The sequence below is a fragment of the Conger conger genome, chromosome 13 (assembly GCF_963514075.1).
Source record: "Conger conger chromosome 13, fConCon1.1, whole genome shotgun sequence".
Lineage (NCBI taxonomy): Eukaryota > Metazoa > Chordata > Actinopteri > Anguilliformes > Congridae > Conger > Conger conger.
The window spans coordinates 20,332,424-20,476,602 of NC_083772.1; the positions used below are offsets into that span (position 1 = coordinate 20,332,424).

The 144,179-nt window shown below is 45.6% G+C and overlaps 2 protein-coding genes across 4 annotated transcripts; one reads left to right on the forward strand and one right to left on the reverse strand.

Annotated features, from left to right (window-relative positions):
• Positions 1-2,168: 2,168 nt before the first annotated feature.
• LOC133108381 (LHFPL tetraspan subfamily member 6 protein) lies at positions 2,169-72,246 on the reverse strand. Of its 3 annotated transcripts, none has more exons than XM_061217882.1 (4): positions 72,174-72,246; positions 67,545-68,099; positions 8,358-8,456; positions 2,169-3,104 (listed from the first exon to the last, which is right to left on the reverse strand). In XM_061217882.1, exons 2-4 carry the CDS (start codon positions 67,927-67,929, stop codon positions 2,986-2,988), a joined length of 603 nt encoding a protein of 200 aa, XP_061073866.1. In that variant the 5' UTR covers positions 67,930-68,099; positions 72,174-72,246; the 3' UTR covers positions 2,169-2,985. The 3 variants fall into 3 exon arrangements, with proteins under 3 accessions (XP_061073866.1, XP_061073865.1, XP_061073864.1); XM_061217881.1 differs by lacking the exon at positions 72,174-72,246 and adding an exon at positions 70,825-71,002; XM_061217880.1 differs by lacking the exon at positions 72,174-72,246 and adding an exon at positions 69,060-69,399.
• On the forward strand, positions 71,121-113,844 carry cog6 (component of oligomeric golgi complex 6). Its single transcript, XM_061217879.1, has 19 exons — positions 71,121-71,311; positions 71,932-72,075; positions 72,857-72,928; positions 73,518-73,576; positions 87,483-87,594; positions 88,063-88,145; positions 89,841-89,911; positions 90,425-90,518; positions 94,121-94,249; positions 95,385-95,476; positions 96,606-96,670; positions 97,441-97,532; positions 98,781-98,898; positions 100,420-100,551; positions 101,268-101,435; positions 101,618-101,725; positions 106,972-107,025; positions 107,325-107,404; positions 112,470-113,844. Exons 1-19 carry the CDS (start codon positions 71,174-71,176, stop codon positions 112,615-112,617), a joined length of 1,959 nt encoding a protein of 652 aa, XP_061073863.1. The 5' UTR covers positions 71,121-71,173; the 3' UTR covers positions 112,618-113,844.
• Positions 113,845-144,179: the final 30,335 nt, after the last annotated feature.

Here is a 144,179-nt window from a genome sequence, read left to right on the forward strand (position 1 = left end):
TTGCCTGAGTTTTCCGTGAAGTGTGTTATGACAACTGTTTGTGAAATGCGTTATACAAATACAATTTGATTGATTGGTAGTCATTGTTTGTTCATTTGTAATTATTTCCAGAGAACCATTTCAAGCAGCTATTTATCGACACCAACAATCATCGCGACTGTACATTAATCACATTTATGTTTCCCGGAGAGTAATTATCTTTCACCTTCAACACGCTCATGATTACATGCAGGCAGGCTTAATCGCCATGCCTGCTTAATGGCATGCACGTCAGGAATAGGGGCCTTGATGTCGGCGCTATCATCATTAGAAGCAATTTACAAAAGTGTGTCAATTTGGTTGACTAAGGGTCATGTTGGCTGATTGTTGGGTTAGATAGATAGAGAGAGACAAAGACAGACAGAGGCAGAGAGATACAGAAAAAGAAAAAAAAATTGGAAGATGACAACTTTCTTCATTTTGGTAAAAAGTGCCCAAACTTTGCCGCAGTAAACACAGTGAAACTGGGAAGAATGTACAGTATATACACGGTCTTTGTAGCCATACAAGATTTAAACACACAGTCCCTGTAATTATCACTGGCGCCATCAATACAAAACACAAAAACAGTGAAGCATTTTTCTGTTAGTCAGGGAGGGTTGTGCCCTCTCATCCTCCAATTCTCATTTGAGGTACTTCTCTGCTCACTGCTTCAGAAAATTGAATTGGTGGCGATATAGGAGAGAAGATAGAATATCCATTGTGCTCCAGTCTTATTCAGAGACTAACGAGCAGCGCAAACGTTACACTAAAGCGAGAGGAAGCGCTCTGATCTTCGTAACGAGCCTGCGCTTTGCAGGACGTGTTCTATTTTCGTCCATACGCGCTGGCACGTACAGTACAAACCTATCAAAGCGCACGTGAGCGCGTGTGTGTGCGTTTGGTTCGCTGGCAACGCTGCATCAGCGGGACTGTCGGAGCGCAGTGACAGCGAAGCATCTCTCGCTTGGCCCGAATGTGTCAGGCGCCGTCATGATCTGACGCGCTATTTTCTGACGCTTTGTAACAATAGGGACGGATATCAATCGAGAGCAGAGATCAAAGAGCCAGCGGGAACTTCAGAGCTACAGGGACTTATTAGAAAGAGAGGGGGCGAGAGAGAGAAATTGGAGAGAGAGAGAGAGAGAGAGAGAGAGGAGAGAGAGAAAGGGAGACACAGGGAGAGAGTGAGGGAGAGGGAGAGATTTCGCAGGGGAAAAGAGCATCATGTGCATTATCATTGGAGATGAAGAAGAAATCATGGAGGAATGAATAATTAGCTCTGCGAATGTGTGTGTGTGTGTGTGTGTGTGTGGATGTGTGCTGCATGAGTGTGTGCTATGTGTGTTGCATGTTGCATGTGTGTCTGTGCACATGCATGCTATGAGTATGTCTGTGTGTGCAGAAAAAATATGTGTGTGTGTTTGGAATGGCAGGAGCATGTGCAACCTGGAGATGCCAAAAAATTATATGAAACTAGCCTCAATGATATTACAAATGCCCCCTCAATGCCTTCTTCTATCTTCCCTTGGTTCCTGAAGCGGGGCGGAACCCTGAGGGAAGTGGCAGCTATGGAGGGAAGATGGGAGCTGGGAACGATGACGTGTAGGCCGTTCGCCAACATCTCTCGCTCGCTCTTAAGGTTTCAGAGCTTCCTGGGAATTCTTATCACAAGAACTGGGAGAAGGCATGTTATTCATCTGCAAAATAATAAAATAAAACATGCGTCTGGATTAATGGCACAAATAAATCAGAAATGAATGGGCTGCAGTGCAGATGGCAGGTAACTGCAGGCTGGTACAGAGTCAAATCACACAATCAATAATCATCATAAAACAATGACAAGCACTAAAACAAAACACTACTGGAATTACTAAAACACACATACACACAAATCGCTTTTAATGTCTCACAACATCAAGGAGTTTTCCATGGAAGCCAGAGAGGAATGATTCTATTGTTAGAACACGATTCTGGAATGATTCTATTGTTAGAACACGATTCCGGAATTATTTTATTGTCTAAAATTCCAGAATTAGAACCAAATAAAAAATGTTTTAACACAACATTTATAATTCCTGATTAATTCTCTGGAAGATGAAGGCAATGTACTGCAAAAAGCAACTTCAAAGCAGCACACACAACATACGTAGAATATACCATATTTATTTACAAACAGTCAAATAAAAACATTCAGTTTATTTTGTTATTATACAAAAACATAAGCTATTATACAATATACATTATCATACACAAAATAGGTACCTAAAACATACAATATAATTGACACTTAAATGCTTAGGACTCTTGAAGCGTAAAAAGCCCTAATTTATGATACAGCCAGTACTGGTTGTTGAGATTATGGAACTTATTGCATTTCTATTATTGTTGATGTATTGATGCATTTAAGGCAAGAATAGCAAAAAACAGAAAAAAAAAACACAGATAAAACACACTCCACCATAACAATGAGCCATCAATGTTCCTTTTTTTCCTTGTTTTCTTTTTTTAGTGCACGCGCTACAACTATAACGTCAACAACTGGTAGAGAGATGGTCGGTAAGACCGCACTTCAAAAAATGATTTTCTACGAGACAACAAAACTTAAAGGAAAATAGATTGGTCCTTTACAATGCTTTGATTTAAGAAGAACAAGAAGGAAGAAGTAGTCTATAACACAGTGCACAAAAAAACAAAAAGAAATTCAGCTTTGATATATATATTTTTATATACTGAATATAAAACGGTCCCTGCTATGGCATGGCTATTAGGTGTTCAGCGTGTGCCTTTGACGCACCAAACATTGTCAAGTGTCCAGCCTACGGTGGGCCTTCGAAGATGTCCACACCAAGGCATTCTGGGAAACCGAGTTTGGAAACCCCCGGCTCGTTGACCCGCCCTCCCTTTGCCTTGCAGCCAGGCGATTGGCTGGTCCTTGGTGGTCTCCCCGCTTCTCGCTCCTCTCCCTCAGTAGGGGTAGTGTTTCTGCTTCTTCCCGGCGAAACAGGCCAGCCAGGTGCACAGCAACATGGCCGCCACCGCCCCGGATCCCGTGCAGTAGTACGCCCACCCGATCTCACAGCTGCCTGCAGGGCGGACACAGGAAACCCAGACATTACATTACATTACATTATTGGCATTTGGCAGACGCTCTTATCCAGAGCGACGTACAACAAAGTGCATACCCATAACCAGGGATAAGTTCGCTGAAAGACCCTAGAGGTAAGTACAATTTCAACTGCTACCTGTACAACAAAGATAAGGACAAGGGGCTTTTTTTTTTTTTTTTTTGAACAAACAAACAAACAGAGCAAAAGTCACCAAAGTTAACTATCCAAACACTGCTTACCTAGCCAACTAAAAATACCGATACACAAAGCAAGTCACAGAGACAACAATTAAGGTTCACAGGGAGGTAGGGAGGGATGGGGAGAGGTGCTGCTTGAAGAGGTGCGTCTTCAGCTTGCGCTTGAAGGTGGGGAGAGATTCTATAGTTCTGACCTCAACGGGGAGTTCGTTCCACCACCGTGGAGCCAGAACAGACAGTAGTCGTGAGCGTGAGGTGGAGGTTCTGAGAGGGGGAGGTGCCAAGCGGCCTGTGGAGGCTGAACGAAGAGGTCTGGCAGGGGTGTAGGGTCTGATGATTTTTTGCAGATAAGCTGGGGAAGACCCTTTAACTGCTTGGAAGGCTAGCACCAATGTTTTGAATTTGATGCGAGCCATGACAGGCAGCCAGTGGAGGGAAGTAAGCAGGGGGGTGACGTGTGAGTATTTGGGAAGGTTGAAGACCAGACGAGCTGCTGCATTCTGGATGAGTTGGAGGGGTCTGATGGCGGACGCTGGGAGGCCAGCCAAGAGGGAATTGCAGTAGTCCAGGCGGGACAGAACCATCGCTTGGACCAGGAGCTGGGTCGAGTAGGGGGTGAGAAAGGGGCGGATTCTCCGTATGTTGTATAGGAAGAACCTGCAAGACCGGGTCACCGCCGCAATGTTCTCGGAAAGGGACAGTCTGCTGTCCATCACCACGCCGAGGTTCCTTGCACTGGGTGACGGCGTGAGTGTGGTATCCCCGAGGGAAATGGCAGCTTAAACACAAATCAATGGTTTGAGAGGTTTGAGAGACCCATAAATGATTTAAGTCCCTTTTTTTCCAGTCCCATTTCAGACAGACTGCATCACGGGGCATCGATGTTGTTCTGTATTCCACTTACCCTCACATGCGCAAGTCTCAAAAACACAGCTTACGAGTAAAATCTTAGCCTGTCTGTTCCATTGCTTACAAATGAAGCTCAATACCAATAATGCTGACAAATACCTTTACCAGTAAGGCTGACCGGAAAGAAACACGAGAAGCAGCAGTGAATAATGAAGACTAGTTTGTATTGCGTTTGGGTCTCTGCTGGGAGACAGAGATAGGGGTTTATACTGAGAGCACTTGCTGGCCGTCTCTGAGCTCTGACCTCTCTCTGTCTTCCACAAGCCGCATCGTCTCAAGTTTCCGCGAGCGTGACTCTGAGGCCAGTGCAGTCGGGGCTCTGCGATCATCCTCTAACCCCCGCCGAGTCACTCCCCCCACCCTCGGAGCGGCGAGCCAATTATGCCGCTCCACGTGTGCCGCCAAACCTCGGCTTCGAAACCCCGGTCCTCTGTGTGCAACTGCATCGAACCGATGCCTGCATCAAGGTCGGTTGCTTTAGCTGTGTTCCACTGAGGCCACTTCAAAACGTCCACGTTTGACCGTTTTCCCTCTCATTCTGATTCCTCCCCGAGCCTGACTTCAGCCTCCACATTAAGAGTGGGGGCAGGCAGTAATTGAAAAGGAGAAATTCAGCACGGTTATTAGTTGTCCTATTTTATTCGCTGTCTATTAGAAATGCCTTTCATCTCGTCCGTATGATTGATGTGTCCTGATCAAAGGCATGATTGACTTTGTCGGACAGGAATTCCTAGGTGAATGAGCCTTAATCCCACAGTATGTGACTGTCATTATTCAGACCCGGTGCGTGTGTGTCCACGTGTGTGTGTCCACGTGTTTGAGAAAATAATGCAATTCCAAGTGGATCTTCATATCGATCTTAGTTACGTCTTGCAACAAATTAATTGCATTGCTGTCAAGACCAAAGATAATATATAAATAACCTGAGTATCTGTATAGTTAAATGCACAGCTTTGCGTTGTATGCAGATATTCTTTCTTCCTGAAGTTGACCGATGATATTTGGAAGATGAAATTAGCCCCCAAAAAAGTGAGCATTAAATGGAAAATGAAACGATCGTAATTTGTTGTGCGCAATAAAACATGCCTTTTACTGCATTTCTCTATTTCTAGTTTATGGGTAGATTTATTTATATCTGTCTTAAAATAAGGGCTTATTATTGAGCCAATGCTGCTCGTTGAGCAGTGAGATATCCAAACATTTCCATATACTTGATCATTTTGATACTGTATGCATTTTGGTAACTATATCTGTCTAGCTATGAAAGCTCACTGGTCTTGATTCCAAGATCATGAAAATAACTTTGGTGGTATATAGACAGATGGGAATCAACTCACTGGATAGCTCTTTATAGGCGATTTTGCACCTCTATTAATTTAGTCCAGGGTATACTTATGCCATTAGCACATTAAAATAGTCTTTTTCTCTTCATGAGAGGTGAACTAATTTTGCCTTAAAAAGAAATGTAGAATTTGTAGTCCAGCAAAATGCGTAAACTGTCTAACCACTTAAGCACTTCATCTACAGTGTATTGTTTATCAATTATATGCTGTTTTGTAATGTTACTGAGCAAACAAAACTGCCATCCAAATTCCATCAGGGTTGAAAGCATCTTTAGAATGGCTGTTTAGTACTTTTGTTCAAGCTTGTGGATTTTCACTGTGTACTGCCAACTTGGGCCAGCTTTGAAAAAAACAACAAACTCTGGCTGTTGAGACTCACTCAGCCTTCCGAAAAAGATTGTTTGCTCACTCTCACACACCATGACACACACACACACTATATCGCCTCACTCATAACCCAGTGCATGGCATCATCTCTCCAAATCAGAAAAATAAACTTCTGTATCGGAAACAATGCAGGGTGGACAAATGGAAAAATACTTTTTTGTTCAATTCTGAAAGCCAGAATGTTTTGTTTCTAAGACATCATCTCCACTTCAAAGAGCAGCAGGGGATGGCAGGAGAAGGTAGAGGTTTTGTAGTTTAACTTGGCTGGACAAATCTTTAGTTCCTTTCACGGAGGATAATATTCCCTGGGCAAAAAACTCCTGTCATAACTTCATTGGTCATTGAAACAGACCCGTGTGGAGTTTTTATTTTTAAGAAAGTGTGGAGTGTTCCAAGACTCCTTGAGTGACTGATCAAATTTCCATATTTATTGCAGAGATCTGTCTTTTCAATAACTCTCTGAAACACACTTCAGGCAGCCTGCAAGTTGAAAATGGTGGCATTTTAGTTAGAAGCATGGGATTACTATATCAGGCCGACTGTTTATCTCCTGACTGCAGTGGTGCTAAACTTAGAAAGACTCTTCACAGTCCTGTTCCAATGTTGTTCCAGTTAGCTTTTCATATCAACAATCTGTCTAAGGTATAAAATGTCTCAGGTATGAAACTCTAGAAGCCTACATGGAAATGTGAGATGGAAATTCATGGAGGAGACGAATGAAATGAAAGCTTTTGAACATGAACTCCAATTGACTGCAGTTCAATACATTATGATACATTTCTCAAAAGATTTGGAACATATTCCATTCCTTAAATTATCGTATACTAATAGACTGTGGATTATCATAGCCCATGGCAGGGCTGCCCAACCCTGTTCCTGGAGATATACTGTCCTGTAGGTTTTCACTCCAACCAACAACAAAGCTCACCTCATTCAACAGCTAGATAATACAATATGGTGAGGCAAAAACCAACAGGACTGTAGATCTCCAGGAGCAGGGTTGGGCAGCCCTGGTCGATGGTAAAAATGATAAAGTTGAATTGAATCAAAACAAACTCTTATGGCTGATTTCCTAGACATGGATTAATTGGAATCCTAGACTAAAAGTAAAGAAATCAATGGAGATCTCTACTGAAATCATTTTTTAGTCTAGGACTAAGGTCTTCAATCTATGTCTGGGAAACTTATTCTCATTATCCCATTGCACAAATCACTTGCACTTGCAAGCGAAAGAATGCTTTAACTCATTTTCCCGTGAACTGGAATCTAGCTGGGTGATTTTAACTACTGTTTGCATTTAATGTACTGTACAGTATGTGACGTGTGAGTGCAGATTTTCACAGTAACTGACAATGCACTGGGACTGGGGCTAGAGTATGTGGATTTCTAAAGGTAAAGGAACACTTTCGTGTTCCGCTGAGCGAGATCAAAGAACATTACAGGTTTTGACAGCAAGCAAGAGCTTCTCTACGCTGAACTTAAAACAGTTGTATTTCACAGACAACCTTTGTCATAACTCACACATTCTGACATGCGGTGCATTCATCGTTCTGCTAAGAAAGTACTGCCTAGTACTGAACACACGTTATGATTTTATCCCAAATTTAGCAGTTTCGGCCGCCCGTTCCAATTTCTTATTAATTTGTCACAATTGTCGGCGAAAAATGGTTCTGGCCAAGAAGGCAGCATCAGATAAGAAACATTCCACAGAGAGTTTCACACTGAGCTCAACATTATTAGTGCTTGAACATTTCAGTTGCAGTTATTTTTATTTTTTAAAACATTTTTGCCAATTACTTTTCTGTGTTGGATCCCAGGGAAAGTGAAGTGATGCAAGGAAAGCCAACCATTCCATAATGTTCAAATAATGCGCCCAAACCATCTGTACCCTGTTCATAAGATGCCTTTGTTTCCAGTAGAACCACAGAAATGGCCAGGAGACACAGATAATAGGCTTCACTGCCAAGACCAGAATATCACGTGTTTGGAACATTGGTGCACAATTGTTCACGTTTATCTGAATGAATATGTTGATTAATGCACGTACTGTAAAGTCCTTGGCTTTCATAGTCACCTTGAATAAGCGTGTGTGCAGTGAAACTGATATCCTATAGCAACGAGTGTATGGAGTACACTCAATGGTGCAATCTGTCATTCCACAGAAAATCTATGAAAATCTTATCAGAAATTGCCTTCAGAGCTAATTTTTTCTTTGTTTTGTATGTCCTTGTGTGGTGTGTGCATGTTGCCGCCATTTGTATTGTAGATGTTGTATTCCAGTGCTCAGGGCTCCACACAAACAATGGCTGAAATCGGTTATCAGGAGTAAATGTGGGAGCACTGTGGAGCCCTGATGCATTATGGGAATGGAAAGGGAGTCTGGAGGACCTTACCGAGCACAAACTGGTCTGAGCTGTTACTGCAAGTCTGCCGGACCTCCTCACTGTCCCAGCCCAGAGGGTAGAGCGCACACCCAGAACCAATCAGCAGGCCTGAAAACAGAGAGATAGATATTTAGCTTTGGCAATACAAGTGTCCTAATTTGTCATGCCAATAAAGCATTTTGAATTGAATTGAATTGAATTGAGAGAGAGGGAGAGAGAGAGACTTGACTTTAAAAAAAACCTTTATTTAATATAAATTTAAAAAACAACGGGCATTAGAATGACTTTCCCATGAAACAACACTGACCCCCATACCACCAGTAACACGAACCGAATTAACAGAAGAAACACAGAAAAAGTAATCACTCCTTTGCTCAACACATAATGAGTATGTGACTATGAGAGAGACAGAGAAAGAGAGAAAGCGAGGATGAGTGACTGAGAGACAGAGAGTGAGAGAGAGGGATAAAACGTTATTCATGATAATGAAGGGCTTCAACAAGACTTGTCAGTGTGGCTCAAACAAAACAGAATTTAAAATAGAAGTGACTATGAATATGAATATGAAAGCATCCTGCTCTGCTTTTTAATGTCATAAAGATTCTCAAAAAACAGGAAGCTGTTACCTTCAGAAGGAGGTTAACGCGCACGTTCCTGTTGAAATGCAGCCTTTATCGTGACGGGATTGTCGACCGAGAGGAATGACTTGGCTGAGGCTTACAGGGGCTAATCATGATACGCCGTGGTGATGTCATTCTCACCCAGACAGAATCGCTGCATATCCTGATTGCTTCCCGCTTATCTGTCAGAGCAACCCGGGCCATTATGACGGGCGTAAATCCAGGAATAAATCAACATTCAAAAATAATAATAGGTAAATATAGAAACGGCGAACATGGCAGAAGTAGCGAAGAAGCGATGGAGGGATAAAGGTATAAAGTTTTTATGCTAATCTCGCTGAAAATTCCGACAGTGACATTGCGCATTGGCATTTCCCTTGAGCCAACCTTAAGTGTGTGTAAACACACACCCACGCCAAGCTATCTGCCCAACCCAGTTTAGCGCTACAGGCACTGTGTTGAATAACATTTCCCCCTCTTCAGTAACTTCTCAGAAAGTAGCCAATTAGCGCCATCTTCCACCGCTATTTAAGAAAAACTGTGACTGTAATCTCTGGCTCGGAGTGCCGCACTCGGAGCGGCGGTGAAGCTGAATGCGTTATTGATGCCAGGTTCTCGTCACGGACTGGCCGTTGGGCAGGTCCCGGCTATTAACTCGACGGACGGCTGGGTTCCGCCGCGGGTAGTTGCCGTGTGGGTCCCCATAGTGAGTGACTTTGGGAGCGCATTAGCTTAATCCCTTTCAATTTGCCTCTTTTGCTGCTATCAGCTGGGGGAGAGCGCTGGGGAGATAGCCGGGGAGGCAGTCTTATTGCACCGGCCCCCGATAACAAGAGCATTAATCCAGGGCCCTGCACACAGCCCCCTGAGCCCCCGACATCTGAGAGGCAGCCAGGGCCCTGAAGGGGTTCCCACACACACACACACACACACACACACGCAACACACACGCAACACACACGCGCACACACACACACACACACGCACACAGACACACACAGACACACACACACACACACACACGCACACACACACACACTTATACACACACACACGCACACAGACACACACAGGGGCACTCACACACACACACACACACACACACACACATGCACACACACACACAGGGGCACACACACACACACACACACATAGGGGCATTCACACACATGCACGCACACACGCACACATAGGGGCATTCACACACACACACACACTTATACTCACATACTCACACACGCACACAGACACACACACACACACGCATACACACACTTATACTCACACACGCACACAGACACACACAGGCACGTGCACACACATACAAACAGACGCACACACGCACACACACACAACGAAAAGTTTAAAGGCCTAATTGTCATTTGTAAACTTCAAAACATGCCAAAATTAAAATGGCTGGACCTGAAGTCAAAAAGCCATGCACGCCACACACACACACACACAAACAAAGGAAAAGTAAGGAGCATTTCCTGCTCCTAATTGTTTGATGTCATCATTAGTCACTGCCTGTGACCTCGGCGAAGTCTGTATTCGTAATTAGATCTGAAAATAAGTGACTGAGAGAGCGAAAGAGCAGAGGATGTTAATAACGTTAATCCTATTCTCTCTATCATTCAGAATGGATTCCCAGTCAGGTGCTCAAATTAGACACATTCCATCATTAATGAGCCAAATTAGTGCTGCACTAATTACAATGTCAAGCAGGGTGTTTAACCTGTGTTCTTCCACACATTCCCAGGCCTACGCTGAGAAGAGCTGTCTGCATTCGAGGTTCACGCACCGCTAAAATGAAAACGACGTTCACAAGCAGTGTAATAACTGAACAGAACCTGAAATGATTCAGGGAACACAGACTCATTGAGCTGCTCTCTCTCATAATGTGGAAACAGTGCCAGTCCTAAACACCACAGCACCAGGGTGACCAGTTGGTCCAGTATGAGAGTAGTTAGGTGACTGTTAGTCCAGTATTAGAGTAGTTAGGTGACTGTTAGTCCAGTATTAGAGTAGTTAGGTGACTGTTGGTCCAGTATTAGAGTAGTTAGGTGACTGTTGGTCCAGTATTAGAGTATATAGGTGACTGTTGGTCCAGTATTAGAGTATATAGGTGACTGTTGGTCCAGTATGAGAGTAGTTAGGTGACTGTTGGTCCAGTATGAGAGTAGTTAGGTGACTGTTGGTCCAGTATGAGAGTAGTTAGGTGACAAGTTGGTCCAGTATTAGAGTATATAGGTGACTGTTGGTCCAGTATTGGAGTAGTTAGGTGACTGTTGGTCCAGTATTAGAGTAGTTAGGTGACTGTTGGTCCAGTATGAGAGTAGTTAGGTGACTGTTGGTCGAGTATTAGAGTAGTTAGGTGACAGTTGGTCCAGTATTAGAGTAGTTAGGTGACTGTTGGTCCAGTATTAGAGTAGTTAGGTGACTGTTGGTCCAGTATTAGAGTAGTTAGGTGACAGTTGGTCTAGTATTAGAGTAGTTAGGTGACTGTTGGTCCAGTATTAGAGTAGATAGGCGACCAGTAGGAGACAGAGGCAAATATAGACCTTTTCAAATTGGCAAGGGAAAAAGCCCCCATCAACCTCATAGACTGTATCTACCTCAGATGCCTGCTCTCGACTGACAGACCCATTTCCTGCCAAATTTTTTTTTTTCTAAGGCAGTCTGTTTAAAGGTCAGCGCATCGTTACTCCAGTTTTGATGTTTAGGGAAGTGTGGAGGTGAAACGAGGCTGACTCATTAAATCTGAAGCGCCCAGGGAAAAGGGCCTTTTAGATGCAGATCTTAGTAGCAGATCTTCATCTTCCCTTTTTTCCTAGAAGTTTCAAATTCAAGCCACACAGCATTTTCATTTATTTATTTATTCATTGGCTATGGAGGCATATACATTAAAAACTGATAAGAGGCTGTGTGGATCATTAACCCAATGAACTTTGATGTGAAAAAGACTTTAGGCCATGCAAAAAAACAAAAACAAAAGTCTCCCAGCTGTCTTCTCGTTCAGTGTACGACACATAAACAAAAACAGAGGGATACAGTCCGGCTCCATACACCTGTTTAAAAAAACTGCAGCTAGGAATGCAATTGACGCAATGTATTTATTTATTTATTTTCCTGCGGTAATGCGTGAGCTGCAGAATATTGAACAAAATCGTAAATTCTCTTTCATGTTCTCCGTAATGCGAGGAGATAAAGAGGCATGTAATTGGCTTTAATTTCCTCGTGGCACCGGGAGGGAAACAAAAGCTTGGCTGCGACCCTTTGATCACGCTCTGTACAGCCGCGGGGCGTGAGGAGGGGGAGGGGGGTGACGGGGGGGTGTGGGAGCAAGCTTCGGGGGGTCTGCCCCAAACGACAGACAGCTTGACAATCTTCTGCCCCCCCCCCCTCCCCCCCCAACCCCGCCCAATCTACACCGTGACCAGGGGGTAAACGGGTGGTGCCCAGACTGGCAAACACAAACACGCTTTCATCTCCCTGGTGTTGGATTTCCCCCTTTCTCCCATGATGCATTTGTCAGAAGGTGACAGACTGACAGCAGGCACAGGGCAGGATCACTGCAACAGAGTCCAGTTTCCAGAAGCCTGGGGGTCTTTGGAGGTGAAAGACTATTGGAATTTGTTGACCACAAGACCCAAGATAGGAAGCCATTCTCCAAATTCAAGGGAATGCTATGAGCTCAGTAATAATAATAACGGACAGACAATAGTGGATTTTTTTTATCCTTCTGAATGGCAAAGTTTGGTCCTGTGGTTCACTTTTTTGGGCAGGCCCCCCTTTGGTAATAGGAATTTTTAAGCCCCTCCCGACAACTTGGTTCCGCCTTGAAGACATTTTCTCTTTGATTTCTAATGGACTCCCCCCCCCCCATCAATCCTCACCCCGCCTCCCCCAGACGGTGTGCCCCCCCCCCACTTCGGGAGCTACTGCTTTCATAATAGATGTGTTTACGTCAGCCATTTTAGGTCAGGCTGTGTCCAGGAAAAATGTTTAAATCCATCATTTAATTAAGCAGCCCCGTCACATAACCAAGGCAACGGCATTGCTTATTCAAGCCCCACAAAAAATATGTAGGCGCACACACAGCACAGAAATAATATATTCATTCGATTTCTTCTTTCAGTGCAATCTTTTTTTTTTTGTAATTCAACAGCGGTTAATTCTGTCAAATCCCATCCTCCACGCTCGGCATGTGGGCTATTGAGGAGTGGGGCGGGGTGGGAGAGGGACCGGGAAAGAACTAGAAGTGCCATGGTGCCTGGGAACGCGCGAACATGTGCGCCGCGATTACCGCTAAAGGCTGCATTTCGCAGGCAGTGCATCACAGAAGGAGGGTAGGCTGGAATTGGCAGTCTTTATTCCCGTCTTAATTTTACCCGCTGGAAAATGAGAGCCCGGTATAATGCCACGCATATGTCACGCGCTTTGTAAGTGTAACGAAAAACCAGCGGAACCTGTGGCCTTCTGGAGGCAGAAATGAGTGCCTCTATTGTCCTTCATTTAGGTCACCCATACAAGTCCTGCCAACGCATAAAGGCGGTGCTGCATCTGTGTATCTTGTACCAAAGCCCAGTGCTCTTTCATGTCCCCGGGATTGCGCTCATTCACAGCAACTTGGTTGCAATTTTATCCTAAAAGTTTTCTAATGGGATTAAAGTGAGACAACTGCGCCGGCCAAAAAAGTTCCCGGCCTCCGTTCCCCCCTTTCTGCTCGGTCTCCGAGTCTACGCCTGCACTCAGTTGGCCCGCCGACAAGTTATGTTATCCCCTTATCCCGAGTCTACAAATCTTTCTGCCAGCCCTAATCTCAGGAGCGAATGTACAGTTCGAGTCCAGAAAAAAGAAGAATAAAGAAACAGATTGCTTGCTGTACGGTATGCATGCATTTGTGTACACAGGTGAATCACTTATTTGGACTGCTAGTGTGTGCCATTTCTTTCATTTTTTTTAAGAGTTATCTGGGGTTACCCAGTTTAAGTAGAAGAAAAAATGTCAATCCCCAATCCCATTAACGCCAGAGTGACGGATGTTTGGGGAGGGAATGCATACGGTTGTGTGTGAGGTTCTGACTAATGGGAAGTGAATGGGAAATGAGATTTCCACTCACTTTGTGAGCGCTCCTCGTTCATCTTTCCTCACACCTTTTGTCAGATGGGTGTAACTACACAGCCTGATCCCCGACTCAGGCCTGACATTAAACTAACTTTACATCCGGTTTTTACATACGTTTGCGGGTGACGTTTGAAAATCGAAAGGACACAGTACCGTGTATGGTAGCGTGAGGTAAAAATGATCATTGATACTTGCCTGTTAAGAGAGAACTACACACAGCAATCATCTAACATGAAATGCAAACAATTCATTTGAGCTCCTCACTGCTATAACATGGTGGTCCTTTAGCTGACAAATAATTCACAGGCCAAGGAACTGGTTGTGGGTGTTCAGAAAGCCCCGTTTTCCCTCCAAGACTGAGTAGAAGAAAGAATGAAAGAAATGTAGAAGCCCAAAACAGCTCCTAACCCAGACTATAAGGCAACCATCACATTTTTCATTCAAGTATGAATCATGGCATATGTCAGCAACACACTTCTCTTACCAATTTCCCACCGTTTAACATCTCTTTTTACCACGTTAAGGGAGACACACACCATGTTACATACAGGAGCAGCATGTTTTCGAGCTGTCACATATTTACCGGTGATCTGTACAGCTCTGCACAATAAACTATTGAGTACCAATTGGTGACTGAAATGTGTCTAATTCACCAACAGTATATCCTGGTCTCACCCCCTCCCCATCAAAGCTGGTTGTTATGGTAACCATCAAATTCACCAGTTTAAACAGGTGCATGCACCGATTTGTGGTTCCTTTCTTGGGTTCAAATGTAGATTTGAGTATCATGAAAAAGTTTATATTTGCGACACAAAAAGCACTTCTGACAAGCGGAGTGATCTTTATGTATGGATTAGATTATTTATCCAAAGGATTTCTGCATTGAGTTTGACTAATCTCGCTGGTTGAGTATGAAAGCCTAAGAGCTCAATATCAGTCTCAGTAATAGAAGGGCCCTTCTGCTCACTCCCCCAGGGGAGGGTTCAGTGTCCGTGCCCGCCCTCACCCCATCGAGTATCGGGTCGGATCGGCCGTCAGAAGCCTGGGACCGGTCCTGGGTGACTGTTCCTCAGCCTTCTCCAGAGACGGGAGTCTGGAACGATCCGGGCAGCGGATCGAAACCAGCTAAGCCCGATACAGCCGCCTTAAGCCTCCCTCTACAAGACACCCGGCTCCTTATTCACTCAGCGTGCTTATTTAAAACGGTCCAGAGGCAGCAGTGGCAGGGGAGGTATTAATAACATCAGAGGGTGGGGGGAGGGGGCACCATCTTGTCCTAACTGGTGACCTCCAATCATCAGCATGTCCAAATTCTTCTGCATGGCCTTCGTCTTTTCACCCCCCAAACCCTCTTTGTTGGAGGGGAGCCTGAGAACTGAACCTCCCCTACTCTATTCAGGTCTGAAAATTGTGTGTATGGGGTTGGGGAGAGAGGAGTGTAGCATTATGGGAAGGAGAGGGGGAGGGGGTGAACGAGTCGCTCTGTTGCAGGTCAGTCTCTCGTTTAATGGAGGGTAAAACTGAAGAAAGGAGAGGACGGAGAAGACATACGGGGTTGATTATTGCCTCATAAATCATTCAATTAACAATGTGAGCCGTACACAAATAAAATGTGATTCACAAATATTTTTCGTACCGTATCCCGCAAACAAAATAATTGGTTCACAAATATGTTCTTTGCACTCGCAAACAAATCTCTCCCGAACAGGCAAATGTAGCAACACATTTACATTTCCTGACACTATGCATTATATTTTACTGAAAAGATTTACCAATGCTCGGCCATTCAGCGGACTGGCTGGAGTAGCCTCGGTGAATACATTTGCACATCTTGCTGTAATGTCTCCAAAATGTCTCCAAAATCCACAAATGAATGCCTGTACACTCTCAGAAAAACTGTAATGCATGTCAAGAAATATTCTGTTTGGAAGTGATTTGCTTGTGAGTCCAAACCATATTTGTGAACCAAAAATGTTGTCTTTAAGATACAAAAATATATTTCAGAATTTCATTTTATTTGTATATTTCATGTTATTTATTAAAAGATTTAGGAGACTATAATATATATAACCCCATAAAGAGAGAGAGAGCGAGAGAGAGAGAGAGAGAGAGAGAGAGATAGAAAAAGACTAGACACCCTGAGATAACTTTCCTCATGTTTGAAAAGAACACCCCAGAGCTTACCACAGCAAACAGAGTGAAATTGGGTAGAGTGTTGCACAAGATCTTGGTCTCCTGAGTGTGTATGTGTGTGCATTTGTGTGTGTTGAAATTGCAGGGGTTTTGAGTAACTACTCTAAAGGGGACTTTCAAGATGCAGCTTCGGTGAAGTCATTTACAATTACAAACACGCAAATGCACTACTGACCACTGTCTGAGCACACAACGGAGAATCGCAAGCTCATCTTCGCCACTTAGCAAGCCCAAGCTGGGAAAGCACACTTAATCCTATTTAAACCCCATCTCATTCTTGCCCCTCTGCAGCAGGGTTTGATCAGAAGAGGAAACTCCAGAGCAGTCTTGAGAATGGGGAGGGCTTTTATCCACCTCCAGTGTGCATGTATAGCAGGGTTAGTTAGCGACGAAAAGCACAGTGAAGTGCGCCAAAGGCTGGTAGCAGGTTACCACAACAACCCTCCCTGATTACATTACCCTCAAATTCAAAATAACATTGTTGCTCTTGGCTAGGGGTGACTTCGCCTTCAGCTGACTGGTAACGCTTTGTCTAAGAAATCTTTGGGCGAGTGAGAGGCAAGGGTTCAAATCCCACCTCTGACTCAGGCAAATCTCTAACTCATTACACATGGGGGTGCCATACTTGGCTTTGGTTCCTTAGAACCAAGTTGTGCTTTATGTTCACAGCCTACACAAGTTTGAGTGCAGTGAAACTTCAGGAGAGCCGCAATGTCTGCTGGTTTTTATTGTGTTCCAATACTTACTGCTTAATTTGAGTCACTGTTTGGCTAAATAGTATACATGCCTCATTTCCAGTGCCAAAAAGTCTGCATGCCCTGTTTCCAATGTTAAAATAATCTGCAATGCTTAAAGACTGCTGACAAATAGAAACCACAGAAAATCTACATTCAGGCTGAACAGGATTAGAGTTTGACACCCTTGGAGTCTTCTCGAGTTGTGCTGAACTGTGAGGGTGTTGAGTACAGTGTCTAAAACACAGAAGTGTTGCGTTGAGTGGGAAGGGCATGAACGATGGAAGATCATTTAAAGGAGCGAAGTTAGCAAGTGTGTCTCAAAGAGAGATGTGTTGATGTACGTATGCGCTATGTTGCGTCACACCCCAGGGTGTTAGAAATCAGCACTTCTGCCGAGCCAATTTGAGGTGCAAAGTCACAAACCCTTCGGGAATGGAGTTCAGGCCGAAACAATAACGTTCACACACTCTAATTATAGCTATCTCCTGCAGTCTGGGAACGTGCCTTTGGTTTCTAGAAGTAGCCTTCCTGAGTGATTACCAATTCACCACCATTTTCTACTAGTGTTCATAATAACGACAACATTGTCATCAAGCAGCAGCAAGGAATAAGTCAGTCACACTTTACAATAAGGTTAATAAATCGGCATTAACTAATGTAGCTCTTAACATGTATTAATGATGGACAAATACAAGGATTAAAGCATTTGTTAGCAACTAACTAACTAACTAGCTAACTAACGTATTAGTACATTAATATTGTACATTAGCAAACCATAGGATGAACTTATAATTAGTACATTATAAGTACATTAACTGACTTTTTAATTCCAATATGAATTGGCAATAACTAATGTAGTTTTTAACATGAATTAATGATGTACACATACATTAACACAGCTGTACAGATGAACTTCTCAGTAGTAATTGGTCAACAACTACATTGGTTCATGCAAATCCACGGAGCCTTATTACAAAGTGTAACCAACCAATAAGTCCTATTTGAATGCAGTAGGCTACAGCTTATCCTTCCAAACATCTAACCAACTCTTTAAATATATGCTCAATGCAGCGTCTAATTCAAGCCAAAAGTATTTCTGTCCGAAAACCAATTTATAAGCTGGGGATACGTGTATAAAATATGCATGAGAACATAAGGACAGGAGGCCTCTGAAATAGCCTTACAAGGGCAGACTCTGTCCAGAAGGGTCATTCTCATCAGTGGAAACCAGGTCACTGGATATCCCGCAGGGAGAGGAGTCCTTAAAAGGACCCAACGATTTATTCAACAGGCCAGGGAAGGTCTTAAATATTCAGATGGTGTAAATGGTGAGCTGCCATTTGAGACACGCCCCAAATAAACCCGGCTCTGATTACTGACCCCCCCCCCACCCCCACGAGGCTAAAGCTCGGGTTCTGAAACTTTCTAATATCAGGGGCCAGATTAGAAAAACTTTTTAATGCCAGGAGTCTGGGACCCAAATTAGAGATTTAGTACCTTCCATGGACTCTTCCAATACACACTGGCATAGCCTAGACGACGACAGACTCCTGGACCCACTGCTTCAGATCCCAGCCCACTGTTCCAGATCCCAGCCTACTGTTTAAGATCCAAGCCCACTGTTCCAGATCCCAGCTCACTGTTTAAGATCCCAGCTCACTGTTCCAGATCCCAGCTCACTGTTTAAGATCCCAGCTCACTGTTCCAGATCCCAGCTCACTGTTTCAGATCCCAGCCCACTGCTTCAGATCTCAGCCCACTGCTTCAGATCCCAGACCACTGCTTCAGATCCCAGCTCACTGCTTCAGATCCCAGCTCACTGTTTGGGATCCCAGCACAGAGTTTGAGACCTCATTACATAATTTGAGACCCCGCTACATAATCTGAGACCCCTCTACATAATTTGAGTCCCCTCTACATGGCTTTAGACCCTAGCACACAACAGGCAGCTCATTGCAGACACCACCATAGGAGCACTAAAACTCTCTCAGCTTATAACCCACTGGAGCGAGCCAATTCAATTTCTGTGACCGCTTATCAAAACATAGAATGTCTTTTCTTTTAACACTTATCAAAACAACCACAGGCACACAGCTACGACTAACAGGTGGAGTCTTCAATTTCAATTTCACTCTGGTGTAAAGGTCAACAGAAAAGTGTTTTTCTTTTTTTCAGTGGACACATGGTACACCCCACCCTCTCCTTTGTCCCACCAGTGGGCCCTGACCCACTCACTGTTTGGGGCCTAGATGTCCCCCCAAGGGCACCAGCTCACCCCCCAGAGAGGAGCTGAGATATTGGGGGCCACAGCTGGACAGGCAACCCCTGCTCTGAAGGAGCCCTGGATCAACACCACCTGTCACTCAGCTTTGAGTGTTCCCATGGGAACAGCAATAAAACCTGTGACACACACCCCCCATACACATAATCAGCTCCCAAAGAGTGATGTTAGCCAGCAAAAAAGGGCCCAGAGATGTACAATATATTTTAAGCAAACTTATTTTGGGCCTCTTTTCAATGGTGCAGCTTATCCGAGAAAGCATATTTTTACTGACATTCAAATTCACTTTTGACAAACTTCCCACTTCCTCAAAGGCATCACTTGTCAGACGACTTATACTAGGAGAAACATTTGATGGTGGGAACCTACGGGAGAGTTGTAAGAAGGCTGTAAGAAACAGAGCGGGTAAGGGGGTCTGAGATAAGCCAGAAGAAAGGGAGTAAAAAAATAACAACGGTGAGGAAGGGAGGGAAAAAATAAGGCCACGCATTCCTGGCGTTGCAGTCAGCCGCCATGGTTCATGGGAGAGGGGAGAGTTCCCGCGGCACTGTGGGAAAATCAGTCTTTCGCTCTCCCTCGCTCCCAGAAGCCCCAGCGCTAGCCTCAGAGCCAGAGCCGTGAGCTCGGCCCCGCGGCTGAAATTACAGCCTGACCTCGCCGAACGACCCCTCCCTCTCTCCAGGGAGGCCTGGGAGTGGGGCGGTATCGCCGCTCATTTCAAATGTGAAACACAGAAAAACAAACGTCTGCTCTGGTGAGACAGACAAAAAGACCCATTACTGTATTTTTCTGCCACTGCTACTCGTATGGTATCAGTGCAAATATACCGGTTTGCTTACTGAGTGGAGCTGCGCGGACTTCACCGCAGTGATGTAGCTCTGTACTTGTGTAAACTGTACAATCCACCGATTATGCGATATGACCAACAAACAAACAAACGAGACGCTGCTAAATATGGGGCGAATGATAAAGGGATTAGCGCAAAGGCTGGGAATGATGTTCGGACGCTCGCGGAGATAAGGCGAGTTTCGGTCAGACAGAGAGAGCGACGTGCAGAAGAGAGTAATTCCTGCAGTCAATCACGGCGTTAAAGTGCCAATGCAGCAATGCAGGCTGGGGGGGGGAGGGGGGAACAGAGAAAAGTTCAAAGGGATATCTGCATCGCCTTGGGACTTGGTTCCCTCTTTCAGGATGTTTCCTGTGGTGGACGGTCATTTCACAGGGCCTTAGATCCTCAATGCGAACGGACAGAAGCTGCTTTATCGACTGAGACAGCGGAACGAAAGACCGGCTGACACACAGGAACCGTTCAGCCCGGGACCCAGCGAAAGTGCTGACGTTCGGTTTTCTTCCAACTCAGGCCATTTCCTGCTCTTGACCTTCGATGCAGTCCTAGCCTAAGCTTCGGTTCTTAAGAGTCCGTCATTAGCCTCTCCCCACAGTCGAGATCAATACGCAGATCTGACATGAGAATACAGTGCATATTTTACACAAGGCTCCTTACCTGCACAACTTCAGTTTCAGACTCTGAGGAAGACGTAGTTTGAAGTTGAAACATCAGCCTCCCCTGTCCATTAGACGGTGCATTGCTCTGTTCTGTGCGCTCCACCGTCTTATTTCGGGCTTATTTCCTGTTTCCTGTCTGGGTAAGGAGTTTGATATATATATATCTCCATCCTGGTTGTAGAGCACACATTTGCTCCTTTTGTTTTAGCTGGCTTGCAGCATGCTGTGTGTTTTCCTGTATACTGCATATTTTGTTGTAAAGTAGGGGAGATGGGGGTCTGTTGTGACACGGGAGCCATTGTCACCTGATCTTTTTTTTTGCCCGATCAGAAACAAGTTAGCCTGCTATACATCACATTGCATACCCAGAAACACGTCCTCTTTCACCTCAGATTCCAACGGACCAGTTTCACGTACATTTCACGCTCCGAGAACACTGCGTAACAACTGACCCCATGTCACAACAGACCCCGATCTCCCCTACTCACAGTGTCTGCTAATGAGGCAGCAGGGCGGGGAGGCATTTAAGAGCAGTGCACGGACGCAGGGATTTGTAGTTATTTCCAACACGCACCCTTTACGTTACGGCTGGAATTCGATTCCGAGCCTCTCCAGCTGGTGTTCATTTCAGCACGGGGGCCATAACTCCTCGGCACTGCCGCCCGCAGCAGTGACATCACCAAGGCGAAGAGTCATAAGCACGCTCTGCTTTATAATAAAACACCACTGAAGTCATCGCTCAAAACGCTGACCCTTTCCACAAGAAACGCAGGCCGAACACAGAGTTCTTAGTCCCAAGCTTCTATCTGTAGTTTGGACCCAAAAGAAGCTAGCCAAGCAAAACATGTCCCGGAGGCAACAGCAAGCAGGAAGTGGCCACTGTGACACATCTGATGTTTTCCTCAGGGTGTTGGGAGTGATTTCTGGCAAAGGGAACTCTTCCTCAAGACCGGAGAGAGATTCTGGAGAGAGTCCCAAGTGCCAGAGCAACTCCCCACTACACACACAAAGCATCTCTCATTTGTGTCTGAAAAATGAGCTTCATTCAAATGTTCTCCTTTGACGATAACTACCTCGGTCTGGTTCTCCCAACCACTGAATCACAAATTTAAAAAGGGGAAGAAAGAAAAATAAACGTCTCTTCTTGTGAGACAGACATAAAGCCCTATTATTATTTTTTTTCATATGTGTCAGTAGAAATATCCTGGTTTGCTTACAGAATTGAGCTGTGCAGATTTCATCTGAAAATCAGCAATGAGGTAGTTCTGTAGTTCCGTAAAATGACACCACCAGCAAACAAACCAACTAGATGCTGCTATATATGCGGCTGTGATACAGGGATTAGCGATCAGGGATTTGACGATAACTAGCCTGGTCTGGTTCTCTCAGGCACTGAACCTCGTTCCCCGAGAGGAACGTTAAAAGTTCAAACCGTCTTGTTGAGCAGTGTAAGCGGCTCTTTCATTTTCCAGCCCTGAAGCAAAGGACAACTTGCTCAAGGGAAAAGGGAAAAGGATGTACGTAAAGTTTTAAAGGAGCCCATAAACCTTGTCTGTCATTATGTGAAACCGACGACCATCTTGGATCCACGTGAGCCACGTCCGGCTCTTAATAAAACAACGCGAGCATCGAGGGGCCATTTCCTGTCACAGCAGCTCTGATTGCACAGACAAACAGTGTCGAGGCGCTAGATTCTTCCGCCAAAAATAAAAAGGTCACACTGTTCCAGATGAAGTACAGTCTGACATTTCAGTTGTGACAGTTTTGCTATTTATGTACTCAAGGAAATAAATTGTACTTGAGGAAAAAAAAAAACAATTAAGCACAAACATGCACTGATGCGTTGTGGGTAATTACAACGAGCGGCTCTGCGGATGAGCTGATAGGAACTGAATTTGCAGGATAGGCTCTCCCTTATTGAACCCAAGGATTACGCTCCCTCATCTCTCTAAAAAACTGCAGCTTAAAATGTAAAAAAGAAACATTTCTGTAATGAGTCCCATTCTCAAATCATGTTTTTAGCATTTAGGATATTCTCTTACTCACTGCAAACTACAGTATACAGCTAACACTTATTTTTTTGTGCACACACAGTCCATTTATACAGCTGGACATGCAGTGAGCTAGGAATGTAGACATCCGGACGGATGAGAATCTAGGTTGAGAGATGTTTTGACATAAATGGACTAGGTCAACCCCAATATAGCTCAGGCTTTACTGGCTACATCCTAGAAAACTTCCAAGTTCAACCAAATGCATTAGCCTGGTTTGCCTGCTGAATGCCTCACAGACTTCTCACCACATAAATGTTCACTGGGTAGCCTATTTACTAAACCAATTCATACTTAGTACCTTGCGTTACGGGGCAGCCTGTAACCTAGTCGCTAAGGTACATGACTGGGTTGGTGGTTCAAGCCCCAGTGTAGCCACAATAAAATCTTCTGAGGCCCTTAACCCCAGGTTGCAATGTTCTGCACCAAGTCCCCAGGTTCCCGGGCGCTGCACCGTGGCTGCCCACTGCTCTTAAGTAACTAGGATGGGTCGAATGTACAATGTAAGTTCCTAGCCTGGGAACAGAACCAGCACTCTGCAGCCCTGCCACACCCGTATGTATAGCATAGGCACAAACTCTAATTATATTCCAAACAGCCTCTCTAATTACACACACAAAAGGTACCACCCCCGGGGCCTCTCGATTGTATTTCTCTCAAAAAATCTCAAGCGCATATCATATTGCTTTCCATCCCTCAGCATAATCTGATATTATCTCCACTAAATAATTTTTTTTAGTCGTGCCAGACGAAATCAAGAACCGAATTAGTTACAAATGAGCAATCTGGATATTTGTACTGGAGGAGACGGCACACGCAATTGCTTTTGTTTTGCATTGCAGTTTTCACCCTCCTGCCGGGTAATTATTTGTATGTACTCCTCTGATAAACACCGGGCCCATCGAGAGGCGGGAGGGAAAGTCGGCTAGATGACAAACTGAAGAGTTTTTTTTTTCCCTTCACACTGGGGAGAGGATTGTTCTGACTGCTTGAAAAAAAAAAAGCAATTTGGAGAGAAATTTATTATTTTCTTCACCTCTCTGTTCGAGCAGTCGATTTAGGAATGGCAGGATGAAAGCCTGAGACAGCCGCCTGAGGGGAAGTCTTAACTAACTTTCCCCGCTGTTTACTTCCTCTTTAACTAGAGCGCAACATCCTGGGACGTGACCGAAGGCTGCTTTCACGGGCTGCTCAATTAAAACCCTGCATTAATGGCCGCACTTTCCTTCTTCTTTCCTCTCCCTTTCTTCAAATATTCTGACCTCCTGCAGTTATACCTGGAGGCAAGACAACTGACAACTATGTAAAAATGCGAAGAATCCGCCACGAAAGATCCCGCCAACGTCACAGAAACAACCGTGTCAGCATTGAAATGTCGGTTGAAATGTCAGTTGAAATCGGTCGGTTGATATCAGTTATCAATCAACCGTTCTGCAATGATATTAAAAGCAACACACCGCCCCGGTTTTATTTTAACATTGACGGCAACCGAGGCGCCTGGTGCAATCGTTTAACTGTTGCCGTTGCTGTCGTTGTTATTTTTGGCTCTCAGAGTTGCTGAAATGGCCCGTTCACTCCATTATAAGTGGTGGGGAATCCAGGCTTTTTGACAGGATCGCTGCTGCCGTTCCACTGCTCCAACCCGACGGCCCCTCTCCCTCCATCTGGAGCCAATCAGCTCCAGCCGGCCGAACGGGCGTCCCGGCTGACTGCCTATCCACTCCTGTCTCCATTCCTCCAGGACCGCCGGCCGGGCCCCTAATTAATCCCAGGGAAGATGGTCTGATAAAGGGGGGAACCGGGCCTCTTTTCCCCCCCTCATGGTCCTGGTGCTGACAGGGCCTAGAGCCCCATCAAAGCACAGCTCAGTTCCACCACGGTCCTCAGAACCCACCAGGCTGCAACAGGCAGGGCTTCACACATTAAAAACTCCTCAAAGGCTTTTACAGCAGAACCCAGGGCTGCTGCAACTCCAGAAGAGAAACCAGAAAAATCTGAAAACAGCCTTGAACTGAGGACTTAGTTAAGCATTTGGATGGTACACAATAGTAAAAACCAGGGCACACTGACATTCTCTTTATCTCCAGTTGTGCATAAAATCTACAGAGCTATGTACTCTGAGTTGCTGTTTATGTAAAGTCCATTTTTCAACCAGACATTAGAATATGACACAAAGCCATCAAGCAGACCAACTCTATGAATTATTGAACTTTAATAAATACGATGCAAGCAGTAGGACTCTCCAGTGCTCGTACAGTACTTAAGCACTCACCAATCCTGATACAGTCTATTGAATATGCATCAGACCTCTTTAACCTATGCCCATACTGTAAGTCACCGGAGTCCATAGAGTTATACTGTGCCCTGACATCTTGCTTTCCTTTCGGGGGTAATTATGTTTTATTATGATATTTCTCCTTGTGCCTAGGCCTTGTATTGATTCCACACAGGAGAGAGGGAGGGAGCAAACCTCCTTCACAGGGCTCAGTGTCAGACCAGGGAGGAGAGAGATAAGTGTGTGTACCAGTGTGTGTGCGTGTGTGTGTGTGAGAGTGTGTGTGTGTGTGTGAGTGTGAGTGTGTGTGAAGGCTGTTTTGAGACGAAAGGGAGGCCCTACCCAGTATTAGTATAGTGTTCCTAATAAAGTGCTCAGTGAGTGTATGCTGTGTGCGTGCGTGCGTGTGTGTGTGTGTGCATGTGGATGTGTGTGGGTGTGCAGGCGTGACCTAAAACATGTTTTTGATTTAGTTCCTGTTTTCTTGCTAGCCTAAATTTGGCATGGAAACATAGTTTTGACTCACGATAATTACAGAGAGGTCATAAAATGGGGTACACAGCGAAAGGTGGGGGACAGGAAGTGAACGCAGCTTGAGTTCCTCTTTACTGGACCCTCTACAGCAGCATTAGTCAGGATTGCGTGCTACACATTCACACAAAAAACATCTGGATGCACTTGGACCCCACTACCCCACCCTACAAACCCAGGGTCCTGCAACCCGGAATGCAAATTCAGGGGGACTCCTGAATTCGACAAAATTTTTATCACGGAACATCAACAAGATGGAGCTTCAGACGCCCAACAAAACCACAAAAAAACGCATTTAGCAGTCGACTCGGCAGGGCTTCATCCAGTGTAGCGGTTTCCACTGGACTACCCCGCTTAATTAATACGATCTATCAATTCATTCTTCAGGTGACATTGCTCAGTACCCCCAGCTGCTTCTTTATCACTTCTAATAAAATGGAAACAAAATGGCGTCATAATGTCCTCTCTAATGTCCAGTACCTCATCAGAAGGATAATACTTTCAGTGTCTAAATAATTTGAGGAATGACAGTGTGGTGGCCGTTATTTACAGTTTATTTACACTGTAACCGGTCCGGGCGAAAGATTAAGAGACCGCTGAGTTTTATTGATCGCAGTAAACAGCCCCCTCGGCCAGGCTCCGGTGGTTCCCGCGACACAGACATCCGTTATTAGAGACGCACAGACAGAAGGACGTACGGCCAGGGCCAACGGACGACGACGAAATAGCTGAAGAACGGGAGCAGGACTGTCCGATCATGCGGAAAGAACAGAATATTCCGTAATGTCGAACAAAAAAATGTAATATGTAAGAAAGCACAAAGCATCGTTATTCAGAATGATCGTTTCTCAGCTTAATAACAGTCACAGGCCGTGCCCTCCTCGAGATTACATTTCTTTATTAAAGGAAGTGCGGACAGTCATTACATTACATTACATTACATTTCATTTATCAGGCAATTTTATCCAAGAGACGAGTATAAAAAAGAAAAGACCGTGCAGTCTGCAGGCGTACAGTGAGCTCTCCGTATGGCTTTTTTCCACTTGCATTGAGACAGGGTTACACAGAGAGATGGGATCACAGTTCAGAAAGTGCCATAGCGAGGAACCTAAGCCCAGGCCACGGGGGGGGATGGGGGGAAGGGGGGGTTAGTGGGTAGCTGGGGGGCGGGGGGGGGGGGGTGTTGCATATGGCTTCAGAATCTGCTGCCTTAAGGACCTCACCACACAGTCTCCTCCTGTCCCGCAATTTAAATATACCCACGCGATGCTCCGAGAAACAGTGCTTTCTGGCACTCGTCCCAACTCCAAAAAACGACAACCCCGACGGCATATGTACTTTCCACATCACATACAGGATAAAGCACGGGCAAATACACATATCACGCGCCGAAAGGAAGCCATAGCTGATAGGGTCCTTAAATATAAAACAGGCCTTAACCGTGAGGGTGAATGTGACACTAGCGGGCCGTTTTAATGAAGCTGGAATTCATGAGGACGGCAGGCGGCTATTGCACACAGATTAATATCGATTAGAATGTGTTTGTAATCCACTATACGGGCGCCTATGGGCATACGCTAAAGTCTCCCTTCCACTGCCTGACTGAGAGCTGAGGCTGCAGGATGAACAGATTACTCTCAATCCTCCACAACTCAAGCAAAGAGGCCGTTTCAGTCTGCATCCCCGGGCCGGACCGAGACCCCACAACCAGTTCGCTTGAAATAATTCCATGACGAGGGTCGTAATTTTCCCTTTTCAACCCCCATGCCTTCTCCCCATCACCCCCCTCTCCCCCCCTATGTATGGGGCACATTGATAGTACCCCCTGCATATATTAGGGATCCCCCCCCCCCCCCAGTCTGTGGGAACCAGGGTTGCCCTGAAGAAGAACAGGCAGGGTTGACTGAGGCCGTGGTACAAAGGGAGAGAAAAAAAAATCATCCCATTGTCACATCTTAGAGCGGCTTTATGAATCGGCCGAGAGACTGAGACTGTGCCCAGCAGGCTCCATGATGCATGCAGTCAGTTACCATTATGGGAACATGTGATTCGCATATACGGCAAGTTAGAAATTATGTGCTGTCTGCATCGTTACAAAAAAAGGTGCAAGGGTTATGAGGCTGACATCTTTTACCAGTGCTGATACACAAAAGGGTGTTCTTTTCGCACACCGCCTCCGCCACACACACACACACACACAGATGTGCAGGTCTGCACGCACACACATACACACACACAGCTCTCCCAGGGGAAGTGTACCACAATTTATCGCCCATAAACGAGTATTGTTCACTGTTGCAAACCAATTCTCCTGGCGGGCTGTAAAAATTAGGAACAGGTCCGGTGCCTCTTGCTCAGACTCCATCTATCTGTGTCCCGCGGTAATGCCCCCCCCCCCCCCCCCCATTAAAATCGATGGCGAGACGAATGAACAGCCCAAACCACCGGGACACCTTGTTGAAAACGCTGCCGTTTTCTCTTACAAGTCATGTGCTAGCCTGGCGTGGGGGAAAAAAGGCCAATTCTAAACCCCTGCAATGAATCAATGCTATTGGAACCACTCACACACTGAAGGCAGTTTAATAAAAACCTATCCTGAAGAGATTCACGCCCTTAAATCACCACGACAAAAGAAAGAAAAAAAGAATACGGCCAGTGTAGCGCTGGGTATTGGTTCTGGCTTGGCTTGGTTTTAGCTTTGAGGCCGGGGGCTCACCCATAACAGCCTGCCTCCTCAATCCAATCAAACTATACGACTGCGGAAAGCAGGCTTCTCTAGGAACTCCCCTGACAATAATCACGTAAAGGTAATTGGTGTTTTACCATCTTTTTACTGGGTTTGGAGCTAAACCCTTTAGCCATTTAAGTTCTCAGGCCACTCCACAAGTCCACCATTGATTTCAGGAAATTAAACGAATCCATAAAACGAAATGACAGCAGTCTGCCGTACCCTGTGCCCATTTCGAGGGGAATCGAAGCTGAAAACTTAATAAAGAATAAACAAATAAATAAGTGAAGGGCTTAATGATTGCTGTGTGAAGTACACGTCCTGCAGAGAAATTTCGGTCAGCCCCCAAAGCTTAATTTTGTTATCCTCCATCACAGCGAGGGGCGAAAAAGAGCCTTTGATCAAGTCCTGCAACTCATTCACTCACTGATGAGAAAGATAGAGTAATGGGAGGTGGTGGGGGGTGGAGGGAAAAGTTTCTCTAAAGTACATCAGAGGAAACAGTGAAAGAGTGTTAAACAGACAGAGAGGAGGATAGAAAATTCAATGTGAGTAAATAATGCAGTCTTAGTTAATACTCGTAGTCAATACACTCTCAGACCATGATGCACTCTCAGAAATACAGGTACAATTGCTTGTTGCTGGGGAAGTACTCTATAGGTATATAAATCCCAGGCCAAATCACTATAGTGTCATGAATGTAATGTACATAAATGCTACCCTGACCCAGCAATATATAACTAACTCATACCCTTTTTTTCCTGGAAAGTGTACTCATTTGTATCCAAAGAGAACAGTACTGTAGTTGCAGGGTACATTTGGGAAGTTTGTTCCTTGAAATTTGATCCTTGAAATGTGAATGTAGCTTCATCGTCACTTTGTTTCTGAGAGTGTATGCAGTCCTGTGGTTCAGTGGTTCATCAGTTGGGCCTGAACCCCAAAACTTCAAGGTCTGACTCCCATTGTCCTCTTTAGCATGGCACTTACCCTGAACCGCTCCACTAAATGAGCAGCAGCATAAACAGACGCAAATCAGGGCCGTGACTGAATCACGCACGCCTCCAGTCGAGGTTGTCCGAAAAGCGAAACGAGCTTTGTAATGCAGTAACCTAGCCTCTCAACCGTGGCCAAACGAGGCGAGTCAAGTCGAGACAGCAATGCAAGGGTAAGAGGAGAAAGAAGAGACAATTGAAGGAACGTCAAGGCGACCGTAAGAGCCCAGATTGAGTTGCAGGAAGCCCATGAATCCATGGTCCTTGTCCAAGGTCAACACTCGCAGGAAACGTCGAGCAAATGGGAGGTATCAATTTAGGCATGGCAAAAGATCAAAACATAAAAACTAAAAAAATAAATAAAAACAGCACAGTTATTTAAGCTCCCTTGCATTTCCGTTGCAGGCCCGAAATTAAAAATAAAAATAAAATAAAAAATCAGGCACAGAGTTGTGTATCACAAAGCAGGATTACCGAGTTAGTTGGGTAAGTTCACCGAGTAAAACCCAGGACCCTTCCAAAACAGGAACATGGATTGACGTAAAAACGGTTGTTCTGGGTTTTACTCGTTGAAGTTACCCAGCTAACTCGGTAATCCCGTTTTGTGATCCACCCCCTGGTCTGCATGGGGCAAGCTGTGTTGGCTGATTCGAAGGGGCTAGGCTAGCAATGGACTGCCAGCTAAAACAAACAAACAAGAGAAGGAACGAACCGACACGGCCGTCAGTCATGGCAGAGAGCAGCTGGCTTAAGGAGCTCACTTCACTTCAAAGGCCAGCCAAAAGGCTTAAGCACAGAGATGAGGGAGCGGGGAATGGATGCATATTTATGAGAAACTCCAGCGCCTGTCAAAGGGGAAACAATTAGCAATCCTCACAGGGGGTGTCCTGATTAAGAGACGGCCCCAGGGACCTGGTGTGAGGACCCCAGTGGTTTAAAGACAAGACGAGGCCTGGGAGAATGTTTGACATAAATAAATATTCATATTTGAATAAATAATTAGAAGTAAAAATTAATTATAACTTGGGTTGCGTTCGCTTAGATGGTTTTTTTGCTACTTTCGTTTGGCTATGTAAGCTGTTTATTATTGTTACTACATACAGTAAGTGTATACTTTATTATTCTGAGTGCGGTGTTTTCTAAAACAGTTTCATAGACACAATCCTTTGTCTTAAGATTAAAGGCCCAAGTCCTTATCTTTGTGGTCATTTCTAGCACTTGAAACTGTACTTCCCTCTAGGGTCTTTCAGTGTACTTGTCCATGGTTATGGGTAGGCACTTTGTTGTCAGGCGCTCTGGATAAGAGAGTCTGCCAAATGCTTATAATGTAATATAAAAATAACAAAAACTCCAGAAAATATTTTGAGGAAGTGCAAAGTAATGGGAATCAAAACCATTTATGATTATGTTTAAGTGTGTGTGTGTTTGCGTATGTGTGTGTGCATGTGTGTGTTCACTTACCAATTAAAACGTAGCGGAAGGTCTGAGAATGGAAGCTACAGTTTATGTGTATTTGTTTCCTTCGATCTCATTGGTTTTTTTGAGTGAGCTGGCTTGAATAGCAAGCTCCAGTTGGAGCCCTACATTCACATGAATAAAGCCTTCTTAAACAACGTTCTGGACAACCATTTTATTGGCAAATCATATCCCTGGAAGCTGGTCGAACTTATCTCACATAAGAGCATCATTACGTTACATTAAATTACATGACATGACATTATATCACATTCGTTAAGCAGAAACTCTTATCCTGAGGGGCTTACACTGCGGAAGAGCATAATTATGTTCACCTGATTTGCATAAGCAATACCGCAAGGCTAATGACATTCCAACACCGGTGAGTACGTGTAAATCACTAACGTGCTACTGCAAATGAGCTATGCTATGCTAAGCTAAGCACTAACCTGGTCTGTCTCATTGTACCTGTGACAAAGCTGGCCAATACTTTGCCATACAGACTCATTTAAAACCAACTGTAGTAAAAAAAAAAGGCATTAGAAAATAACTTGCATGTTTGTTTGTTTTTTTTAATAGAAGAGACCTCAAGTCTACTTACAAAATGGCCTCCCACCTGCTCCACACACACACCTGTTTTAAAGATGTGTTAATTCTAATCACCATCAGGTGTGCAGCTAGTCTCAAGTCAGAAATTGAGAGCATCAGCAGGTTAAGGCAGACTGAAGTAGTATGTTAAACAGGATCTCTTCTCATGTCATATTAAAACGGTTCAAACTAATGGAGATTGAAGAGGCCTTCATCTTCACAGGGCTATAAAGGAACAACCCTGACCTCTGAGGCTAGCACCTGACTGAAGCTCATGTCTCATATTTTTAACCATGACAGGGGTGGTGGAATGCAGATTGTTGGGTCTGAAATTGGACAACAACTCTCTGCTTGTTTTTTGGAGACTGACCACTGTTTGGCATGGACTTGACTGGTTTTGTGGGGGGTTTTTGCAGTCAAACTCAGGTGTTGTATTATTTCCGCACAGATATCAGGAAGGTTTTTTTCACACAGTGAGTGGCCACTGTGTGGAATGGCTTGCCAGGACATGTAGTGGAGGCAGAAACACTGGGAGTTTTCAAGACCAGGCTTGATATGGTGCCAGATACCATTTAGCTTTTAGGCAAACTAAGCAGTAGGTACACTTAGTGGTAGGAAAAGGCGAGCATTGCTGGGCTGAATGGCCTGTTCGCCATTATGTTATGTTATGCTGTGTTATTATTGAAAATACCTGCCCTATGAAATATGGTGTCCACCATTCCACTCTGGTGACATCCGATAGCCTCCAGGACACGAGGCTGCCCACTTTCTACTGCTTCCCAGCTTCTGTGAACATCTTTCAGACCGGAGGCCGCAAGGCCGGACCAGACAGCCTTCATCCAGACATAGGCGTCTTAACTTTGTGTCAATTTAAAAAGGAAATGGATGGAAGGAATTGGAAAACACAGCTCTGAAAAAAAGATATAAATAAAAAAGGAGGAAAAAGAACTGAAAGTGGATGTAGATGATATTTAATGGGATCTAGTGGAAGAAGTCGGTGGTGAGATTTTCTCATGCTGTGTGCACCGTCGGGGGGTAGCCATTATCGACAGACACATTTAGGGAGAGATGGGGTGGCTGAAGAGAAAAAAGAGAATAAAACGGGAGAGTGAAGGGAGCACAGGAGCAATCGATCGCACGAGCGAGAGGGAGGGCGAGAGATGGAGAGAGAGATGTCATGCAGAGAGAGTGAGAGTGATAGAGAGAGGGAGAGAATGATAGAGAGAGAAAGGGAGAAGGAGAGGGAGAGAGAGAGATATCATGCAGAGAGAAAGAGGGAGAAGGAGAGGGGGAGAGAGCTGTCATGCAGAGAGAGAGAGAGGTGAGAGAGTAAAAGAGAGAAGAGAGAGAAGGAGAGAGAGAGTGAGAGAGAGGCGCTGTGTGTTCCAGAAAGGTAGCGGTCTCCAGGGTTCCTCTGACTGCTCAGCATTCCACCCTACCTCCCTGTGTGGGGATTACTGGTCCCCACAGGTCACAGATGGTAGGGCCCCCCCAGCGGCCCCTGGCCCCCCAGGCTCCTGCCTAAAGGTCACACCATGTACAGGCGGGGGGGCAAGCACTGATGCTCCAGGGAGCTCATTTCTCATCACGGCCAAAAGTCTCTCAAGGGGACTTTTATTCTGACACTGTGTTTAATTTGCTGTGACACAGTCCAGGCCGTGTCACAATCACACTGAAGGGGGGCACTCTGGGAAATGCGGATCCTTAAAGAGGTTTAGTCTCCTGGGGAGGGCATTTCAGCAAGACCTGAGGCAGGCCAGCGTTTCAACGTGATGTTGAAGTGACGAGTGATTGATTTCGCTGCTATGAGACTCGTCGATTGAGTTACCGGGGGCTGAGCGAAATATTTACATTTTTTATGATTTTTTTTTCCTGAAGTTCAAACCTGACCCAATTTCTCTCTCCTAACCATCCCCCCACCAACCCCCTCCCATCACCTGTTTTTCCAAACACTGGGAGTTAAAATTTTAGATAATTCCTGTTTCCTGTGACCATACGTTCCCCTCCCCTCCGGAATTGGCTTGGGCACCGTGGCCATATGGCAAAGTGCTCCCGCAGTTCTGCTGCGGTGGGGGGTTCCCTCCACCGCCGGCTTGGCCTGGACCCACCGCCATCTGGGATGGGCTCCAACGACACCCTATACCCCCCTCCCACCCCCTGTCCCAGCTCCATCTTACCCCCTCCTACCCCCTGTCCCATCCACCCAAACCTCCATCTTACCCACCCCTCCACCTCCCGAAACATGATCCATCACTTCTCCCTGCCTCTCTCTGTACAAGACAAATAAACCTACCCCTGTTTATCTCACCAGTCCTTTATGGGTCTGCCATTTTCTCTGCCAAGTGCTCTCCAGAAAAAAAATATAAACCAAAACAGAAAAAAACTGCGAAAGCAGTATTCAATTACAATGACAACAAGATACACTGCAAAAACTAAAACAAAATGAGTCCGTCTCAACAAGTATTTCAGTCTTGTATTTCAACTTCAAATCTTATTTAAGTTATCTTATTACTTTTTTGATATAAAAAGGCCAAAAATGTGCCAATTTTGGAAACTTAAAACAAGCTAATATTTTCCACTTCAGAGAAAAAATATAAGATATCAAGTCTCATTACGAGGCTAAGGTACAGGACTGGGACCCGGTTGGTGGTTGATGCCCCGGTGTAGCCCCGATAAGATCCACACAGCTGTTGGGCCCTTGAGCAAGGCCCTTCACCCTGCATTGCTCCATGGGGGATTGTCCCCTGCTTAGTCTAATCATCTAAGTAGTTGGATAAAAGCTTCAGCTCAATAACAAATGATCATTATGAACTAAAACGCTTGTTGTTATTCATTATCCTGGCCGTGTTCTGGGCTCTCTGACACACTCACTCCAGTGTTTCAGCGGCCCGGGCGAGGGTCAGGGAGTCTCGGAGCTCCGCGGCTCTCCCCGGCGATGTGAGATGCCCGGCCCACAGCTCCTGCCCTCGGACCTGCCCCGCCCGGCGTCTGTGACCGATCACCGCCCCTAATGCGCCCCTGATGGATGTGGCAGCGTGCAGGGGCGATAAATACCCCGCGTCTCTCGCCGAGGAAAGCGGCCTTCCGCTACACGTCTCACTGCAGCGATGCCTGCTGCCGGGCTCATCGCTCTCTGCGGCCTGGTACTGAATGCCCACACCAGAGAATCTTAAAATAATAACACAAACGAGAACGACAAAAGCAAGGCTTCCCCTTTGCTCAGCTGAACTCTGAAGTCTTGAACCAATTTGATTTGAGTCACAGAAAATGACAAAATGACAGCAAACTGTGGTTGGCAAAGGGCATATTTTTCCATCCTTTACTGCACATAGGGAAATGTAAAGTCACACGAGATGCCATTACATTATCATATCTCTGTAGCATAAATCAGGAAGGCTTTTCAAAGACAGTAATTCATATACGGTCTTATTTTTTGACTGGCAGTACACATCACCGTCTCTGACCCGCCACAGGGAAGACCACACAGGGACCGACAGTGAGCTATTCTTACATTACTGCTGCACGGATGTCCATAGCCAGTGCTGTTTATGGTTAAGTTCAAAGGTGAAATTCTAGGCATGGAAAAGTGGTGTTTTTTGCGTCTCCTGCTGTGGTTGGCCAAAGCATATGTTTGTGCTCTTTAGTTCTGAACTTTCATGTTTTTCCATCATATTCATAGCTGTGGAGCCTGATTTAGCTCATCTAGCAGCACTCTCTCTCTCTGTCTCTCACTCTCACTCTCTCTTTCTGTCTCTCTCTCTGTCTGCCTCCTTCTCTCTCTCTCTCTCCCTCTCTCTGTCTCTGTGCATCTCTCTCTCTTTCTCTCTCTCTCTGTGGTTCAGTGTGCATACGTGTTTTCTTCATTAATTTCTTCTCCATCTTGCTGGTATTTATTTCTTCGCATATTTAGAAAAAAAGGCAGGCAACGGCGAGTGAAGGTGAGAGAGAGGGGCGGCAGAGAGAAGTAGAGAGAGAGGGAGTGGGAGAAAGAGGGATGGAGAGAGATGAGAGAGAAAAGAGACACCTCCTCGCTGAGGCCAGATGCTCCTGCTATTTCCACCAGCGTCGAGCAGAGCTGGAAACCTGAAGCCATACGGGCAAAGCCCACCCCCTGCTCCATACAGACAAAACCTCATTCCACTGCTCCATACAGGCAAAGCCCATTCCACTGCTCCATACAGACAAAACCCATTCCACTGCTCCATACAGGCAAAACCCATTCCACTGCTCCATACAGGCAAAACCCATTCCACTGCTCCATACAGGCAAAGCCCATTCCACTACTCCAGACAGGCAAAGCCCATTCCACTGCTCCATACAGACAAAACCCATTCCACTGCTCCATACAGGCAAAACCCATTCCACTGCTCCATACAGGCAAAGCCCATTCCACTGCTCCATACAGGCAAAGCCCATTCCACTGCTCCATACAGGCAAAACCCATTCCACTGCTCCAGACAGGCAAAGCCCATTCCACTGCTCCATCCAGGCAAAACCTCATTCCAATTCTCCGGAAGGGAATGTTAGAGGGGGCCCATAATTCCCCCCTCTCCCTGCACACACACACACACACACACAGACAGCCCTCTCCCTGCACACACACATATAGCCCTCTACATGCACACACGCACACACACACACACACACACACACAAACACACACACAGCCCTCTCCCTGCACGCATGCACCCACACGCACACACATACAGCCCTCTACCTGCACACACACGCACACACACATACAGCCCTCTACCTGCACACACACGCGCGCACACACACACATACAGCCCTCTACCTGCACACACACACACACATACATATAGCCCTCTCCCTGCACACATGCACCCATACACACATACAGCCCTCTACCTGCACACCCCCCCCCACACTCCCCTCCCCCCCCCACACTCCCCAGCACTTTCCCTGACTGACAGACAGTAAGGGCACAAGTATGCATGGTAACTGCTGGGAGAGGGAGGGGGGAGGGGGGTTTAATTAAACGCACATCCCCCCAGGCACCACTGCTCCTCTTTGTCTTACATCTCTGTGAAACGGCGGTAATGCGCGGCGGTACGGAGACAGCTCAGAGGGAGCGATCCCCGATCAGGACCATGGGCTAATCGCTTCTCGCTGACAGGGCAGGAGGTGGGGTTGCTTCTTCTGTATTTTTGGGATGCGCTTCCCCACCCAAAGCTGGCGGCTGACAGCGACCAGTGATCCAGAACACAGAGAACACCGCCTTGGTTTGCGCTATACAATTAAAAAAATCTTGTGGCTGGAATTCATTGCCAATTCCAACGAGAGTCTTTAACACGGCGATGCCTTAAAATGCATTTATTGGAGAAAAAAGTCAATTTGACCCTGATTTTCCTTCAGGTCAAAAGACATTTATCTTCACCCCCCCCCCCCCGGAGCGTAGAGCTGAGTGGTAATGCAGCGTGGGTGTGGGGGCTTCTTATGACTGGCACTTCATTTAAATTCAATTAAAAGTCTGTTTTTTTCCCTTCTTTGTTAATGTATTTTTTACTCCCTAGCTATTTGTGTCTGCAGTGAGAAAGCAGACACATTCCGTCCTCCATTTTACTGCAGAGAACTGCATCAGCTCTCCTCTCCATCCCTTTGCAAAAACATGTGCAAAAACCACGTGTGCGAAAACCACACGTGAGCACTCAACACATGAACAGGACACATGTGAACCATAAAAAATCATCCCACTTACAAGAGGAGAGCGAAAAAACGGTAAGCTGTGCTATTTGAAGTAACGGGTTTCGCGTGAAAATAGTTTAAACAGTCGGTGACGTGAAAATGTGAAGATGGAAATGACTCAACGCGACCTATTTTCTTTGAAAATGTCATTTTCATTCACGTAAAAAAAAAAATTACATGTGAGTATGTATGAGCAATTTGTGAATTTTAGGGTGTCCCTCCTTATCCTCTGTCAAACTGACACAAGCGCAGACACATTTAAGGACAAGGCAAGCCACCCGCTTCAAAAACAACACAAAAAAAAACCTGGAGCAAAAATCATACTGGTGATGCATTTTCTAATGCCCATTTTGGATTTCACAAACATTGTAAAAAGCGCAGTAATTATGTGGTTGTGTGGAGCGCTTTGGTACATGTGCGTTGGTCTGGTCCTCCGTGCGTAGACGGAAATGCTGGTCTGGATAAGGCTGCCTCAACAGCATGCATGCAGCTCATTAGGGGTCATTTAGAGAAAACAAATCAGCCTTGTTCTTACCACTCACTGTATTGATTTATTTGTTTATCGATTTTTAAACTTTTCCTTTTTTTCCTCATCCTGCTGCTCATTACAGCCTCTGTCTGGTCAGAAGAGTCTCTCTCTCACTCTCTCTTTCTCACTCTTTCTTTTATTTTCTGTCTTTTGGGTCAGTGTTTGGTTTGGGGTATTGGACACTTCTTTGCATTCGCACTGTTTGTTCTGTAAATGGCCTGTGATATTTAGTGGTAGTGTCACAATAAAAGGTGGGCTAAAACTCAAACTCTCTCTCACTCTCATTAGAAGAACACATCTGCCCGTCCATGTACTAGAGCAGTGTCTTAACAGGATTACGCTTTCAGCAGCTCAAAACACTGCACTCATCAGACCTGATGTCGAAGCCCACGTGTATTATCTGTATTTTTACATCCAAACCATCGTCATCCTCTCATGGGTGAGATGGATCTGTCTTCTCATCGCTCCAGTGAGAGTTCGCTCCGGGAGAAATGTTTTTTTCCTGCGCACGGGAACGAGAGGGTTGAGGAGAAATAGAGGTCTTGTGAGATTAAAGTAATTCCACTCGTCACCAACACAGGACGTTCTGGACGTACTCGCCACGGCACACAGCCAAACGATACGTTTTTGCTTTCCTCCCTCCGTCCCGAAACTTCCACTTGAGTAGCAGAGAAAAGCTCCGCACGAACATACGAAAACATAATCTTCCTCGATGTCATCCGCCGGCGCACCTTTGGAATCTGTGATTCATACGAGAGACGGCAAACAAAACAAAACCGCGTCTCGTCGCCTGCCGCTGACCGCAAAGCCACGGAACAAATTAAGAAACACAAACGCTGCCTTTCATTTCTGCGGTGCCGTCACAGACCGATGTCTGAACACTTCAGCCGAGGACGGAAAAGACCCGGCACTGCCCTCACCTTGCCCTCAACATCACACAGCAGGTCTGTTCTGCCTCTTCACTGACATCTTGTCCTCTTTAACTCCTCATTACTGTCATATTGGTATGCGCTAAACCAGCAAGAGACAGCGTGTCAACGCAAGTACCCGTAACACTGAAGGACACTGTGAAAACTATCCCAGCATGCAGCAGAGAGAGTCCAGTGAAGAGGAATTAAAACATCCACAGACTATGAGTTTATGAGTTTTACGAATTCTTAAGGATTCTGATCCACTGGTAAAGGTTACATGGAATGCATGTATATTGCACTTTAATCCAAAGTGTGGTACAGTTAATGGCTTTTCTTCACCCATTCACACATACACACATTCACCAAAGGCGACTGGCTCATCGGGAGCAATTGGGGGTGAGGTGTCTTGCTCAGAGACACTTCAACACACCCAGGGTGGGGGATCGAACTAACAGCTCTCTGACTGCCAGCTGAGCGCTCTTGCCTCCTGAGCCAATGTCACCCACTGGCCTCTGGCTCTCCTGTGAGGAGTTTGTTTCATAAATCACTGTTTGGACCTTCCTGTCCTTACACAGGAAGTGGAGCAAACAAGCAAAAAAAATTACAGGTCTGTGTGCTGAGTAGAATGCTGTTAAATGTCTGTCAGGAAGTCCAAGGAAACGGTGGTAAACTGACCAAATACTGTCATTGTGTGTGAGTGTGTGTGTGTATCTCTGTGTATGTGAGTGTGTATGTGTGTGTGAGTGTGTGTGAGTGTGTGTGTGTGTATCTCTGTGTATGTGAGTGTGTATGTGAGTGTGTGTGTGCATATGTGTGTATCTGTGTGTGTGTGTATGTGTGTGTGAGTGTGTGTGAGTGTGTGTGTGTGTATCTCTGTGTATGTGAGTGTGTGTGTGTGCATATGTGTGTATCTGTGTGTGTGTGTATCAGTGTTTCTGTGTTTGTGTGAGTGTGTGTGTGTATCTGTGTGTGTGTGAGAGTGTGTGTGTGTATATCTGTGTATCTCTGTGTGAGTGTATGTGTGCGTGTGTATATCTGTGTATCTGTGTGTGTGTGAGTGTGTGTGTGCATCTGTGTGTGTGTGAGAGTGTGTGTGTGTGTGTGTATCTGTGTATCTGTGTGTGTGTGTATCTGTGTGTGAGAGTGTGTGTGTGTGTGTATCTGTGTGTGAGTGTGTGTGTGTATCCGTGTGTGTGTGAGAGTGTGTATGTGTGTATGTGTGTATCTGTGTGTGTGTGAGTGTGTGTGTATCTGTGTGTGAGTGTGTGTGTGCATGTGTATCTGTGTGTGAGTGTGTGTGTGTGTATCTGTGTATCTGTGAGTGTGTGAATGTGTGTGTATCTGTGTGTGTGTGAGTGTGTGTGTGTGTGTGTGTGTTTGCAGGCAGGTTCCTCACAGCGAGTGCAGTGCTCAGGCTCCCGTTCCTCGGTTTGTGAATTGCGTATCCGTGCCGCAGTCACATAGCGAAAGGATTTCAGGACGGGTTCTGCGGATTGGCCAGGGGGCTCTAATGAATGTGCAGCCCAGTGGGGAACAGAACTCACCGGGGGGTCCCACCATAAGGAACCCAGGCTGGAGGGGAGGGGGGGAGGGGGTGGAGGAAAGGAGAGGAGAGGAGGAGAGGAGGGGAGGAGAGGAGAGAAAAGGAGAGGAGAGAAAAATTGGCCCATCGGTAGGAAAGCCTCATGAGATGGAGAGAGATAAAGAGAAAGATATCACACTTTCATACTCCTCATCTCCTCTCGTGATAACCATCCCTCCATCAGACCAGGAGGAGGTGTTCATCCAGGGGATGGAGTGCTTGTGCCTGACCTGTGGGTCCAGGCGAGCAGTGAAATCTATTACTGAGGCGGCGTCAGACGAGTGTCTCTGTGTGTCCCTAGAGTAACCAAAAACCCCTCTCCCCTGTCTGCATGTCCTGAAGACAGATGAGGTGTGGGGGGTGGGGGTAGTTTTGGGCCACGTGCCCTCCTACCCCAGACAGACCGGTGCGGAGGGGTGGTGGATGAGGTCTGGATCGCAGCTGACACCGCAGAGAGGGGGTGGGGGGGCTGTGTGTAACCTAACCGAGGACCCGCGCATAATGAAACACTCGGCCACGGGGGGGTAAAACGCCGCCTTTTAGAGGGTTGTTTTTCAAGAGACACACGTGTGTGCAAGTACACACCGCTCATAAAAAATCTCTTATCTTAGTGTTATGTTTCGACTTAAAATCTTATTTCAATTGCTTTTTTGGCAAATGAGAGAGAAAAGTTTGACTCATTTCAAGATTTGCCGACGGGGTGAGAATCTTCCTTGTCATGCAAGCAGTAACTTAACAAGCTAATATTTTCTACTTGAGAGAAATATTACAAGACTAAAAACACTTGTTAAACAGCCATTTATTGCAGTGCAGGAAGAAACAGGAGCTCGCTCTTGCGTACCACAGAAGCCAGACCTCTGCCTCTCCCTCATCAGAGCGTAATTCGCCTAAATGACCTCGCCGCACCTCCACTACAAGCCCCGCCCCCCCGCAGTCAGATCTCATTAAGGCCCAATCGGATTCCACCGCCCGTCGTCAGCATCAGTCAGTCCGCACACACCCCTCTCCGTCCCTCCATTGTTAAAAACCAACGGAGGCGAAGGAACGCATCACGCAGCGGTGAATCACAGCACCACTTTCCCCGTGTATGACAAACGGCAAACGTCAGCAAACCCGCACCCCGCCGGCCCCCCGGCCCCCAGCCCCCACCCCGGCACCCCCTCAGCCCCCAGCCAACTCCGGAACGGGCCGACAGGGGTGTAATTATCTGCTGTTGTCATGGCAAAGGGCCCTTACCGACACGCTTCCCTGGGCTGGCGGGTAGGAGACGGCATCTTAATGGACTGATGGGCAGGGTGAGAGCAGCACAATTAGATACGGCCGGGAGAGGGGTGTGTGTGTGTGTGTGTGTGTATGGAGAGGGGTGTGTGTGTATGGAGAGGGGTGTGTGTGTGTGTGGAGAGCGGTGTGTGTGGGGGGAGGGAGAGGTGTGTGTGTGTGTGTGTGTATGGAGAGGGGTGTGTGTGGGGGGAGGGAGAGGTGTGTGTGTGTGTGTACGGAGAGGGGTGTGTGTGGGGGGAGGGAGAGGTGTGTGTGTGTGTGTATGGGGGGGAGGTGTGTGTGTGGGGGAGAGGTGTGTGCCTGTGTGTGTGGGGGGGGAGGTGTGTGCTTGTGTGTAGGGGGGGGGAGGTGTGTGTGTGGGGGAGAGGTGTGTGTGTTTGGGGGGGGGGGGGTCAGAAACAGCAGGATGAAGGTTATGTGCAGCGTGTCAGAAAACTGGGCAGAGAGAGAGAGAGAGGTGGGGGGGTTACACCTTCCCTACCCGGCGTTTGGGATGACAGTCTAAAGTCCTTACCGATGTCCAGTCGATCCCTGCTGGGCGTGTGATTGGGTGGGGGTTGATTTGGGGGCGGGGGAAACTGGAGCGCCGCTGCTTGCCCGGACCGTGCCGGTCATCATCGGCACGGCAACAGGTCAGCGGTGACGAATGGCGGTGTCGCCGACTGCTCCTTTCCCCTCCGCTGGATGCAGATCACTTTCACGGATCGATGGCCCAGTAAATGCCACCAGCGCTGGTCAGGGCTTGCTTTATTACCCCCGGCTGCTGCCGCAGGTCCGGTCCCCCCCCCCCAGAGGACGACACAGCACCCCCGCCCCCCCAGTCAGAGCCCCCACCTCAGAGCTCTCTCCCGATAAAGATCAGCCCTTTCTCCACCGCTGTTAAACACCCAACCAACCAGCCAACCGAGTTCACACAGGACATTTCTAGTGGCCTTTGTATTCACAAGCGATTCTAAGGCTTGAGGTCTCTTTTCTTTTCTTGTTGTTCATTTCTTGAGAGCAAACTTCCAGCACCAGGATTGGAATTCAGTGGGAGAGACGTGTGCTGCACCTAGAATACATTTCAGTACTCGCCCTGGAACACCCCCCTCCCCGCTCCCCCACGCGCCGACCCCAATTCTGCCGAGAGGTGCATTGTGGGAATGCAGATAGAACACGCCGGCGCCTGACCCGAAAACGCGACATTCCATTAATCTCCCGTCACAGATCCGCATCTTCTGCGACCTGCCCCATCGCGAATTCCCAGACAGCAATAAACGTGTGTACTCAGTGGCGTAATGGAAAACACATCCCTGCGTTTCTTTCTGTTTAACCCCACTTCCTCTTCCCGGCACGCATCTGCTTTTCGCCTTCAGGAGGCTTCGCCATCACCGCTCCGATTTTACTGACTTGTTGGAAACCGTTTGTCACACGTCTGTTTGGGCCAGCATTAGCTGCGACCGCGTGCACTAACCATCTACGTGAGTCTACGGGCTGTTCTGCATCGTAAACTAACAGAGTCTACGGGCTGTTCTGCATCATAAACTAACAGAGTCTACGGGCTGTTCTGCATCGTAAACTAACAGAGTCTACGGGCTGTTCTGCATCGTAAACTAACGGAGTCTACGGGCTGTTCTGCATCGTAAACTAACAGAGTCTACGGGCTGTTCTGCGCAGTAAACTAACAGAGTCCATGGGCTGTTCTGCATCGTAAACGAACAGAGTCTACGGGCTGTTCTGCATCATAAACTAACAGAGTCTACGGGCTGTTCTGCATCGTAAACTAACGGAGTCTATGGGCTGTTCTGCATCATAAACTAACAGAGTCTACGGGCTGTTCTGCATCGTAAACTAACAGAGTCTACGGGCTGTTCTGCATCATAAACTAACAGAGTCTACGGGCTGTTCTGCATCATAAACTAACAGAGTCTACGGGCTGTTCTGCATCATAAACTAACAGAGTCTACGGGCTGTTCTGCATCGTAAACTAACAGAGTCTACGGGCTGTTCTGCATCATAAACTAACAGAGTCTACGGGCTGTTCTGCATCGTAAACTAACAGAGTCTACGGGCTGTTCTGCATCGTAAACTAACAGAGTCTATGGGCTGTTCTGCATCATAAACTAACGGAGTCTATGGGCTGTTCTGTGCAGTAAGCTTACGGAGTCTACAGGCTGTTCTGCATCATAAACTAACAGAGTCTACGAGCTGTTCTGCGTCATAAAATAATGGAGTCTAAGGGCTGTTCTGCGTCATAAACTAACAGAGTCTATGGGCTGTTCTGCGTCGTGAACAAACAGAGTCTACAGGCTGTTCTGGGTCGTCTTATCCGCCTCCCGAACCCTGGCTGAGGGGGACACGGCTCGTCTGAAATCAGAGCCAAAAACACTTGATTTGAGCTCTCTGAGAGGACGAGACTCGGCTGAGGCGCTGCCAAGAATATGAAGTTATTTCAAGATGCTGTTTGCAAAGCTGCCATCCAAAACAGGAGGCCGAGATCCAGAGGGGTGGCTCTCGGGTTAGAGGAGTAGGTACGGGGGGTGGGCGGAAGAGGGGGGGTATCCTTCAAACACAGGCCTCATCTCGTTCTCATCTTTCTCTGTCCCTCTGTTGTTCACTTCACCCTCTTTCATCTCCTCTCTGCTTCATCCTTCGTTCTTTACTCCAGAGAGGAACGCCGCTGCTTCCAATCTGTCGCCGAGCAACACTGCGATAACTCGGATTGTGCGACAGAACGAAAAAAGAGAGAGGGAGAAAGAAAGGAGAGAAGAAGGGGAGAGAAATAATTCAGACGACAGAGATGAGCTGTACGGCACATGACCCTTAGTGAGAAAAACACACTGCGTTTGGAGTCAGGTTTCACCAGAGACAAAAAACAGACGTCCGTACAAGTCCAGGCCAGTGACCTCCGGTTACCCAAAGTGCTCTCTGAAACCTCCAGCATACCAGCAGCCCCCATTCCACGTTTCCCGAGGGCCGGTATTTTGAAATAGTACGTCGGTTGACACTTTTGAAATCTTTGGCATTTCATTTTGGATTTTTTTTTTATTCCCCTGCTTTCCACAGAAAAGAAATTTCTCATTAAAACATGCAGTCACTGCTTTGAATCACAATTCGCGAGACCAAAGAGGTCAGATCAGAGCTTAAGTCCATAATTTCAATACCTCCCTTCATTACTCAGCTGCTCTCCCCCACCACATGGATCTGGGTGCTGAAACACAGCCCCGGAGAAAACTGGGAAAAGGCCGGAGAAGAGGAAAAAATACGGACGAAAGACAGGTTTGTAACACAAGCCGCTCTAAACAGGACACAGCAGGCCTGGCCTCAGGATTGGTCATGGCAGGGGTAGGTCATGGAGTGCCAGTGACGTTTCTCGTTTTTTCTCCCATCTGAGCTCGACCTCAAGAGCCTGACGGAGGATTAAAAGTCTCCAGCACATGGCCACTGGGATTCATTAAACCTGATATTAATTCATTTATGTATATATACTGTAGGTTTGAATGGAGTAAAAAACCATGACCAACTTTGGCACTCCAGGAACAAGGTTGCCTACCCCCCTGGGTTATGGGATAAAAACTGCAATAGGAAGAGAGGGGAAGAGAACCGAACTGCCCCACAGCGAGAACAACACCTCCGCAGCTTCTGAATAATGGACGATCCATCCATTCCACAGAGGTTTAAGAGTTTACATTTACATTGAGCAGATGCTCTTTGCCAGAGCGACTTACACACCACATACAATCCATTCACACAGCCGGATATTTAATAAGCCATATACAGTATGTATATAAGTTGCTTGTTGAAGGGTACAGCAGTCGTGCCCCATCGGAGAATCAAACCTGCAAACCTCGTTCCAGCCCCATCTCCCTAACAGTTAACATTAACATTTTCTTAACAGGGAAAAAGAGCATGCACGCTCTTTTTCAGCAACACTCTGGGAACCCCATATCTTTGGACCGGTGGAGGAAACCAGAGTACCCGGAGGAAACCCACACAGACATGGAGAGAACATGCAAACGTCTTGCTGTGTGGCGACGGTGCTATCCACTGCCACCCAAGAGTTAACGCCCAGAGCGGATCTGGCGCCAGCCCAGAGAGAATTAGAAAGAGCTGAGAGACGCAGGTCGACGGGCTGACAGGTGATTCCGTGAGACTCCACAGTCACAACTGAGGGCGATATTAATCCCCTGCACCTGACCGAATACACGGCATTACACCGAACGACGTGAGATTTAATCATGTGATCCTGCGCAGTGGCTGCAGCGCTCGACCGGAGTCTTATCAGCGGCCTGCGGAGCTCGAGGGTGTTCTGGCTCAAAGGCCCGTCCTTCGCACAGCCCCGGCCATGGAGCGTCATTTACGGGCTCGTATCTGCATTCTCTCCAGTGTGTCTGCTTATTAAATGATCTGTCCTGGATACAGAAGCCACTGAGTGATTAAATGCTGACGTTACCGACGGCAACACACTTACTGCATGTAATCAGGCTTCAAGGTGTTCGGATCAACACCGTTAGCGGACAACACTCGGCTTCAAGGTACCCTGCTGAAAGCAACAGCTCTGCCTAGGTTTTTAAACAGCTGGTAGCTGGCTGACCAGTTCAGACCAGCTCCATACTCAACATGGCTTGACCAGCTCAAGCTACGTTTTGGAACGGCTGGAAGCTGGTAATTTCAAGCGGGTCATATCTGGATTTGACACTGGGCTAGGGAAGGACAGAGAGAAAGAGGGAAGGAGGAGGGAGAGAGAGAAAGATGAAAGGCAGCAAGGGGGAGAGAAAAATGATGAGTGAGATCAGAAAAATAAATGATGATAGCAAGCAACTGATTGATAGATGGAGTGAGAGAACAGATTGAGTCCAAGACAGAGGAAGACAGAGAAGGAGGGAAGGAGACAGGGAAATAAAGAGAGATATATTCCTTCACATGCTCCTTGCCATGGTTGGCCATACAAATGCAAATTTTGTCATGCCAATAAAGCACTCTGAATTTGAATGTGATTTATATAGTGAGTGAAAGACATGCAGAGAGGCAGGAAGAGCAGTTGTGAGAAGGATAGAGAAAAGACTGATTGAATCGAAGTAGAGAAGAAGACAGAGAGAGAGAGAGAGAGAGGGAGAGAGAGAAATGAGAGGATCGTTTAAGTGGCGGGGCTACAAAGAGACTGGTGAGGAAGGGCATGGCGAGCCTCTCTGCGGCGGGTAATTGGTGTCGCTCATCGCCTGTCCCAGTGCTCATTACGGATGCCGTACATGCAGCGCGGCGCGGGAAAGCGCCCATCAAGCGCCCGACTCTCACCGGCCTTCCTGATTGGCTCCCGCGTACTTCACAGGCCTTGGACGTTGATTGATGGCGCGTCGAGTCTGTTTGCGCACACCGATTCTCCTGAAGGCTATCGCCGACCTCCACAATGTGGCTTTATTACCCTCGCCTGCTCTGGCCCGCACCGCGTACTGTCTTATTGGGTAAAACCGGTTATGCGTCATTAGATTACACACGCGCGCTTCGCACAAATAGCATACATTACTAAACGCGGAAATTATTCATTAAAAGGAATGGGTCCCCTTATTAAATATGTAACGGTGAACTACACTGGGAATTCATAAAACCAAAAATGGAATAGGCCAGTTCAATTGCGTGCATTTCATTAACCTGAATAGCAAATGTAGCGTTAGCCTGTTAGCGGCAGTGATTTAAACAGATTGCGCTATTCTGCTTGTGGTACAGTGGCAGTTTATGGCCAGTCCTACGCCAGGGCCAGTGTGCTTTCATGGACTGTTTTCCGGACGTTTCCGTGAACGCTTCCTGTGAAATCATGGCCATTTGAGCGTTTGTACATTCAAATGTAAATTGCATTCCTTCCTTTTTTCCTCCTTTCATCTGATGCAGTTTGAGAAGAGTTATGGGTTTGTATCTGCAGACAGTGCTAGGCATTTAAAAATGTCATGCCCCATATCATAGAACTGCCTTGTATTACTGTACCTCTGAGTCACTTATAGAATGTTTGAAAAATGCCACTTTAAGCACTTAGTCAGTTGTACCAGACAATGTCAAGACAGGGCTCAATGTTCTGGATTTGTTCTACTGGCCCAGTATCGCACTGCATATTAATGGCTGATTAAACTGTAACATTTGTCATTGATGAACAAGCGTTGGTACAGAAATTATCGAGTTGTAGCATAGCTTCCAGGAAGGCAAAAAACATATCTTTCTCTTCGACCCAGATAAGGCATATTATTAACGCTGGCACAAACCAAACTCATACTGGCCCCAGTACAGCGGGCACTCCTTATCGATGAGCTCTGCATGAGAAAGTATGTATGTATGTCCTTAGCTCAGTTTAGCATAATTTAGACTGCCTGTGGGGGTCTACCAAGATTCATAAACTACAGCATACAGGAGTAGTAAGGGGACAAAAGGGAAAGAAAATCACCGTTTATTCGTAAAACCAGGCACCTATCGGGTTAACAACTGCCTGAACCCTCCCACTAAACACCTAATGACCCCCTTTTGATCAGAAATGTTAACACGGCGCTCAGGAATTGTACAGCCTTCAGCCTTCGCCCCGGGGGACTACTCACCGCTGCATTCGTTCGACAGGGCCGGCAGGACTGAGATGGGGGGGCAAGAGGGTTCAAATCACCCCCCGGAGGGGCAGAAACGCCAGCGTGCAACACCAAAGCAGAGGCTAATGGGATAGCCGTCACTGAGACGGCGTCGCTAATGATCAGGTCTTTGCTTGCAGCCCTTGCAGCCGAGGAGATAACGAGATGGGAGAGATAGCGTACCGCTGCTGGCGGGGCCCTCCTGGAGCATCCATCAGGAGCCTGCCTCTGTAACTAACCGTGATTACCAGCCCCACATCCCACCACCTTCTGTAGGAACTCAGTCTGCTGGGTCTTCCTCTGGGCTATCTCACTCAGAACAGAAAAGAGCAGGAAAAACTCATTTACATAAGTGTCAATCCTTAATTGTTTCATATTAAAAAATGCCATATTTCATTCCTTTTTCACGATTGCATTTTTGTTTTGTTTTGTTTACTCCTCTATAAGTTATTTGACACTGGTGGTGTTGGGTGCGACAATCCCACCCAGTATTAATATAAATAATTTTTTATTTAGCTGACACTTTTATCCAAAGCAACTAACAGCTGATTAGACTAAGTAGGGGACAAGCAATACAGGGTTAAGGGCCTTGCTCATGGGCCCAACAGCTGTACGGATCTTATTGTGGCTACACTGAGGCTTCAACTAACAACCTTCTGGGTCCCAGTCATGTACCTTAGCCACTGCCCCTTCTACTTTGTGTAAGACTACTGTAAAGAGCTGTGAGACTATGGAAGTATACACTATATAAGACATTTACATTACCATTTTTATTATTATGATAGCCTAATTAGCAGTGTGACTGAATGAGCATACACACTGTGATCATGCACAGGCAAGAACTTGCATGCCAAAAGCAAAAGAGCAAATGTCTAAAATCCAAAAAGCATCTTTAAAATTAAGTTTGATATGTTGCTCATTATTACCATCTCAGATTATATTGTTAATTGTCTCTAGGCAGTCTTCTTTCCCCAAAATGTCAGTGCTGAATTATCTTCAAAGTAAAATGATCACTCAGCATGCCCTGAGTAATTGCGTAGTTTTGAATGGAACTGGTATTTGCAGAGTGACAACTAACTTGTGTAACCACCAGTCACCATAGATTAAGGATAATATATATAAAGGATAGACATGTGACACCACAGAAGTCTTTGCAAACAGAACTACAGAAACTACATTGCCACAGAAACTACATTGCCAGATGCAAACCACTAGACAGCCGCAAAAACAAAATGGCCAGGTTTGCTAAGAAGTACCTAAAAGAGTCTGTAGACTTCTTTAGGGAAAAAAGGTCTTGTTGACAGATGAGACCAGGATTGACTGTGGAACTGTGGAGCTCATGTTTATCAATTGGCAATCCTGACTCCACAGCTGTTTGGGTCTGTAAGGCTGCCATAACATATTATATTTGTGTCTTCTGCCTTTGTGTTCAGGAGGTATTGGTAAAGGGGAAATCATTTCTCCTACCCCCACAAGTGTGTTAAAATGAGAATGAAGCCAATTCCCTCGTTGTGAAAATGAAACCGCGGTTTTAAACCTTTGTGACCTTGTTCATTTTTCATGTTGGAAGAGAAATTCAAACAAATAACAGTGGTTTCAAACAAAGGGAGCTGGCGACAGGTCGATCTGAGGAGTGCCTGGCTTTGACAGATCGTCTCCCTGCGGTCAAGTGGCAGCTCCAAAGTGACTTACTCGTGTTTCTGTTGATGTTACCCAAGACAATGATGAGCCTTTTTACCAGGATGAGAGCTTCAGGTCGCACAAAAGAAAGAGGCTGTCGAAAGCAAGTGGAGTTCCCCTCACTGCACAAATATTTCCTCAGCAAACATCAGACGAGGCCAAATTACCGGAACACAATCAAAGAGGTTGTCTGGCGTTTGCTTAAAGCTCTCCGTTACGGAGACGTGATTAGATGAACTGCCTCAGCTGGAGAAACTCTATACTGAAGCAACACACCAACGACTGCACGTCTTACTTCCCCGTAAGTCAGAGAAAATTAATAGTTACCTCTCAGGAAAAAGAGAATAAATCTGATAAGAACAAATTTATAGTTTGACTTGCAGAAAAAAACATCGGATAATAAGAAACAGTTTCTTAGGTTCAGAGAGTACACGAGGGGATGGATGTTTTAGGTGGGGACTGCTTTGAAGAGGCCGTGATTAAAGGACGACGGCGTTCAGAGGAGAAATTGGGCTGTGATACGGTTGTGCGATGCACAGCAGTGTTCGTTGCCCCGGGTGACGTGTGTGGAACCGCAGGAACAATGTAGGAACTCAGGCCCAAGTGGAGGCCCTCAAAGCCTGCCTGTCTGCCACGACACAGAGGGGCTTTGTTCCCTTTCCTCTTAGCCCATAATAACTGTGTGTGTGTGTGCGTGTGTCTGAGTGAGTGTGTGCGCATGTGTGTGCGTTTATGTGCGTGTGTGCATGTGTGTTTATGTGTGTTTGTGTGTGTATGCACATGTGTGTTTGTGTGTGAGAGCTAGCATGGGTGTGTGTTAGTGCATGAATGTGTGCACACGAGCGAGCATGTGTGTGTGTGCGAAGAAGGGTGCGTGTGTGTTTTGTTTTTTCATTGACTGCAGCTCCTTTCAAAACCCACTACATTCTCATGATAATTGTGTGATACAGAGGGGGAGAAAGAGAGAAAAGTCTGAGGAAGGGAGAATAGGAAAACAAGTCAGACAGGAAGAGGGGCAAAACATTCCCTCTGTTCACATTCTCCACTCTGCAGCAGCAGGGGCTGTGCTAGAGAGGAAGAGAGGTTCAAAAGGGGGCTTTAATTGAGACCCAGAGCGGTGTCTGAGGCATGTTTTAGGCAAAGTCTGATACAATGCCTGAGGCAATGTTTTAGGCAATAAATGAGACAATGTTTGAGATATGTTGTAGGCAATGTCTGACACAATGTCAGAGGCAATGTTTCAGGCAATGTCTGAGGCATGTTTTAGGCAATGTCCGATACAATGTCAGAGGTAATGTCTGAAACTATTTCCGAGGCAATCCTGCTCCCTGCTCCCTGCTCCCACCCTGCTCTCACAGCTTTGAGCTGTGGCCCTCAGACTCCTCAGTGAAGACTGATGTGATCGAGCAGCAGCCAGGTGATGTAAACGCATTACGCTCTGTGACTGCCATTGCACTCAAGTGTAGAGCACGGTGCGTGAGAGAGTAATGGCACTTTAAGACCTACCGCTATTAACACTGTTCCCTCTGCAGGACCACTCCTAAACAGTGGCACTCAAGTCAGAATCATGAAACACAGCAAAATGATGGTCACACGCGGCTATAACCACGATGGCGGTTATCTACAGGCAGTTTGGCACACCGCAGTAGCAGTTCCTCACAGATTAAATTACAATTTCCTGAACTGGAAATGACTGGAGAGGTGGACACAGGCATCGCAAAAGATGGTTTTATCACACCAGGGTGTTTTATCACACAGAGCGACAGAAGTACTGTACAGCAATGAAGGTGTGCGTAGGAGGAGGGGGAGGGGGGCACTTAAAGGACAAGGGCACAGAAGAAATGTCTGCCCAAAAGGTACAAAATCTTGTTGCAGGGCTGGTACACTATAGGTAAATAACATTAAACCCCTTGACACTGGATTAATAATTAATTTTTACCATTTTTGGTACTTATTTCTATGCACCTTCCAGGGTACATTTGGGAAATGTATTCCTTAAAGAACAAAAATGTACCTCCACTGTACCCTCATTTCTGAGAGTGCAGGATGTGTGTACTGTATACACTCAGTGAGCACTTTATTAGGTATTCATTAGACCATGAAATGTGAAAAAATTGAACAAAAGGTGCACAGTCCCACAAGACAGTGGCTGAGCATTAACACAGAACTTCACAGAGCATAGTTTTAATCCTTAAGCAAGACATACACATACAGTACAGTATACAAGGGCCGGTGTGTCACATAAACAAAGTTCTAAAAGCTTTGCCCGTCAAGTTCCTCCGCATTGGAATATAATGCCAAACATGGCAATCGGAAAGAGTCGGCAGTCTGCATAAACAGATGTACAGAGAAGCACACAAATATGGTCAGACTGCTGATTCTGCTCTGTTTACACTGACCTGGGGAGTCCTCCGTACTCAGCATAGTGAAGGGCTTACCTCAGAGAGTTTTACTGCCGACAATCTGTCCGCCATTTTATTTTAGTAGCGCTGAATCTGCATGTGATCAGCTTTGCTAGGCTGGTAGTGTGTGAGTGTGTGTGTGGGAGGCAAGGGGGGTTAGGCAAACACTGCAAAACTCCCTATTAAAATGTGACAAAAATGTCCTAGATTTACTAAATAAATGCTTGAAACAAGCAAAATGATCTGCTAAAATTATTTCCTTAAAACAAGCTGTATAATCTTAAGCACACAGTGCAGTGTAAGCTAATTGCTCAGAAAGAATGTTAGATTTATTGTCTTGATTTAAGGTATTTAAGGTACTTGCTCAGATTGTTGTACAGTGCAGCAGAAAGGACTGTAAAAAAGAGGAGTCTACGGGTAGACTGATCAGAGGATACGGCCCCACCCAACCCCACCCTTCCCCTGCCTCTACCATAGACAGAAATGCAAAACACACTCCCAACAAGTTATTTTTGGGCTCTCTATCCTTTACTTTCTCTCTTTTGTCAGCTCCATCTTTCAACCTCTGCCATTTTGTTCTCTCCATTTCATACCTTCTCTCTCCATCTCTCTCTCATGCTCTCTCCCTCTCTCTCTCACTCTCTCTCTCTCATTCTCTCTCCATCTCTTATTCTCTCTCTTTCTCTCTCTCTCTTTGGCTCGCCCTCTTGTTGGAAAATGGTGGTGTAAAAGTAGTTGAATAATTTAATAACAAACCACTATCGCTATGAAAATCAACACTGTCTGAGTTTGCTGTATTTTATGTATTAGTTGGCTGGTGTATTGGGATGTGTTTCTGCCTTCCCTTGAGCAGACAGTATTGGAATGACTCCCATAGACTGACCAATGAACTCTCCCTCTCCCAGAACAAACATGGAACTCTTCTCAGGCCAATTCCTAGTGACCCCGTGCCGAAATAATCAGGATGCCAGATCTTTCCAAGAGCATACCCTGAGGTCTGGGTCGATGCTGCCATGGAAACAGTCCTTACACACCCCCCTCCCAGCCCACCACCAAATCTGGGCTGACTTCCATTGCAGGACATAAAAACTATTTACTAGTTATCACTGAAACACTATTGTTATTTATGAAGCCATTTCCCCTCTAAACTATTTGCGTACATGATGGCTAATCAGTCTACTGAAATATGTTTTCAAAATTTCCAATCCAAATAAGTTTTCAGAAAAGCGGGCAAAATCAATTTTGCAGTCACAATAACATTCACACAAAGCAGAGCATTCTGACATATTCTGAGCATGATTCAGAAATTATAGATAGTGGAGGCCATTAAATTCCACGCTGCCTTTCATTATTTGAAGATGGAAAAGCGTTGGGATTGAGCTCTGGGATTTGTGCTTACAGTACACTAAACCCAGCCGTGTGCATTCTGCCTGATTGAGGGGAATTGAGGAATGGCTTGTTTTTAATCATGCACAGCTGGCTGCAACAATACGTCATTAAGCCTGTTTGGGCCTTTAGATGTTGAATGTGGCCTGGGAATGTCTGTGTTTCACAGGGAGAATGTCAGCAGATGTTGCAGATTACAAGCATCTAAAGAATCTCAGTTTGGCGATCTCCGGAGGCAAACTTTTTGGGCTTTTCCGAAGCGGGATAAAAACGAGAGGACTTTGTGGAATATGTTTCAGCCGCAAAATCTATTTTCATTTTGAAACATAATGAGGCTGGACTGAAAGCTGTGTCCAATGACCTCGGCTAAACCAGAGGTTGCACGGTCGTGTAGAGAGCAGGGCTAAACTAGAGGTTGTGTTCAGAGCAGGGCTAAGCTAGAGGTTGCATGGTTGTGTTCAGAGCAGGGCTAAGCTAGAGGTTGTGTTCAGAGCAGGGCTAAGCTAGAGGTTGTGTTCAGAGCAGGGCTAAGCTAGAGGTTGTGTTCAGAGCAGGGCTAAGCTAGAGGTTGTGTTCAGAGCAGGGCTAAACTAGAGGTTGCCTGGTTGTGTTCAGAGCAGGGCTAAGCTAGAGGTTGTGTTCAGAGCAGGGCTAAGCTAGAGGTTGCATGGTTGTGTTCAGAGCAGGGCTAAGCTAGAGGTTGCTGTTTGTTTTTGCATTAGTGTGTCAGTGGAAAAGAGCAAATTTGAGATTTCCAAAGATTCCTTTTTTTTTCCTTTTTGTTACAGTAACATTTTTGCATTTTTTAAAATACAGTAACATACCACTTTTTAGATACAAACTTGGAGGCTGCCTGGTATTACCTGGATAGCCATAAACTGTTTTGGTTGTGACAGCCAAACTCTGCAGAACAACTGTGGCAAGTTCCTTTAATGGTTCCCTACTCCTAACTGTGGCTTTCATTATATTTGAAAGCACCCTTGCTTTCGGATTTTGTTTACATGTGCCGGAGAGTTCTGCACAGTGCTGCGTGTCACAGCGGCTGGTGGCTGTGCTGTAGCAGCTCGTCTGAGAGAGGGGAACGGCGCTACATTCCGAGACATGAGGGCCGGGGCTTCCGCCTGACATTCACCATTTATCCCGCGGGATTCCCGACATTCCACAGCCAGGAGGAGGGTGGCGCTGGCGCACTCATAAAAGCCGCACACACTCACACACACACACACACAGACGCACCAGCGCACGCACACACACACACCACACACACACACACACTCAGACGCACCAGCGCACACAAAGACGCACACACACACAGACAGACACATCAGCGCACACACACACTCAGACGCACCAGTGCACACACAGACGCACACACACAGACACATCAGCGCACACACACGCACACACACAGACGCACCAGCATGCACACACGCACACACCACACACCACATACACAGACGCACCAGCGCGCACACGCGCACACACACAAGCACACACAGGCGCCATGGACTGACACGTGTATGCCACACAAACACTAACCATATACAGGCATAAGAACAATGTGTGTGCACTCGCGGAAACATTCGATACATGTGCTGACAGAGTGCCGCAGGCGTATCCAGACACAGAAACCTTCAGATCTCTCTCTCTCTCTCTCTCTCTCTCTTTCTCTCTCTCACACTTGCTTTCTCTCTCTCTCTCTCGCTCTTTCTTTTTCTCTCTCTCTCACACACACATACTTTGGCCTGAGGGGCTGAATAAATTCATAGCACACTCGACTGTAGGTGGGACGGGCACTTTTTTTTGCCTAAGCCCTCGCAAGGAACAGTTACTTAAACGCGGTATTCAAAGACACGAGACATGTACAAGTCCCAGGCAGGGTTCAAACAGTATCACCCCCTCACCTTCCCCCAGTTGCCTCTATCACCCCAGCCCCTTCCCACAATGCACCAGGCCACCCCAGGCTCAACACCTCCTGGTCACCACAGGTCACCTAAAACAGGCCCCTCTCTCCGGAAAGAGGTTCCTCAGCCCTGACCCCAATCGACTCAGCATGGACCAATCACAGCCACTGTCCCTGATAAAGCGCTTCTCCCAGTGCTATCAGCGTAGCGCACACTGGCCTGTCTCTGTCTGCTGTATTTCCATAGGCATTCCCATATATAGTGCTAAGTGCTGCTCCTTTCCCGTAGACAGGGAAAAATGTGTTGACTCGAAAGCCCCATGGCCAAGTCTGCAGTAACATTGCACACCAAATAAAACACGCTAACTAATCAGAAAACTTGGTTACAAACGTCTCAACTTACAGCATATTTACACCATTGTGCGTTAGAAGACGCCGTAAATTACAACACTTCAGTGACAGACACAGCACTGTTACCTTGACGACACTTGGGTGAACATAACATCGCTTCAACACACTGAAAATAGACGGTGTCACAGCCTGGTCTTATGAGCGTGCTCCAATCACGAGCCAGTGGTTCCCACAACACCACAACACCCAAAACTCACATTCCTAAGCCTCCTGGTCCTGCTCTTCAGCCCACTCACACCCTGTGGGTGCATAGCACCACACATTTTATAGTCTAACCAGATGGCCAGCTCCTGCTTTGGCTTAATAGGAGGGTCTGTTCAGTCGCAGGATGTTCTGGTCAGTAACAGTAATTTCCAGTCAGAAAATCTGATCAGCAACAGGAAGTTCTGGTCCGTAACAGGGAGTTCTGGCTCTGGTCAGCATAATGAGATTCTGGTGCTTCCAGATGTCCATTGTGACTGTACGGTACTTCATGGTAAACGTATTATTATTATTACTTTATTTGTATTATTACTTCATCAATAATATTTGGGCAAAAACATTTTTTAAGGACACACTGCCTCCCTGTACTGTCCACCAGCAGCCATATTAACTGTATCTCTTTGACCTATTTTGTCAACTTCAGCCTCGTGCCTGGAGAAATGAAATAGGAGAGGCGAGGAGGTTTGGAAAAGGGAGAAGAGGGGGAGTCTCTATTTTTTTGATTTCTTGAGGCCCTCACACCACTCCAAAACCGAAGCTCACCCCAGATAATTAATTCACAATAGCTGTGACTGCTGTAGTGCCACACCATGACAAAATGGAGGACAGTCCAGTGGCCCTTTTCAGTTCAGCTGACTCCTTCCCAACTGAGTTTAAACCGCCAGGTCACGTAACAACAGGAGCTGTGGGAAAAACACTACTGATTATAATGGAGTGTGACTTTTACACACTTTTTTGGAATGGTACAAGCCATTCAAGTGAAAATGAGAATTTATATTCATTTATTCCTCCGTCAGGCTGACAGCAGCCTAAGGTGACCTCCAGGTGCAGGAACCCACTTTAAGACCCAGTTTTACCCCAAAGGTAAAAAACATCCAAAACACAGAGTTCCCCACTCCCCAGAGCAGGGGCCTGCATCCCTGGTCCTGAAGACCAACAAATTCTTACTCTACAGGATTTGGTGGAAAACACTGTTTAGCTGTACAATAATTCAACATCAGCACGTTCACAGAGAAGGGGGAGGTATAAACAGTGTCGTGGGTTTGACGGTGTCTGTTGCTGCAATTCTCCTCTCTTGACAGCTGAAGTCCAAAATGACCGATTGTACCTTTAAGTGTAGAGTAACAGCGGACATCAGCAGAGCCTGTGGCTCTCCAGTCCCAGTGTTACAGACCCCTGCCCGAGAGAGATGTATATAATGTGCACTACACAAACACAGCCTTGACCAGGTAGGCTGAAACTCTGTTTGTGTTGCACAGGTAATAAAGAGCACATGTTTCTCTATGGTTTATGGCCTTCCCCTGCCACAGTGTGGATATGTGGATGTGTGTGTTTATCACAGACTCTAACATTGACCTCCAATACCCTCACAAATCTTCCGCTTCATCTTCCATAACCACCAGATCTGGGTCAAATACTTCAGTGTTTTGGAGTAAAATACTTTTATACGCTTTACTGAGCTTGTCTGGTGTACGGCAACCTATGAAATACTCAAAACTAAAACGCGCAAACCCCGCCTTCTGGTTGTGCTCAATTGCAACCAGGCAAGATCAATCGAACACAGAAAAGCATTTGAATCCAAAGCAATTACGTATTTGACCCAGGTCTGATCCACTAGGTCAGGCTAGCCTAGCTAATGTGCTTTATCCGGGCTAATCTTAAGTAAGACAGCGCTAAATTCACGGAGGTCTCCCTTGAGCTATGAGACGTTAGGCTCCCACCCCACCGCCGTACGCCACCCCCAGCCCGCCATCCACTGCCAACGTGTGCAAGCAGACACCGCTGTAGAAGAGAGCGGCTTGCTCGTTTGGTTTCGGGCGAGAGCTAATAAAGGGCTTTTTTCTCCGCAGGTGATTAACGGCCTGCCTCCACTTCGCCCCAAAGCCGAGCCTGGGGGGGAGGGGGGGCAGATGAAAGGGAGCCCTCCCTCAGCCGTCCCCGCAGACACGAGGCCGTGACCGAAACATATTTCACAGCCGGGGAACTCGCGGGGCGGCTGTCTAATGAGGAGGTTTTCCATCAGCTACTGAAGCGGTGCCGCTGTGAAGTCACTGCGGACGAGAATGAGCTCCTACTTCACGTTTGTGCCGTTTTCATGTCCAGTACAGAGCCTCTGCTGATACTGTAGCGTGCTGTGGTTTCCCCACAGTTTGTGAAACTGAGTAGGGCAGCCTGTAGTGGGGCAGGCTGAGAGCTGCTTGACTGGGAGCTGGAAGGTTGATGATGCAAGCCCCAGTGTGGCCCCAATAAGATCAGCACTGCTGCTGTTGGGCCTTGAGCAAGGCCCATAACCCCACATTGCTCCTGGCAAATTGGCTGAGTCTAAGCAACTGTAATTCACTTTGCATAACAGTGTTAGTTAAATGTACTGTACTGGAGCCACTGCTGATAAGAATTTTATTTACTGTTTGCTTTTCCTGAAACGTTTATACTTCCTGTTTGTACAGTATGAGTGATGTAGTAGTCTAACATAATGGTTTGTGAGCTATGGTTTGCTTGTAACAGTGTCCCAGTTACATTACAGTTTATCCAAAGTGACTTACAGTTGACTAGACTAAGCAGGGGCCAATCCCCCCAGGAGCAATGCCACTAGGCTACAGGCTGCCCCCAGTCCCCCAGAGTGATGCTGTTCATGAGCCACAGTTTGTGTCAGAGCGGAATCACTGGCAATAAGACGGACGTGTTGCGGTTCATACAGTGTGCGTATACAGTGAAGAGGTAACCTCCCCCCCCCATTTGAACCGCGTACTGTATTTCAGCGCCGAGTCACCCGTGAGACAGAGCCGCGACTTCCCGCTCGCATGCAAATGCTGTACCGCAGCAATGCAAAAACCCAACGCTCCAGTCAGCACACACACACAAAAAAAGCATATTTACTGCGTTCAAAGATTCACCTGCTTTGTGCCACTCCTGGGTGTTCTCTAGTACAAACCGGCTTACGTTACCAGCACGGGACAAAGCAAGCACACAAGCCCGTGCTGCTGGTATCCCACTTTCACACTCTCCCAGACAAAAGAGGAACGGCACCCTGAGCTCTGATTCACAGCCGCCCCGGTAATTTGGACACTTCTTTCCTTTGACTTTCATGTTGTTTTCACAGGGCTGACAAAGCAGCTCCAGCCTGCCAGGCACACGCGGCGGAAAAAAGCAGCTGAAAAAGAGTGACGTTTGAAAAAGAGAAAGAAAACTCTGGGTAAGCGGCGTGCTTGCTTCTACGGCTGTGAAAACAGAGCGTTAGGGACAAAGGGGGCTGGAATAACGGCGCTCCGAGACCAGACTTCCTGTTTGGCCGTGATAATTCCCCGCCGAAGCCAGGCTTTCCGGGTCACGTTCCTCGCAGAGCCGAGTCTGACCGGGACCTCTTCCCGGGTCACTGAGCAATGCCCCCCTCTCTCTCTATCCCCTCTCTCTCTATCCCCCTTTCATTCTCTCTCTGTCCCCTCTCTCTCTCAACCCTCTCATTCTCTCTCTATCCCCCCTCTCTCCCCCTCTCATTCTCTCTCTATCCCCCCTCTCTCTCCCCCTCTCATTCTCTCTGTCTATCTCTGTCTTTTCTTGCTTTGATTTTGTGTCTCTCAGTTTTTTTCTGTTATTTATGATTATATCTTGTGTTTTCGTTTTGAACAGGTTGTTTTTGTTTTCTGTTCAAGGACTACAGGAGTATGAGACTGGCCATTCTAATTTGATAATGTTTTATGAAAGAGAAGTCTCATCGCACAAGAGAGAGAAAGAAGGGGAGGGTAGAAGAGGGAAGTGACATAGTGCAGTGGTTAGAGAAGTGGGTTCTTTCTTATTCTCTCTCTAATTGTCTCAGTCTTTCCATCCTGTCAGAGACGGAGTGAGGGAAGGTGGAATACAGTGTGTTACAGTGTAGTAGAGTGGTTATCTCAGTGAGGGAAGGTGGAATACAGTGTGTTACAGTGTAGTAGAGTGGTTATCTCAGCGAGGGAAGGTGGAATACAGTGTGTTACAGTGTAGTAGAGTGGTTATCTCAGTGAGGGAAGGTGGAATACAGTGTGTTACAGTGTAGTAGAGTGGTTATCTCAGTGAGGGAAGGTGGAATACAGTGTGTTACAGTGTAGTAGAGTGGTTATCTCAGTGAGGGAAGGTGGAAAACAGTGTGTTACAGTATAGTAGAGTGGTTAGAGAAGTGGGTTTCTAGCCCAGGGCTTGCAGGTTCTCTCCCAGATGAGCGTGTTGTACCCTTGAGCGCGCTGCTGATGCTTAAGGACATAACCAGCTGTGTAAATGAACAGTGTGCAAAAGCGTTAGTCGTTCATCAGAAAAAATCCTAAAATATAAAATGAGAGGGAGTTTTTTTCTGTTATTTATGATTATATCTTGTGTTTTCATTTTGAACAGCTTGTTTTTGTTTTCTGTTCAAGGACTACAGGAGTATGAGACTGGCCGTTCTAATTTGATAATGTTTTATGAAAGAGAAGTCTCATCACACAAGAGAGAGAAAGAAGGGGAGGGTAGAAGAGGGAAGTGACGTAGTGCAGTGGTTAGAGAAGTGGGTTCTTTCTTATTCTCTCTCTAATTGTCTCAGTCTTTCCATCCTGTCAGAGACGGAGTGAGGGAAGGTGGAATACAGTGTGTTACAGTGTAGTCGAGTGGTTATCTCAGTGAGGGAAGGTGGAATACAGTGTGTTACAGTGCAGTAGAGTGGTTATCTCAGTGAGGGAAGGTGGAATACAGTGTGTTACAGTGTAGTCAAGTGGTTATCTCAGTGAGGGAAGGTGGAATACAGTGTGTTACAGTGTAGTAGAGTGGTTATCTCAGTGAGGGAAGGTGGAATACAATGTGTTACAGTGTAGTAGAGTGGTTATCTCAGCGAGGGAAGGTGGAAAACAGTGTGTTACAGTAGAGTAGAGTGGTTATCTCAGTGAGGGAAGGTGGAATACAGTGTGTTACAGTGTAGTAGAGTGGTTATCGCAGTGAGGGAAGGTGGAATACAGTGTGTTACAGTGTAGTAGAGTGGTTATCTCAGTGAGGGAAGGTGGAATACAGTGTGTTACAGTGTAGTAGAGTGGTTATCTCAGTGAGGGAAGGTGGAATACAGTGTGTTACAGTGTAGTAGAGTGGTTATCTCAGTGAGGGAAGGTGGAATACAGTGTGTTACAGTGTAGTAGAGTGGTTATCGCAGTGAGGGAAGGTGGAATACAGTGTGTTACAATGTAGTAGAGTGGTTATCTCAGTGAGGGAAGGTGGAAAACAGTGTGTTACAGTATAGTAGAGTGGTTAGAGAAGTGGATTTCTAGCCCAGGGCTTGCAGGTTCTCTCCCAGATGAGCGTGTTGTACCCTTGAGCACGCTGCTGATGCTAAAGGACATAACCAGCTGTGTAAATGAACAGTGTGCAAAAGCGTTCGTTCATCAGAAAAAATCCTAAAATGTAAAATGAGAGGGAGTCTGAGGAGCACAAAAAGTTCAGTCCCTGTAGGTGTTTGACTCACGTTAGAGTGAGAGAAAGAGCGAAGGAGGGAACATAAGAGTGCTATTTAAGCCAATGACAAATGCACACAGCAAAGCCACTGAAACAGATGAGAGAAGAGATTGGATCAAAACAAATTATCCTTCTGAGAAGGTAGCTCATCCCAAAATACCTCCCGTCGACCCACCCACCCTCCGCCTAAATTTAGACGTGAAAGAGAAACGGCACAAACACGTCGATCGCTCATCAGCGCGGGATCTGAAAGGAGACGTTAAATAATGGCGGATGCGCTGAGCCTTCTTAAAGATTGATCTCATTATCCGCCACGTCGTTTATGAATGGAGCCGGTTTCTGCAGATGGCACTGTGGGCTGATAGCATCTTCAGATGGAAATGGAGCGGTGCTCGTTAATCCTGGAATGATGTACGCTCCCTAACGCGATTTCCAGACTCGTCTGTCTTAGAGGACACGCGGAACAATAAACACTCGCGGTACAAAGAGAACCCTCCACCACAACACAAAGGACAGAGGAACCATTACAGCATGTTCCCGAATTATGATTCCAACCTTCCAGCAGGATGGCGGAACTTCAAAGGTCCTCCTCCTCTTTACACAATGGGATACATCCTTGAAACTAGGCCCATGTCATACTGAAAATTAGGTGAAGAGTAGTGTAGGTAGAGTATAAACACACACACACACACACAGAAACACACACATACACACACACACACACACACATATCAGTGTGTGCTAAATATGACTAAATGACAGATAATTGTGGCACAATTGTAACCAATTATGGCAAAATTACCTGAACATATCAGACAACACATTTTTTAAATCACATTTTCAAAGCAAACACATAATAAATGTTTTACTGAGTGGGCAATATTTCAGCACTTCCAGTAAGCAGAAACTTTTATAAACATCAACAGAAGGGATTTCACATGGAGACTCTGAAGTAAACAGACCAAAACAGACCCAAACAATCTCCTTCTGAGCCTCATCTTATTTATTAATAAAATCTTTGGCTTTCTTTGCCGGTGAGAGTGGTTACTATGATACAAAACAGACTACAAAAGGCTTGTACTTTACTCCCAAACAATAGGCTCTGTTTTGCTATTTTCCATTTAATTTAGAGCAGTGCAAATTAGCTTTTTGGAATTGAACCAAATGCAAAGAAATGTAGAATTAAAAAAACAAAGCAGCCAGAAGCTGGAGCAAGAAATTCCGACCAAATGGCATACGTTTTCTGATAAAAGTATTCAAACAATGAAGCAGATGTTTTATGTACTGAAAGAATGTTTAGTTACAAAAGAGAGCTTCCATTACTTCCCAAAGACAAAAAATGCTAACAGTGCTGCCTGTTTCTCAGCCTACAGTACAATGGATACACGCCCACATTTAGGTATTATAGCTGAAGTTGCACTCCCATTTGAAGAATTGTCCTCAAGAGATTCTAACAGTGTGCAGTTTAACATCCAACAGGCTGTGGACAGAGCCTTGGGGAAAGCAAAACATTACATCCAACTTCTTCACTGTCAGAAAGAATGTGCCAAAAAAGGTACAAAAGCCTGTTTCTGAGGAGGTACGGGTGCATGAGACTGTACCCCTAACCATTAATTTGTAAAATTTTTACTTGTGTAATGTACTTATTAGGACCCAAAGAACACTATTGTACCATTCATGGTACATTCAGGAAATGTGTCGCTTAAAGAACAGTAATGTACTTCTACTGTAACTTTATTTCTGAGAGTGTTGGTACAATCCCAAACACGTTACCTTGCTCTTATCCATGGAACCATCGGGAAAGCCTACTGCTACTGCCTACTGCAGTGTTTTTTTATCACCTCAACTTTGCAGCTAATGCATCTGGTCAAAACAGGGAACTGTGAATAAATACGTGAATGTATACTTCAATTAATCGAACTGACTAATGAATTCACGGTGAGGACTGAACTGAAACAAACAAGCTTCAGTGAGAGAGATATGACCCTAGCTGACAGCTGTCTCAGCCAGTAGTCCTCTGTACCTGCTCTGTGTTTGTTCTCTGTCAGTCTCAATGACAGTAGACAGGACACTGGCTGCTCTCCAAGCAACAACACCCTCAGCCAGTCGAGAGAAAGTGAGTACTCGAACAGGGTCACCCCCCACCCCCACCCAGTCCCTTGTTTTTAGGGTTTAGAGCACAGGTGTCCAGTCTTATCTGAAAAGGGCCGGTGTGGGTGCAGGTTTTTTTGTGTTAGCTCAGCGCTAAGACTGCATCAGCATTGTGATTGAAGACCATGATAAGTTAATTTGTTGGATCAGGTGTCATAGTGCTGGGCTAAAACAGAAACCTGCACCCACACTTGCCCTTTACAGATAAGATTAGACACCCCTGGTTTAGGGCACACAGAGTTCAATTCACTCTTAGAGAGCTGCACGGTGTGCAGGTTTTAATGGTCATCCAGTGATTAACTGACCATGAATATGAACTTCACAAACCTTGTCCCGGTTCTTGGGTCTGAATTGGTTGCAGATTTAAGAGATTTAACAGAGACAGGGAGATCCTAGTGCCTCTCTAAGGAGCCAGGAGTGAACAGCACTTGGGCTAAAGCCACGCTACGCTACTCAAGGCATTTGCTTCAACCGTGCCCTACCCCACTTGATTTCGCTAATAAGCTTATTATCTGAACCAAACAGGTAAAATAATTAGTAAAATTACATGGTGTAGCAGCATCATTGCTCAGTCCTCTACTCCACGGAAAATGGACAACATAGGACTCAATCAAAGGAGTTTTCACTGAGCCACACCCAAAATTCCCACACCACAGAACTCCGCAATCCGTCATCTCTGCCCAGGACAGGTCCCCGGAAACAGTGGTAGGGGTGTGACCTCAGACTGAACTGCGCCCGTTTTTGGGGGTTTTGCGGCTCACTCTCAGCACGGCGAACAAAGTTTACAAAGCCGTGAAATGTTTCAGCACTGCCTGGCCAGCAAGAAACAGGAGATTACAGCCCTCCAGGTCACACCTCACGGGGGATACAAATGATTATTTTCTGTACTGCAAAGAGGTAATAATAATCATAATCATAATCATAATCATAATCATAATAATCATAAGAATAATTTGCTATTTAGCAGACACTTAGCGACTTACAGTTGATTGGACTAAGCAGGGGACGATCCCCCCTGGAGCAATGCAGGCCAAACAGCTGTGCAGATCTTATTGTGGCTACACCAGGGCTTGAACCCCCAACCTTCCAGGTCCCAGTCATGTAGCTTAGCCACTAGGCTACAGGCTGCCCCTCAATGACGGGGGGGGGGATGACATCACACAGGAATCGACAGCAGAATGACAGCACTGATGACCGCCATTCCAGAGTGAGAAACGGGTGAAGAGACCAAGAGAGAACTGAACGTGACTGATTGGCAAAGCCCAAACTCCACCACAGAGATAACCTTTGACCTCATTACTGAGGCCACCCCAGGAAGGCCACTAACAGGTTATGTCCATTGAATACACAGCATGCGCTGGAACCTTACCGGGAAGGGGGGCATCCACACACAGCCAGCGACAGACACGCACTCATTAACTCATTACCTAATGGCAGGAAATGCTGTTGTCATCTTGAAAGCTGGTGGTCATCAATTATTTCTGTTGCTCATCACACTCATCCGGAATAATATAATTCTCTCTTTGTCTCTCTTCCATTCCCTTTCTCTCGCTCTCTCATTTTATCACTGGAGCTCTGGGTCTGAGTTTAGCCGATATTACTGTTTCATTGAATTAACCATTTCTTTCTATCTACAAAAGAAAACAACAAAATTGGTCACTTTCCTCCCACAGTTGGAACTGTGCTGTTATGAGGGTACCATTAAGATCAGGAGATGTAAACTTTGTATTGATCCTTCCTGGAGAGCAGGAAATGTAAAACACAGTAGCACACCACTCCTAGCACTTTATATTATATTCACTGCTATAGCTGTCAAACCAATAGCTATGGACAGGACTGACAATTCGACAAAGACAAAACAAATTCTACAGATCAATTTAGATGTTGCAGTCACAAAACTGACAGCTACGTTCTACAAACAGTCGTACACTTTGTGGAATACTGACCAAAGCCTTCTGCTTGCATAAGGCCATGTCAGTAATATGACATTTGATTAGTTCTTCCCAGGCCAGCAGCAGCCAATGGGCATAACTGTTGTTAATATAGTGTGAAGAGCTGTATTGGGTGGGTTCAGCCACCACAAACTCAGAAATACAGGTATGGAAAGTGCCTAAAAAGGTACAAATGCTTGTCGCTGGGGGTGGCACCCTTTAGATTCATAAAATTGCACCCCTAGCCAGCAAAATATTGTTATAAATTGTACTTTTTTTGCTTGGAAAACATACTCATCTGTACCCAAAGAGAACATTACTGCACTTCCAGGGTACATTCAGGAAATGTGATCCTTGAAGAACAGAAAGGTGAGAGTGCAGAGGAAACAGGCAGAGGATGGAGGAGAGGACATGAATAAACGAAGAGGGAGGGGGGCAGGGGGGGCACTGTCAGCCCTTTAAGGCCCCCCTGGCCCCCGTGGCCCCCGCTGAACCCCTCATTAATGCTCACAAATAAAAGAGCTGAACACACAATAGCAGAGGACTAAAGCGCCCACACAATTAAACACAGGGTTTCATCCCTCCCTCTCACCCTCTCTGTCTCTCCCTGCACTCATCCGCCATGTCTGTTTCTTTCACTCTTCTTTTTACTCTCTTCTCCATCCCTTGTTCATTATCCCACTCCCAGTTCCTCCCTCCACAGATTTCTTTTTCTCTTCTTGTATAGTTCTGTGCCTCCACCTCCTCCTCCTTCACCTCCTCTTCCACCTCCTCCTGTGCTCCCGGTTCCCACGGCACAAAGGGGGAGAGGGAGCAGAGGAGAGCAGCTCTGCAGAGTCACCCAAAATTACCTCCTCCAGCCTGGAACTACACCTGGCACGTACTAGTCAGCTCTGTGTGTGTTTGTGTGTGTGTGATTGTGTGTGCATAAGTGTGAGTGTGTGTATGTTTGTGTGAGAGAAAGAGTGTGTTTAAGAGCGATAGTGTGTTGGATGTGTGTTTGTAGCTGCAAGTGCCGTGTGTTTGGGGCGAAAAGAGAGAGTTTCCCCCCATTTCTCCAGATTTTCTCCATACTTAATCACTGTCAGTAAGTTCAACGTTCAGTTCCTGTTTCCTGCACAGCACTGTTTTCATCATTACATTTAAAGCACGCGGGGCGAGATGATGTTATGTAACACAGACAGGCTGGGATGAAAGCCTTGCCATGGAGGAGATGGGTATCCTTCAGCTCAGCAGGTTAAACACTTAAACACATTTCCCTGAGGCCCTCCATCCCTCACCTCCTCTCAGCTCTCTCCCGAAAACCCCTCACGCAACACTGACAGGTGAGATCGCCCAAACTCACCCCCCCCCCCCTCCCCTGCCGCAGGTCAGTCACATCCGACTCTCACCCAGCCAAGCAGCCCATTAACATGGGATGGCAGGGTTAAAAGGGGCAAGTGCACCAACAAAAAAACACGGAAAGAAAAAAAGTGCACCATGTCAACAGTAATTTGCTGTGGTCTGAAGAGGCTCCGCTCCTGACTGGCTAATGGCGGAGTGGCAGACCGGGGTACGTGCGATCCTGTTCCCTGGTAATGAGGGGGGCAGGAGCTGCGCTCCCCGTGAAGCAGCACGGAAGAGCGTGCAAGCACCCAGCTACACCGCGGTGTCCCACTCCCCACCGTGAGGAGAACTCGTGCAAGCCAGCTTGGTGAGGAAACATGTCTGCTTTCTGGAAACAAACCCCCCTCCCCCCAGGCCCACCTGCCCAGGAAAGGGAATGCTGTATTCACAATGCTCTCCCGCTATTCTGAGGGCTGGAACAGGGAGTCTGGACTTTAGAATTCCATCACTACCCAATACAACAGGGTCCTTTTGTGCAACAGAATCTGATTCCAAAGTAAGCAAGTTCTGCTTTTCAAAATCAGAGGGGTGGCTGAAAGTATTTCCCTGCACTGTTTGTACCCAGTGGAGTGAGCAGGGTGGTAAGGGTGGGAAGACCGAAGGCGCCCCAGAGTGCTCTGACTTACCCCCGACGAACTGGATGCCCCCGGCGACGCGCCCGATGGTGCGGGAGATGAGGTCGGACACGCAGCAGCCCATGAGCGCAGTGAGCCCCACAAGGAGGAGGAGGCCACAGCCCACGCCCGTCACCACGGTGCAGATCCGCCACTCCAGGCTGGGAATGCCCTGGAACGAAGCGTAGCGGCCGCACTGCTCCAGCATCACCGTCGCCTGCCTCTCCTCGTCCCGCACCGGGTAGGAGCAGCGCCGGAATGTTCCGAACGAAACCGGCTTATCCATCTGCGAACCCAGCAGCCAGTAAGGCATGAAGAACCCCACGCAGGACGCCACGGCGCACAGGAAGGACAGCAGTGCCCACACCACTCCCGCACAGGTCAGGCTCGACGCCATCGCTGACAGGCCGACTCGGTCAGACTCTGTGCTGTGGAAATGCCCAACACTGCTTCAGGCTATATTCACTCTGCGCTGGAACTTTCCTCTTCGCTTTCTTACAGCTTGTTTTGTTTCTTTAATTGTATCCACACCGTAGGTCTCCACTCGTTCTCACTGACTGATGGCCCCTGAAGACAAAAATGGGGAGTTAACCTTATGGCTGGTCAGGCAGCTGAATAATTAAATTAAACAAAAGCGCACTCCAACAACGCCCCAAAATGAAATGCAGACCACTTTATTCATTTCAGAAAGGAAGTACTTCAGTATGATGTAAACAGATAAATACAATTCAGTTTTTAATCAAGCGAGTTAAAGAAGTAAAATAAAAAGACAAAACATAAACATTTGTTCATCTTCGATCATCCGCTGAAACGCTGCCACTACAGGCGGGACATAGAGAAAATAATGCAGGGGGGAATCATTATTATTCCCGTCATATATTCCATAAATACAAGACAAACTAATCTAAAATCACAGGCACAGAAATGCTTTCTAGACGCTGATGGGAGACAACTCCAACGCATAACTGTGCGGAATTAGTCCGTGAAATCCACAGCTAAAACCTCCAAAGAAAATGCGCACACACGCGCGCACTCGAAAACTCAACAATGCCACGGAATGTGTTCAGAAATGAATAATTTATATAACCATACACCGCTGGTAGCGTCAATCACTATTGCCTACGAATACTACACCTATACTTTCTACAGAACTGTTTTCTAGCAATACACGTGTGCTCCAATTTCAATACATTGAGCCAATAAAAGTTACACAATGCAAAAACGCCAACTGAACATCCTTTCTCCAATGACCCATTGGCTAGACAGCGAAGTTTGTGCGATTTTCATAATGAATTTGGCAAACTGAAAAAAATTATTCAACGGAAGGATCGATGCTACATTTGACGTATTCTAGTCAGCTTGTTCAGTGCACAGTTTACAGTTCGCAATAACTGCACATTATCTTCCTCGGCAGAATGGCACGGGGATGCCCAGGTAAAATGCGAAGGCTGCGAGATAGCCAGCGAGAGATGAGACTGTACCGTGAACGGGTATCGAGGAGGTGCAGTAGGCAGAGGCAGAACTTACATGTTAATACGTCTCCAGCTGATTCCGCTGTTTAATTAATCCTTCGAGAATGTCCCATTTAGCGAAAGTGTCGCAGCGTGCAAGGGAGAACAATTAACTTTTAAAATCCAAAAGTAGGTGAATCAAAATAAAGAGTTGCTGTCTGCCGGAGCACTTTGCGAAACGAAGTAGTTTCAGAACCGGATTGTCCGTCACTTTATCTCCTTTCAAAAGGCTCCACGGGATCCAACAGCCGATATCGCAAGTGTGATCAGCCGTGAACAGCACAGAGCGATCTATGCCGACGACCCACTGGAGAAAACGTCGCGCAAAATTCTTTGAGCTTGTGAGAGTGGGAGGTTGCAAGGGGGCGACTGTGTCTGTGAGCCATACTCACGATGGGACCATCAATCAACTCAATCTCCACCCAGGGGCAGGACTTTCTGTTTCGCCTGTCCCGGTCTGTCGCTAGCAGCACAGGCAGGCGCACACACACGCACACGCGATGTGCTCCTTGCTATGGTTTGTACGTTTTAAATCACCACTGAAATTCTGACTGTAATACCATAACTAACAATAAACTGCCTGTTCTCAAAGCTTTGAGGAACCGTACACTCCCAAAAATAATGGTTGAGGAAAACATTTCCCAAATGTGCCCAGAAAGTAGAATAATGTTCTATTTGGGAACTAATAAGTACAAGAACAGGTACAATTAGTTATGTATTGCTGGGATGGTGTACAATTGTATGTGTCTATATGGTATGGTCCCAGTGACAAGGCTTTGTACAATTTGTTCTGAAAGTGTAGGTGTTACCTTCCTAAAGAATAGCTGTATTTATATGCCCATTTAACAAAGTCGAAATGTTAAATATAATAGAAATGCTAAATGAGGAAATCGTAAATGTTAGCCCAAAAGTATTATTTTGGGTTGCATACATTAAGCTCCGCAGCTATGCATAAGCAGAGCACTTTAGCACATTGTGGTGATAGATTGTGGTGATAGATATTAGTGTGAATCCTTGTACCTGAGAATGTGTGGAATCACAGTGCATATTTTACCACATTGCTCTCCAGCTCTGTGGTGTAAATTTACCAACGGCAGATACTCATACACAGTTTGTAGATCTGCCGGGATACCAAGTGGGATTTATAGCAACCCCTTCATGTTTGTAAGCCCCATATCAAAGATTTAAACATCCACCAGAAACATTTGTGGAAAAATTCTCAGTGAGAAATCAGCATGGTTATATTTGTCAGCGGTAAAGGAGACACTGGTGTACACTGGTTGCAGAATCAGATTGTCTCATTACATTAAACTACATTTTATGTATACACTTTTATCCAAAGCAACATACAAAAAACATGTCCATATCAAGGTCATCAGAACAAACTACAGAGCAGGTCTCACAGTGTAATATATCATTACCAGTCATTGTGATAATGTAATGACAAAGCATCTATAGTCAAGGTCAGACTTATGATTATTTACTGGGGATACTCTGTTGTCATCCATCACATTACACCCGCGGCCATTAATTCAATTTAACCTCAAATTAAATTGTCCTTACAGTCCCTCCTAAAGAGGACTGGTTGTATTTTAGTGTTTACAGTTTAGGGTTATGTTGTTGAGGTGTAACATTTCTATCTTGCATTTTATGGAATGCACATAGTTTTTTCTCCAGTAAGAACTATTGGGCAAAACTGAAACTGTAATTACGAAAGTGATCAAACATGGTTATCCACAAAATAAAAAATAACAGACAGCAAAAAATGGTGGACAACTCACATTGGGCGCAGACATCTGAAGTTCGACACAATTGGAGAAAAAATAACTTTGTACGAACTAAACATTGCATTTACCAAGTTTGGGGTTTGAAGCGCTTTCTTTACCTATGTTTGCAACTTAATTTCCTAAATATGATATACAACGGTTGAATTCTACATTCTGGAAAGACACGACGTATAATGGTTCGCAAACAGAAGCCCAGTCTACGCAAACGTAAAGACAATTAAGAGTCGGGGCATTTGATGAATAAACTAAGAACGGAACGTTGTAATTCCAGTCGTTTTTCTAAGCGGACCTATTTCAGAGACGGACGCAATCGTTTCCTTGTTGACGTGTGAAGCTGTTGATCATGGCAGACACTAAAGTAGAAATTTCATCTGACACATCTACTCTCATTCATAACAGCGGCAATGTAGCCCCGCAGCCCAACAACCCGTTATCTAGAAAACTAAATAAGATCCTGGAAACCAGATTGGACAATGACAAGGTTGGTTTGGCGATTATTAACTCGGTATGCTAACGAGCTTGGCCAGAATTGCGCTACTAGCTACAGCTAACGTCAGTTGTATAAGGAAGCTGATAATATCAGTGATATACTGTGAGGCGAAACTGCAGCAAAATTGAATTCATGCGAGTTCACCTAGTACCTTGCTCGCTAATAAGCAACAATGTCAAATTGCTAGATTGTTTCATGTTGGAGCAGGCTGGTAGAAAGTGTGCTGGTTCACACAAGAAACATTGAAATGTTAACGTTAACTTGTTTATGCGACTTGAGTTTTATGTAGCTATGCATGTTGCTTGGTTTTACAGGGCATTATGAAAGATGTTTTTATGCTACAATTGATAGTACTTTGAGTCTACCCTGCTGAAAACAGCTAGGCTTTGAAATCGCTGGTGGCTGGTTTACCAGTTAGACCAGCTCCATACTCAACATTGTATGACCAGCTCAAGCTATGTTTTGAAACAGTCAGTAACTGGTATTTCAAGCTGATCACAGTTCCATTTTACACCAGGGTTGCTAGTTACTTGAAATGAAATTGCACCTGTCTGCTACACTGCCGGCAGGCTTGCCTTCTTGCTAACGTATATGCTAAAATGACATTTCAGGAGATGCTGGAAGCACTCAAAGCACTGTCGTTGTTCTTCAACGAGAACAGTCTCAGGACTCGCAGAAACCTCCGCGGGGACATCGAGCGCCGCAGCCTCTCCATCAATGAAGAGTTCGTGGGGATATTTAAAGATGTAAAAGAGGTAACAGATTGCTAGCCAACGGAACCCGACAGGAGTTTCACCCATTGAGGCTACATAATCTTAACGACTGAGGACATGCAGTATGTATCGGCTATTACCCAAACAGAAAGAAATGTCGACCACAGCATGCCTTTTACGCTGTGGACAATTCTTCAAACTGCCTGCTCACGCTGCTGGTAGTTCTCGCTGGAATCAGCCACTGCTACTTTGCCACACCTGATTCTACTAATTGGCAGCTCTATGAGATCTCTTTCCATTGATTGAAGTGTGCTCTGTGAAGGTTTGAGTGAAAACCTACAGGGCAGTAGATCTCCAGGAACTGGATAGGGTGTCCAGTTGGAAAACATCAGTTCTTTCCAAGTAGATTCTATATTGTCATTTAATGTAAATTTGCAGTTACAAGCATTCAGGACAACATACTTTTTGATGTAGCTCCACTTGTGATCTAACCAGCTGTGACCTGTGTTTGATTATATTAAGATACTGTATTTACAGTATGGGTACCTTGTACGTACCTTGTTCAAGGTTAACTGGAACTCGAACCTGCAACTTTAAGGTTACAAGCCCAATTTCCTCACCATTATGATACACAGCCGCTCATGTACATCTACAGTCAGTGGTAATCTGTTAAGTCGAGCACAAGGCTGAGATATCTCAGTTAGTGCTCCCTGCTTAGTCTAATCAACTGTAAGTTGCTTTGGATAAAAGTGTCAGCTAAATAACTATTGTAATGTAGTGGTAAACCCTGTTGTTGTGGTTCTATTCTTCTCTTGTCTTTTAGGAACTTGAGAGCGTGCACGAGGATGTACAAGCGATGAGTTCATGTTGTGAGGAGATGACTAACCGGCTAAAGGTGCAGTGTGTGAATTTTTTTTTTGTCAGCTCTGTTATGTACTGAGATTGTCACCTGTTCTCACTTTGAGTGAGCTCTGAACTGCTTTTGTAGCCTGACATAGCCAGACACACTGCGTAACAGTGTACGACTGCATGTGTACAAGTGCACCTTCTCAAGCTAGAGATCGAGCTATGGGCAGAGCTGGGGCCTACTTTAAGATGCATTGAAAACCAGCATCATGCTTTTACTGTTTTTACTGTCAGCACTGCAGCAGGTTCAGTTCACTTTGTTATCTTCACTTAGGAAACTTATCTTGCAGCACTACTGCAAAACAGTAAGCATGATGCCACAGTGACATGTAGGTAACAATCACCAAAAAACACAGAATTTTAAAATAAAAAAAGATTGTGCATCCTGGTTTTCCAGTCCCAGAAGCCATTGCTCTGTGTACAAGCTCGTTCGCCTATGTCCGCTTATGGGCAGACTGCAGTGTGTCCAGCCAGGCTAACTTGGCAGAGGACTGTAGATTCCACCAAGGTGACTTTAGCTGGCTGTGCCACCCCCCCTCACTCCACGCACTAAAGCTCCTCTCCACTGCACCCTACAGGCTGCCAAAGAGCAAACGCAGGACCTGATCGTCAAAACCAACAAGCTGCAAGGAGAGAAGTGAGTGCCTCTGCTTTTGGGGTCAAGGCAAAGGAGGGGGGGGAGGGATGGGCGTGCTGAATTTTGGCAGGACAGTTTGAACCACACGTGGGTGTTTTTGACCTAAATTTATTTCCACCCTAGTTTGGCATGGATGGTATGCAGTAACAGTATTGCATTGGTCCAGGAGAGCAGAAAAACTGCTGGGTCAGCTCTGTTCCTCTACTCTGTCTCTTGTGCCTGTGAAATCACACAAGCACTGTTCGTCTGCTATGCCTCTGGCTCCTGTGACATCACACAAGCACAGCTCCTCTGCTCTGTATCTGGTGCCTGTGACATCACACAAGCACAGTTCTTCTGCGCTATGGTGCCTGTGAAATCACACAAGCACTGTTCCTCTGCTATGCCTCTGGCTCCTGTGACATCACACAAGCACAGCTCCTCTGCTCTGTCTCTGGTGCCTGTGACATCACACAAGCACAGTTCTTCTGCTCTACGGGGCCTGTGACATCACACAAGTCCTGTTCCTCTGCTCTGTTTCTAGTGCCTGTGACCTTTGCTGTGACATCACAAGTCCCAACAGAGTCTCTGCCCATAAGTGGAGCCCTGCACAAGCCGGGAACTGAATGAAATTGAGTTAGCCCGCCTGATTTTCCGTAATCTTCAATCCCCCTTCCTGCAGCCTGCAGCCTAATCTCCTTGCGACAGGTGTGATGGAGATGGAGCGATTGGATTTAGAGACTTTAGAGAGTTATAGACTTTATAGAGTTAGAGAACAGCTTGTTTCTCCTTCAGAGCCCCTAACACAGCATGACCTGTGAAAGGCATCTTTAGTCAGTCTTCAGACTCAAAATCTTCACATGACTAGTATGGGACATTTCTTATTAGTAGAATGGAAACTTGGCATTGCAACATTTTGTATTAATTTTGGCATGATATGTATACAAACTTATGAAATACGAACAAGGTACTGTACATGTACATCCTGTGCACAATTAAATTGACGGATACAGTGGAAAGAATGTTGTTTCTTAGGTGTCTACACCTTTCCTTTAAAGGAATGAATATGTGGAGCTTTTCAATTAATGTAAGATGGGAAGAAATTTGCCCACTGAAATCTATTTGCCAAACGAATATTCATTTTGGCAAGCTTTACGATGTTGTGCTTTTAAAGGCCAGTCTATAGTTTAGTGGCAGAGTGCAGCTCCACTGAAATCGCAGAACGTTCCTGAACGATAGACACCCAACGTATACCTTGGTGGTTGACCTTTGTAAAAAGTATAAATGCACTTCAGTCGGCCAGAGTATAAACCTGATGCTGTTTCAACCATTGACATTGTATACCCTCGGTCGCAGTGACGATCTGTGCTGGACTAAAACCTGGCCTTAAAACGCAGCCATTTTTAGTTCCACTTCGTGTAAACACACAGTGGATGGGTTTAGGACAGTGGTCCACAGTGGTCCTTGAGAGCCGCAGGGTGTGCTGGCTTTTGTTGTTACTGAGCACTTAATTGATCAATTAAAGCAGTTTATTACACAGTTAACTCCCCTCACCTGGTTTCTTGAGTCTGAATTGGTTGAAAAGGTGAAAACAAAACAAAGGCCAGCACACCCTGCAGCTCTCCAGGACCAGGAGTGAGGACCACAGCTTTAGGAGATTTTGTACCCCTGTGTGGGTTGAGCGTCTCCCGGGATAGCGATGGAGTTCGGCCTTTTTATTCTGCTGTCGTACCCGAGCCCGGAGCTGCTCTCCCTGTTCAAAGGGAGCGGGGCGAGAGGGGCTTGCCTGGGCCTGCATCGGCCTGGCTGTCTGAGATGCGGAGTGCCTCTCCACCAAAGGGAATCAGTCAAAGGGAATCTTCAAACAGCTCCCACCCAAACGCGGAGGAATCAAAGAGACGGGAGCCACGCCGCTCATTTCTAAACGAAGGATCTCGCTGTAATTTTATTCACGTACTGCAGCACCCCCTCCAAGACTTAACACAAACTTCCCTAAACTTGATTTCCCTGGCACCGCAGTTCAATCCTTCAGCAAACCGTCTTTGGAAGAGATTATATTTGTAAAAGCGCTGAAACTTTTCCCATGTAGTTTCTGACTTAAATGTGAGTGATTTGGTATCTGAGCCGTGTAGCTGTGAGGGGAGAGAAGAGTGTTGATTTTGAGTGCCGGGTATCTCAGAATATCCCTCTGCTGTTTGACATTGGAACAGGGAGAGGCTCCGTCTTCATCACTTTCATTTCATTTTCCTTTGCGCTGTCTTCCTTAAGGTTGAAATTAAGGACAACGTTACTAGTTTCTGCAGGTTTCGCACCATCTTACTAGGCTTTTGGTTAGAATCTTGCATATTAATTCCTGCATATTAATCTTCACGCCAAGGTGTGAGGTGAGAACGCCTTGCGAAACTTCACATGACTTCTTCAGCTCACAGGAGCGTTAATTTGATTTAATTCACGGAACACTTCCACTCGGTAATGCAGTCAGGGCTAGCGGTGTTTCTTAGCCTCGTTCTCGCTGTTATCTCTATATGAGATTGCAGTTATTTAGCTGACGCTAATCGACTTACAGTTGATTAGACTAAGCAGGGGTCAATCCCCCCTGGAACAATGTGGGGTTAAGGGCCTGGCTCAAGGGCCCAACAGCTGTGGCTACACTGGGGACTGAACCACCAGCCTTCCGGGTCCCAGTCAAGCACCTTAGCCACTAGGCTACAGGCTGGCCTATATGGTACCAGTGTTGTGATGTCACTGCCATCTGCTTCTGCTCTGAGTCTAGTTTACATCTCTTCCACGAACAGTAATGCATTTCTGCGTCCTGATGTATCTCTGTGATTTTACTGTGCCAGCGAGAGCTCGTAAAACCTGGCCTCTTTACAAATACGGTCCAACTGCATTGTCACATCCAGGCAGCCACTCCATTAATAAAAACAATTGGATGCGCTGGGATATCCGGTCAGGTTTTAATGTAAGCCTTGGCCTAGTGCGCTGATTTCTATGCAAAGGTAGATGCTACAGAAGTGGTGATTCAGGAGAGCCCTTCAAACAGTGATTAGAGCTGAATAACTGTAATCAGGGCTGTTTGGGCCTGTAATAATGATGCAGTGTGATTCTAACACCAGTAATTAAGCGCCATGGAGCCCCAGACGATCGGTGTCTGCGCTCTTATTGACTGGAGGATGATCAGGCCGCAGAGCACAAAGGGACGAGCAGGAGAGGTGTCTGTCACAGATCACAGCGCTACGACTGGGTGGTCACAGGTGTGCGTCGCGGCTGTTTACGGAGAGTCAGTCAAGCCCGTTTGGAGGAGGGGTCGGTCGGAGAGGATGGGGGGCGCTGTCGATGGGGACACGACGGGTACGCTCTGCGGAATGGTGACGGGGCGCCGTTTGCGATTGGCTGTGCGGTGCAGTTGTGGAGGAAGGGGGCGGAGCTATGAGGCAGACTGCTCGTTCTGATCACTTATTTTATCCGTCAAGTGACCTGGAAATCGATCGAGGTCCGCGATCAGGCTTAAAGGGCATTACAACCCGTTACATTCTCCTTGAAGGACCTTGGAGGGTCCTGAGGGATACTTGAGCAAGGGAACAAGAGGGCATCCTTTTGTTTCAGTATTTTTTTCAGAATGAGTGGAGAAGTGTGGTTGCGAGAGTAGTGCCTACTGTTGAGTATTCAAGCTGTACCCAAGTTGTATACGACGTGCATACTCAATAGTAGGCTGATTGGACACGGTCTAGGTAGAGTCTGCGGAGTGGAGCAATGTGGTCGTGCCAGGGGGGCGGAGACAGAGGAGGGAGGAGGCGGAGTCGGTGCGTCGGCCGGGCGACCTTGCGAGCAGCGACAGGCCTGGACAGGAGGGGCGGGGCTGTTGGTGGTTGGCAGAGCCCTCGCTGACAGCTGTGATGTACAGTTGGTAATTCCACGCTTCACTGGCACCGCAAAGACCTTCCTGAAGAGAAGGTTACATCCCGCCAGAACATAGACGTGTGTGTGTGTGTGTATGTGTGTGTGGGGAGGGCAGGGATGGAGGGATGGAGAGGGGGATACGGGAAAGGGCACAGGCCGATAAAGAGGGAAAATGTGATTGAGGCCATGTTTAGTCCTGCTCTGGACTAAATGGTGTAGGTATTACTGTGTTAATTGTAGGTAAATCTTGGTCTGTTGCAGTTGTATTTATGCTGTATTTGCATTTGTATTTTGTATCTTGGTACTGACCAAATTCCTTACTGGCCTATTCGCCATGTGTACTAGGCTTAATGTTCAAGGCTGTATAACTGATTCTGTGTGAATTGTTTTATCCAACAAGTTCTGTAGTTTGTTCTATGCACTTTTTCTATGCCGGTGGCTTCTGATGAAATCGTCTCCTGAATAAAATGTAACGTGATGTAATGCTTGTTTCGGGTAGGGGTTTCTGTACAAGGCGGTGTACCCTGCTTGGCTTTGGGTGTCTGCAGCAGGGTGAAATGTCTTCTTCCAATCCACACCCTGCCTGGTTCTGGTGGGGGGGGATTTGCACCCGGGGTTGTGTCTTTGTGTCTGGATGTAGAAGTGCATGTACTGTCTACATTGGGGGAGGGGGAAGGGGGGGGGGTCTCTTCTGCAGCAGGGGAATGAGAGAGGTCGGGGTGGGGGGGGGGGGGTCATATACCCTCAGCTGTACGGGAACACACATGCTCACGGACTCCGCTTCGCTTGTGATGTTGACCCGGAATGTTCCAGAAGGCTCTCTCTGGGGAGGTGCGCACACGGGTCGGGGCTCTTAGCGTGTTAGCAGCTGCGCTCCGATGACACGCCGTCGGCCCCCGACACCTCCCTCCGCTCGATCTGCCTCCCGGCTCCCAAAACACTCGCACTCCGGTCCGGTCCTGTCTCTGGACCCCGTGTCTCTGGACCTGGGGCCACCCCGCTACTGAACCGGCCTTCACATTACACTTATTTAGCTGACGCTTTTATCCAAAGCCAATTACAGTTGAATAGACAAAGCAGGGGCCAATGTGGGGGTGAGGGCCATGCTCAAGGGCCGAACAGCTGCTCGGATCTTAGCCACTAGGCTATAGGCAGCCCCTGTCATGGGACATCTTTTCTAAATGGTGAATAAAGAGAAGGATGGAAAAAAAATATCCCACCACCCTGAGAAAGTCTGAGACTTTGTGTGTTAACACAGCGGATAGGAGTTTTCTTTTCTTTTTTTACATGCTGTTTTACACTGGAAACCGCCTGAAGCAGAATATTTAGAATGTGTGACCTGAAGACCTGAGCTTTCGTGAAACAGCGCCCATCTGAGGGTCGTAGATCTCGGTCGGATAGAAACGGTGCGGTTAGACGTGGTGGGGGAGGGGCGGTGTTTGTGCACGCACATACATGTGGTAGCGCGTTTGGGCCTCACAGGGATGGTCTGAAACACGGCAGCCTTCACCCTGTTGTGTGCGAGCCCGGGGGATCCGGTGTGTCTGAAAGGACCTGTCTCAGAGCACAAAGAACTCGGTGCTTATTTCCGTTTGTTGGGCGATGCTCCACGCACACATTCACACACACGCACGCGTTCCGCCAGGTGGCCAGACACACCTGTCCCCTTCATCACCTGTCCTTTGTCCTCCTCTCTGTGGCGGACTCTCATTCACCCCGCTTTGCCAAAGCATGCGTTTGCCCCGGAGCGAGAGCTGTCTGAACAGAGCCGAGCGTTGTCTGAACCGCGCTGTCTATTCACGCCCCTCTCTTTACTGGAGAACCTGCTGTAAAATCCAGCGTGAACATTGAGCTGGTCAAGCTGATCATAAGCTGGTCAACCAGCATGACCAATCTGGTCATAAACTGGTCAACCAGCATGACCAAGCTGGTCATAAGCTGGTCAACCAGCATGACCAAGCTGGTCATAAGCTGGTCTAGCTGGGTATAAACCTAGCTTGAGCGTTTTTTACAGCAGGGTACCGAAGCCGTCCCGCTACAAAGGGGCTGATCGCACCAGCGTTTGAGCTGTAACCAGGGTGGCCGGCTCGGTGCTAACACTAGCACAGGAACGGGGAGGTGTCTGGACTTTAGCGTCTGTTGTGGAGAGGAAAGATAACTGTGTACAGAACCACGGCACACTGGGTCAGACTGCACGGTGTGGCTGCCGTACCGTATGCAGGCCTCCAGATTATAAATAGAGTCGTGCGTTTTGAAATCGCGCGCTTGTTAGGAATGCGACTTCCCTGACAGTATGTCGACTGCAGAGGTGCAATAATTGCACTGCTCTGCTGGTTGGGCTGACAGGCCCTTTGGGAAACGGGTTCGCATTGTTAACACGCACAAGTCATTATAGGAGGGGGGTGGGGGCTGTCACACTCCCCCTGTCACTCACACACCCTCCGCAGGGGGAGGGGGGGTCGGTGGGGCTCTTTGAAGGGGGTTGTCGTGGCTCTACCTTTAAAGAGCTGGGCTGTGTACTAAACACAGCAGGACGTGTGTGTGTTTGCCCCTCTCCCCGGGGGTTAAATGCAGGCATTGTTTCTCTAATTCCCTCCCCATTCAGAGGCTGTTTTTATGAGCCGTTGGTCGGAGGCTGTGTAAGCAGAGCGTGTTTTGGCATCGCGCTGAAACACGTGCCGGTGATCTGAGGTGCGTCGTTAGCACGTTAGCACGTGCTTCAGCGCTGCTGTCGGGGTTTTTAGCATAAGAGGGTGAAAATCGCTCGGTAGTGAAATGCCGCACCAGCTGACTGAAATGTACTAGTGCGGAACGTTCTGTGCTGTCCTCCTGACCCAGACAAGAGACCACTCCATTTCCCTGTAATCCCCTCCACGGCAAAACCAAAAAATAACCCCTGTGTAAAATCCAGCTTGACCAGCTTAAAATACCAGCTACCAGCTGTTTCAAAACATAGCTTGAGCTGGTCAAACCATGTTGAGTAGGGAGCTGGTCAACTAGCTACCAGCTTTTTCAAAACCTTGGGCTGTTTTTTTTTATTATTATTATTATTTTTTTTTACTTGTTTTGTTAAATAACACAAAACATTACCATGGAGGCAGGCTAATTGAGGAAGGCGGGGCCGGGTGGGAGTAGGGTGCCCTGTAATTCAGTCAGCCTCACTCAGCTGCAGTTGTGTTCAGCCTGTCACGCGCAGATGAATGCACAGATGAAGGAGGTTATTCTGGCCACTTAGTGTCCTGGGCCCAGTGTTTTATTGTCCCTGATCACTCATTACAGCCAGCTGACGTCCTCTGTGCAGGGCGGGGGGGGAGGGGGGGGGCGCCTGTGTGAGACAGCCTTCCCATTACCAACATACAGTATCACATCCACACTCAGAAATACAGGGACAGTGGAGGTGCATTTCTGTTCTTCAAGGATCGCATTTCCTAAATGTACGCTGAGCCTACAGTAATGTTCTCTTTGGGTACAAATGAATATGCTGCACCAAAAATGGTGCACAAATGAAGTATACATGTGCAGAAGTCTTAGGCACCCTAGACTTTGTTATATATATATGTTTTTTTGTGTGTGTTAGTATAAAATAACACATTTGTGAGTTTCAAATATTCACTTTCCAAATGATTGAATTTTACAGAGACATTTTTGTTTTTAATGAAAAAAAAGTAACATTTTACTGTAAACAATTGGCTACTTTTTACATAAAAGCTTGATCAAGGCTGTATGAGATCAGAAGCAAGGAGCCAAGCAAAGTCTGCAGAAGAACTGTGGCAAGTTCTCCAACATGCTTGGAACAACCTCCCTGCTGATTGTCTTATAAAACTGCAGGACAACGTTGGTTAAGTGATGCAGTTTTAACACCGAAGGGTGGTCACACAAAATATTGATTTGATTCAGTTTTGAACTATTCTGCCAAATTACTAAAATGTAAAGTAAAATGTATAGCACGTTTATTTCATTTAATTATTTTTTAAAGAATCTTATCTGTACAGAATGTTATACAGGTGCCTAAGACTTTTGCACAGTACTGTATATTGCTTGTATCACCACAGCAATGAACTCGATTCTACTTTTTGTTTGTGAGGGTCTGGCCAAAACATACATTTCATAAATATGATATCATTATTGTAGAATATTGTTCTGCTCTGTGGAGTGGATTACACAATGTCATTAATGATCTCATCTTTGTGTGAACTCTTTGTCTTGCAATGGCTTCGTAAGGGCCTGGCTGAGATCACTGCTATTTCTGTCTGAGTTAAATGTAGCGTCTGTCATTAACACTGATAATAATACCTCACAGAGCCGAACCGTCCACCATCACACGGTTAGGTGAAAACATCACTTTAGCTTTGGAGCATAATGTCACTGTATTTGTGCAGGTTTAATTTTGGATTTTGACACCCAGAACTTTTTGGAGTGTGTATTCTATCACACTGTTAATTTGGCTATAATAATACAAATTCTAAAAATGTTCTTGTATAGTTTCTTGCGTAGTTTCACAGCTCTTTATAGTAGTTCTACACAAACTATTACTGCACGCACGCACACGCATGCATGTGCATGCAAGTACACACACACACGCACACACAAAACACCCCCACACACCCACAGACACACACACGCACGCGCGGACACGTAGACAGACACACACACACACACACACACACACACACAGCAGAGGCGTGAGGTACACAGGTTCACCTCTCCACACGGGCAGAGACGGATGTTTTATGGCCTCTCTGGCAGAGTGCCAGTGTGCCAGAGGCACAAGACCAGAGCAGAGAATCAGCCGTGCTGTAACTCACACAATAAAAACAGCACATTAACTCTGCTTTAAAAAGGGGCAGGTCACCCTTCCTCTCACACACACACACACACTCACTCACAGACACACACGTACATACACGCTCTGTCACACTCATACACACACACACACACTCACAGACACACACACACACACACACACTCACACACACAGACACACACATACATAACACGCTCAGACACACACACACACACACACACACACACACACACAGACACACATGCTCACACACTCAGACAGACACACACACACAGACACACATGCTCACACACTCAGACACACAGACACACACACGCGCGCTGGCACAGGTCACCCTTCCTCACACACGCTGCTGTAATGAGAGAGAGGATTACTGGGGTCACTGGCTCCCCTTGGCGGATTCCGGTCTGCTCACACGGCTGCTGATGTTCGCTAATTAAACCACATTAAGTACAGTCAGACTCAGTCACATGCAAGCATTACGCTTACAGTGTCGCTTTCAGCTCTGCAAGCATTTCACTGTTTATCTTTTACTGTAAGTGTAAAATAATTATGAGTTTGTAAGTGTATTTTTAATCTCCATGCTCTTTTTTTCTTTAAAAATAAGAAGGAAATGGATTCGTTTTTTTTGGGTGGAGGTACTGTACAGTATATATAATTTGTTATTTATTTGGTGCTTTTTATCCAAAGCGACTTATGGTTCAATAAGCAGGCGACAATCCCCCCAGGAGCAATGGGGAGGTTAAGGGCCTTGCTCAAGGGCTCGACAGCTGCCCTGATCATATTGTGGCTACACTTGGGCTTGAACCACCAACTTTCCAGGTCTCAGTCATGTACCTGTGCCACTAAGCTACAGGCTGCCCCATTTATTTCCCCTAATTTACATCAGACCTTGTGTCCTATAAGGCTGGACAAGCACGCCGCTGTCGTCACAGTAACCGCAGTGTCCCTGGCGGTGGAGGTCAGTGGGTTATTATGGGATGGGAGTGAGTTTTAAATGGGGAGTGATGGCTGAAATAAAGAGCCATTACCTGCTGGCTCAGGAGTCAGTCACCGTGGAAACACCTTGACAGGGCGACGGCGTCAGTCTCTGCCGTTCTGTCTTGAGGCCTGCGGCCCCAAAGCCGTTAATGGAGCTCTCAGATATATCAATTATGAGCCGACCTCGTGTGTTCATGTATGAAGCCCCCCCCCCACATAAAACCGAATATTTGGGTCATAACATTTTGCTGCCATTGCGGGACATCCCTCATCTTTTCCTCTCCACTTTACTCCTCTCTCTCTCTCACTCACTCTTGCCCCCTCTCTCTTTCTCTCTCTCTCTCCCTGTCTCTCCTCTTTCTCTCTCTGTCTCTCTCTCCAATTGGGGGTGATGATGTGCGACAAGGAAGTTTTCTTTAATTAATTAATTAATTTATTTATTTATTGAAGTTTGTGTTTCTGATACTGGGTTCTTTTTGTTATTTTAATTTAAAAAGTTAATGTATATGCTAAATAACGAATTGCCGGAGATAAATTCAATAAAGGGGCGTCAAAGGGGCATCTCTCCCTCTCTCTTTCTTTCTGTCTCACTTTTCCTCTCTCCCTCTCTCTGTTCTTTCTGTTATCATGCCTTAGTTGGCCAAGAGAACTTAAGGAAAATAAAAGCAGTTGAATGCAGTGGTTTTGTGAGCTTTTGCTGTGAGAAACTTGTCTTCTCCCTGTTATGGTGGAGTTGGGGGGGTGTGGAGAGGGTGTGAGAGAGAGAGAGAGAGAGAGAGAGAGAGAGAGAGAGAGAGAGAGAGGGGGGAGGGGGAGGGAGAGAGAGGGGGGGAGGGGGAGGGAGAGAGAGGGGGGAGGGGGAGGGAGAGAGGGAGAGGGAGAGGGGGGAGGGAGAGAGGGAGAGAGAGAGTGAATGTCACGTCACGTCACACAGAGTGATGAAATTAGGAGAAATGGGACCTACATCGGCGCTGTATTTTTGACGTGAGTATAACTCATGAATGGTTTGTGCACTGACTTTATCGCCCGTGACAATGAGCGAACCTGGGAACTGGAGTTCTCAGGCAGGGTGGTGTAGTCCAGCCGACCGAACCGCTTTGTGATGGAGAGAATGGGACGGATAGACCAGGAACAACAGAGGGAGGGAGCAGAGGAGATGACAAAGGAGAGAGAGAGACTGAGAGACTGGGTGAATGAAGGGGGGGGGGGGGGAGAAGGCCCTGCCCAAATCTGCCCCACCCCCACCCCCGCCTCTGACCTTGAGTTCTCCCCCAGAGGGTGGCTGTTGCCATGGCCATGGCTTTTGTATCTGGGACCCCCAACCAGCTTCTCTCATCCCTCCTTTTTCTCTCTCACTCCATCTCACCACTTCATCTCTCCTCTGGTGATGAGATCCACCTCTCCTGTCTCAGAGTTTGCAGAAGTTACTGTCCCCTCATAAGGAACCCTGAGGCTGTTAACACTTAGCGTACACCGTGGCTAATTACACGACTGCTTAAAATTCACATCCGCCAAATTCCCAGCTCATGCATCCAGCAGACTTCATCAGCATTTCTCCTGTTTGCTACACCTGGCTCGGCATATGGATACTTTATTAAATTAATCTGCAAAATGCTTATAGTTTATAGCTTCAATTTATGTTCCTTGACACAAACAAGACAGATAAGTCAGCCTCTATGAAAATGAAGCTTACTCAAATCACGTTACATATATAAAATGATATTGTATATCCTCAGTGAGCACTTTATTAGGTATTTGGCTTTATTAGGTATTCCACTTAGAGGTTTGATGCGTTGTGTGTTCAGAGATGCTCTTCTGCATATCACTGTTGTAATGTGTGGTTATTTACATTACTGTCACCTTCCTGTTTGACTAGTCTGGCCCTTCTCCTCTGACTTCCCTCATTAACAACGCGTTTATGCCCGCAGAACTGCAGCTCACTGGATGCTTTTTGTTTTTTGCACCACTCTCTGCAAACTCTAAAGACTGTCCTGAGATCAGCAGTTTCTGAGATACTCAAATCACCCTGTCTGGCACCAACAATCATGCCATGGTCACAATAACTTACATCACAATTTTACCCCATTCTAATGGTTGATGTGAACATTAACTGAAGCTCCTGACCCGTATCTACATGATTGTATGCATTGCATTGCTGCTACACGATTGGCGTAGATAATCACATGAATAAGTAGTATGTAAATTGTAATAAAGTGCTCAGTGAGTGTATATTGTAATGTATTGGCTTTCATTCTTTTGGCCTCTGTTTAGGGAAGTGTCCATTCAGTGTTTTCACGTCTGTATTGCTATTTAAAAAGGAAAGGGACACACATCTTAGTAATACTGCTTCTCTGCCTTTGTAAATGGCTTAGTACAGGAAAGCATAAGTCTGGGATGTTCCTTTGACTGAGGAGCGGGATTTTGGCGAGGGTACAGTAAGTGTGCTGCGAGCTGTCAGCTGTAGTTAACCCCAGCTCGCTGAGCACAGGGAGTTTTACTGACACCTTGTGGCCATTTGGCAGCGGTGCGGGGCTCCGCGCTCGGCTGAGAAACGGGCGGGATTCTGCTGACTCCGGGAGAACACAATGAGTGTGAAAATCGCGTGGGAATCGAAAAATAAATGGTCTTTAAAATATATGGCAGCGATAAAAAGGGAGAATTTATAAACGCACGTGTGGTTGTAAAATACGCATCGTTAGGGAAGCTGTAGATTATGGGGCTTTACGTGGAATAGGACCTGAAAGAGTCGGCTGTGAATCACAGATGAAATATGGGCCCCAAGAATGCAACACAGCATAAAGTCTGTCATTATCCCTCTCTCTCTCATATTCTCATCTCCTCTCTCAATCTCTCTCCCTCCTCATCTCTTTCCCTCTGTTCTCTCTTTCTCTCTCTCCCTCCCCATCTCTTTCCCTCTGTTCTCTTTCTCTCCCTCTCTCCCTCCTCATCTCTTTCCCTCTGTTCTCTCTTTCTCTCCCTCCTCATGTCTTTCCTTCTGTTCTCTCTTTCTCTCCCTCACATCTCTTTCCATCTGTTCTCTCTCTCTCCCTCCCCATCTCTTTCCCTCTGTTCTCTCTTTCTCTCTCTCTCCCTCTCTCATCTCTTTCCCTCTGTTTTCTCTCTCTCCCTCCCCATCTCTTTCCCTCTGTTCTCTCTCTCTCCCTTCCCATCTCTTTCCCTCTGTTCTCTTTCTCTCTCCCTTCCCATCTCTTTCCCTCTGTTCTCTCTTTCTCTCTCCCTCCCCATCTCTTTCCGTCTGTTCTCTCTCTCCCTCCCCATCTCTTTCCCTCTGTTCTCTTTCTCTCCCTCCTCATCTCTTTCCCTCTGTTCTCTCTCTCTCCCTCCCCATCTCTTTCCCTCTGTTCCCTCTCCCCCTCCCCATCTCTTTCCCTCTGTTCTCTTTCTCTCCTCCTCATTTCTTTCCCTCTGTTCTCTTTCTCTCTCCCTCCCCATCTCTTTCCCTCTGTTCTCTTTCTATTGCTCCCTCCTTCTCTTTGTCTTTTACTCTCTCTCTCCTTTCTTCTCTCGGTCTCTGTGTCTCCCTGGACCTGCCTGAAGTTATATTTCATGATGTAATCAAAAGCAGAATCGCAGCGGATGTTAAATTCCACAGAATTATAGTCCTGATGAATTGTAGGAGGCATACTAAAGCAGTAGCGATGTAGCCGTTTCTTCTGACAGCACTGAAGAAGCCATTTCTCTTTTCTCTGTTATAGTGTAGCGTTGTGTTTACAGAGTGCTGCATAAATGATTCTGTCTGCTGTGCACGATTGAACTACCTGGTGGTGCACATATTCTGTTACCTTATACGAGGCTTCTTACCCAGACAAGTACCCGGGCAAAAACCATATTCCATTTTTGACTCTGAAGATGTTTCCCCTGTCCGTTAACCCAAGCCCAATGTTAAGTGGTTCCACCCAAATCCCAAAGGGGTTTTGGCTTTGGTTGAGAAAATTGAGAATTTTAGTTAGGTTTTAATAGGGGCCAAAAACCATTGTATAGCAGTCATTTTGAAACATTGGTTGAAACTCTTGGGAAACGATGACTGCCACTCTTGGGATTCTATGGAAGTTGAGCTTGAGTTTGTCCTGGTTGTAGAGCACCTATTTGAAGCCTCTTTTTAAGCTGGCTTGTAGCGCGTTGCATATTTCCTTTCTGCACTCTGTCTCAAAGTCTCTCTCATGTTTCTCTCTCTCTCTCTCTCTCTCTCTCTCTCTCTCTCTCCCTCTCCCTCTCCCTCAGTCACCGGCTGGAGGTTCGAGCCCAGGTCGCCCAGGCGTTTCTGTCCAAGTTCCAGCTGTCCAGCGAGGAGATGGCTACGCTAAGGGGGGCTCGTGATGCCCCTGTTACCGAGGTAACGCCGCACCCCAAACTCCGGCGACCGCTTTAGCTCATTACTTTATCTGTCCTCATCTCCTCGGTCCTGGCGTGGCCAGGAAAACGATCAATGCCCGCCATCTTTAATGACTTTCAAACACATTAAAATACTCCTTGGAGGAGCTAGGAAAGTACAGGAGGCAGAGATAATCATCCAAAGCTACTTACAGTTGATTAGACTAAACAGGGAACAATCCCTCCTGGAGCAATGTGGGGTTAAGAGCCTTGCTCAAGGGCCCAATCGTGGCTACACTGGGGCTTGAACCACCAACCATCCACGTCCCAGTCATGTACCTTAACCACACGGCTACAGGGTACCCCAGGAGATGTGGAGTGAAAATCAGCGATTGGACTGAACCCCTCCTGTCATGTGCGACAGGAAGTGAATGTGGCGCACAGGAAGTAGTTGCAGAAGGCTGACGTTGTGCTGCTCTCTTCTCTGCAGGACTTCTTCAGAGCTCTCAGCAGGGTGAAGCACATCCACGAGGATGTTAAGATTCTGCTCAGGACCAATCAGCAGACAGCAGGGTGAGCCCCGTCAGCCTCCCAGCCAATGACAAACTGGCTCTTCATTCAGCTCAGAGACCGATTCAATCTGACCAACAGTATAGAAGAAGTACATGAAGCCTCCATTATAAATGTAGAAGCATTCATAAACACTAATTCTGAACCACTTAGGCTGTCCTTGGATGAGATTTTAACGTCCAGGTCATAAGTCAAAATGGCATACCAGGATTCATGCTGTTTCTGACAAGAATGAGGACATGCCCTGCTGAAAAAAAACTGCTCAATCTAGGGTTTGAAACAGCTGGTAGCTGGTAATTTAAGATGGTCATAACTGGATTTTACAAGAGGATGTCGTTCTTCTTTGCACAAGTGTTTAGAAATGTAATACAAGTATTCATGGTGGCCTTAAGTGTTTATATGTAGATTCATTCAATGACATTTTCACAGAAAACACCATTGCAGATCTGAGTTCTGTTTAATGGAGACTTGATCATATTTCTGTCAGGCTAATCCTCGGTGACAGTTATTGCAGTGTAATTGCCAGCATCGCCGTAACGTGACATGTGTACAAGTGATGGGTGTGTTTGTCTGTACACGGTGAAATGGGCGGGAAAATTAGCTGGCAGATGTCACGCCAAGAAGAGGTCGTAACTGCCACTGTAAACAGGAATACGCCATTTCATCTCGATCACTCTCACAAATATAAATATACAGTCATCTTTATATGTTTTATAACTGCATTAACGCTGAGTTTATGACTCCGTCTGTGCTTTTTGCACATCATAACTCATTTCGCACAGCTCTATAACGCCGATCACAGCATGTAAAAGGGTTTAATAACAACACTAGCCTGCTTGCGCGGTGGACATAAACACAGCTGTCAATCAATGAAAGCTGCTCCACCTCTTCTCTCAATCGGCGGGGCCGGAATCAGGGCTAGATACATTACATTTCATGACATTACATTACAGGCATTTAGCAGATGCTCTTATCCAGAGTGACGCACAACAAAGTGAACACCCATAACCAGGGACAAGTGCGCTGAAACACCCCAGAGGGACGTACAGTTCAAAGTGCTAGAAATGGCCGTATGGATATAAATTTGAACCTCGTTCAGTCGATGAATCTGATGAGAACAAACCAACCTACCACCCAGCTCTCTGTTTAGTTTAAAATCTCAGTTCAGTGCTGCTACGCTGTCACAGAAACCCAGCTGTATGTGATAACTGTGCCTGGTACTCTCTGTTACTAATATCTACATAAATATGCACCAGTTCTAAGATTTAAAGATTAATCATAGATACATCTTCACATGTTTATTCTAATATAGATGTGCAGTGTCACACTTTTTCAGAACATATGATTTAGTAAACAAGTTGCATGTTATTACAGAGGCATAACATGTCAGAGGTAGACTTTGTTATAACTATAGTTTACCCTACCAGGTAAGTGTGGAAGCAGCTTGTGTTGGACCCTCAACTGTAAGCTCTGGATAATGGATCAGTGCCTGTGGCTGTGCCTGTGTTTAGTTCAGAGTGAGGGGTTTCCTGTACCTGTGCCTAGTGGAGAAAGACTGAGGGGTTTCCTGTGCCTGTGCCTAGTGCATAAAGAGTGAGGGGTTTCCTGTGGCTGTGCCTAGTGCAGAAAGAGTGAGGGGTTTCCTGTGGCTGTGCCTAGCGTAGAAAGAGTGAGGGGTTAACTGTGATCTGTCTGCAGGCTGGAGATCATGGAGCAGATGGCCGTGCTGCAGGAGACGTCTTACGAGCAGCTGTACCGCTGGACGCAGAGTGAGTACAATTAACACTGTGAGTGATACTGTCAGACAGTATTAACACTGAGTGATGCTGTCAGATAATTAACACTGAGTGATACTGCCAGACAGTATTAACACTATGAGGGAGTGATGCTGTCAGATAATTAACACTGTGAGTGATACTGTCAGAGAATTAACACTATGAGGGAGTAATGCTGTCAGAATTAAATCACTGTAATTAGTCCTGCCAGAACTAAATCACTGTGGCTAATACTGTCAGAATTAACCCTGTGAGTGATAATGTGATGGAGTAATATTGACAGAATTTACACTAAGTAACACTGGCAGAGAATTAACACTGTGAGAGTGCGTACTGTCAGAGACTGGGTATGCTAATGCTAGGATACAGTTAGCATTGTTGAATGAGAGCACTAACTCATTCCTCCTCAAATACCTATTCAAATTTGCTTCCTTTGTGAGTGTAGAGGGAAAAAATCTTTACGTCCAGTGTTTAACACAAAGTGAAATGCTCTCTGTCTGTGTGCAGATGAGTGCCGGGGAGTCACCCAGGAGGCCTGTGACATCACCCCAGTGCTCAGCCAAGCCATGGAGGCTCTACAAGACCGGCCTGTCCTTTACAAGTCAGTATTAATTTGTCAAGACTGAGGTGGAAAAGTCTTAACTCGGCCAATGTGGCTACACTGTGACAAACACTTTAATCTGTGCAATCCATTCAGGTTCTTGTTTTTGTTATCCTGTTGAGCCGTTAGTCATTGGAACAGTGTGTCTCCCTGCTGCCCACACCCTTCTCTGGCTGCTTTTCGCACACAGCTGGTTGCTCAAAGGTTTGGGGAACCCCCTACAGACGAGAGCTAACCCTGTTTACCGCCCCCCCCCCCATACCCTTTAAGGGTTAAATTCTTTTTATTAACCTCAATAAAATCCACAGCTTTCTCTTGACTATTTTTCACAGAGCTGATGTCACGAAACTAAAGTCAGTTTGTCCAGGATAAGAACACATTTATTCTGAGATGGCCCTCCTTACTGCACATAGGCGTGAGCACAGAACCTGTTATTTTTTGTGCATCGGCTGCGATACTGCAGACTTGCCACTAGAGGTCAGACATTGACTTCAGATCGCCAAGTCCTTTCCTGAACTTCCCCTGTGGGGATTTCTGAGTTTCTGAAAGAAAACGGATGAGGGAAACTTTGTATTCTCGTGCGGTAATGATGATCTCTGTCAGAAACTCTATGGGTCAGAATGCCCCATCCCTTGGCGTGACTTGGTGGGTAGAGATTGTGCAGGTGTGGGGAGTAGGTAGTTTGCGCTAGTGTACGCGAACCATGGGAAGTGAAGAGGGAAACACGAGTCTCTAGATCTTCATCTGTGTCTCGCACTGATGACCTCATAGAGTGAGTGACCTTTGACCCCCTTAGAACAAAAGGGACTTCACAGATCATCTGATCTCAGACTCCTCGAGATCCTAGGAGGTTGCAACATGTGCTGGATTTTGGGCGTATGTTCAGCATTCTAGTGAAATTAAAAACATTTTTCAGCTACAGAGTAGGCACACCAGGGCCTAAACTGGCTACTGTTTGCCCTTAAGGCACTGGTGACCACAGAGTGAATGATTATCAGGGGCCTGGGTTTTCAACCGAGGTCCGCCCACATCTGGGGGGTTTTTGTCGAGGTCCCCGGCCAGAATTGATATGCAATGATTATATTTATGTTTATACACTGCTTATGAGCGGTGTATGAAACACCCTCTGTCTGCTTGTGGCAGCCTATTGGGGCAGCCTGTACCCTAGTGGCTAAGTCGCTTGACTGGGACACAGAAGGTTGGTGGTTCAAACCCTGGTGTAACCACAGTCAGATCTGTGCAGCTGTTCGGCCCTTAACCCCGGATTTCTCCAGGGGGGGATTGGCCCCTGTTTAGTCAAATCAACTGTAAGTCGCTTTGAATAAAAGCATCAGCTAAATCGCTGTAATGTACCGCTGGTCTATCTGGTTTCTCCTCATCCTCTCTTCGGTTTGGGGAATGTAAACCCTCTAATCCAGGAGATAGTGTAACGTCCTTATCAGAGGGATTCTGGGAAACATCCCCACGTTATTGTTTCCAGTGTGGGAATGTGGTAAATATTTGGGTTTGTTCTCATCTCACTGGTTTCCCCCCCTTTTTTTTGGTTCCACAATGTTCTTCTTCTGCTATCAGGAGAGGGTGGTTAGATTTAGATTCCCCAGAAACAGACTGTCTCTTTTATTTTACACAGTTGGATCAGGGCCCAGTGCAGCATGAGGAATAGTTATTTACTCGATTTCAGTTCAAAGTTGAGGAAAAGTGTAAGGAATGTGTGTCACCGATTCATAGCCAACTTCCATTAAAGGTGTGGATTCATTATTAAATATTAATCCGGTGGAGCTATGAACAATTTAGGCATGCTTAGCCAAAGCAGTATGTAGAATGTGCATTTAAACATTCTTTAAACCAACCATGAAACAGAGATGAGAAAAGCTAGAGCCAAATCAGTGCTGTAATGGGGTGAGTTGGAGTGATTTCTGTCTAACAAACTGCCGGTATACTGGACCACAGCTGGTTTCTGGAGCTGCAGGTGGGGTCAGCCATTTTGGATGTGTACTCTTGTCTGGCCGGCCATGGCCTGGCTGTGAGAACCCAGGATCAAAAATTGAATGCGTTGTTGATTTTGGTAATGATTTGCCAGAGATTTGGCAATTTCTGCTTCCTGCTACTTTCTTGGAAAAGGCCGCCAATATTACTGATCTCAACTAGCTCTGCGAACCCCTTTGTGTGACTTGAGAATTACTGATTACTTCGGTTGACTTGTGCCGGTTTTGATCTGTTTACTGATTGGATTTTCACCCTTGCATCCCTTACAACTCTGATTCCTGCCCAGCCCTTTTTGGTTTGTTCGCCCCAGTGCCTCACTCGTGCTCGACCCTGTTCGGCCACCCTGACTGTGCCTTTGATTCGCCCCTCTGCTTGCTGTACAGTGACTCTGGTTATTTAGTGTTCCAGCTGGATGAATATTAAGCTGGGTGGACCTGGTCTGTGTGGTCTGGGATGCAAGACCTACAGTACAAAAGGTTATGTTTTTACCAAAACAAAGGCCGAAATATGTAGCGATAATGTGTTGAGTTTGGTGTTTGTGGTAACTCTTTAACCCTGAGACCGATTATGCTGTTCTGTTCACCAAAGTCAGCTTAACCTTTTCTTCCATTCCCTTCCGTTCCAAAGTATGAAGAGATAAACACCAAATGTGTTGATTTTGGTGTCTGTGGTAACTGTTTAGCTCTGAGACCGATTACGCTATTTTTTTCACCAAAGTCAGCCTAACCTTTTGTTCCGTTCCCTTATCACCTTATCTTTCCTGCCCTCTGAAACTACAATTCCCAGAATGCACCTCACCAGATGGCCACTTTTTGCCTCAAGGCCAGGCAGTGGGAGACAGTGGCATTCCTCTAAACCCCTCTCTTGCTCTCTACTCCGCCCTCTTGCTACAGTTTAGTCTCACACAGGTCTACTCCGCCCTCTTGCTACAGTTTAGTCTCACACAGGTCACTCGTTAGACCATAACAACCCCTGGTCCCCGCCGTTGTTTTTGTCTGTCACCAAACCACAAAACCTGCTCGCTGAAAAACACTTCCACACATTCTCACTATACTTCCCGTGCTGGGCTGGGGGCTGTAGGCCGATTCACCTCTGAAATTCATACAAAAATTTGATCAATAAATTAAAGTAGAAAATGAGGTGCAGTGGGTAGCACTGTAGCATTGTTGCCTCACAGCAAGAAGGTCCTGGGTTCTAATCCCAACCTGGGCCTTTCTGTGTTCTTTCTGTGTTTGTGTGGGTTCACTCCGGGTACTCCAGTTTCCTCCCACAGTCCAAAGACATGCAGGTCCGGTTCATTGGAGAGTCTAAATTGCCCCTACGTATGAGTATGTGTGTGTGTGTGTACCCTGTCCAGGGTGTACTCCAGCCTCTCCCCCAATGCATGCTGGGATAGGCTCCAGAACCCCCCTCACCAGCGACCCTGATCATGAATAAGCGGGTTAGGTAATGTTCTCTGAGGGCATTTCATTGTGTAGTGTCCTGCAGTGACTGAATTGTAATGAATTAACCTTGCATTCCTCTCTCTCTCTCTCTCTGTCTCTCTCTCTCTCTCTCTCTCTGTCTCTCTCTCTCTCTCTCTCTCTGTCTCTCTCTCTCTCCCTGTTTTTGGGCAGGTACGCTCTGGACGAGTTTGGGACAGCGCGGAGGTGTGCTGTGGTGCGGGGGTTCATCGACGCCCTCACCCGGGGCGGGCCCGGGGGCACGCCCCGTCCCATCGAGATGCACTCCCACGACCCACTGAGGTGCGAGTCCGCACATCGAATCGCCTCAAAGCACAGCTCATCCTGGGCTAGCGGGAGCTGTGCCCGCCATTGTGTCTCCAGCACTCCAGAGTCCGTCTCGCTGAATCCTATTTAGAGCCCGTAGAGGAACCCCTCAGCGCTAGGCTGAGTGTGGAGGGGGGACGCTGAATTAATGTCCGCACCGTACGCCGAACTATTATAACCGTGCGTCTCCACACCGCTGTGACGGCGGTGTTTAAATAAGGACACGGCCTGTGGCTGTCCTCAGCGAGTCGCGCGCGGGTTTTCCGCACACAGACGGCCGCGTACCCCCGAGCTGGGAGCGCCTGAGGATTCGCAGAACCAGCCAATCAGCCGGAGCGGTGTTCAGAGAAGGCTCGCCGCTGCGGTCTGAGAGGAGAGGAGTCTGTCTCACGCCTCCTCCCCCCAACCTTGTCCTCATTTACAGGAATTATTTGGGTCTAACGAGGCCTCTTCTTGGAACATTGTTCTGCCCAGAACACGCTGTCACCTGTGGTCCCATCATGTGTATCGACTGTTCTGAGAACTGCAGTGTTTTAGCCTCCCTCCCTCTCTCACCCTCTCCCTTTCTTCTTCTCTGTCCCTCTCTCTCCCTCCCTCCCTCCCTCTCCCTACCCCTCTTTAAATTTGGTTGAATTCAATAAACTGAAGAAATCTGTTTTCTCTCTCTCGCGTTCTTTCTTTCTTCCTATATCTCAGTCTCTCTCCTTTTCTCTCCCTCTCGCTCTCCCTCCTTTCCCCGCCTTTTAATGACATTGGTTTTTGGCTGACCCTGTTAGCGGTTCAGTGCTAGTTCAGTGTTGTTAAGAACACTACAGCACATTGAACACAGGTCCCCTTGTCCCTGCCTCAGCCGCAAAAATGAGCTAAAATATAAGCACCCCCTCTGTCCCCCCCACCCCACCCCACCCCATCCCACCCCACCCCATCACATATTTGCCCCCTCTTACAACCTCTCCCTGGGCTATGAGCTTTGTTCAGAAGGCAGAGAGCATCACACAAAAATCCTCGAAGAACATAGTGGGAGGTGGAGTCCAGAGATTTGGATTGTGAATTGTGTTAGGTCTCTGGACTACAACTCCCATCAGCCTCTCTTGTTTTGCTGTCCTCGCAGGTACGTTGGGGACATGCTAGCCTGGCTACACCAGGCCACCGCCTCTGAGAAGGAGCATTTAGAAGCCCTGCTAAAGCAGGTCACCATGCAAGGTAAAAAAAAGCTCATATTTATTTATTCATTCAATTCATTCATACTAGTGAATTTGTCATTCATGAAGTGAAACCTTTACACAAAGGTGGAATCCACCACACTATATTATGCAATATATACTGTGTAATATAGTGCATTATACAAAATCATCATAATTCCTGCTTCTGCATCGTAGTAGAGTCACCATGGCACTGAAGAGGCTCCTCCTAGTGTGCATATAATTATCGCTAAACTACATTAGTTATTCATGTGACGCTTTCTTCCAAAGCGACTTACAGTTGATTCGACTAAGCCAATCCCCCCTGGAACAATGTTAAGGGCCTTGCTCAACAGCTGCACAGATCTTATTGTGGCTACTCCAACCAGGTCCCAGTCAAGCAACTGCTAAGCAATAGGCTGCCCCTATCATATCATTATCCTTTTGACCACTTTCAAAGGGCAAGTTTTATATGGTGAAGAGTGAAGGAGTAACCTCACCCCACCCCACTGATCTGACTGCCCAAACGCGGAGCGGCCATTTTCATCGATAGTTAACCAGTAGCAAGAGGGGCGTGAAGCTATGTTCAATGATGATAACCTTAGACAAACACATAACAGCTACCGCAGATAAACGGGTTCAAATGCCCTGTTTGACTAAGATAGTGGCAGCCGTTTATTTCCATCAAATCTGATCCAATAGTCAGAGTCCGGCTGCTTATGGCTAACAGACGGGGTCTGTTTCCTGTGGCTCTGTTGTTCAGCACCGCCATACAACAGATTACAGTTACACTTTACATCAAATTACAACATCACCACACATCAAATTACAGTGTCACTGCCGAATTACAACATCACCACATGTCAAATTACAGTGTCTGTATGTGGCTAAGGTACTGCACATGACTGGGATCCGGAAGGTTGTTGGTTCAAGCCCTGGTGTAGCCACAATAACATCCACACACACTGTTGGGCCCTTGAGCAATGTCCTTAGTCCTGCATTGCTCAAGGGGGGATTGTCCCAATTGCAATTGTAAGTCGCTGGATGAAAGCATCAGCTAAAAACCAGATTATTATTATGAGCAGTGTCTCAGATGAGCCTGTGTGGTTATAGGGGTAAGTATGTGATGGCTCTTTCTATGCTGTCCTCAGGAGTGGAGGAGAACATGCAGGAGGTGGTGGGCCACATCACAGAAGGGGTCTGCAGACCTCTGAAGGTGGGTGTGGAGTTTAAATACCAGACGGGCCACGGGATTGGACAGCATGCTTGGGCTCGCTGTGTACTGGGCTATATGCCATGCGGGTTAACATGTCTGTGTTAATGAACAGCATGAGCGCATGTACTTCACCAAACCTTGTATGTGGTCTGACATTTGAGCTACATTTGTTGGTGAGATCAGTTGATATTCCTGGTACTGGTTTCTGCGGTGGGTGTGTTTGTGTTTGTGTGTGTTTGTGTGTGTGTCCTGAGGTCTGTTCTATGAGCAAATGGATGTTGCCGACTGAGCAATTAAGTCATTGAGAGCAGAGAAGCGTGAAGGTACAGCGACAGGTGTGCCATCCAGCTTCTGTAACCTGCTACACAGCAAGCCCGGCTGCCAGACTTCACCACTGAAGCATGAAGCAGTGTACACTGTACAGAATGTGTGACGTAGTCCCTGTTATTACCTGTTACTGATTTGTTCCTAATCACGTTCTCGTAGATGGATTGTCGTTGAATGGCGGATTGACTTGTGGTCATGTTAATGTACTTAACGCCACGTTCTCATAGATGGATTGTGCTTGAATGGCGGATTGACTGGTGGTCATGTTGATGTGCTTACATCATGTTCTCATAGATGGATTATGGTTGAATGGCGGATTGACTGGGGGTCATGTTAATGTGCTTAACATCATGTTCTCGTAGATGGATTGTGCTTGAATGGCGGATTGACTGATGTTTTGTTAAATCCCGCGCTCATCCTCCCTGGTTTGGTGTGTGACTCAGGTGCGCATCGAGCAGGTGATCGTGGCCGAACCAGGGGCTGTTCTGCTGTACAAGCTCTCCAACCTGCTCAAGTTTTACCACCACACTATCAGGTACTGGCAAAAACACTAACACACCTAACCATACCATCAGGTACCTCTGAAAACACTAACACGCCTAACCATACCATCAGGTACCCCCAAAAACACTAACATGCCTAACCATACCATCAGGTACCCCCAAAAACACTAACACACCTAACCATACCATCAGCTACCTCTGAAAACACTAACACGCCTAACCATACCATCAGGTACCCCCAAAAACACTAACACACCTAACCATACCATCAGCTACCGCTGAAAACACTAACACGCCTAACCATACCATCAGGTACCCCCAAAAACACTAATATACCTAACCATACCATCAGGTACCTCTGAAAACACTAACACGCCTAACCATACCATCAGCTACCTCTGAAAACACTAACACGCCTAACCATACCATCAGGTACCCCCAAAAACACTAACATACCTAACCACACAGTCGGGTACCCCCAAAACACTAACACACCTAACCATACCATCAGGTAGCTCTGAAAACACTAACACGCCTAACCATACCATCAGCTACCTCTGAAAACACTAACACGCCTAACCATACCATCAGGTACCCCCAAAAACACTAACATACCTAACCACACAGTCAGGTACCCCCAAAACACTAACACACCTAACCATACCATCAGGTACCTCTGAAAACACTAAGACACCTAACCATACCATCAGGTACCCCCAAAAACACTAACATACCTAACCATACCATCAGGTACCCCCAAAAACACTAGCACACCTAAACACACCTAACCACACAGTCAGGTACCCCCAAAACACTAACACACCTAACCACACAGTCAGGTACCCCCCAAAAACACTTGCATATCCAACCACACCATCAGGTACCCCCGAAAACACTTAACTCACCGAACTATACTATCAGGCCCCCCTCCCCCCCAAAACACTTGCATACCTAACCACACCATCAGGTACCTTCTCCCCAAAGCACTAACATAACTAACCACACCATCAGCTACCTCAGAAAACACTAATACACCTAACCACACAGTCAGGTACCCCCAAAATAATAACACACCCAACCACACAGTCAGGTACCCCCAAAAACACTAACCTACCTAACCATACAATCAGGTACCTCCCAGAAGACTAACAGCTAAGGACAGGGCAGTACTACATTGCCAAACCTGAACCCCATGTGACCAGAGCAGCATCATGGGAAATGTATTTCTCTGAAGAGGTTCTGTAGTTCGGAGGTTAGTTTCTCTCTGTGTGTGTTTGCAGTGGCATCATCGGCACCGGTGCAGCCTCCCTGCTCCTCACTGTGGAGGAGATGCACGTTCTCAGCAAGAAGATGTTCTTCAACAGCCTCAGTCTGCACGCCAGCAGACTCATGGACAAGGTGGGCAACTCCTTAGAGCATGACACGTTAGAGCGCGACATCCCACAATGCAACACACGCCAAGGGGGCATCCTAAAGCTGCTCTGTCTGCTGGGCGTCCTGCAGGCCGCAGTGTCTGCATTTGCTCCTACCTTGCTCTACACAACCTGATTTCACTCATTATTTTACCTGCTTGGTTCAGATAATAAGCTGTAGTGGATGGTTGAAGCAAATGCCCGCAGACATTGCAGCCCGCAGGACGTGGAGCCCCCCCCCCCCCCCCCAGAATGTACTCGCTGCATGAACAAGGGTCAGTGTGACTTTTTCAACCAGAACGTCTCAATTCTCAGGATGCATTTCCGCATTTTTATTGTGAACAGACACGCCCCAGCCCATGCCTAATTCTACTCTAATGTTGTGCTGCGGTAGTAAACATCCTGCTCATCAGTGCTGTGACGCAGACGCTTAGCGGTCAGCTAGTCTTCCGCCGAAATACCCCATAAACAGCCCAGGATACGCGTGACACTCAGGCAGGAAAGCCGCATCAGTCCGCTCGATGTGGGAGGGGGGTGGGGGGCGGTGTTAAATTAGAGTCAAAACAGCCCCGAACACAGACAGGTGTGAGTACGAGAGCGTCGTTTTCCCCGGACGGTCGATACCAGCAGCGGGTCCTCACGCGTAGCTGCTGACAGAATTACCCGCTCAGAACGAACGGTGCTAATCGAATCACGGGGGGTTAAGACATCACACATCGCTTCCAGCCCCAGCCGGAGCGGTGAGCTCCTGATAAACACAGCCCTGTTACTACGACAACCAAGCGCTGTGGGGCATGGGAGTCTGAGAAACAGTGGGGGTGTTTAAAAATAAGGAACTGCATACGAGATTACCTGATTAATTAACAGACGTAAGTTGCTCATTAGAAAAATGTGATGTTATATACACCATAGCCTCATGCTTGGCAAAGGTAACAGTACTATGAACCAGAGCAGGTTGACCCAATGATATGAGATGAGGATGTGTTTCGCTAATGAATCAGTACTCAGATATTACTTCTAATGAATCGTAATCTTGTAAAAGTCCAGTCATCTAATTGGACGCAGTGATTCTGAGCAAATCAAACACTGACGACTTGTAGCACCCATGAAACGTTGAAGTGGTGTTTGGTGGTGAAGTCCTTTATGATACTGGATAAAAGGTTGAGGTGGTGTTGGGTAGTGTAGTCCATTAGGGGACTGGAAGAAAGGTCAAGGTTGTGTTTAATAGTGTAGTCATTAAAGGGACAGGATGAAAGGTTGAGGTTGTTTTTGGTAGTGTAGTCATTTAGGGGACTGGATGAAAGGTTGAGGTTGTGCTTAGTAGTGTAGTTCTTTAGGGGACTGGATGAAAGGTTGAGGTGATGTAATCTTTTGGGAAATTGGCTTAAACATTGAGTTGGTGTGACCATGTACGAGCTGTAACGTAATGTGATTAGGTGGTTTAGTGCTGTAGGAGGCTGGATGAACGTCTGAGCCGGTGTAAGGCTCTAATCTGTCCCGACCGCAGGTGGAGCTTCCCCCTCCAGACCTGGGCCCCACAGCCTCCCTCACCCAGACTCTGTCGCTGCTCAGGGAGGTGCTGACCTCACACGACTCCTCCATGGTTCCTCTGGACGCCCGGCAGGCAGACTTCGCCCAGGTACGGTGACACCTGACCGGGCTCTCTGGGAAGGTCTTGGGGTCCAGACCACCAAGACCCTCTTTTTCTTTTTCTAAATTAATGGGTGTTCTCATCCCCCTCTGGTGGTTAAAAGAGAAGGTCCCTGCATACCCAACATCCTCAATGAAGCCACTCAGAACTGATTTGTCTTTACATCTCCAGTCTTTCGGCTTTTGTACTCTGACAACCAATAGAATGAGAGAATTTTCTACAAGAGTCAACTAGTGTCTGAAAAAAAAAAAAAACTGTATTCCTCCATTAGTCAGGGACAAAAAGGGATAGATTGATTGATCTTTACGTTTACATTCTTTGCGCTTTTCTAGACCTTCAAAGCGCTTACAGTGATAAGGGGGAAACTCACTTCAAACCACCACCAATGTGTAGCACCCACTTAATAACTTGGTAATGCATAGGCAGCCATTTTGCACCTGAATGCTCACCACACACCAGCTGACGTGGAGAGGGAGGGAACAATGCTTTTGCTGTTGGGAATTGGTCATTCTAATTCCTTTAATATTAGGTATTAGGTAGGAATTGGGAATTCCCAACAGCAAAAAGGATGGAAATTTAGCCAGGACACCGGGGAAAATTTATTTGCAAAGAGTGTGATGGAATCTTTAATGACCACAGCGTGTCAGGACCTCGGTTTAACACCTCATCCGAGATGGCCTGACGGCGTGTTTCTCCTGGTCCAGGTCCTGTCGTGTATCCTGGACCCTCTCCTGCAGCTCTGCACGGTCTCTGCCAGCAACCTGGGCACAGCCGACATGGCCACCTACATGGTCAACTCGCTCTACATGATGAAAACCACGCTGGCTCTCTTCGAGTTCACTGACAAGCGTCTGGAGATGCTGGAGTTCCAGGTACCGCCGCGGTCTCCCAGCTCCAAAAATCCTGTTTGCCTCACTTCTGTGCATTCCAGGACACGATAGCATTAGCACGTTAGCAGCCATTGAGCAAACATATAGAGCAACTTACAGGGTACACCTGTACACCTGTGTTGTGTGTTGAACTTACACCTGTGTTGTGTGTACCTGTGCGGCAGATCGAGGCTCATCTGGACACGCTGATTAACGAGCAGGCCTCCTACGTGCTGACAAGAGCCGGACTGAGCTACAGCTACAGCTGTGTGCAGCAGCATGGAGCAGAGCAGGTGGGTGTGTGTGTGTGTGTGTGTGTGTGTACGTGCCAGACTGAGCTACAGCTACAGCTCTGGTGTGTGTGTGTGTGTGTAGCTGTAGCCCAGCAGGTGTGTGTGTGTGTGTGTGTGTGTGTGTGTGTGCATGCATTTGTGCGTGTGTCTGTGTCTGTGTCTGTGTGTGTGTGCAGGAGCACGGAGCACAACAGGTGTGTGTGTGAGTCTGTGTGTGTGTGAGTGTGTGTGTGTGTGCAGGGGCACGGAGCACAGCAGGTGGGAGAGGCCGGGGAAGCCTAAAACCAATCACATCACTCAATGTAGTCAGCATGGATCTAACATCTCTGCTCAATTATATGTGAATGGTAAAAACAATTTTATATTGCTTTACAATTGAGGCCTCTAATTCACCCGTTCACACACACCAACGGTGACTGGCTCCCATGCAAGGCACCAACCAGCTCATCTGGAGCAATTGAGGGTTAGCCGTCTTGCCCAAGGTCACTTCCTCTTCTTGTCTCCTGAGCTAATGTCGCCCCCCATGTGCTACAGAGTCTAACCAATTGCATAACCTTATACGTAGGTTTCATTTCAACAACTACACTCAGTGAGCACTTTATTAGGTAGACCAGTACACCAGCTTGTTAATGCAAACACAGGAAATCATGTGGCAGCAACTACATGCATACAAGCATGCAGAAGTGGTCAAGAGGTTCAGCTGTTTTTTAGATCAAATGTCAGAATGGGGAAGAAATGTGATCGAAGTGACTTTGATCGTGGAATGATTGTTGGTGCCAGACAGGAAAAAACATACTTCGCTACAGTCAGTACAGAAGGACCCAAATTACACCCAAATTACCTGGGCTTTCTGACATTTCAAACAGGTCATATTACTGGAGTTTCTTTACAAAGTCTTGCCCAGGACGTCATAATACAGCCCAGTAGATTATTTTCAGGGTAAATCTTTGAATATGAATGATATCTACAGCTGGTTACATGTTTTACTTGTGTTATTTAGCTGTATAAATCCCCCAAAAACCCCTCTGCTTCACTCTCATACTCTGCACCATGCGCAAGTTTCTTTCGCCGGAGCAGTTGTACACATGACCTCTGTCTAACACACGCCGTTTCCATGGCAACGCCCTGACTGCGACAGACGAAAACCGTTAATGGAATCGCTGATCACGGCACTAAGCCAAACCGACAACAACAACAACACAAGAGCTAATGAGAGTATTTAAAAAAAAACATCGCTCGCTGTGTGGCGGAAAACGTACGCTTCCCAAAAACCCAGAAATAGTCTAATTTACTCAACTGAGTAAACTGCAGTGCCTGCTGAGATTTTTCCACCTGGTTAAACCTGTAAAATGTACTTGATTTGGGTGACACAAACATTAACCTGTGGATGGTGATGTGCACTGTTCTCCTGACTGGGGTCAGACCTGTAGTAGAGGGCTGTGTGGGAGGTCTCGCTGCCCAACCAGGAAACTCTGTGTATAAAAGCTGTGGCTCGCAGCAAAAGCCTCTCCACAGCCCGAATGAAGCATTGTTTCGTGATTTGTTTTTGTTTTTTTAAGCTTAGTTTCTTGGAATCGGAGAATAGCAGCCTCAAGGTTGTTGTGAGTGAAAAAGCGAGCGTAAACAGAGACAGAGAGAGCTTGTTTCTTTCTCTCTTTCCCTCTTTCTCTGTCAAATAAAAAAATGCTTTACCCTTGCTTAGATTATGGCAGGCAGAGACATACTCAGCCTCTGTTGTGGAATCCTCTTTCCCCTCCAGAAGAATTTCCAGTGTATTTGGTTCCAGTAGATATTGGAATTGACTTATTGGCACAGTTAATTTGGAAAATTTGGGAAATATTTATGATTAAGAGGTACAGTACGGGATGTAAAAATTGTGGCGACTCGTCTCAATGGTGAGGCTGTGGCCTATACTCTGGGAGAGGCTGGGTTGGGGGAAGTAACCTTGGCATACCTGAGCGCTGCATTGTGCCAGCTGCTCTGCTCTTGTTCTGGTGTTGTGCCTGGCGCACTCAGCCCTGGCCTCTGTCCGATGCACCAGTGAATGAGAGGCGTGAATTAAAGTGTCATTTTACTGGAGCCTTCGGAGAACCTGACTGCAGCTCCATCAGAGGTGACGAGGGCCTGCTTTTAGTGCACATAAGGTTCTAATTTAGAGTGTGTGTGTGTGTGTAGTGTGTATGCATGTGTCTGTGTGTTGTGTGTGAAGTGTGAGTTTGTGTGTGCATGTACCTTAACTCTAAATGGAGTTAAACATGAAACCTTTCTGCACATTTTAAAGCAAGATTGCTTTAATTATTTTTAAAAAAGGAAAAAGGCCCTGTGCAAAAGTTTGGGAACCCTGTTGGATTATTCTTTGTTACTTTTAAAAAAGATAATTACTAAGGCCCAGACCCAGGTGATTTAATCTTTAGGGATTCAATGAGATGGGCTGAACTTTTTATTCTGAAGTAACTCCATGCCATCTAAAGAACTGCAGTGGCTGTTCTGTCTGGTGTTAACAACCAATGGTTCCTCTAAACATTTGTCCAAGGATTTCAGAATGAAGATGGCTAATTTCCACCAAGAAGGAGAAGGTTACAAAAACCTACCTATGTCCACTGTCAGAAACATTATTAGAAAATGGAAGATAAATGGAACAGTTGAATTCAAGGCAAGGTCTAGAAGACTTAAGATTTAAGAAGAATGGCCCGAGACCTGGTGAGAAATGCTCAGAAGAACCCACTCATCACTGCAAAAGAGCTTCATAAAATAGTAGCTAACACAGGTCTAGCTATTCACAGGACAACAATACAAGTACTTTAAACAACAAAGACCTTGCCAGAAAGAATGACCTCAACACAAAATTAAGCCTCTGAAGTATGCAAAAGAAAACATTGAGAAGCCCGAAGCCTTTTGGAACAATGTGCTTTGGACTGACAAAACCAAAATTGAACTTTTTGGCCAGCACCAGAGAAGTTATGTTTGGAGAAAATCGTTATGCTTTGGGGCTACGTGGCAGCTGGGGGCACAGGAAATATTGTGCAAGTGGAAGGAAGAATGGATTCCACCAAATATCAAGAAATTCTAATGGCTAATGTTCAAAGGTCAGTCTAGAGATTGAAGTTGAAGTTTGGTATTCCAGCAAGACAATGATCCAAAGCATACCTTGAAATCTACCGTGATGTACCTCCGGGAAAGACGGATAAAGGTTTTGGAATGGCCACCACAGCCCTCAGTATATCAGTTATTGAAAATCTTTGGAGAGATTCCAAATATGCCGTACAGGCAAGGAGGCTGAAGAATGTGTTCCGACAGGAAGAATGAGTAAAAATTCTAAAAGCAAGAATTGAAAGACTCAATTCTGACTCAAAGCTGGCTACAGGAAACTGTTGCTGACAAGGTTCCCAAACTTTTGCACAGGGCCTTTTTCCTTTGAAATTAGAAGAAATGTGTCATGTTTAATGTTGTACCATTTAGAGGTCTGGTTCGCTTCAGTTCACTTAGATATTAATTATAATAGGCTTTTTGACCGGGGCACCCAAGTTTTTGCACATTACTGTACTTGTATAATATGTGTGTTTGCATGTGTAGTGTGTGTGTGTGTTTATGTTTATGTTTATGTATGTGTATGTGTGTGTGTGCATGTACATGTGTAATGTGTGTGCATGTACATATGTAATGTGTGTGTGTAGTGTATGTGTGTGTATGTACATGTGTAATGTGTGTGTGCAGTGTGTATGTGTGTGTATGTACATGTGTAATATGTGTGTGCAGTGTGTATGTGTGTGTATGTACATGTGTAATGTGTGTGTGCAGTGTGTATGTGTGTGTATGTACATGTGTAATGTGTGTGTGCAGTGTGTATGTGTGTGTATGTACATGTGTAATGTGTGTGTGCAGTGTGTATGTGTGTGTATGTACATGTGTAATGTGTGTGTGCAGTGCGTATGTGTGGTTTTTGAATGGGATCCACAGTTATGGAATGGATAAGTAGTGACGACTGGTTCAGCTCAGGGCAGGTTCACATGAGGACACACTCACTGCCTCCCACATACTGTAACTGGAAAACTATTGGCATACTCATCTCTCTCTCTCTCTCTCTCTCTCTCTCTCTCTCTCTCACTCTCTCACTCCCTCTCTCTCTCTCACTCTCTCCCTCTCTCTCTCTCTCTCCCACTCTCTCTCACTCCCTCTCTCTCTCTCACTCCCTCTCTTTCTCTCCCTCCCTCTCTCTCCCTGTCTCTCTCTCTCTCTCACACTCACACTCACACTCCCTCTCTCCATCTCCCTCCCTCTCTCTCTCTCTCTCTCTCTCTCTACATATGTCCCTCTTTCTCCCTCTCTCTCCCTCTCTCTCCGTCTCAGCGTGACCTGACAGGAGCTCAAAACGTGCGCAGAGAGAGGGAGCTAGCATGAGTGTGTGTTAATGGGATGGACTGGGGACTACACTTTCCCTTCCAATGAGTTACCTCATGTGACAGTGTTACCTTATATGACACCTTATGACAGAGTTACCTTATATGACACTAAGCTCCGTTTCCTAATTACAAAATCCTGTGGAAATAACCTACATCTGCTGGATTAGTGACGTGAAAAAAAACATAGTGATGATGTTAATCATGCATGGTCCTAATCTAGATTTTATAATGAGCTGATATTATTATCCTTAGCTGTGTAATGTGGAAACCATTCAGTACTTGTATTTAGCACACATATTGCTAAGTAACAGGACTGCATGTGTACAGCAGTGTTTTAAAGAGAGAATCCTTGTGACTGTGCATTGAGTGTGTATTGCATTTTGTGCTAGGAAAATTGTATGTTCCAAGTCAAAGTGAAAACTAAGTGAACAGACTGACGGACTTTGAAATGAATTATGGGAGATTGAGGCAAGGCACGCATGGATATAACTGCATACAGCCTCTTACAAGATGAAAGACAGCAGCTTAATGTGCACATAATATTGACCTCCCTCATTTCATTCATATAGCGCTTTTCTCACACTGAAAGTGCTTTACAGTGATGAGGGGGAAACGTCTCAACCACCACCAATGTGAAGCACCCACCTGGGTGATGCAATGGCAGCCATTTTGTGCCAGAATGCTCACCACATATCAGCTGAGGTGGAGAGGGAGAGAACAATGTATTTGCCAATTGAATCAGGGGATGATTAGGTGGCAGGCTGACAGCCAGGTTGTCATAGAGCTGAACTTGAACAACTCTATGGCAGGATTCTGTTTTCCTAATTTCCTGTCTCTACGTTCCAGGGGCCGCTGTCCAACATGGCGGGAATGGACAGCTCCTCACTGAAATCCGCCATGGTGAGTCACACACACACTCATGCATACATGCGCACACCCACACATTGACACTCACACATACACACACACACACACACACACACTTACGCACACACACATACTCACACACACTCACATCAAAGTTCTGCTCATGCCAGGTCTCCAGACATGGGAAGCTCTGTACGTAAACCACAGACATGTTTGTATGTAGGCTGTATGTTTTAAACAAGCATGTCAGCGTGAATTCTGCCACATAAACCTGGGCACGCTGCATTTTATATGTATTCATCTCATTATAACCTCTCTCTCTCTCTCGACAGGTGCAGTTTGACCGCTACCTGTCCTCTCCCGACACACTTCTGATGCCCCAACTCAACTTCCTCCTCAGTGCAGCCATCAAGTGAGCAGGCTTAAAAATGTCACTCTTTGTGCTATGCTAGAGCATCTGAACATGTAATGACACTAATGTGATGACCAGAGGAATAACCTCTCCTGAAGTCAGAATCAGGCTTACTGTATATTGCTTGTGGATTTGAAATGCTAGCACTCTGCGCTACAAGTTGGGTGAACACGAAAGAAAGCAGGTTGAATATCTAAGCGATACAAATATGTATTTTTTTATCAACGACCAAAACAGAGACAAACTGAATGAAAACGTAACGCTTTGGGCCGGGTGAGATCCGCGTTCCCGCAACGGGAGTATTACGATCGAATACTTCCAACTCGCAGGTGGTGGACTGCTGTTTGTTAAAAAAAAAAGAAAGAAAAAAAACAGGAGCGTAAATGGACGGCGCGGTGCTTTTTGGAGGAAATTAACACGTGAATCACGGTTTCTTGGAAATGCGGTAGTGCTGAGAGAGGACGCAGGTAGCACTCCGTGTACCTGTGGATAATGGTCTTCGTTAATGCCGCTGAGGGCGGAGGGTTGTGCACTTAGAATGTTCTAGAACTCGCCTTGATTCGTTTTTATCATTTGCGTGTTTTTTTCTTTTCCGTCGTGCTGAAACATTTTTAGAAACATTACTGGATTTAAAATTTGTTTTTTTGTCTCTCGGTGCTCTCAAGTAACCTCACGCTACATAAGTAGAATTTTTTTTATGAACTAAGTGTTTTGGATACAGAACTTTACTGAGCAGGTTTTTCAAGAATTCAAATGTTTTTGAAGTTTAACTGGCCTATGGAGCATGCAGTCCCTACGTAATATTCGCTTTTCACAACTTTATTAGCAGACTAGTATAGTCATCAAGTAACAAATACATAGTTTTTCTGTGATAACTATCGGATGTTCAGAAAATAGCAGATTCAGTTTTGCGTATGATGTCAGAATAGAATAAAAAGACCTCGTAAAAATAATGATACAGGAGTGCTGTGTTCTGTTGTGTATTTGGAGAAAGACTTTTCCTTTGCTGCGGCGGAAACCGTATTAACTAAAGAGCACTAACCTGCACGCTGCATTCAGTTTTTAATTTAGCGGAGTTGAATTTAATTTAATTTAAAGATGCGTTTAGTAACCCCGAGGCGTTTTAGCATCTCTGTCTGAAATCGAAATGTCGGTAGCAGACGGAGGGGAGGCTCAGCGCGGTTCTGACCGTGTTTGAACCCAGTTTGAAAGGAGGCCCTAATGTGGACGGGCTGTGCTCACAGCAGCACACGGGAAGGGAGGGGGGGCAATGCGGATCAACGCCAGGCTTTTAGGAGAGAGAGAGGGAGTATGTGTGAGAGAGAATGGGAGCGAGTGTGTGAGAGAGGGATTCAAGGGAGAAGCGAGCAAGAGAGGTTTGAGGGCAAAATCAGAGCGAGAGAGAGAAAGGAGGGTTTTGAGGGTGAAATGAGAGCAAGAGAGTGCGAGGGAGCGGTTTGAGGGCGATGAGAGCCTTATTACCCGGCCGAAAGCTGGCCTGGTCCTCCCTGGCTCTGTCGTACTGGTACACTCCTCTCCCCAGCCAACAAGCCGTCATTACCTCTCCCTCCCCCTCTCCATCTCTCCAGCTGTGGAGCGGCTAGGTGGCCGTTTGCGATGTTTTTTTTTTTTTTTGCGATGTCAGTCCAACTGAGACTGAAAAATGAGTCACATGACCTCGTTTTGAGCACTTTCATTCTGTGTGACTGTGTGCATGCGATTGTGTCCGTGTGTGTACGTGCGTGTGTGTTTGCTTGTGCTGGGTGCCTCTCGCCCTTTTGTGCATTTGTGCATCTGGGCCTTCCTCTTCTCTCTGTCCTGGTTAGATCCAGTTTGCACTCTTCTTTCAAGACAGTAGTGCACATCTTTGTGTGAAATCTCCAGTGTCTTGGCGATCTCACACATTGGATAGCATCCTTCTCTCAAAACAATTGGCTGAGAGGCGTCTTTTTTGGCCATTTTTAAACCAAAAGTTAACTTTTTGCCGGTTTCATTAAACAGCACAATTGTCATATAATGGGATTGGATTCTCGAGTACCAATTTAGCACGGAATACAACACAGAGTTGTTAGTACACTGGAGTAATAGCAGCTGTCATCTGTAAATACAGTTATTTCAAACAACAATAATAATGGGTATCATTGTACTGTTTTGCTAAATTTAATGCTACCATGTTGAATATAAGTATCAATTTATGGATCAAAATGGAATGTACGTCCTGATTAATATGTTAATATATCGTTGCATGATGATGTATTGGGCACAGCCCTAGTGCTTGTTTTGTGTGAGTGAGTTTAAAAGCTCATCAGTTGTGTTAAACATTGTGGTCATTTGACGTGAAATATAAGAATAGATATAAAACTGCTTCTTTTGACCACGCTGTGATTTTCATTCAATTTCTTTTTGGATATATATATATATATATATACATACATTCATTCTCTGTTCCCCAAACTCGTGTTTACGATCGTGAGAATTTCTTCCGAGTCAGTGACTGGAAAGGCTGGTATTACAACTGTAGATGGCGCTCTAAGCCATGTTATCACCTGTTAAAACATTATGAAACATGACAGAAGTGAAATTGAAATTGAGCAAGCTTTTTTTGCACCAGCTTTCATACCGACATGGCCATGCTGCCAGTAATTTTCTTTCACGTGGAAAATGGCTCGCAAATTTAGTCAGTTTTAATTCAAAGAAAACTCTCTTAATAGAAACGAACACAAGATGAAATTGAAGATTATTTAAAAACCCAGCGCTGAAATCATTTGTAGATGAAAGTTGGTTTTGAGGAACATCGAACCTGAAGTGTCCGCCACCGCAGGTATTCTGAGTGACGCTGTGAAATGAAAGAGCTCCATTCAACGGGCCTGTCTGAACCCGGCCTGCCAGGGAGACCAGCGCTCGGCAGACCACATCAGGTCATAACGACCACATGAGGTCATAAAAACAGGTGGTCACCGTTGCCTCTTCATAAGGAGTCCTGACGTGCGTTCAAGACGGCGAACGCTCGCGGGGATCTATGTTTGTAGCAAACACTTAGGCCTACTGTTGAACAATTGTAAATGAACATTCTATTTAGTTCGCCACCAACGCCCTTTTAATACAAATGGATGCGACTTAGATCTAACAATACCGTTGCTTACCTGTGATCTATTTTTAAAGGTAAGAATAATGTTACATTGATTAAAGTGTAATTATAGCAGCCAAATAATTGTTATTTTTTGTTCTCTGCAGACATTCTCACCTTGTCAAACGGTTAGCTAACGTTCGTGGCGAATATAAAAACTTTGACTATGTTGGCGAACGCTAGTTAACATTCGCCATGTTGAACGCTCGTCTGGACAATATGACCACCCATTCTGCAGCCGGCTGGCATGTACACAGTCCCACCTTTCTGTTTAAAAAAAGGGCCGTCTTTAAACACTGGCCGAGGGCCCAAGCTCGGTTTAAACTCCAGTCGGGAATAGCTTTCACCGTGCGTAAACGTTTGGACTGTCTCCTCTGTATTAAAAAATAGTAACCGTCTCCTTCCCTTGTGGAGCGAGTAAAATATTGACTCGTGTTTATAAACGGAGCCCGACCCAACGGCGAAAAGCAGGCTCCATTGAGAAAAGGAAGTCTGGCTCGATTCCGCCTCCCCCTAAATCTCTCCTCTGGAGGTTGACGTTCATTCTTAATGGCAGACTGGAATGCTTGGAGGCTTTTATCCCACCATGTGGCCAATCACAATGCGGGGAGAAAATGTTAACGTTTAGGTATTCCAGCCAAACTGTAACGGTATTAAAATAATACCTGAAATGTATAAAAAATAATATTTGTATGTTGTTTTTGTCTACATGATGAGAAAATCGTGAAAACTCATGTCTTTAAGTATGTCTAAGTGCTATGTAAAGCCAGAAGTGCCACTTGGTGTAGGCTGATCCCATTTCTGTTCTCCCCATCTGAATAAAGTGGGGGGAAGAAAATAGTGACAGAGTATCATTCTCTTGTAAAATAAAAAGTGCTTTATTCTGTTATTCAGACACAGGTTGTTGTGCAGTACAGTCCATTAAGCAGTGATTACAGGGTCTATACAAACTATATTCTAATGTCATTATATGCATTGCATGTCATTATAGTGGTCTTACCCATCTGATTATTTGTTGTAAGCATTTTCAGCGTTCTCTATTCCAAGTGTAGTGTGGTTTTGCAGAGTATTGTCTAGGTTGTGTTAATGTGAGTTATGTGTCTATGTGTGTGGGGATTCTGGAAGATGGAGTCCGATTCCAGTAGAATGTGAGGTATTTAACCATGTGTTTGCAGAGTATTGTATAGGTTTGTGTTATTGTGAGTTGCGTTGTTTATGTTTGTCGGGGTTCTAGGAGAATTAGTCTGATTCCAGCGGAATGCGATGTATTTAACCATGTGTTGCAGAGTATTGTAAAGGTTGTGTTATTGTGAGTTATGTGTTCTTTGTGTGTGTCTGTGGGGATTCTGGGAGATGTAGTCCGATTCCAGCAGACTGTGACGTATATAATTGTATGTTGCAGGGAGCGCGTACTTGGGGATTCTGGGAGATGTAGTCCAGTTCCAGCAGAATGTAACATATATAACCGTGTGTTGCAGGGAGCACATGTGTGTGGGGATTCTGGGAGATATGTGGTCCAATTCCAGCAGAATGTGACATGTATAACCGTGTGTTGCAGGGAGCAGATGTGTGGGGATTCTGGGAGATGTAGTCCAGTTCTAGCAGAATGTGACACATATAACCGTGTGTTGCAGGGAGCAGATGTGTGGGGATTCTGGGAGATGTAGTCCAATTCCAGCAGAATGTGACACATATAACCGTGTGTTGCAGGAAACAGATGTGTGGGGATTCTGGAAGATGTAGTCCAGTTCCAGCAGAATGTGACATGTATAACTATGTGTTGCAGGGAGCAGATGTGTGGGGATTCTGGGAGATGTAGTCTAGTTTCAGCAGAATGTGACATGTATAACCGTGTGTTGCAGGGAGCAGATATGTGGGGATTCTGGGAGATGTAGTCCAGTTCCAGCAGAATCTGACCTATATAACCGTGTGTTGCAGGGAGCAGATCTTCCGGCAGTCCACGGAGCTGGTGTGTCGGGCGTACGGGGAGCTGTACGCGGCGGTGACCGACACGGCGAGCGGGTACAAGGACCCCGAAAGCTTGCTGCACCGATCACCCCAGCAGGTCCAGACCCTGCTGTCCTGAGAACAGGACAGAATGGGGGCCCTGGACGGGACAGGATGGGATGGGACAGGGACGGAGGAACAACACCCCCCTCTCTCTGTGCCAGTTCGGAGGCTCCTCATCCTGCAGCCCTGCCTAGGACAGTCTGACTGAAGGGTGTCGGGGGGTGTCTTTCTTTCTGACCTCTGACCTTTGAACTGAGGCTTCCTCTGTGTGATTCAGATTCTCTCGTTCTCTCTCTCTCTGATATTGTGAAGGAGGTGAAAATCCGGCCAAACTTTGTACTCTTTTTGTATTTATTTTTGATTTCACTGTGGATGAAGGTTCCCACTGACTGGAAAAGAAGCATGTGGAGAGAGTCACTTCTGCAGTCACATGCATAACGCACTAACATATGCACAGAAACACGCATGCACAGACACACACACACACACACACACTCACACTCACACACACACTCTCTCTCTCTCTCACACACTTACACACACACACACACACTCTCTCACTCTCTCTCACACACACACACACTCTCACACACACACTCTCTCTCTCTCTCTCTCTCTCTCTCTCACACACACAGCCCCTTGTGCTGTAGCTCTGCTTCACTAATCAGGAACAGATCTGCCTTTCATCTCATTAAATCGTTTTTTTCTTCTTAACTCCATTAAAATAAAATAAATCTGAATGTTTCAAAGCCTGCACTCCCCCCCCCCCCCCCCCCCCCCCCCGTCTCTGACACAGATAGTTAAATGAAATTTTGTGGTGGCCAGGCCGCGACGGTGGCCAATCAGAGCGAGGCTGAGCACATTCTCGCAGACAATGGCGCTTTCATGTTGGCGAGGCTGAGGAGGCAGTCACGCCATCGTCTGACTGCAGGCAGCATCCCACCAGCCGCCATTCACCCGCTGCCTGTGCGTATGGAGGGAGGAGGGAGCGATACAGCGCTGTGTATGGGGGTATGGAGAGATGGAGAGAAGAGGGAGAGATGGACAGAGTGATACTGTGCTGTATGGAAGGAGGAGTGAGAGATGGAGGGAGAGATGGAGTGATACTGCGCTGTATGGAGGGAGGAGCAAGAGATGGAAAGAGTGATATTGTGCTATATCTGGGGTGCGGAGGGATGAGGGAGAGATGGAAAGAGTGGTATTGCGTTTATACTATTATTAAATGCCTCAGCTGGGGAAGACTGTAGACTGACTGTAGATTTGGGAAAATATTGTATGAAATAAAATAAAGAAAATTATCCTTTTTTTTTTATTGAATACAACTCTCTTTTAAAACCTTTGATGGGGATTCCCTTTGGGCTTGGGTGGGGTGTTTGAATAAATGGATAGCACATGAATGTGTCGTTGAATCAGTGCAGTTTGTCGCCGTGCCTCAGGCCAGGGGAAGATCAGAACGGAACCCTGCCGTCTCTTGAGTACGATGAGGCCAACATTCTAGAACCCTACCGCGTCGCCTTGACGACTGGATTCAGCCGGTATTCATCAGAAGAATCTAGATGTTCAGCTTGAGTGGTGGCCTCCAAATGCCTCTGAGACGTTATTGGTTTGGAGTTTGAATTGTATCAAATTTGTACTGTACATCTTATGAGTCCGTTGTATTTGGAGTCCCTGTGTCAGATCAATGACCAGGGTGGCCTTTAAACCCTTATGTGTGCTTGAGTGCTTGAGCCAAAAACAAACCCGCCATTAAGTTTATCCTTATTGTCGGGAGTGTACATACAGTAATACGTTTTCCCAGAATGAATGAAATGCCTGCCCTTTTAAGACGACTTTCATAAAATATGAGCTGATGAAAACCATATGAGAGAAGGGTCTATTGAAAGACTAAAAAACCCATTGTTATCCTGAGGATGCACAAGGAACTGCAGCCAATAAAAGGTAGAAAAGGACCAGGCTGTGTTTGGAGCAGCTGGTTATTGACACGAGTTAGGCCAAGCGTGTACCATTGTCTGAAGAAAACGCCATTTTACGTAAAGACTAGCTTGGTTAGTATGCAGTAATTATGACCATTTGGGTAGAGAACTAGTGTTATTGTTGTCCAACTACATACTACATTGTATTCAGTATGTGTGTCCTACGGTACATTATATACGATACTGTCTGTATAAATGTTTGTGCACAGAAATTGTGAGAATTGTGCGAAGAAAATATTCAAGTTTATGCATGTATTTATTTTTTTAAATATATTTTTTCCATATGGAGGGGGACAGTGCAGTTATTTCCAGCTGAATATATTCCACATTTTCCATCGGACTGTTTTCTATGACTTATAATAAATATAGACAGAAATAAAACATTTTAACTTTTACATCATAATTTTTATAGCTAACAGGCCTACACTGCGAAATGTGTTTCCAGTCGTGGCTGTGAGTGATGCCAATTCTTTACAAACAGGCGGTCAAGACTGAACGTAGCTAATATTCTAATAGTGATAGCCACTGTACAGTACACAAACATGGGCTTACACTGGTACATAATTAATTCTGTGCTCTGAACTGGTGTAACCACAATAAGATCAGTGCAGCGGTTGGGTCCTTGAGCAAGAACCTTAACCCCATATTGCCTTAACACCAACCATAACCCCCTGCTTAGTCTAATCAAAGGTGCTTTGGATGAAAGCGTCAGCTAAATAACGTGGAATGTAATGTATCACCTGTGTGTTTCTCAGGGAAAGAGGTCAGTGTGTGAGACGGAAAGGCAGACATTATTGATGTGCCCTTTGCGCAGAAATATGCCGTCTTATTAATATGTTACAGGTTTATACTTCCCATCTGTGAACTTTGCCACGCTGAGATTAGAAATTATACGATGTGTTCCCCCTCTCAGCTGCGACTCAGAAAGCCTTTTGAGCTTTAATACTGTAATTACACCTTGTACAGCCCAGCTTTTTTTCCCCTTTTTTTTTAACTCAGTAAAAAAAAAGAAAAGAAAGAAACGAAGGAACTGTCCGTCCATGTTGAGTTGGAAGTTCCACCGAAATCTTTGGACCTCCTGTCCTGGATTGTTCCAGGGAAGCGGAACAGCGCCCACCCCACCCCACCCCCGCTTTAGGGTGGGAACGCTGTGTCGGGGCCTGGGATAGTCTCTCGGACCTTGGCAAGCCCTCCAGGATCCTGGTGGCACACCAGATGTTGCTCAAGTCTCCCTGGCTGGTACATCGAGTTCAGGATCGCAGGAGGAACAGCACTGAGTTACGAGTGCCTTAAAACCCACCTTTAAAAATAGAAGCCCCTCCTGCCACCGTTACTCTAATCCAATCAGAGGGCTGGAAACCACACCCGAGTTGGGACTGAAATCTCTATTTTTATATTTTATGGGCCGTTTCAGTGCCACCAGCGTGTGGGTGGGAGGCCGTGGGTCGGCTTTGATGTGATTACATTTTTAGATTAAAGTACGTACACTGCATTAAAAGTTTGTGTGCATGTTTGAGCCCAGAGGATGGCACTTAACTGCATTACTGGGAGAAAAACAACTAATTGATAATGTGATCCTAGATGAAAACAAGTAAATTCATGATTTATAATTCTTTTTTATTTTTTTAAACTTTTTTTTACATTGTGGATGTTCGTCTGTAGCGGACAGTTCTGCAGGATAGGATCGTGATGTTCCCTGGAATGGAAACACCTTAGCTCAACAAGGCCAGCCAAAGTAGCTCTTTCTGTCCAGACGATATGTGGGTCTGCACCTGGACATGTTTGTCTAAATGTTTGACCACTGGAAAAAATGATTTCATCCACCTGTGAATGGATTGTAGTATAACTTGTGCGCATTCTCAGAAACGTGTAGTGAGTTTTTACAGGGTTAAGGTGTTGCTGTAATGCACAGTTGAGCCCGGGTTCGAAGCCAGGCCATGGCGGTGCTAACTGTGACAGGTGCGTTTCGGTCTGTTGGGATCACAGCACCTCATTGCTCACTAGCGACCCCTGCTGGTCCATCAGGCACCTGCAAGTCCTCCTGCTCAGCTGCACATTACAGTTATTTAGCTGACGGTTTTATCCAATCCATTACCGTTGATTAGACTAAGCAGGGGCCAATCCCTCCGGGAGCAATGTAGGGTTAAGGGCCTCGCTCAAGGGCCCAACAGCTGCACTGGTCTTACTGTAGGTAAGTTTCCGCAATCATAACGGATACATTTGAAGGTTTCAATATGGAGAGAATATAGCATCAATGGCACAGTGAGAGTCAGGGGTGATTCTGTGCTCACAGTATATGTTCGCTGGTTAAGAATTGACACCTTGGTTTGTCAAAATAAAATCATTTTGGGCTCCCTTCTGAGGATGGTCCTTGGGGGGGATTGAGAGGTCAATCGTGAATGCTGTACTTTATCGCTGCAGTTTTTTTCTTGTAAAGCACACCGGTTCGCATTCAAAACAAATGTGTGTTTGTGCGGCCTGTCGCACACTGGTGTCCTGACGTAACACTGGGGTCATTCACCCCGTGTGTCTACACGCCCGCTGCAGAATGACGCAGTCGTGACTCACGGTGGCTGGGGGCTAGGCTTCGTATGAAATGCGAAACGTATTGAATAACGTATTCTCATTAAACACTCGCACTGTATTTGTCAACACTGGCTTCGCTCTCACACTCAAATTGCTTTTATTGGCATGATATATTTTCAAGTACATATTGCCAAAGCATTATTATCAATCAAAATATCAAAGATAAACGTAATAACAGCAACAATCAATATAAAGATGCAAATATAACGCAATCAAATGTATACTAACAGTAATAGTAATATCAGTAGTACTACTACTAATAATGATAATACTATATCTTTTTTCACACTTTTTCACAGTCTCTCTCTCCCTGCCCCTCTTTTTGTTTACCTGAAACAACCACACGTGTTCCTTCATTTTCGAGGTTGGCTTTGGTTTTTGGGTTTTAGATTTGTGGTCGTGTGTGTATGGTAATGGGGGTAGTTTTTACACCTGACATTCTTACTTTGGAACCAAGGTATTCTGTTAAACATGAGGCACAAGGTGCCTTTAAAAAAAAAAAAAGTCTAACTCCTGACTGAGGGTATGGCTCACGAATAGGAACAACATTAAAAAATGCAGAGTCTATGAATTTATTAGTATTGATTTTTAGTTTTACTGTAATGAATTGAGTATGATGTTTCAGTAAAGGAGGATCAAAAGTCAGTCTCCCTCTCTTACTCTGTCTCTGTCCCTCTCTCGTGCTCCCTCTTCCTCTCACTCTTTTTCTCCCTTTCTCCCTCCCTCCCTCTCTCTCTGCCTTGCTCTCTCTCATCTCCCTCCCTCTTGCTCTCTGGGTTGCCTTTCTGTTCCGAAGTTTTCCTTCTCTAGGAATTCACCCCATCAGCTGAATTCTTAGACTACCATTGTTCGGTTAATCTTGGTGCCCAAGTCTCCCCTTGCGGCATTAATCCTATTTTAGCACAATACGAGAACCGGTTACGCAATCCTCTCACTGCCTTCTCACTGCCTGCCACCCCCCTCTAATTCCTCCACAGGGGAGGCCGTGTGAGCGGCACTGTTAGGCTCACGGGGTCTCAAAGACCATTCGCATGATCACGTTTACATCAATCCGTCCCTCACACGACCACGTTTACATCAATCCGTCCCTCACACGACCACGTTTACATCAATCCGTCCTTCACACGACCACGTTTACATAAATCCATCCTTCACTGGACCACATTTACATCAATCCGTCCTTCACATGACCACGTTTACATCAATCCATCCTTCACACGACCACGTTTACATCAATCCATCCTTCACACGATCACGTTTACATCAATCCGTCCTTCAAACGACCACGTTTACATCAATCCATCCTTCACTGGACCACATTTACATCAATCCATCCTTCACACGACCACGTTTACATCAATCCGTCCTTCACACGACCACGTTTACATCAATCCATCCTTCACACGACGACATTTACATTAATCCGTCCTTCACATGACCACATTTACATCAATCCATCCTTCAAACGACCACATTTACATCAATCCATCCTTCACTGGACCACGTTTACGTCAATCCGTCCTTCACACGACCACGTTTACATCAATCCGTTCTTCACACGACCACGTTTACATCAATCCATCCTTCACACGACCACATTTACATCAATCCATCCTTCACACGACCACGTTTACATCAATCCGTCCTTCACACGACCAAGTTTACATCAATCTGTCCTTCACACGACCACGTTTACATCAATCCATCCTTCACTGGACCACGTTTACATCAATCCATCCTTCACACGACCACGTTTACATCAATCCATCCTTCACACGACCACATTTACATTAATCCATCCTTCACACGACCACTTTTACATCAATCCATCCTTCACACGACCACGTTTACATCAATCCATCCTTCACTGGACCACGTTTACATCAATCCATCCACACGACCACATTTACATCAATCCATCCTTCACTGGACCACGTTTACATCAATCTATCCTTCACACGACCACGTTTACATCAATCCATCCTTCACACGACCATGTTTACATCAATCCGTCCTTCACACGACCACGTTTACATCAATCGATCCTTCACACGACCACGTTTACATCAATCCATCCTTCACACGACCACGTTTACATCAATCCATCCTTCACTGGACCACGTTTACATCAATCATCCTTCACACGACCACGTTTACATCAATCCGTCCTTCACACGACCACGTTTACATCAATCCATCCATCACACGACCACATTTACATCAATCCATCCTTCACATGACCACATTTACATTAATCCATCCTTCACACGACCACATTTACATCAATTCGTCCTTCACACCACCACATTTACATTAATCCATCCTTCACACGACCACTTTTACATCAATCCATCCTTCACACGACCACTTTACATCAATCCATCCTTCACTGGACCACGTTTACATCAATCCATCCAGACGACCAAATTTACATCAATCCATCCTTCACTGGACCACGTTTACATCAATCCGTCCTTCACACGACCACGTTTACATCAATCCGTCCTTCATACGACCACGTTTACATCAATCCATCCTTCACACGATCACGTTTACATCAATCCGTCCTTCAAACGACCACGTTTACATCAATCCATCCTTCACTGGACCACGTTTACATCAATCCATCCTTCACGCGACCACGTTTACATCAATCCGTCCTTCACACGACCACGTTTCCATCAATCCATCCTTCACACGACGACATTTACATTAATCCGTCCTTCACATGACCACATTTACATCAATCCATCCTTCAAACGACCACATTTACATCAATCCATCCTTCACTGGACCACGTTTACATCAATCTATCCTTCACACGACCACGTTTACATCAATCCATCCTTCACTGGACCACGTTTACATCAATCCATCCTTCACACGACCACGTTTACTTCAATCCATCCTTCACACGACCACATTTACATTAATCCATCCTTCACACGACCACTTTTACATCAATCCATCCTTCACACGACCACTTTACATCAATCCATCCTTCACTGGACCACGTTTACATCAATCCATCCACACGACCACATTTACATCAATCCATCCTTCACTGGACCACGTTTACATCAATCTATCCTTCACACGACCACGTTTACATCAATCCATCCTTCACACGACCACGTTTACATCAATCCGTCCTTCACACAACCACGTTTACATCAATTCGTCCTTCACACGACCATGTTTACATCAATCCATCCTTCACACAACCACGTTTACATCAATCCATCCTTCACACGACCACAGATCTTAAGTTAAGGTTTGAAGCAGGTGGTCACTGGTTGACCAGTTCAGATCAGCTCCCTGCTTGACCTGATTTGACCAGCTACCAGGTCAGACAAGCTACCAGCACTTGCTGGTTTACCAGCTCATACCCAGCTAGACCAGCTTGATGACCAGCTTGGTCATGCTGGATGACCAACTCAATTTTCAAACTAGCATAGCTGGATTTTACAGCAGGGCTCAGATCAATTCATCGTTCACACAACTATGTTTGCATAAATCCATCCTCCTCTTCTCTGTCAGGTAGAAGGGATAGCCTCTCTCAGTTGATTACAAAGTTAAGTGCGAAGTAACCATAAAAACCTGCCCGCTCTGCAGCTTTCCAGGACTGGGAGTGAGGACAACTGGTCTTGATTCTCAAATCTGGTGCTGGTTTTCTACCAGGTGATTAACTGAACAATTAGTGGTACAGACTGGCTTCATACCTGACTCCCAGGTAAAGGGACGGAGGGTGGAAAACCAGCTGTTCTCAGCCCTTGAGGACCATGAGTTGAGGAAGAGGGCTCTAGAGCAGTTACTGAAGCATTCGAATTTAAGGAGGAAGGCAGCACTTGACATTCAAAAACCAGGGCCGTGTCCGAAATAGCTTACTTGCCAACTAGTGTTTATAATTGAGTAAGTACACTGAATGAGAATGTTGTTAAGTATGCTAAATCATCTCTAAATGTAGTGTACTTATAATCCCCAGATAATATACAGCATATATTTCCAGGGTTTTTCTGAGCGTGGCCGTGCCTGAAGCAGCCTCCTACAGTAACTACTGTGTCCTCAATATGTGCTGTCAACGAAACATATTGTTGACTGTCCGACAAATCGTCCATACTATTTTACAACACTGCTGTCATAGGACATCTGCCCTTGTAATTAAAAGCCCCTGACGCTTCTTCTCTGATTTATTTCACAGTAATTGGACATAAAGAAGGCTCCACCTCTTCTTCTTAGAGGAACCTCCAAAAAAGTATGATTTACTTCCTGGAAAGTTTCCTCCTGAAAAGAGTATGTAGTACACTGCATTTACAGAAAATCTTGCCTATTTAATATTTTAACTCTTGGTCTGTGTTTGGGAGCACAGCACATAATAAAATAAATACTGTTCGGCAGTATGTTTAGTAGACAGTACATACTTTGAGGATCCAGTGGGTAGGAGTCCACTTCGCACAGGGCCCAGGATTTTCTGTCATGCATGCCATCCTGTTGGCTCACTGCTGGTATGCATGCTGTACCCAGCCAAAGGCATTTCCCCTTTCAAAGCCCACAGATCCAAAATGGCCGCTCCACGGGTGTTGTAGTTATTCAGGGCCATGATCTCATTCTTTGGGTGTCGCTCAAATCTCGAAAGCCAAAATTCACACTGACATTTTGGACGGGGCTGCGTTCTGCCTTCTGCACAAACAGAGGCCTCTCAGCACCGGTGAGCGAGTGAGTTCCCCTGCCCGTACTGACGTGATGACTATGAACTGCATTACTGGGCAAGATAATCTAATGCAATATAAAAAAAGGGAACATATCGTACATTTTTATCGAGAACATGAGTAAGTAATTGTGGCCGCTGGTTCCCTGTAGTGTGGCTGCCAGTGACACTGATAGGAGTGCATTCATTATGCAGTTAGTGGGTCAAACGCAGAGAGGGCTGCCTGCGAAATGGACAGAGCTTTTTTTTTTTTTATACTCCTGAGTGCAGACTGTTCCTGGTCTGGATGAGAACGTTACTGATTGATATTCTCCTGGCAGCACACCAGGGGAATGCCACAGGCACACTCCACACTCCAGCATTTCCCTTTTTGTTTAAGGAAAGCATTCTCTTCCAAATTCCACAAAATGGCTGCTTTCAAACTAAACAGACTGTACCCCTCTGGGGACCACCCAGCCAGGAGATGCCCAGTCCTCATTTTTCCAGGGTCAGAGCTCAGGAGTGAGTCAGCCCTGCTGAAAAAGAACTGGCAGCACTAGTGAGTTGACCAGCTAGAACAGGTTTCTGACCAGCTTGGTCATGCTGGTTGATCAGCTCATACCCAGCTAGACCAGCGTCATGACCAGTTCATACCCAGCTGGCATAGCTGGATTTTACAGCAGGAAAGTGACCATACTGGAAACTACATGGTGAGACTAAATAGGGGGTTAACCTGTGTGGTAAATACGGGTGGGATGTGAAGGTTTTGAGACTAATTTCAGGACCACAGGGGACCTTGTAAACATGACCTGACCCTTCTACTGTAGCATTCCGGACCTGATCCCAGAGAGAAGAAGGACATCTTCCAGGTCAAAGGTGGAATCCGAGCCATGACCCCCATATTTCCTCTGTGGATATCCGTACTGTAGGCCCAGGCCTCCTTCCTTTCTGCCATCTAACGGAAGGCTATGCCATATCATAGCTGCCAGGTAAACTTAAAATCACTGTGCGAAGTAGCTTTTGTTTTGGGAAAAAAATGTTGAGTATGGAGCTGGTCTGAACTGGTCAACCAGCTGTTTCAAAACCTAGCATCTCCCCCCCTTCACCCGACCCCATAGCCCCAAAACCCTAATACAGCGTTCGGAGTGGCTGCAGTCCCTATTGTGCAACCCCTTTCCTCTCAGCCCATCAGAAAATGTGTTTGCTTAGCTAATGTGAACACTTTGTACAGATTCCTGGAACACGTTCAAAAATAGGTTACATAATTACCCAGCAGCCCCGCCGCTGCTTTCCACCGCGGCTCCCTCTGCTTGTTATTGCGGCCAGCGCTCCGCTCGCGCCCGTGTTTTCAGTCGCGGGGTTTAAAAAATTCATAGGCATTATGGGTAGATTGTGAAACGGCATCCTTCCTGCCCTCACGCGCACAAACAGGGATCTGGCACGGGACCCATGTTTATTGGGCACTGCGTCTCCCGGGATCCAGAGAGGGGGCCGGCTGTTTGAGCGGAGCTGGTCACCTGTTTGTGGAGATCACATTTCAAGGTTTACCTCTGTTTTTTTGGCCAGCTTGGAGACTTTTGAAATGCAAAAAAAATGTTTTTTTCATTGCATCATTTTATTATTTTTAGATTTTAAATGAAAACTTCCTTGTCGTTTATTCATACAGTATATTTTACCAATCAGTTTACTATCAGAAAATACATTATTCTAATATGATACACTATACATGCAAATATTAATGATCAATTACATTTTTAACTTGTGACCTGATAATATGCGACCCTCAACAACACTGAGGAAAATTGTGTTATTGAAATATGCATTTTAATGAGCCATTTTGAATTGGCATTATAATAACTATTTTGAGTATGCTTCTGGAATAGAATCATTTGAGTCCTCTCCTGTATGTCCTGTAAAATAGCAACTTCCCAAAATAGTGAAAAAATAAAATTGTATATAAACATACATTTATTACTTGCTTCATACCATGAACAATGTACAATTGGTTTACTGAGGAAAAAACAACAACTGTTAACTAACTACTGAGAAGTTAATCTGAACAACTTTATTGTTTTTTTGTTTCTTATGTATGTGTACATAATTTATTCACGTTAACAATTACATTAGTTAATTCCAATGAATGGTGTAATGATAAAACAGTTAATGTATTTGTTAATGGTTAACTAGTTACATGTATATACTATGGTTTGCTCATGTACAAATATGAATTGAACAAATACATTAGTTAGTTAATAAACACATTAAATAATGAAATGGTCATGTTCAAAATATCATGCTTAATCAATGTATTTGTACAATTAATTCACATCAACTACATTGGTTGATGCCAATTCATGCGGCCTGGTGTGTGACTAATGTATCCTATACGTGTAGAAGAGCCATCCAGTGCGAAAGACAACAGAAGACTTTTCCATAGGAACTTGTGTGATTGGGCCGAGGGCCACTGCAATAACCAAAGGTCCATATGGCTCCAACACTTCCAGCTCCTGCTGCTACGGTAACTAGCCTGCAATTCCCAGGTCAGCTGGTCCTCCCATACCAGGAGAGAGAGAGAGCGAGAGAGGGAGGGAGTGAAGCTCACAGATGGACAGCCGTGATTTTGGCACGCGCGAACTGCGAACACCTCATCATGCCCAGCTGTCAATCATTTAAGACCCGGACCGTTGTCCCTGGTGTTCGATTTTCTTAAATCAGAGAGTGTGAGTGTTCCCTGAAAACCCCACGTGCAGTGCAGTGAATTTTCCCCTGCAAAACAAACTCCTGACCCCCTCGTTTGAAAAGGGGGGGAGGGGGTGGGACAGTGAAACCTGTTGCGTTGGGTCACGTTGTTTTACACAGGGAGCTGCACTTTCACCGGGGGGTCACAGATGAGGGAGGGGCCGGGGGATGGGGGGGGGGGGGTTGCGATTGCACACACGCCTCCCTCCCTCCACATTGTCTTGGGTCAATAACCCAAAATTAAACAGAGTGACTGAGTGTCACAGGCCTGTTAACCTGCTGCTGCACAGTCTCTGGCACAGAAAGGTGTTCAGGTAACAGCCTGCACACACACAGACTCACACACACACACACACACACACACACCTGGACCCTGCTAGCACAGGAAAGGTGGCGCGCACGGATATCACTGTGACATAAACATGTACCGTAACCTCAATAAGAGAGAACGGTAAATATATATATTTTTAAAAAAGAAGAAATAATAAAAACAAAAAGGAAATGATGGCGAAGACATGCCAGCTGGAGTCATTTCCCTGGATAATTACGTGGCGTAGTAATGTCAACAGAGACAGGAAATCACCTTTTTCCACTTCCTCTCATTTCTACGTGCGATTTTTATTTCATGTTTTTTACGCGTTCATAACCACTTCCTGCAGAGTAAGGAAAGCAGAGTACTCGAAAATGGTGCTGAGGTTGACATAAATCATAGACCTGAGAGAGTGGTGAGCGTGCGGGGGGGGCACGGGAGAGTGGACTCCAACAGAGCAGAAATTGTAACAGTGAGGCCCAGGGGCCCAGAGGAACAGGCTGGTTACTCAGTAACCCAGTACTGCTGTCATCACTCACCTTTCCCCTAGTACCCCCTCTAACCCAGCCTGGCCTGACCCCCCCTCCTTCTCAGTCTCCCTCACTCTCTCTCTGTCTCTCCTTCTATCTCCCTCTCTCTCTCTCTCTCTCCCTCAGCACGCTCCCTCCCTCTCTCTCTCTCTCTCTCTCTCTCTCTCTCCCTCCCTCTCTCTCTCTCTCTCCTTCTCTCTCTGTCTCTCTCTCTCTCCCTCTCTCTCCCTCTCTCCCTCAGCACGCTCCCTCCCTCTCTCCCCCCCCTCTCTCTCCCTCTCCCTCCCTCCCCCTCCCTCTCTCTCTCTCTCTCTCTCTCCCTCCCTCCCTCCCTCCCTCCCTCTCTCTCTCCTTCCATCTCTCTCACCCCTTCCCCCCACTCTCTCTCCCTCCATCTCTCTCTGTCTCTCCTTCCATCTCCCCCTCTCTCTGTACACTTTCAGCAGGCTCTCTCTGAGGGGCCAGAGTGGTGGAGCCTCGCAGGGCTGCTTTAGGGAGGGTCAGGCTCCCCTTTGACCTTTGCACATACAGTAATCTCCCAATTGCAGATACATGTTATTGTGATATTCATGGGGGTGATATTAGCTCAGGAGGTAAAAGCGGCTGCTCCCAACAGGCTGCATGGCAGCCAGTCATCATTGGTGTGTGAGTGTGCGTGTGAATGGGTGAAGGAGAGGCATCTCATGGACATTGCTGTGAGGGATAGGGGGGTCCCATACCTGTGAAAAGAACATAGGTAAAACACACACACGCACGCACACACACACACACACACACACACACACACACACACATACACACCTACCATAGCAAGGGTGGCTACTGCTGAATTACATGCAGCAGTATACCTCAGACACTATTTCCCACAGGCATCTCCACAGCCACCACAAATGTAGGGTCCTCAGACACCGAGCAGCCCCTCTCCATGGTAATCACGAACCAATCATGTTGCTGGATATGAAAAGGCGAAGGTATAGCAGAGGTGATTTAGTACAGACGGGGCATGGACATTGCCCAGGGGTGCACAACTCCTGTCCCGGAGGGCTGGTCTGCATGCTGGTATTCATTCCAACCAGTTACCTTCGTTTTCTGACAGCTCTATACTGTAAACTACGCTGGTTCATTCCTGTATGGATCTTTAGGATGTGTTTGCAGTCTGCGGCTGTAACTGGTGCTCTTACAAATGTAAGATCGGGATGTTATTGAGCTTATTAAGTAATGACGAACAGAGGTTGGCACAAAATCCTGCAATGGATCAGCCCTTGTTGTGCACCCCTGATATAGCCTCTTCCCCTGTGTCATAGAAAGACTGCCACTCTGTCAAGGTAAAAAAAAGGTTATTCTAAAATAGCATTAAAGGATGCGCTAGTCACTGGTTTCTATACAAGAGCATCCCAGCACATACTTCAGTACACGCTCACTGTTGGGCAGTTTATTTTACTTAGAACGGGCAGTGGAAGGGTTTGAAAAAAGGAAAACAGGAGATTTCACCAGTTCCGTTTCTTCACCTTGAGTCGTAATAAACTTGTGCTTACATAAGATTAATTATGGTGTTAATTAAGAGAGAATGTAATTTGTCTGGTGTGTAAGTACACACCTGCACACTTACTCATCATCAAGGCAACAATAGTGGGTAGCTATGAAATTTAGTGCGTAGGAGTTTCTCAACATGATGACCGCGAGTCATCAGAATGTAGGATTTAGGGCAGAGATCTAACATACTGCCCACTAAATGCTACAATTTCTCTGCTTTGCCACTCCACAGTTAATGAGATCGACATAGACATCCAACTTGCTGACAGCCTAACCTGGCAATATTGATTTCCAAGAGACTTGGTTATCAGAATGCTATCATTTTGTGATAGTGAGCTGTTCCCAGGAGATTTTATATGATCTGTGGAGGTCTGGGATCTGAGAAGCTCACCCAGGAAACTCAGGCTGTTTGTTTCTGATATTGCTCTTCCTGTGTACTGTCCCATGGGCCGGAAATCTTCAGCTTAGAATTACCCAGAATTTGTTTGACATCATACAGTGGGGGCGGCACGGATGGTGCAGTGGGTAGCGCTGCCGCCTCACAGCAAGGAGGTCCTGGGTTCGAATCCCCGTCGGCCGGGGCCTCTCTGTGCGGAGTTTGCATGTTCTCCCCGTGTCTGCGTGGGTTTCCGCCGGGTACTCTGGTTTCCTCCCACAGTCCAAAGACATGCAGGTTAGGCTGATTGGAGAGTCTAAATTGCCCATAGGTATGAGTGTGTGAGTGAATGGTGTGTGTGCCCTGCGATGGACTGGCGACCTGTCCAGGGTGTATTCCTGCCTTTCGCCCAATGTATGCTGGGATAGGCTCCAGCCCCCCTGCGACCCTGTTCAGGATAAGCGGGTTAAGATAATGGATGGATGGATGGATCATACAGTGGGGTCCAAAAGTCTGAGACCACATTAAAAATCTGGTTGGATTTTTTCATGTAATGAAGAAAATAGACAGAACATTTTACGATTTAGAAAAATGTGAAACAAATTAAAGTTACTTACTCAAGTAGTTCTTGTTAAAGCTTTAAAATAACTACTTTAAGACCAAAGAAGAGAAAGGAATGCTGCACAATCCACAATCACCTGACCTCAACGCCATTAAACATTTATGGGGGCACTTGAAGACTGACAAATGCCAAGCATTCAGTATGCTCTTAGGATGCTCTTTGGAACATTGTGAAATAATGCTGGGAGAACATGGATCATGAGGTCCATGCCAACTTGAGCGCACACTGCCAAAAAGGGGTCATATCAAATACTAAGAAATTGTGAAATCCATGTACATCCATTTTTCAAAGATTCAACTTTTCACTCAAATTGTCATGCTGATAATATCATTTGTAATGAAAAAATGTGTATTAAATTAGAAAAGAATGCAAAATAAAAGCATTTTCGCTGGTGGTCTCAGACTTTTGGACCCTACCGTATATCAGGGCTGCCCAACCCTTGTCCCTGGAGATAGGGATCATCACTTTTTTCTATTCCTTGGTCCACCCATCAAGAGAGGTTAGGAAAAGTGGCAAGAAAACTAAATGAAGATGGGGAAATCGAGAAAACGTGAATTAGGCAAATGTAATGTAATCAGTTACAGACGTGGCAGATGGGGAGATTTGGATCCACAGGTCAATAATTTATACGCCAGACTTCTGCAAAGGTTGCGCTGATGTTTTCTTGCTCAAACGAACGATTTGGAGTTCCTAACTTCCACTTCTAGCTCCTAGAAGGAACATTTAAGGGGTTTGAATGTCCTTAAAGATGACGGACCTCGATAGAATTCCGGGTCAGGAGCAAGGAAAGAAAAGAAAGTGGAGCAAAATAAGCAATTGGAATGAGCCCCAGGAACAGGGTTGGGCTGCCGTGACCTTTAACTTCTTTTAGTTCCACCCACTCTCTAGTACCCGCCCGCCCTACACATTTGAAATGGGGCTCTGTCATCATACTAGCAGAGGTTAAGGGGAAAAGTGTCATGTTGACTGAAGACTTGGCTGTGTCAGGTGGGGCACCTGAGCAACAAATCTTGTGATGAACTAAACAGACGAGTTTACCATGAACGACGAACGCTGAAAATACACAATGGTAGTAAAAAAAGAGAAAGAAATATTGAAATGGAAACAGGCTGGGGCTGTTGGGTGGGGTGAAAACAAGGCCGTGGTGTGTAGCTTTAGTGACTCATTAAAGTGTAACAGGGAGACGGGGCGTGGCAGGACGAAACCATACCCCGTATGACATCAGTAATCCCACCCAGCCCACGCCGGCTCCCCGACCACAGGGCTGGGGGAGAAGAGGAGAGGACAGACGTGCTAATTCGGGATCAGGGTAAACCGGTCAGTCCGCCCCTAAAGGAACCTGTGCCTTTTTGTTTTTTAGATAGCGAGAGAACTCAACTTGTACTTGTTTTGTAAATTTGGAGGGGAAGGGGGTATGACAGGAATGACCATGAAAGACTTTAGATGTGAGAGTTGGGCCAAGTGTATTCCAAAAAAGAGGTGAGAAGGAAAGATTGTGTCAGTGCTTAGGAGAACCTTTCTTTTAAGCTCCAGGTTCAGTTCCAACAGCCTTCCTGACAGTGGATATTTGTGTCCAGCACAATGCCACTGATCACTACTTACTGTGTATATTACATACACACACACTGAACTTCTGTGTCTATATTTACATCTGAAGTGGAAAAGACTACACTGGGGCCAGACCAGATGCACAGAGCCAGAATGAAACAAGCTAAACCACTGTGGTCACCTGAGGGAGGGCAGGAGAGACCACTGGCTGTGGCAAGACTTTCCCTTTTACTGGGTCTAAACATTTCACTTGAACATGTACATTCAAGTGTACATGTGCAAAGCAGCAGAGACAGAAACAGCAAATAAAATTCAGAAAAGTTATGTTTCTGGCAGATTTAGCTGATGCTCTTACCCAGAACAACTTAAAACTTTCAGTTATTTTACAGAGAAACCATTTCCACAAGTCTGTGAAGCAATTCAGGTCAAGTAGCATGCTCAAGGGTACAGAATAAAACTGCAACCTTTGGGTCAGTAAGGACAAATAAATACTTAGCCTTCCATTGCAGAGATAATTAGTCCCAATACAGCTGTATTAATAGATCTTCAGATTCTCAAAACTATTCACAAATTTGACCAAGACACTGAATGACAGACTTGTTTACAATGTAAACAGAAACTATAACACTGAAAGCTTTTCAGGAAACACCACAGGTTAAACAAGGTTTACGGATTGTTAATCTACAGGCAACTTCCAAAATAAAGGAAGCACCAACCATAGTATCTCCCTCTGGAAAGTTCACAGACTGTTCTGGATTCAACTTCCTGCCTGCAGCCTAGATGTTGGTAGTCAACCAAATCAGTTTCTGCTTGGTATAGACATCATGGTGTAAGAGGATGCATTTCTGACCACACGTGCCCTAAGTTGATGTCTTTCAGACTTCTGTGCCAACATCACCGTTCCCTTGTGAAATACCAAACATTTCCCAGCCTCCACCCCTCTTTCAGAGTCACTGAGGTCTCGTCTTCCAGACATAGCAGCCAAAACAGTGTGCAATTAGACCTGCCCAGCACGTTATACACAGCTGTGAGGGTGCTGGAATGTTAATTGCTTAATTAACTCAGGAACCACACCTGGGTGGAAGCACCTGCTTTTGAGATACTTCATAGCCCTCATCTACTTGAGTTCTTTATTTAATTTGGCTGTTTCCTGTACTTCATATATATATAAAAAAACATCTAAACACTTTGCAGGAAAATAATGTGTATACACATTGAAGATAAATTATACCCACTGTAAGATGACAACATCTCTGTTTTTATATGCTGTTATATATTATGTTATATATGTTATATATTATATTGTATAATGTGTATAAAAAAATGTCTTTGTTTTTAAATATTGGTATGTACTGGAGACCTGTCCTGGCCAGGTCTCCCTTGAAAAATAGATTTTATATCTCGAGGGACTTCCTGTTTAAATAAAGGTGAAATCAATAAAAACCTGCAATAAAGAACATTAATAGTTTTCAATCTGTTCTACCTGCAGTGGTCTGATATGTCTGAATATGCTGATAATGAGTGATCATAGCAGAAAAACTAGCGCTGATACAGTACTAGCGCAGACACGGAAAGGGCCGGATGATCTGTGTTTGTATCTTGCACAAAGCAGTGGGTAATTACCAGAGAAACGTGATAGTGTTGCTACAAACACACGGCCACACCGCTGATTAACCGTTCCTGCTGCAAACGCACACCGCTGGTACTGAGTCACTCTGTTTGCAGGCCCAAAATTGTAAATTCGAGGTATTGACTCACGAGATGAATCAGGCAGCCCGCGGAGGGACAAGATCATTTCAGCAGCTGCCCAAACACGCCGAGGTTACGGTTGTGCACCGGCTCCGACAGGGGGGAGGGGGGCATTTATTTTTTTATGGGCGTGAAAGTGGGCGTATTTGGTTATTTTCATGCAAGGCCTTTCAATTGATCCTCTCCCACAAATCAAAAACAACACATCTACCCCACTCAGAGAGAGCAGAGAAAATAAACTGTCCCAAATTTAAGAGCGGGCCAGAGCGCACAAAAAAAACAATAACAGGCATTGGCAAGAAACGCGTAGCGCTGTTTTGGGCCTCTTCTGGAGTCGTGGTACCTTGGATAAACCTTCCACGAGTCATTTCCTGTCATTCAACGCAGAGGCCCTGACTTTACTGCAGAGGACTTTCTTGGCAGCCAGTGTGAGTCTGAGTTCATTTCTGCAGATGATATTCTAAAAAAAAAGGGGGCAATAAAATGTCGCCACCTCACGCTCTGCTCAAAATAGGAAACAAAGTAGAAGAACAGAATGAAATGAAGGAAAAAGGGAGGAAACTTTGAGACGTAGTGCTCAGATCTTTTCCCACACAGTCTGCTGGCAGTGCTTGCGGGCTTCCTGCTATAGTTCTCGTTGGAAACACTTCACAATAATGCTACACGGACATTGTTGCAAACATTTATTAGCGATGTACAAATACATTAACAAAGCTCTATGGATTAACTTCTCAGTAGTTAGCTACTTAACAACCATATTAGTTAATGATATCTCAGATTGGAAAGATAAAAACATTTAATGTATGTGTTAATGGTTTAGTAGTTATAAGTAATAAATAATTATAATTATGAATATACATCATTAATTAATGTTAAGAACTACATTAGTTAATGCCAGTTCATGTAACCTTATTGTAAATGTGACCTTCTCACCTACTTAACATAACATAACATATGTAACATAAAGTAATGGCAAGAACAGGCCATTCAGCCCAACAATGCTTGCCTTTTCCTACCCCTAAATGTACCTACTGCTTAGTTTGCCTAAAAGCTAAATAGTATCTAGCACCGTATCAAGCCTGGTCTTGAAAACCTCTTGTGTTTCTTTCTCCACTATGTCCTGGCAAGCTATTCCACACAGTGACCACTTGCCATGTGAAAAAATACTTCCAAATATCCATCCAGGACCGGGAAGAGTGTGATTAGATTCCCATTTAGTTGTGAGATGATGTTATGATGAGAAGGTTCCTTTTTTCCCAAACGAGCTCTTTCACACAAAGTTCCACACAATCTTCCCATTGACATCCTCTGATGGTTTTTATTTAATCATGAACAGACATTGTGGATGATACTGTATGTGCTGGGAATGTTTACCCTGACCCAACGTTTCCTCTGAGTGTTCTGAGAATTGACAGTTCTTCCCAGGAAAGTGGATTCACTCAGTTCTCGCTCTCTCTCAGAGCCTAATTGAAGTATTCTGTAGACACATACATCTGTTCTCCACGCAGTCACTTGGTTCATTTATGCACACACTGAGTCAAAGTGTTTCACTTGGCAGCTAAGTATGCTGTGTTTGAAATGAGCACCATGTTGCCCTTTGGACTGGAGGGGACAGATGTGTGGGATTCTCCGCAGGGTAGAAGACATCCCACCGAGGATTCTGGCTTTCCATCCTGCGTTTGCGTGACCAGTGAAATCTCAAATGAGGAAAAGCTAAATGAAGGTGCAATGCAAGGATCTGCATCCCTGATGCCAGAGAGCCCCAGGGCCTGATGGCTTTTGGTTTCTCCTTATAATTTCACCAGCAGCCATTTCCAGATCCAGAAAGCTAGTTGAGGTGATTTAACTGTGCATCAAACTTCATTCATTATTCACTTGCTGAGTGCTGAGTGTCAAAGAAAACCAGGCCAGTTGATAGTCCAGCAACTGCAATGATGTCGCTGGTTGCAGCATCATTTGGTTTATACTCTGGCCGACTTGGAGTGCGTTTATACATTGCTGTTAACAACATCGATCACCTTGAACATCAGGTGACAATAGACCGTTCTGTGATTTCCATCAAGTGGCACTCTGTCGCTGGGTTATAAACTGGCCTTTAGTCTAATGAAATGGTCTTCACTGCTCTCAAGCCAGCAAGCTTAACCCAAAGAAAATACAGGCACAAAATGGCCGCCTTAGGATAGGCCTAATGGTGGAACATCTCACAATGTGATTGACTTGGCGGGGGGTGACTCCTGGGCCACCCAGTGAAATCTTCTTCCTCAGTGTGACGGACACTTTTTTCTCTGAGGTAGGCCCAAAAGGTCTCATCGGCAAGATTTTGAAAGAGAAATGCAGTAACCACAATGAATTAAATGAGCATCTAAGGCTTTGTATGACTGTTTCACTGCAGCACTTTCCTGTGAAATAAAAGGACAGTTTACCCTGGGTAACAGAACAAAGCAAAAAGCTGGGAATGGTAGATATTCACCAGAGAAAGAAGAACCAAACAGACCTTTATTTATGTGTATGCGTGACATAACAGTTTTCAGAGGACAGCTGTGTGCTTGAACACGATTTCTTTTTTTTTGTCTCATCTGATTCACAATGTTTCTATTCTTAGTGCTTTTTAGCAGCTTTTGCTGGGGAATAGCCAATGTGGCGTGACAATTATTCAAGGCTCTTCCAAGATTTAGAGCTTTGTATACAGTAAGATAATATGTGAGAAATGGTGACTGTTTGCTATGATTACTATCTTCCATATGATCTGTGGATCTGTGGATGAGTCAAGCTGAAAAGTGGTTGAAGCAGTTTGCTGCATTCATACTGGCTGTCGTTACATAAAATGACATTGATAAAGTCCCTGCAAATTCCGATGCCGTGCAGTCAGCGCAAAGCTTTTGTGGTTTATCAGAGACAGATCCACTCAGCGAGTTGTTCTGTTCCTGCCCTGGAGGTACTTCATGACAAACGCTCCCAGAGTCATTTGATGACAGCCCACATAGCAGACGTCCTGGTATGTGGCCTAGAAAAGCCTCATCGTTCGACCACTCTCTCAAACTATCTCTCAAAGTCAGGATGATGAAATGTTTATTTGCTGGATGTTGTTGGGAAAATATCTCACTTGATTCATTGTAGTCACTGTATTAACTGCAGCATTCTATTCTTATGTGCCCTTGAAGAGAGACTGAAAGGGTGGGGGGTACTGTTATTAAGCTGTGTGCGTTTAGTACTGTTGTTCACTTAATTGTGCTGAACGCACCCCTGACTAAATCGAGAAGAGTGGCCAATGGATGATGAAGCAGATAATACCCTACTGATTGAATCCCTCTCTCCCCCACTCTCTTCCTCCCTTTCTCCCTCTCTCCCTACCCAGTGGGGAAAAAGCAGAATCCATTTGTCCCTGTTTATGACTTGCACTTCATTGTAGGATAAGAGTGTCTGCTAAATGACTGTAATGTTATCTAAAGAGGTGGAAATGTAGGTTGAGAGACATTTTGACATAAACAGGTTTTACCTGGAATGTCCTAGCTAGAAAGGTTCAATTTTCAGCAAAATGTGGCCTGGTTTTCACCTGAATTTGTTCACTTTTCACCACAAAAGATTTCCGTGGGTATGTGGTGGTATGGCATCTCTGAGTATTTATTATGAGTTTTTCCACCCATAGCTGTGCCAGTTTATAATTGTATCATGATCGTTGCCACTGAAATGTATGATCATTGCCACTGGCGATTATCACATTTGATGATCGGTCACAACAACGTTTGCGTTATACTGCGGTCACAACAACGTTTGCGTTATACTGCGGTCACAACAACGTTTGCGTTATACTGCGGTCACAACAACGCTTGCCCTCACTGCTGTCATCGTCGTGCCCATCACTGAGACTAAAATTGGATTGAACTTTGGCTCAGTTGTCTTGACAACATTATCATAGAATGTTTTCATCTCTTATAATTACCTTTAGCTAAGTGTCATGACTTAGTTTCCAAGTCTTGAGCTGCAATTTGATGAACAAGAGGAAGGGTACTCCAACTTCTGTATAAAGCTAGTTACTAAATGCTACGACATTGCTTATAGTGTTAAAATATATTTATAAAAATGCATACAATTCCATAATTCTAATCTAATATTCTATAGGAACTGCGGTGTTTGACAGTGAGGAATTATTTTCAATTTGATTCCATATAAGCCCTTTAGAAAAAACAGTTGCAGAAATACACTGTATTATTTATTAGGAACATTTTTCAAGCGATTATCTAATCTCAGCCAATTGTGTGGCAGCATTGCAATGCATACAATAATGTAGATACAGGTCAGGAGCTTCAGATAATGTTCACATCAACCATCAAGATGGGGAAAAAAGTAACTTTGGCCCGTGGAATGATTGTTGGTGGCAGACAGGGTGGTTTGAGTATCCCAGAAAATGCTGATCTCCTTGGATTTTCATGCACACTGGTTTGCAAAGAATGGTCAGACTGGTCAAAGCTACTAACGCAAATAACAACACATTATAACAGTGGCATGCAGAAGAGCATCTCTGAACACACAACACATCATAGCTCTAAGTGGATTGGCTACAGCAGCAGAAGACCAATAAATTAAAAAATTAGGTCTACTAAATACCTAATAAAGTGCTTGGTGAGTGTATATTGCCCAATATATCAGCAATGTCCTCATTCATGTACTGTACCAGATTGCTCCACTCCAAAAGAGCATCTAGCCTGTTCCCTTCAATCGCAAACATTTTTGAGCAAGAACCCACGTTTTCATCACTTCCGTTTTCAGTCTAACTTTTTTGAAAATATAAAAATTAATCAAGATTACCAATCATTAGTCATGTGTGGATGACTGTTTTTCTCTCCTTCTTAAGCAAAGCAGGGAAAAAAATACCTTTTTTGCTCAAGCTCTGAGCAGTCGTTGTCCTGGAAACAATGGTTGGTTTAGTCTCAGTTTGCTAAACAGCAGAATGAATCAAAGGACTAAAACCACAACGATTCTGTGACGTCACAGGTTCCGTGATGACACCCTTCCACAGAGCCACTCAGACTCTTTATATTTATGTTTAATACTGACACGTAACAGAATTAGAATTTTAAAAAGGAACCTACAAACCTCAAATTGTTCTTTCTCCAGAACACTATAAATGTAGAAATGTCAAAGTATATGACAACAGAACGTAGTATTTTGAAGATAGCATTTACGTGATTGAAGTAATGCTGAAGCTTGCAGCTGATAAATAAGTCTGAAATAAATACTGTGTTTTTATTGATCTATGAACCACCTTGATGGTTTCAGAGAGGGTGGCCAGTCCGTCTTGAACAGTTAGGCTCACGGACATGTAAGGGGCTACAAACATTAATTTCTTCCATAAAATAGTGTTCTTTAGGGGACATGGTAGTCAAGAAAATATAATTTGTTGGATGAGACCGCCTGACCTTATTTTAGTGTGAGATGAGACCCAACACTAGAAGGCTTGGAACGAACAGCACAAGGCCTCAAATAATCTTTACCTGATCCACTGATTCATTCGTAAAAATAAAACCTTTGTATTCAAACACAATAGATACACTTTGACTTATTATTGAATACATGGAATACAAAAAAAGAGGGCCTTTTTTGTTCTGATGTTGTACTGAAAAGAACAACTCTTATTACTTGCATTTTTCTAACATTTTCAATAACAACCTCTTCTCTCCCCCTCTCCCTTTCCCTCTCCATCTCTATCCCCAGAGAGACCCATTGTCCAGGCTACTATTAGACAGCTTTCCCTGCTCTCAAAGTGGACTCAATTTAATTCTATTTCTCCCGCACACTCCCTCCTATTCACTCATTTCAATGAAGGATTCTTTTTTTTTTTTGTTACAAAAATGTGAAAATGAGAAGAGATGTATAATTATATTATTTATTCAGTGCACTCCAGAAATATTGGCACCCTTAATAAAAATGAAGAAAAAAGGCTGCATACAATAAACAACACAGATAATCTTGTGTTATTTTCAAACAAACTTTTGTATACATTTATTTCCTCTCTAAATTCAGTTTTTTATGAAGCATAACATTTTTTTCTGAAAGACATAAGTGTCAAAATTATCAGCACCCCTTCAAATCAAACCAAGTGAAATTGTCAATAACATGTTATTTAATTTAGTTAATCTCAGTCTAAAGCCACTCCACTATATTGTGTCAATCCACCACTTCCTGTTTTACTAGAGTAGAATAATGCAAAATCCCTTTGTGATCCATCACCATGGGGAAAGCTAAAGAAGTGTCAATTCAGAAGACACAGAAGGTAAAATAGGTAGAATTATTGGCACCCTTGATAAATTAGTTGGACAGGTGTTTGGGGTTTTTTCTTCATTAGGGTGAGAATGATTTGTCCATCAACTGTTGAGGTCTTCCTTGGGCAACTATGTCCTTTGCAATTACTGAGCTCGCCAGTGTTCTCTTTCTTCTTAATGATGTACCAAACTATTTATTTTTGTAAGCATATTGTTTGGCATACAGCTTGTTTCTTACTGTTTTATTTTCATATTTCTCAGCCTCATATTGGCTTCCTTGACTGTCATTGGCAAAACTCTGGTCCTCATGTTGACAAACAACAATAGCAGACTCCAAAACAACCAAAAGCCTAGAATCAAGACTAGATACTGAAAGCTTTCTTATACACATGCTAAGGGGAAGCAATTGAATACACCTGACTAATCAGAAGCAGCTGTCCAATTAGCTTTCATCTCCTGAAATGGGGGGACTATGTATAAAAAGCTATGTATATTTCCTACCCGGATCACACCATATTGATGTAAATACCCTAAAAATAAAGGTGACAGTCTGCATAGGTTTCGTTTCATTTCAAATCAAATGTGCCAGACTACAGAGCCAAAAGAACAGAAACTGTGCCAACTGTCCAATTACTTACAGACTGGTAAGTAATTAACAGTGTAGTACTTACCTATTTAGACAATGGTGCGATTTCTGTTCTTTTGACTCTTTACTATATTCTGTAATATATACAGTATACTGTGTATATATATATATATATATATATATATATATATATATTTATTCATTTTTCCCATGCCCAGCTGTTAGAGACAAATATCCCAGCCATGTCAGGCTCCATTAAAACAGGCTCCTGCTCTCTCTGATCTCCCGCTAAGCCCCCTGGGAGCTCTCTCCCCGCTGCCTCCCCTGGGCTACACGCTCCTCGCCTCCCAGCTACACTCAGCCCCCGTCCCTGGGCCCTGCACACACTGTGGTGGACCTGTCTGGGCAGGCCGTGGACTCCGCGAAATGCAGTCCCTGGGTGCCCAGTGGGGCCTGTTAAATCCAGTCTTGCCCAGACCTTCGAATGAGGATAATTACCCCGAGCGAGCAGCTGCTTCGCCTGTCCCCACTTAACGTCTTTCTGCGTGCCGTGTGGTTACTGTAGGAGAACTGTAACTCCTGTGGGGAGACACGGAGGTTCTCCTTTTTCCTTTTTTTCTTCGTCTTCATTATCATTGTTATTATTATTTTTTTCTAAATAATTTTAATGTTCCCAAAAGGATCCCTTCCCCCTTCCTGGCCCTCTCCCTCTTGCAGGAGAGCCCTGGTAATTACTCTGGCTGCAGGTAAACCTTTATTACCCAAGCACAACCTCGCCCTCTCCCCCAACAAAGTAATCTTTGCAATTAAATTCTGCCCACTGTCAGACCGATTGCTTAATTACAGCGCCCGTCACGGCCCTCCTCGTTAACTAATGCCCTGCAGCTAGATGTGCTATACAACAGAGATTCTGTCATCTTCAACAACACCACGCTTTCAGAAGCCCTGCTCAGACTGTTAGTGATAGAAAGTTTTAGGAAAAAAAGATGCAATTACTGGATGCGATTAAAGACGTAGAAATGGTCACACTTGGTCACAATAAGGTGCAAAAATTGGCATTAACTAATGTAGTTGTTAACATGAATTAATAATAGACAAATACATTAACAGAGCTGTACAGATTAAGTTCTTAGTAGTAGTTAGGTAACAACTACATTAGTTAATTCCAACTCATGGAACCTTATTATGCAGCGCTACCATAGAAATGATGAATATGGGAAACCCAAAATAAAGTTGTGTAATAAAGCTCTTCACAGTGGTAATATAAGCCGTCTGCATGAAGGATTTACTGTACAACAAGCACAGTATGTATTTGATTGATGACTACAGCATATTTGTTGCCGGCGTCATCGTCATGGAGGCGACTATTGTTCAGAGTTCAGTCACATCTGACAGTCACCGCAGGCCAGACTGGACGGAATGTCGAAGATAAAAAACCATTTTTCTCTCAAACCCTTTCCTCTTCCTCTCATTGTGTTTGAGGGTGAGGTGGGTATGAGGGTATTATTCCAGTGTCTCTGCTTTCTGTAGAATCCCTTCTTTTTTTCTTTTTCTGTTCATAATGTGGGTGTGGAAGTGTGCACTGTTTCCATGGTAGCCACTGATTTCCAAGCATTCAGTGTAACCATCTGGAAAAAAAAAAGTGGGGGGGTGCTTTTGTGACTGGATTTGCTCTGTTTGCATTGCTTTTAATTTACCGTTTATTATCACAGACATTAGCAGGATCTGACTGCACAGTTTTCTTCCTCACAAAAATGATCTGTAACTCAACTACAAAAAGAGTATCAATATCTTGAGTTTTATGAAAGAACTGTTTTCATAATTCAACCTGCAAGCAGGGTTGAAGGGGGCCAAGCAGTCCAGCAGGGCAGAGTCACCATGGAAACTTGATCGGATCATGTTAAAAGTGTGGCTGTAAGCATTGATAGCAAGTTTCATGTCAATTGACCAAAGAAATATGAACTCACATCCTGTTTGGTGGATTCGCCAGAGTCCATATACCAAGTTTGGTATCAACATATCAAAGCGTTGCTGAGATATGCCCTCACTTCCTGTTTGGCGGCTTCGGTGCCGATTTTGATTGGATGCACTGAGCACACAATTTCTTAAGATAAAAAATCCACCAAATAACTTTTCTGAGGCTTGGTCCGAAGATCATCTGTGCCAAATTTTGGCAAACTGTGTGGCCTGTGAAAATGTTTAACCTTTCAATAAAATCTAATATGGCATATTAGATACACTGTCCACACCCCGCCCCCTGGCAGGCCGAGGAAGAGCGACATGCCTCCTTCAAGACGTCTCATCTCTCTAATCGTGTCTGTGGTTCCAAGGTGTCCGAGGCGCTTATTGTGCAGCAATCAGCTAACCCTGCCAAGACCCTCCCTCTGGAGCAGCGAGCCAATTATGCCGCTCCGCGTGAGCCGGCCAAACTTTGCTTTAGGCAGGACCGGGAATCGAACCCCAGTCCCCGGTGTGCAACTGCAGCGAACTGCAACCACATCTTCGCCTGTTGCGCCTCCACAGCCCCCACATTATTATTTTTATTTATTTATTATTATCATTTTTTATTAAAGCAAGCACATCACCGGTTATTAGCCAAAAACACATTTTTGCTAATTGCAGCACCTCCCAGTGGTCAAATTAATCACGTATTTCAATTGACTGTGACGGATGAACACTTTTGAAAATCAAAAATCCATCTGATAACTTTTGTGAGGCTTGGTTTGCACATCATCTCTGCCAAATTTGGTGAAGTTTTTCAAATCACCAAACAGGAAGTGAGGGCTTATCTCAGCAACGCTTTGATGGGTTGGATGGTACATGGACTTGGGACTCCTTCCTGAGGATGTGAAAAAAAATAGGTGTTATGGCGGCTCTGCCTTGCTTGACTGCTTGGACCCCTTCAACCCTGCTTGCAAGTTTAATATGGTCAGAAAATTACACTATAATAGGCCTATGCTTCATTTTATCAAAATTACATCAGATTATTATTATTATTTATTTATTATTGTGCACATTGTTTGATACAGTTCATTGAACTCAATAATAATATTAATAACAGTAAATTACATTTCCTCTTTTAATTTGTATAATGACTTTAATTGCTCAATGGGAAAATAACATCCTGTGTGGTGGTTAAGGTTACCGCTCAGTAAAATCATCTTCAGACGTGTTATTATTGCCGATTAGACAAACATGCTCAGCTCACTCAGGCGAGTGTTTCCCTAGAAACCTGAAAACCTGCCTCCTTATTCCAGAACCAGAATTGCCATTTCAACTGGTGCCAGTCACCTCAGACAGACACCATTTTTTTCCCAGTTAGTGTTCCAGAAGATGTTCCAAAGTTCCATGCAACCCTTTAACCCTTTGGAATGTCTTCAAAATTCTAAGCCAGTGTTCTAGAACTCCATTGCTTTCAATTAGCAGCAGTGATCGTTTCATCACCATTTGAATTGTTCAGTTAAGGACATTCAGATCACATTATCTTACACCTTAAAGGGTTATATCGTAGGTGCAATACTTCCCCCTCTCACCTGAAACGCACCTGAGTGTTGGAGAGTAGCAGGTTGAGCCGCCTGTAATCGACAGGTGAAAAGGAGGTCCCTCTGCCCGCTCTCCTCCCAGTTCGCGTAGCGCTGAAACCTGACTCCGTGCGCGATCGTTTTAGGGTTAATGAAGGGGTTCGTATTTCCTGCGGTTCGGAGGACAAAGCCGCAGGGACCGGGTTGTGTCGCCCTTGTTAAACCCAGAATGCAGTAAGTGAAACAGGCAGCGTTAATTAAGGTTCAGGAGCCATCCCGGGCGAACCAGAGACGCACGATCACAGGCCTGTGGGCACTGCTCGTGGGAACGCCGCAATGCTGAAAAACGATACTCCGATCAGCATTCCGTAATTCCAGGCTGGGATTTTGGAATAATGACTGTGAGCCGACTGGCTAAGGTGCTTGGGTGGTTGGTGCTTCAAGCTCCGGTGTAGCCACAATAAGATCCGCACCACTGTTAGGCCCTTCAGCAAGGCCCTTAACCAACCCCGCATTACTCCAGGGGGGATTGTCCCCTGCTTAGCTGATCACCTGCAAATCACTTTAAATAAAAGCGTCAGCAAAATAACTGTAATGTAATGTAAAACCTGAGATATACATACAGTCTTTCATGTGGCCTATATAAATATAATACACATTAAAATGTGTAAACATATAGTGGAGCTTGTAAGTATTTGTACAGTAGTACGTTTTGTAGTTTTGACTCCAGCGCATTTGATTCTAAATGAAACGATGAATATGAGATTAAAGTGCAGACTGTCAGTTTACACCCATATCTAACAGTCTGCATTGTCACCTCATACAGTATTCATGGTGTAATTTTATTTGGGGCAGCCTGTAGCATAGGGCCTAATGTACATCACTGGGACCTGGAAAGTTGGTGGTTCAAGCCTCTCCCTCGCTCCCCCCCCTCCCTCTCCCCCTCTCCCCCATCCCTCTCTCTATCCCTCTCTCTTCTCTCTCTCTCCCCTGTCCCTCTCCCTCTCCTCCGTTTTCCTCTCTCTCTCTCTGGGTTCCTGTGCTGGGGGCCTGGTTGGGTGCGGGATGGTTCAGCAGGTCTTGTTGTGTCCTCCTTGGGCGGCGGGTGACGGATGGTTCTGGAAGGAAGGGCTCCTGGTGAGGCGCGGAGCACGGCAGGTGGCAAGCGCTGACTTGACTGCAATTAAATGTACAAATGTGTGATTGGGCCCCTGGGAACGCAGTCATTAGCCATGCTGAAAGGGTCACAGCTAACTCTCCTCACCCCTCCACCTCCTACAAACTCACTCCTTCCTTTGCTGTGTTCCCTTCTCCAGTCTGGCAACCTTGAATTCTCTATTCCTTACTTCTACTGTCTTCTTAGGCACAAGTGCGTGTGCTTGTGTGTGTGTGTATGAGAGAGAGCCCTTGTGCTAGTGTGTATGGGCACTTGTGTGTGGTGCATTTCTGATTGTGCATGTGTGTGTCTGTGTGTGTTTGCGCATATTTCTGATTGTGTGTGTGTTTGTGCATGAACGTATGTATATACATGTGTGTGTGTGCGTGTGTGTGTGTGTGTGTGTGTGTTTGTAGACGTTCTGATTGATTGATTGACTGAAAGTTTGTGCAGCACACAGTCTGTGATTGGCTGACTGAAATCTGGCCATTCCACTTGTAGAGTACCGCCTTCAGCACAGTACCACCATTCTGAACTGGGGAATGGGGGCGGGGCATGATTTATGATGCTACAATACAACACAGGAAATGGATCCGTCACTCTCGGGAAGTGGCATTGTACACATTTGATTAGATGGAAGTCACCATAAATTTAACCTCAGCTCTTCTGAAAAGTATAATTTCATTCTAACACTTCAAAAATTATTCAAAAAATAGGTTTGGAAAGGGTTCATTGTCAGCCTATGTTACAGAAAAATTAGTGGTAGGCGTACATATGTTCCGATGGTGAACGCACAGTAGCACTTGGAAAAAAAAATGCTTTCTTTAAATCAGGGACAGGTAGTTCAAGAAGACACTAAACTTGGTTGTCCACAGGACATTACTCTCTGACATTACCCCTCTGCCTCTGCAGCTTCAGTTACTGGTATATAAATCGTTTGCTTTTTCCTCCTTTTTCATTTTTAAAATCCGTTATTTAACCAGGGGAGGTCCATGGAGAGCATTTCTCTCTTTTCAGGGACGTTCTGGGAGAAATGCCAGAGAGAGCAGCTGGAATTGGGAAAGTGAGGGAGAGCAGGGTAAAGCCCCTGGAGCAGGCCTGGGTTATGGTTTTTCAGGAAACTGATAACAGCGTCTTAATGCGTTTCAGCGATCAGAATGTGTATTTCCAGCGTTGCTAAGAAGCTGGTGCCTTCGGTGACTCAGATGGACAGTTAGGCACATAACCCAAGACAAACGAGCGATTCAAAAGCAGAAATTATGCAAAGAGTATGGAAAAATCAGAGTGACTCAGGGTGAAATCCATCTAAATGTCTCTTTATAAATAAACTATCATGCAGTTTCAACTCAGAGCTCAATTTGTTTGGGTTGTATATACGTTAACTGACCACTGACCATCATCTGGAATAATGCTTCATGGAATACATGTGTCGACTGAGATATTTATCCGCTTTCAAAACTCT

Coding starts and splice junctions, on each gene's coding strand:
- LOC133108381 (XM_061217882.1), bottom strand. CDS start 67,929: ATGGCGTCGAGCCTGACCTGTGCGGGAGTGGTGTGGGCACTGCTGTCC. Junction 8,457..67,544: donor GGGCATCCAGTTCGTCGGGG/GTAAGTCAGAGC, acceptor CTCTGTTTTCAG/GCCTGCTGATTGGTTCTGGG. Junction 3,105..8,357: donor CTCAGACCAGTTTGTGCTCG/GTAAGGTCCTCC, acceptor TCCGCCCTGCAG/GCAGCTGTGAGATCGGGTGG.
- cog6 (XM_061217879.1), top strand. CDS start 71,174: ATGGCAGACACTAAAGTAGAAATTTCATCTGACACATCTACTCTCATT. Junction 89,912..90,424: donor GCTGTACCGCTGGACGCAGA/GTGAGTACAATT, acceptor GTCTGTGTGCAG/ATGAGTGCCGGGGAGTCACC. Junction 107,405..112,469: donor CTCCTCAGTGCAGCCATCAA/GTGAGCAGGCTT, acceptor CGTGTGTTGCAG/GGAGCAGATCTTCCGGCAGT.